Source organism: Metopolophium dirhodum, chromosome 4, assembly GCF_019925205.1.
Source record: "Metopolophium dirhodum isolate CAU chromosome 4, ASM1992520v1, whole genome shotgun sequence".
Lineage (NCBI taxonomy): Eukaryota > Metazoa > Arthropoda > Insecta > Hemiptera > Aphididae > Metopolophium > Metopolophium dirhodum.
This window is the reverse complement of record NC_083563.1, coordinates 12863661-13007839: the sequence shown is the minus strand read 5'-3', so window position 1 is coordinate 13007839 and position 144179 is coordinate 12863661. Positions and strand designations below refer to the sequence as shown.

Genomic DNA, 144179 nt, shown 5'->3' with positions numbered 1-144179 from the left:
CACGGAAAACGCACAGACAACATCGCCGCCGCCACATTCCATAAGCCACCGCCGCCGTTCGTGTGTGTGTGTGTGTGTGTTATATTAAAAACCTGGTCCAAAAATAAAATATCAATTTATCCGCCACCGCCGTTCTTATTTTCAGTTAATTAGTCGCCCTGGCACTGCGCATTAGTTAAAACATACGTTTTGCGTGTGTGCGTGCGAGCGGTCGTGTGTGTATAAGGCCGACACCAGTAACGGCAGTAATAATAATGATTATAATAATAATAATAATAATAATAATAATGGTAATAATGAACGTGCGCGCACACGAGAGAGTCTGGATCGCTATAATTAGAAACACCGTGTGGCCCTTCTGATTTTTAATGGAAAAACTCAATCGTCGCTGTACTGACGCGCCACACCACCAGTGGTCAATAATAATATTATGATATTCGTTATACTATACCTTATATTATGTAAAGTTTTTTGGTATCCAAACTATTTACACTATCGAGTATCGACCAAAATAACGAATTGAAAAATGTCCCCAAGATCTCAACTGCTATTACAAGCAAATAACATAATATAATATTTATAATTTACAAAACTATGTAATGATAAATTCCGGAAAGAAAATATTTGAAAAAAATTATTATTTTTTTTATAATTGGTTAGGTATAAAAACAATTTATTTTTTAATTTTCTTATACGTTCTCCAAAATTCTATTTAAAGATTTATAAAATGATAATTAAAATAAACAACCGCAAATAAACAAAGACAATATGTGCGTAAACTTGAACGTGTTCTTTTATAAATATAAAAAATAAACGTATTTTCCTCATTGAACGTGAATGTGGACGAATTCAATTTTTATGTGAACTCTCAAACACTGCAGAGTAACACACTACTTAAGATATGTGCATAGTTTTTTTCTTCATTATACAATTATAACCTAATGTAAAATAAAATATTTGTCGTTACTCGTTTGTGTTGTAACAATACTATATTTTGATATAACAACTAACAAGGATATAAAAAAAAAAAATGAAATGTTATAAAATGCAATTTTCATAGAAATGAGTTCTCTCCTTAGACGATTTTAACTTTTCTAACTGTTCGACTGTTCGAGGCAAAAACGTGAATAATGAATAATTGAGGCTATCATATTATAACGTTCAACGTATAATATGAATATTTTAGTATAAACGCGAACGAACACATCGACCTCATCAACTACAAATAGGTACATGATGTCATGATGTGCAAGTGAATGATTACCGATGGCAACCAGTTGCACAGAGAAAATACGCCTCGTATACAGAAGTATAGTTAACTCGTCACTAATAAACGGGAGGTCGTCTTTTTCGATACTCTTCATTTCCGTTTTCTGAAATTAAACGTAATATTATAATATGTTAGTGTTAGTACATCTATGTAAGAATAACCATGAATATACAGCTATATAAGGTATAAATACCTATTATATTGTTTAGTAATTGTGCTTGGCAAGTATTGTTTGTGCACATTTTAAAAAATATGTTTTCTTATTTCCGTTAGGTACTTCAAAATAACATTTTTACTGGCATATTTTCCCTATATATATATATACCAATAAATATATTATAAACAAACTTAAAAAAATATTTTAAGTATTAATATCATATAATTATATTATGCATTAGAAGAAAAAATTAGGTCCACACAGAAACAGATAAAATATATTTTTAAGCATTTTTAAATCGGGTAAATATTTTCAACTATAGGAGAATTCTAAGATATAAGACCGAGTCTGTAGTGGCCTGCGTGTACTGTGCAAGGTATATATTTGATGTGATAAATCGTACATGAAAAGTAGATAATATTAATACTGTACACCGTACGTAGTATATACATTTAAAACTAAATACAGAATAATGCGACAGCGTATAATAATATAACCCATACCTGTAGTACAGGTTATATAGTATTTAATAATAAATATTCATTTTTTCGCAAGTCTGGTATTGTTTCGCTCGAAACAAAAAATATATATATATAAATGTACTTTATTATACATTACTGCATTTGGTATAATATAATATAATCTGAACACATAAATCACAGACTGCAGACAATAATAATGTTCGTTCAAATGGTTTGATGAAATCAAATTTCACCCGTATATGGAGATTATATAATATATATGTACATATTATACAAGTGTGTTTTTGTATGATGCCCTCCGATCCGTACTATAACCTCTGTCGACGGTAAATAATACGGGTTGCACCGGTGTATTATGAGTTATGACGAAATACTGCACGCAGACCCTTCTAGGATTGACGCTCAAGAAGCAGGACAATGGTTACAATAATATACTTTATCCTGGGTTGTTGAGAAGACATATTATTGTAAGTATTTTCATTAAGCAAAACATCCGATGCCTGACGGGAAATTATGTTATTTTTATTATTATTATTATTCATTTCCAAAAAACAGATATAAACTGGTAGACGACCTGACGACGCGACGTCTTGATGTTTTTCCGAAGCACCATGTGCATCCAGCCCTAAATCCTGTATTGTGGTCAATGTTATTATTTGCTGTAATGATTCTTGCTGTAACGTACGTGTCACTGTGTCAGTGACTCCGCAGTTAATTATTATTTGAGCATTTCAGACAACACGCATATTATTATGTTTTGTCTGCAATTTTTAATATTCCCGTAAAAGTATTAACTTTTAATTCGTACATAATCAAATAATACGATTCAATTGAATCAAATTCGATTGATGTATCAACACCATACAATAATAGTCGTACTGTACTCATTCAACCCAAAACTATATATAAGTAACCTATGTTTAACTTGTTTCACTATAAGTCATAGCCAAATTCATAATATTGATCCAATTGAAACCCATGTATTGATAAATTATTATTTAATTTATAGGTTTGGTAAATAACATATCTTATGATATTATCCTAAGAAAAATATTAGTCCAATATAATCCTAGATACATCGTGTACCTCCAATTCAGGTACAAACAGATTTTAAGCAAATAATTATATGTAAATTACCCAAAAATAAGAAATAATTACAGCACATATATAATACTCATTATTATGTGTATTTGTATCAACATTAATAAGTTTAATAATTATTAGTCATTTATAATATTAATTTTATTCAATATATGCAATAATATGCATTTCATCCAAAATATGCAAAAACTTGTAAAATAAAAATACCACCATTTATCTCATCATGAGGTAATTCGTGGACATTACTGACAAAATCAATAATCAGAAGTCGCAAAAAAAACATGCTTTTGCATATAAATCCTAGCCCTGGTCATAATCATAAGAAAATAATAATAAATAAAGTATCTATATAGGACAAATGTTGAATTTCGCTTTATTTGCATATCTGGTTTATACATTTTTCAATATAAAGAACCAAATTATATAGATACTTATACTATTAGGTAGGTATAATGTAATTTAGAAAACTATAAAAATCTTCTATTGTAAAAACATGTTTGCAGCATTGTAAAAACATTAAGTAGGTATAATGTTAAAATAAATAAAAATAATAAATATAAAAAAAAAGATTTTCAATCTTCTTGAAAAAAATACGATTTTACTTTCATGAACTCTCAGAATTTCCCCTCTGTAGTTGATTGATGATGTCATTGAGCTTCAGGTTATGTGAGGAAACCATTAAAAAACAATGAAAATTTTCGCGTACAGCGCGTGCCGATTTTATGTACGTTCAGATCGATTCCCATTTTTCGTACGGTTTTTATCTAAGTTTACTATGGCAAACCGTTCGGAGGAAATGAGAAACTTCCGGTGTCATCGATAATAGCGTCTTCGATTCTTTTACGCTTAGAGGGCTATCCGCGTTTCTTTACGCGTACAGAGGGCTATCCGTGTTTCCGGCTGGTCGCGATGACTCCGATAAGAAACTTCTTATCGTGTGGTGGATGGCGAGGGGCGATGAGAAACAGGGGACCACTAACACAGAGTTAAATTTCCGTTTACAAGAGGGACGCGAAAACTTGGCTTATGCTGTTGTCAATTTCCATCATGTGGCGCACTATGACAAACGTAATAGGTATCCATATTATGTACACTATATTATGTCGTGTACGGGCGCTCTTATCGAATTATATTACCTATACCTTGTACTATACCATATTATACCTGTACTTGTATATGAGATATATATATATTGCAATATCGTACTGGGTGAACAAACCATTTAAGCCGAGCTATGGTGTCTGGTACCTATAATAGGTATTATGATAGCGATCGCGTGGGATTAATTTGGTTTGTAACCGACCAGCGAAAAACAACCGCAAGTGAAAATAGAAAACACCTAATGCGAATTAATTGGCGTCCATAATATTATATCGGACCTTTTCGCATAAACATATAATATAGGTACTATAGACAAAAGATGGTCATGCAGGTGGTTAAACATCGTCTAGGTATATACGATATACCAATACCGTCGTAATATTAAAACCAGCCAATCGGTCAATAAACCAATGTAGTATTGTGGCATATATATTGTATACAGGTATATTTTGCATTATAATATGTTTATTCTATTATCACCTCAAACAAATTGATTGCCGTGGCTTTTCCCAGATCATTAAAGTGTGTAGGCATTATTATTATTATTTTTTGAAACGACGTGTTCAATAGTGTTTCTGGCGGCGGCTACTGTTATTGGGAATATCGAAAAGAATATATTATTATCATATATAACATAATATAATATTATGTATAAATAATAATCTGATGATCCGAAACGAATCGATTTTTCTTCATAGGTACACTAACAACTCTAACAAGTTGTTGACTCTTAAAATGAGCATTATTTGTGTAGGTACGATTTACACGATTAAATTAGGTACAGTTAAAGATCAATATTTTTTTTCTTACATATTATTATACTTCACATTTCATTAGAAAATTTAAATTGACGTTTCCAAAAAACATGTAAATTATACCCATCGACGGTAAATCAACTAGAACATAAATGACTAAGGAAATAATCTATATTTGTGAAGAACGCGATGGTGTTGAACTGCTCGGATAGTCAGATTATACTACTTAAGTTCTAACTCTAATAATATTAAGGACTAAATAGCTAAATAACTATGTAGCATTGTAGAGATATATTGGATATATAATTTAATATTATACATAATATCCTATTCTGTTTATGAATAAATTGTTTTTTTTTGTCTAATTTAGAAATTTTTATCAAATTTTTAAGATTTAAGATATAACGTAATAATTATACTCTAGACCAAAATACATACTAATTATAACATTATTTTACATTTAAGAAATTAAGAATAAAGAAAGATAAGATATAGAAAGACTGTTTTAATAAGGTAAACTTTATATAATGAACGTATACTGTGCTATTGATTAAACGAGTGAAATATTTGTATTACCTATCCATTAGAACTAGGTAATCAAAAGACAAATAAAAGTAATTACTTGATTAATATACTTTATAATATACCAAACCTAAATCTAATATACTAGAAAAATACTAGAAGACAGGGATAACCAATAAAATAATATATATAAAAGTAGGAAAAAAATTATTGCTCTTATACTGGAGTGCATGAACAATCACTAAAGATTTATTGAATCAATAGTGAGCTAATGGTCCCCTAAACATGATTTAGTGGCCCATGATTGTTCCATTACATTTTATTGAACTATTCAATTAATTAATCTTTCATGCAAACCGATATTAATGTTTTAATTGGAACAACACTTCATTATACACTAACATAAATGAAATATTTAACTGAATCAAATAAACTATTATTTTTTCGGTGCTTATTTATACATTTTTTTTTTAAATGCATTTTATACATATTAAAAAAAACTTTTATATAAACTATTATAATACACTACATATTATTATAACAGGAATTGTTAAAAAAACCAAAAAAAATCTCAACTTACTTGGATAGTTGCAGTGATAGTTAGTTTGCATGTGGTCAGTCTGATTTCGTTGATTTACCTGTATACTTATATTTAACCATATATATATATATTTTTTAAATCAATTTAGTGACCAAGTAGAAGTAACAATTCGTATTTGATATACTTTTATTTGTTCTCTTGCCGCCAAACCGATACGGTGTTTATAGTTTTTTACGATGATTGAATAAAATTGGAAAAATAATCAAAATACATTATAATAAATTATGTGTAGAGTTATACACGCATTAAATATTGATGTGCATGTATTTTTTATATTTCTTTTAAAATATTTTTAATACTTTAAAAGTCTAGAAGATTTGCATCGTTGATTTAGGCAAATTCGACGCAGTAAAAATTCTTTGACTCTTGAAAAATATCTTATTTTTTCAATTGTAATTATTATTATCACATTGCCGACAAGGTTAAATTTATTAAGTCCAAATAACAGACAAAGAAACACGTTCACAGTGTACACGACACTATTAAGATAAGAAAATCTTAATTAAATGTATTACTCAATATTATGATGCACGTGTACCTATTTGAAATTATCAAAATAATTGGACTTTTAGTTTTAAAATTAGTTTTTAATCACTCATGTTCTGTTAAATTCTTTTAAATTCTTACTAATTAGGTAATGTCTGTATTATAAGATTAAACAAATATCGGTTAATTTAAGTTTGAACATTGGAAAACACATAATATTATGTAATAAGTAACAACATAACAACTTTTATAGTTCCTAACTTTTCAACTTTTGTCCGTTTGATACGAACAATATTTTGAATTCAAAAATGTAATCATATTTTATATTGTTGAGATGATAAAGCAAAATAATAAATATTACGTAAAATATTGTTTTATTATTAATTATTATTATGATTGCATTATATTAAAACACTGTTATAACACTTACAATTGTATATAATAAATTAACCTTTTTATAAAACCAATGTGTATTAAGTATTAACGTATAATTAGTACAAAATGATGTACTATAATATTATAATAGTTATCATTGGCCATAGACGTATAGACTTGTCAATGTCAACCACACTGTTTAGAAATCGTGTAACGTACAAGTGACTTCGCCACATCTGTTTTTCATAAAATATACATTTTTCTTTGTTTAATTTCGTACCTACTTTAAAAAACAAAAAATATCATCCGATTACAATGGGAATAATGGATTAGGTTGGATTACCAAATGTGGCTAATGAAAGTATAAAACATATTATTATTGTTAATATGCTGTTAGATCCGATCCTACTGGTTATACATTTACATTTCAGAAATGTCCAATTTCCATATCAGTATTGCAAAACCTAGAATAATAGTCCCTATTATACGGAGTGGTGTTTGACTGTGCTTCAATATTGGTTACGCAATAGAAAAATAATATTTACTCAACGCGATAATAATAATATTCTCTCAAAATATATATAATTCGTTAATCCACTGCGGCCGCGGTAAGCCGAATTACGCGTTTCGTCTGGACAGGTTAATTTGCATCAATCGCGGTGTGTATAATATTATGCATTATGCACATGGCCAATTTACTTTGGAGGGAAAAAATATGTACAGTATTGAACGCGCGTGTGGGAAAAGAAAAACTCGAATAATACACTAAATAATTTTTCCATTGCCGGTATAGTTTTTAAATCGTTTCATAGACGGGAAACGCGTATGCGTTTACATATTATTATTGTTATTATTATTATTATTATTATTATTAGTGGTAGTGGTGGTATTAGTAGTACTTAGTTGTAGTAATAGTACACATTATTATTATTATTATTGTTGTTGTTGTTGTATACTTATTATTATACTACTCCGTCAGTAAATTGGGCGAAAGATTTGCACGCGAATCGGTACGTGAAAACCGTAAACGAAACATCATCGGTAATCACGTGACTTCTCGTGTAGACGCGTGTACAGGTAAATGGGTATGCGTCTATTGGCAAGAATCGTACATTATATTACACTTGACGAGAAAACATTATGGGCGAACAAAAAATCAAATTGTTTTCCCATATAATACGTACCTACCTATATAATACGACGTACTATTATTATTACATATTGTACTATATGTATATATGTATACGTGTCATACCGGGCGAGTTTTATCAATTATTTTTTCGAAATCGCCCGAAGCGTTTTATAAATAGCATAGTCGTTCTGCCTGTATACGTCGTATTATAATAATATAATGTAACACATAATAATATATGCGTACAAAGTGTACACACCGTAATTGACGGACGATATGCGTACGCAAAATTTTTCTCGTTTTACCGTGTCGGCGCGGCGGCGGCCAACGAAAGGAAAAAAAATTCGTCGACTATAAGTTGCTGCAGGTGTGATATTATATATTATATTATATGATGGTATTATGCAGATGACTGAGAGGGATACGACCGATAATGATGATGGTGGTGGTGATGATGATAATGATGGGTGTCGATTTCGTATAATATGTGACGGACAATACTGTTTTCGACCGATTCGCAACGCACAGCCGACTTCGCCACAGCCACTGCTGCTGCTGCTGCTGTTATTATTATTATTATCATCATCATCATAATACGTATGTGAGTGTGTATGTACTGTGTAGTGTTGGGTTAAACGAACTGCTACAACAACAATAATGCTAATAATAATAATAATAATAACCGTCTCTCGTGGGTGACCGCGAAATCCGACGCGAAATATAAAAGAATCGCGCAGTCATTATCATCATACAATAATACACCTACCATAAAATATTATATATAGGTACACGTATGTGCACACGCTTTATTATTAATGTATATAATATAATATGTTATATCGTATGTGTATCGATTCTTCCGAAGAATTATTATATACATAGGTTTTCTAAAATGTACCTACTCTGGTTCCCAACGCGTTTCTTAGAGACATTTTTCCTGCGATACCTATACATAATATATTATTCGTTTTCCGACGTTATTTTCCGCTTGTGGAGCATGTACGCGGTAACCGGTAATCGGTTCGGGCCTCCTTCGGAATCACCGCCGTTTCTTTTAATACTTATTTTTTTCCAAGACTTTTTTAATCGAGTAACTCTTTACCTAATTTCCTATTGTTTTGTGAGTATCACAATAAATAATACACCAAACGTGGCAAATAAACGCTCAGACACAGACGTATATTGTGTTTACAGTTTTTTATAGTTTGTATACACTTATCACTTGTATTTGTTATTTGTATACAATAGGTACAACGGAAACGGATTCTTAAGCAACCCAGTAATCAGCAACCATCACATATGATCTCGTCCGTTGGCATTTTTACAAATTATGTAAAGCATTTGGTATTTTATGTTTACCTTTTATTTAAGAAACTATCAATTAGCCCCGTACACGTTTATGCCAGACGTGTAATTTTTTAATTCTGTATGGCTGTCGAACAAATTGCGCTTTGGATTTTAACGTATATATTATTGCATTTTTGTTTACGAATCGTTTTTAACTCGTAACACATTACTGTATCAGTCATTCAGTCACATATTCGTTTATAAATTGTTATTCGTTTTTATCCGTGAGGAATATATAGATACCTACATACTTCATGGATGTTAGTGTTATTTTGTAGTAATCACAAAATAACGATTTAACAACGGTGACTAATTAAAATATTATACACTGATTATAACCTGACAAAACACTTGCTGATAACTTGATAACGATTCGATTTCTCGATAGAAATGGAATCACGTGGAGAAAACATAAGCGCGTTTATATAAATACATAGTAAGCTACCTACTCGTAGATGTCGTTAACCGTTGACCGTTGCTTGTTATTATACAACCTACAGGTATAATAAGTATACGTGTATTATACGTCCGAGGAGAATAATGAAACTCGAATTAATCGTCTGACAAGTCCTACAGGCTCATTGAAAAAACAAACCCTCATTGTGCGGTCTGGCGTGTAGGGACACATTGGTATTTGCGCAAGGGATGAATAAAATTTGATTTTTTTTTTTATCGAAACTGTTGCTCGTCGTCCGGCAAAACAACAGCACTAGGGGGAGGGGGGACAAAGGTCAAACCGGTTGGCTCCCGAACCCTCACGAACAATACGCGGCACTCTCCCCCCCCCCATAAACCATCATACACAAAACATTGATATTACGATCTTGTCTCTTGATTTTAATCTGGACTGTACCCTTCTCGGTCACGGCGCATTTTTATCTCCATCGGCGGAGGAGGTGGCGTTTTTTTTTTGTTTCGCTTTTTAATCCAACTGTTCGATTCGCAGACATGATTTTACGTTTAGGCAATTATATTTTTGTCGTTTTTATGACCAATGCTTAAATACCCAACACCATTACATGCTGCAGTAGGTACGCGTTGCAAATAGTCACAATTAGAATGATGAATATCCATTTAGATGAAAATAAAAAAAAATAGATTTCTTCACAACGGACAAATAGAAATAAATTATCAAACCCCTGTTTTGCTCATTGTTTGGGTTTTTTTTTGTTTTGATATGACTGTACGAGAGATGAATAAATCGACCCTAAACATAAGTGAAACATGTGTGTTTGTTCAGCTACAAAAATGTTTTAAAATGTTTAATAATTTTAATAATGTTTTGTGTAAAACATGTATGATTTGATGATGCAGCATAGGCCGTAAAAACAAATTACACCAATCAATAAAACTAATTAGACTACCGATATAAATGTTTTATCAAAAGTCACATCTCGTGAAAAATCATCATGCCCGCGTGACCAACCATAACGGCATACCAATTTATTACATAATATAGGTTCGCTCACTCGCGTCCGTCCGGTATAGGTATATACAATAGGTATTAGGTAATATAATTGTACTATGCCATGATACGTATAATTATGTATATAATGAATAATAATATGTACTGTCAACGGGACCATTTCAGTCTGCGTGGCGGACAGATCTCAACGACGGTACTTACGGGTTCCGACATTTTGAAATTAAAAATTCTTCCGTCGGTTTATGACACACGCGCGTCGTTTCGATTAAAATATATTTTGATATTGCAGTGATCACACTAAAGGGTTACTACGCGGCACGCTCGTATACCTAGGTATATTATCGTTAAATCCGCATTCTTGTGGTATACGTGCGTTAAGTGACTAATTAGTTTCTGCAGTGGTAGGTATTATACAATAATAATAATAATATACTATACAGCGATAGTTGGACCGTTGAGGCGTACACACACACACACACACACACACACACACACACACACACACACAGCTCATACGGGCAAACAAGACAATATATACTTACTCGTGTGCACAATGGTCAATGAGTATGTATGACGAGGATAGTGACGAGAGGGGAAAAATGGAGAGAGAAAATAACACGTCGGTCGGTATATAGTGGTCAGCGGATGGCTGCGGCGGCGGCGATGCAGGGGGTGCCGGAAAAAATAGCGCTCGTCGAATCGAATTTCCCCTGAGGAAAAGTCATCGGCCGCCGCCACTAAAACCATAGGATTCGAGGAGGTTTTCCAATTAAAACCTCCTCGTCCTCCTCTCCACCGCACAAGTGTGCCGTATGTGAATGTGGTGTATGTGTGGGTATGTGTGGCGTGTGCGCGGACGATGTGTGTGTGCGAGTGTGTAGACGCTCTAATTAAAAACCCTTCGGTTCGTCCGGGCTAATTGCTTTATTTTTCTTTCGACGCTTCCCTTCACAGCTCACCCACCCTGTCCACGAGCGGTCTCTTTTTCTTCTCTTTTGTTTGTCTTTCTTACCGCCGCCACTGCCGCCGACGTCAATTTGCGCTCGACCCGCCGCCAGCGGATCGCGTTAATTTGGAAGACGTCCAAACCGAAACCGTAACCTAAATACATTGTTCTAGCAATAATTATTATTTTTCTATATACCCTCGCGCACGTCAGTCACACTAATATACGACATTAGCCAAAAATAACGACTTTTGCAAAACCGCCTCCCCGCCGTATAGCATTAGTCGATGCTTTATCGTAATAACTACGTTGTATGGTTTATAATAAATTGTATGATTGTTTGATAGGACACTTTCTTGAAACAATCTTACAACGCAAACAACTATAGTCGGTAAGTATAGGAAAAAATAAATATTTAAAAACATTAACTTATTATACCTACCTACCATTTTAAATTTTGTATGTTTTCATACATATGATCTGAGAATTATCTATAGTAAAATATAATTTTCATAATATTTTATTTATTTTGTTTATAGGTAGGTCTTTAAATCGAAGACCAACTGAATTATCGATATGTTTTCTTCTAGATAAATCTAGAAATAGAAAAACTAAACAATAAAAAAATAATGCTCCAAAATTTAATTTTACCGGTTTTATTTTTACCGGATTTGTTATTAGTTTATTACGTTATTTAGGCGATTCTAATTTCATACAAACGAAACTTAAACCTCATCAAATATAGTATAGGTACAAACATTATCAACAATTAATGTCCAATTGCAATCTTGTACTTACCTTGTTTTAGTTAAAATACCTGCAAAATACCGGTTTTTAATTATTGTATTTTCTTAGAATTTTTCTATTATGTTGTAAGTCATATCAATAATAGTTCAAAACTAGTTTTAAATTTGCATCCATGTTGCATGTACTCGTAGTCCCATATTTTTAATTCAAGTTATGGATTGTAATAAACAATATGATATTCATGAAAACCTGAATTTTTTTTTTACTTATTCGGTATAAACATTTTGGATAATTTTTTGAATAATTTTCAATACGTATTGGATATAAAATATTTCAAGCAGATATAGATCTTATTGTTATTAATAATATATGCCTTGTTATTCAAAATGTTAAACGTAGGTATCCCTCTCAGAAACTTGTCTCGTTCTCATTGACCAGCTGTGACTTCACTGCTCGCAATGTGTTTCACTGAATTAGACTATATCTAAATAATACAAATACAAAATAACAAATGTAAATTCAATTAATTAATTCAAATTATACAAGACATGTATAATACATGGCAGAGTGTATCATTATTTACATTACAATATTTACTGAAGAGGAAACCAAACAATTTCTGACGAATAACAACAATAGTTATAGTGATGACTGATGAAATAGATCTTATCAATATGTGTTTTGTTATTCAAGTACCAAGTTTGAAAATATAAATGTATTTTTTCATATATATACAATACAAAAGAGTATCAGTGGCATGCACAATATCATTGTTTCAAACAGGCGTATAGTAAGTACAATATATTATATTTCCTTCTTTACAAGTTGATGGTTGATAAACTATTATAGTTTAAATTTAAATGATTATTTACACATTAAAGGCACTTACGAGTGATTTATTTTTAGTCGTACTGTTGTATTAATAACTTATTTCACAATACGTATTTCAACGATAATTGTGTTAAATGAATGAATAGATTTGGAGTCGGAGGTGATAAATTGTTTCCTCCTTAAACGATTATTACCACTGAATAGGGTGTAAACATTACTATGTGAATATTTATTGTTATGAACCAAGTAATAACATAAGATTGGCTTGGTCTAAAAATAAAAACCTAAGTTAAAAACTTAATCTTTATCAATATGTATTAATAAGTAGGTTAATAATAATATATAGGCGAATTAATATTACTCTTTTCTATAAAACAATATGTTCATATTATATTCTAATAAAAAGTTATACAATAATGTTCGACAGTTATGTAATTTAAAAACCTATTAAATATTACATTTAAACGTTTTGTTGAAATTGCGGTCAAATTAAAAATATCTAATTTTTTTAAGTATAGTACATGTTACAAGATCGAATAGTGGAAATAAAGTTAGTAGGTGAACGACCCGTACGCATTGTACATAAGTAGTTATTAAACAAATCGTAACGAAAATTTGTAATAATTAATACATCGACCAAACCACATAACAATGAGTCACTACATGGTCTTTTATTTTATTTTTCACAACGGTTTCTGTATATATTTTTTGACGTATAATATCGGTTATTAAGTGGTTCAGTATAGTTTTAAACTGGAAAAAAATAGAACGAGTAATTAAACAAAGAAGTTCCCACAGTAGTAATTAATGATTTTAAACACCGGTAATTTTTATATAATTATACCCTTGCCGCAGAAAAACCAGACTATTTTTCTGAGTTATAATTATTGATATCGACTTTACTGTTATATAAACCAAATTATGTTTAACGAATTATGACCGTTCACAAAGAATCTTTTGAATTTGTCTGAACCGTAGAAATTGCGGAATATATGACATTAAACTTTTATTATACTTAAACAAAAATGAAGTGTTATTTGAAGTTTTTTCTATTGGTAAATTCTTTTTTTTAGTAACTACATTTTATTCTATAACATAATATTTTTTAATTTCTGCATCAAATGAAGTATTTACTTATGTATTTTAAGTTTTAACCTTGGAAATAAATCGTTTTTATAAATTAAATTCGAAGCTACACATATGGAATAAAAAAAAGAATGAGATGTCATTGATAATGTATGGATTTACAGAAAATATACATTATTATTAGCTCGAAGATTTACCGCCTGTCACAAAAATGTAAATCAATATTATAATTTATCTTAATATTTTTATTTTGTTCTAACTTCTAACTTCGAAGCTTACATTTTTAATGTTTATAATTTTATTTTCTATAAGAACTATACAATCTATGCCCAAGAGCATAATAAGAATATGTGCTACAAGCAATTAATAATTAATAGATGAAAAAGGGTGAGGGAAGTCGGAAGAAACCATCTAGTGATCGCACACTTAATTTGCTAAGCATAGGTATGCATGATGAAATTTAGTACTAACTTTCAGTTCAAATTTATAAAGTTCATCGCTGTATCTTCACATTTATATAGTAAATAATAATATTATACTTCACCTCGTTATTACCTCGTCGACTGTTGATGCCAAAAATATGAAAAATATATATTACACCTATTAATAGCTTATTTAATTATTCACAATAATTTGCGAGAAAAAATAAATACATTTAAGACTAATTTTTACAACATTTCGAATTGATTATAATTCTGTACATAGATACTGAAAATTTGAAAAAAGAAACGGAGCTAATTGCTTACAATACAACCGGAAAAACTTGGGTATACACAAAAGAAAAGTCCATTTGCGAGTGAGGGGGGGGGGGGGTGATGCTCCGTCACCTCATCAAGCACTTACACATGCCACCCACCTACACACACCCGCGCGCACACGCTCACAGTGACTAGTGAAAATAATATCACTTCTTAACGATAGTGGGATTTTGGAATTGGATCCATGATGCGTTTAAGCAAAACCTATTTTGTGTTGTCAGTTTAAATACTAGAGTGAACTGACCTATTATTAAACTTAAAGGTAAGAACATTATTTGTGCTTAAGTGGCAGCTTTTTTCCGATATTTTAATTATCAAGTAAGATACGAATATGTGGAATATCACAACTTAAAAATGCCCATATCTCGATCAAAAATTAAAATGCCGAAAAAAGACGCACGCACGGATAATTGTTCTTATACCTCCAGTTTGACGATATAGATCAATTTTCAATATAATATTTAAGCTAATTACACAAAATTGGTTCTGCAGCTGATACCAGTGGCGGATCCAGGGCTTAATTTTTTTTTTGGAGGGGGCAAATGCCCCCTTGTCCTCCCCCCCCCTGGATCGGCCACTGGCTGATACCGAATTTGATATGTTTTACGTTTGTAAGACGGAGACAAGTGAGACAACACATATGCATATGGGTAGCGTTCGCCTATAACGCGTTATGTAAGACTTCGGCGGGTGGACGAAAGCTGGTTTTGCGCACACACACACACACACGCACAAACACACGCACACACACACACACACACACAAACACGCGTGGCGCGTGAGACGTTCGCGAGCGGTCCCGAAGACCGACGAGCGGCGCGGCGCGCAAAGCTCGAGGCTGTTAATATAATGAAAGTTTTTTCTCGTTTCTTTTGTCTATCTCTCATTAAGACCACCGTCCGGTCGCCGCCCCTCCGGCCTACCGGTCATTGATCATTGCTGGCGTGTGTGTGCGTATATATGCGTATGTACGCGCGTATATATATATAATGTACCTACTGCGGTCGCGGTGGTCATCGGTGGGTGGTGGGTGCGCGGAGGGTGCACCACCGGTGCGGTGGACAGTATATATACGGCGGCGGGGCGCATTACCTCCTATAGTTCTCGCTAATGAGAAAGTTGGCCGGGCCCCGGCTCGTTCATTACCCTTCCGCCACCCATCCGTCGGGATGTGCCCGCGGGGGTGGGTGGACGCAAGCACGCTGCTGCAGTATGTGTGTAAAAGCTGCTGTTTGGCGGTCACACGTGAAGACTGCAGCAGCAGCAGCAACGGCCTCCTCCTCCGCCGCCACCGCCGCCGCCGCCGCAGGAACGGTTTAATAGGGTCCTTTAATCCTTCGGGCCATTTGGCCGAGCGCGCGCGACGGCCGCCACCGCCTTATCGTCGTCCGCCTCCCGTACCTCCACCGGGCTCGGCTGTCCGTCGTAATTATACCAATATATCTTTTTATATTAACTCGGTACATCCGGACGTTCAAATATATAATACGTCTCCGCGCCGGTCTCCGAAGGCATTCGCCGCGTCCGCGGGCGCGGCGTGACATCGATCGGCAGGCGATTTTTTTCCCTCCCCCACCCCGCATGTATAAATAGCTGGTATAGGTATATAGGCACCTATATAACGCGCCGCCGATCTCGGGTATTTTATTTTTATTCCCTTTTGCCGTATGTATACACCCTCGTGCAGCAATCGACACCTATCTACATTATGTGTGTATGGCGAGTCGTCAGCTGCAGACTTATTGTTGTAATTATTACAATTTTGTTATTATTATCACGCATATATAAGCATATAATGTAATATATTATATCGTTAATAAATATTACTATATAATATATGCCCATCTCGAGCTCCGACTTACGACCCCTACTACAATATATTATATACGATCGGAAGATGGAAAATATTTCGTGATAAATCAACCACACACCATAATAATATTATTAATACCTTATTCTCTATATATGTGTGTGTGTGTGTGTGTGTGTGTGTGTGTGTGTATACGACTATACGAGTTTAGACATAGGTACCGAGTTCAAAATGAAATCGCAGTTCGTTTTGTATAGTTTTCATATTATAGTTTCTATCGGATTCGACGAAATAAATAACGTGCCATATATTTACTATAGCTGTACTGCATTTAGAGAATGGGGGATGTTGCCCCGGGCAGCTGATTTTGAAGGGCTGGCTAATTTTATTATTTTACTTTTTATTCTTTTAATTCTCTCGTAGCCTAACCTAACCATTCGCTTACTATTCCTACAATGAATATGTTATTTTTATACTTTGGAAAATCTAAAAAAAAATAATATATAAAATAGTAGTCATCACTATACTATTTAGCAAAGTGATCTAACCACCACCATAAATAATGATTATATATGTATAATTAAAGAATTTTCTTAGTCACAATAAATCCAGGAAGAATTTAAACATTTTTCAGCCTAAATTAATTTTATTATAAAAATTGTTTTTAAAAACTAATATATTATTTATAATTGGGTGGATTTGTTTTGATGCCCCTGAGCGGCGAATTCCTAAATAGGGCCCTATTACTATATCACACATATTCAGTACACGTCAAATTCAAATTACAATAATAATTTAATAAAATATGGTAGTAATAACGTAGTTGGGCTTGTAATAATACTAAACGAGACAGTGAGGAGTAGGTCTTAGAGTTTGAGGGCATGAATACACAAAATGTATATAAAAAGACGTAAAAACCACTCGACTAGGGAATTTTATTTGATTTAATGTATATAATAAGATATTATTATTATTTCGTACAAATATTTGATTTGATGCTGTTTGTAACGTTCACTCTCTCGCAAATTGAACGCACCGACGTCACTTACGATAACGAAAGCTTCGTCGTTAAACGCGTTTATCACCACCGCCAATTCCCATATAAGAACTAAGTCATAAATATTTTAATTGCTCTATATATGGCCGATCATACGGAAATAACAAAATCGTCGTTAAATCTTCATACGTGTACACCATTGGCAATACTAGTCACCTGTGTTTCAAAGTAATTAATTCGGTTTATTATATGCTCAATAATTGGAGTGTTAGCGGATTGTTAATTAAATTATAAAATCCATCTGTATAATGTAATTGTTATCAATTCATCAACTTAGCGTGATTGAAATAATATGTCAATACCATACGTCTTATATATGAGAGGTACCTCAGTACATGATAATTACCTATGTAAATATTTTTGGTGTTTGATTGGAGTTTAAAGTAAATAATAATAAGAGAAAAATACAATAACAACAATAAGTAATATACCTTCGTATAGAAAAGTGTAAACCTTTTATACGATTGATTATTAAGAAAACATTCGATTGTGTGTGTCATTTTGGATGAAAATAACTAAATACAATGCTATTATTTAATCTAACTTTAATCCGTTAAATAAATATGTGCCTGTACTAAGGATGTTTTTATAAAAATAGAAATCGTAAATAATGCACTCGTTTCTAACAGATCACTCATTCCAATTTTGTCATAAGAAAAGATTGATGGAAATGCGTAAATTGAAAACTCAATTATTTTGAGAGGTATTCTCTAACAATTCGTTTTTTTTTCTGATTCGTTAAAGGTTTAAGGTACATAATAATATGTCGTACATGGAACATCCACTATGGTCCACTGTGCATTACAAGATTGACACAACGAATAGAGGTTTCTTTTCGCTTAATTTGATCTTTAAATTACGTTTTATCATCAGAACCATTTAAGTTATATCTGCTTGTCATGAACAAATCTATAAAAATGCATTAATCAAAATCAATGAGAATAATAAAAAATTAATTCCAAGTCTGCTGCAGCGCGATCGTAAAATAATAATATATGAAAACTACGCGTTATTTTTCGTCTTGTATGAACCATTTGGCTTTGTACAAATCATTTTATTATTATTGCAACGGTATATCGTCTCGTTATGCGATTCTTGTTTATATAATTTCCCAAGTGTTCGGGTAATCCGGCAATGAACCTCAATGTTCATTATTATTTACTTTGTTACATAATAATATTCCTTTATCGTTGTTATTTAATTTTATTCGTTCTAGTATTTGGACCAATTGTTAATACGAATCTAGTTATTACCATAAATTAGCGTCGTTACCAGGTACCGAAAAAAAAGATGAAATAAGTGTATATCTGCCGTTTTTACGTGTGTCTGAATAATTTAATGAATTACTTAAGCAAAACCAACACGTAATTCAAATATATTATAGTGTTATGTTTCATCGTTCAACATTTACATTATTTACCGTCATAATTTTAATAGGAATGAAGAGAGGTCTAATGCCCTGGACAAAAGGAGGTTTTATTGTATTTTTTATTTACACACTAAGATCCTTCCTGTCCTCATTTACACTATATTTTAGTTTTTTTATTTTATAGTTTTTGTTTTATCTCTTTGAGTTTCTGTAAGAAAGCTCGAAGGATTTATTTCAATACATTAGAATAGTATAGTATTTATTTTTATTGTTTATATTATATAGAATTGAAAGAAATGTAACACGCATGACTTGCTACCGATATTTAAAAATTAAAAAACCTATTTAGTTGACTATATTTTATATTTAGTTGGATAATAGTTTAAATAATCTCATATTTACTTTTGTATTGAAACTCTAAAGAGAAAAAATAATGTAATTAGCTTATAAATAATTTACACAATATTTGTTTAATGTATAAGAATGTATACGTCGTAGGCATATATTATAGTCAAAAAATTTAATTTCCATGCAATTTTATTATACGCCTATATAATATAGACTATAAATGCCTACTTCAAGTAAGTCAGGCAAATAATAAAAATGAAACATTTTGTATTATTTTAAAAATTTAACTATATATATTATTAAAAAAAAAAAAAAAAGTTCCATTGGTTGTTACCTAAAAAATTAACGAAGGTACGTTATTGTAGAGAACCTTATCTGAATTGAGTACCGCGGGACAAATTATAATCTTATCGATTATAACGACAAAACTATGATGTTACCGAAAAAGATACAAAACACGAGGTTGAATCGCACAATAATAATAATTAGTTTAGTACGTTTTTACGTGTGTACGTGATCGCATGTAATATTGTGGCAAATTGAATTTTTTTTTTTTATATTTTAAATTTTGATTGTTTTTCTTTGAATTTTTTAATATAATATAACGGCACACAGTTTGTTGTTCATGTTTTATGAAAATTGAGATACAGTTATGACGATCAAGATAAAAACACCTAATCACACCTATAGTTAGTAATTAGTAATTACCTATATTTATTTATAATTTAAGTTTTAAAACAATAGTATCGAAGGACACAAAATTAAAAATATTTCATTTATCTTCTTATTTTGCATATTAATAAATAATACATATAGTTTTCTTTCTGTAGAATAACAGTAGATAATTGATAAGAAAATTATATAGTTTAATTGTTGTTATTTGCCAGACTTGAAATAGACATTTCACTATATAATGCCTAGGTAGATAGTAAAATTACATACAAATTAAATTCTTTGATTATTTGCGTAGCCATTTAATGAAATGCCTGATTTGACTATACATGCCTACGACATGTACGTACTTGAATACCATCCAAAAAAGTCTCGATAGTTTAATTTTGGAAATTTTTTTCAAAGGTCTTGTAAATTATTTTGAATATAGTACTTCCAGGCCCGTCGCTAGGGCACAATCAAGTCATGTGTTGCTTTACAGTGGCAGGCACACAATTTTAAAGAAATTGATTGTGGCAAAATTAAATAAATATCGGTAAAGAATAACGGCATTAAAGTGTTCGCTTAAGCGTGGGAAATATTTTACGACGGGCCTGAGTAGGTTACTGCGAAATATTTTGATGCATAATATTAGATAACTGCAGGTAGGCCGGTATAGACCCTGGCTAACCGTAGATCGAAGCTTCTTTACAAATTCGGACCGCCACCGCTCCACCGAGCAAACCAAAGACGTAATATACGACATGATGTCTACTGTTTCTCATCATATCCTTCTCCCTTTTCTAGACACACTTACACACCACTGTATTATACTGCAACGCCACTTTCCCTTCCATGGATATTATCTGCCGTCATAATATATAAACAAGCTGCAGCGCAGTGTGTGCAGTGTGTTTACAGTTTACTGTGTGTCTGCACAGGCGTATGTATCCTAGGTACCTATCTATTATACGGCCACGTTACTCCGCGAATGTTCCCTTTTCCCTTATTTTTATCCGCGTCTTTGTATATTTTACTGCACCATGCGCTCAAAGCTCACTGCAGACACACACCCCCGTCCACCTGTATCTATCGATGGACTAGGTATACAATTGTACAGAGTTTGAAGACCTATTGACTCAATGGTTCATTACAAATAATAATATAACTAAATCGTAATATTATAATAATATATATCTGTGTATCTGTACAGTGACGTGTCACGTGCTCGCTGCGGCGCGATATCGTATTATTGTATATTATATTATATAGGTACCCGCAGGACGCCTATAATATAGGTATAAGTACATCGAACGCCGAGATTTCGTGTGTGTGCGTCGTATATTATATTCTTATACAGCCGGTATAGTAATTAGCCACGCACCGCCATGTACACTTGGCGCACACGCGATCGTACACATAATAATTTATATATTTTTATTTTTTCTGCGTGCAAATGTGTGTGTGTGTGTGTGTGTACGGACAGATATGTAATTATAGTGTTTGCAAAGCGAAAAAGATGTCGTTCGGGATGCGAAATCGGCCTTGCGCGGATGTGTGACACACATATATATATATATATTATATTATACACGTGTGCGTATATGTTTTGTGTCTTATAACGTGGCCCCAAATATTGCACAAGTATTCGTGTGTATGTGTGTGTGTGTGAGCTCGCCCGTTTGTTTTCATTATATTCCCTAGCAGCCGTTATATTAGTTTTCGCGGCTAGGGAAGGTGCGGTAAAGGGTGTTTTTTTTCATTAGAAACTTTTAATTAAAAATCTCGCGCGTCCGGACACACTGCACATATATACTATATTCATACATACACACGCACACACGCGTATGTCGTGTGTGGCGTACAAGTATATATAGGTCCAGATTTCATTGGTGGCCACAGCAAAACCGCAACGGGTGCGATCCCCGACCGACTTCTGCCGATTAGTCGTATGTTTTAAATCAAGGACATTATACAATATACACAATATATATATATACACAATAAATTCTATAATGTACCTACACACTGTAATAGCTGCAAAGTCCCCGCAGCAGAGTGTACACGAGTTTCATTAGAGAGACATAAAATTACTATAATATATTATAATATATTATGACGTAGGTACATAGATTTGCGTAATGTTTTTATAACCTTCCTAATTTGGTTCAATGACCTGTGAACATTATATTTTATTTTATATGGTACCTATATTGGTTTATATATACGTTCACATAAAGTATGTCTAAAAAGGTATTAAGAACTGTATAATATAATATAATATGAGTTACCTATACATTATTTATATCAAAACATATACTTACTTATAACATATTTTGGTTAATATTAAATATTAAGTATAAATATCTTGTACTATGTCACCATGAAAAATCTATTACATAAGTGCAGTTTGTTTAAAACCTTTGGATAAACAGTGTTTCGAAAATAAAAGAATATAATAAGTATATTATACATAGAGTTCAAATCAAATATTGAAGTTTGTTAAAAATTTATCGCATGTTTGACAGCAGATTTGTAAACTTTTATCATAGCTTAAAGACTAAAGTATATTGGTAGTCAAATATTTTTAACAAAATTACTTCAACCTTCGTTTTACTTTTGCATTTTATGTATAACTATTGGCTATTACATTATTCAAAATGTTCAAGAATAATCAAAAATATTCAATTTGAAAGTAAAATCACAAATTCTAACAGAATAAATATTAATGATATATTTCTTATTTTAAATACTTAAGCATATACCAATAAATGTATAATGTTCTGAAATTGAAAAATACTATTGTATGCTGTAGAGTGTATTTTACGGGTAACAATGCTATAGTTTTTTTTTATCATTTTCAATTTGAAAATGTTGTAATACTGTTATTATCCATTTTGAGTCTATTTGATGATATAAGTGGTGGAAAAAATGCAGTGCTTTCGTATAAACTTCATAACATTTTGTATGTTGAAAATATTATTATATTCTATTTAAAATACAATCATAACTCGTGTGATTTTGATATTTATATTTCTATAATCCTATATAATGGGTCTAATATTATACATACATCTATTTTGGCTACTGTATAATAATATAGTAATATTGTTGCATATCCACTATTAAATCGCACCTGGTTATTTATATTTTACATAAAATATATTTTACACGTACACTGAATGCCGCAATAATTGAGAAATATATCGATATTAATTCCAACCTAAATACGCAATAGATTCGGTCAAAATTCTGCAGTTTGTCAGATTCCTTAAGCTATAAAATTAAAGTATAACATTATAATATATGATTTATGACATACATCCCACGTTTAGAGTGTAGACGACTTGACGTGTTGAATTTAGATTTATCAGTAGAATGTTAGATGATTCAACAAGAGCGAACCGTACTTCAAACAGTAGCGATACTCGTTCAAGCTCTCTATGCAGTAAAAACGTAAAGTAAATTATGTTATTATACAGCATAAAATGTTTGCCTCGTGTAAAGCCTATATAAGGCCATAAGTGTAACCAGATTCAATAGTATATATCCACAGAATTTATCTGTCTTAAAATCAGTTTTTTTTTTTTTTTGATGATGACACAAACTTATTTATTAGGTATTTATAGGAAATACCCAATGTAATTTGAAGAAAAATGTTCGGTATTATCTCTTTTAAGTTAGAGATGGTTAAGAGATATTATATTGAACTCGTTTTTAAGTTTAAAAAAATCATCTTCTGTGCGGTTCTCAACAATAATGTTTGATGCATAAAATATTATAGATACCGGTATGTTTTGTCTAAAACCATTTCCAATATATTGATACAACTTAATTATTGCTAGTAAATATAATTCCAAATGATGATGTATAGGATCAGTAGGAAAGTCCAGTAATACTTATTCTTATGATGTGGAAATACAAAAATATTATAGTCATAGTGCGCACTTTAAATGTTGATATTCTATTTATAATAGTAGTAATGACGTTGTATTAATTAATTGATAAAATGTGTAACATGTGTGAAGTATATTCCATATACGCTATATATAACAGTTATAATGACGCGTGTTATTATAAATAGTAATAAAACAGTAGATATTTCAAATTTATATTTTGATACTCTAATATTATAATATGGATTCGACAATATATTATTATATTATGTGATTATAATATGTTATTGTGCACTAAAACGTTTTCTGTAGCACGAGCGTATTAGAGACAAAATGAAAACATTATAATAAATTTACAAGCGTATAGTGATTATCTGGCCATGGGCCAATAAAATGTTACATCGATTCTTTGCAGGATAGTGTTCATCCAGCATGTGTTTTCGATTAAATTAATGACAAAATTGTTAGGAGAGTTGGTTGTAAATATTATTTTTGTTTTCAAAATTATCGTTTACAAACACATATAATTGGTGATATATCAATACGATAATAATTATACAACTATATATATTATAACCTTAGATTTCTATACAGTATACCTATTATAGTATATAGGTATGCGTTATATTAGCTGAGATTTGTTTAATATGGGTATGTATAAATAATATACATAGGTATTTGTATATTTTTATTTTTTTGTTACTACTCTGGACATATTATTGGGTAGTGTTACTATCCATTTGTAGCAACGTGGATTAATATTATAAATGTATATCTATAAGTTTACCACGTAAGCTATACCTACATAATATATTATACACAATAATAAATAATAATATAATATGCATATCATATATACATATAGGTATTTCCAAGTGTAAATGTGTACATTAACCCAGGTACACCCACCGATGTTTTGAAAATACACAGATTAAATTAATATATCCTTGTAGGCGTAATTACCACGCCCAGAAATATGCAAAAACATTTGAAACAAAATTGGCATTGTTTAACCATTACACGGTACCTGATTCCAGCGCGCGTACGTTTTTTGTATTCACGTGACAATTGACAATGCAGCAAGTTCTATAATATAAATGTTTGTTTTGAGGCTCCGATGAGGACATCACGTGGGTCACCCTATATAGTTGTATTGGTATACTAACATATTATTATTCTCGTGTACAATTTATTATTTCGCCAACAATTTATTAGAAAAAAAAAGAAAAGGTACGTATAAACAAATATAATATTATTATTATCAAATGCTTTCGGTTAAGATCATCATTGATCGATTAGCGGTGTATAGGAACACGTTTCCGAATGTCCGGTTTAGTGTGCATGTGCATAATATTTTTTTTATATTATACAATAGAGACACCTGTCTGATGTGCCTATACAGTATGGTATACCTATTATATATTATATGTGTAAATAAATCTGTCTGACCCGCTCAATTCCGGACTCCTGCAATGACACGTTATAATCCTCAGAAAAAAAAAACTTTTAAAACACAAACAATACTATATAACTTATAACTTTATATCTATATAACTATATCAACTTTTTAATTGTAAATTAAATTGTATAATCGATTTCAATTTCAAATCGTCCTAATTATATAGAATACTGTATGGCTGGAAATGCGAATATTGCATAGGTACTGAGTTACATATTTTTAAATTCTGTGTTACTTTTTCATTCAAACATTATTCTTATAAAACTACATATAATGTAAATATAATAATATCCATCCATAGTTTACCTAATTAAATGTGGCGAAAATTTACAACATTAAACAACGACCTATATCACAAATCGTAATAATATAATATATAAGTATACGAAATGTAATGAAAAAAATTAGTTTATACATTGTACAATTATATTATATAGGTACACTGAATATCGGTATTACTTTTTACTATTTATTCACGCGCCGAAATGCGTTACTACACCTATATATACCTACCAATTTAGTTTTTTTAAATTTAATATCTGTATTAGTATTTTCTATTATTTGAAATTACAGTTCACTAAATTAAAACGCATATACAACAAAAAGTCTCCTCTGCTGCGGTGAAATCAGCTTGTACATACCTATTGTATATAGCATATATAACGTGGTACACGGCAAGTAATAATAATTGGCTTTTGGGGCGTGCATGTTGTAAATTTGCATAGATTATTTATTTGAAGAACTGTACGCACTGCAGTTATATACAACTCGATATTGTAATTTAACTTTTCGGAAACGCGAAACTGTTAATTTTTGTATTTTAATAAAATTGTTGTCATCGTTGCAAATAAATCAAAATATTATACAATTGTTTTCAAACAAAACCAGAAGTCTGACGAATCGCATCAGGGGACTTTTGATTTTTATGCATTTAAATCACGTTCAATTCGCGTTGACTAAATTCGGTTTGAACACGTTTGTGTGTGTGTGTGTGTGTGTGTATGAACTCGACTGCGATGTTTAATCTCGGCCTGGGATGTACTCTGTGTTCAAAACTTATGGTACGCCTGTTGAATATGTAATGTGCAGTCCTGAAAAGAAAATGATAATGTCATCTATTTTTTTTTCTTTCGAATGCACATAATTAATGATTGCTCTGTTATAATATTATTATGTCGTATATTGTCTTATCCTACTCTGTTTTGCGATTTTAACTATTGGTAATTCCCGCAATTAACTAATTCAGAAATAACATTTAATCACTATAATCACTAATCACTAATCAGTAATCAGATACGTAGTTTCTCGATTTCGTACCACTTCAATTAATTGAAATAACATATAATATTTATAATAATAGGTATAAGCCACTTATATAGATTTTTCTAATTTTTCTCGTTTGGTTGGCTAAACTTCAAAAAAATTATACTGACGAATTATTTGTTTACACTAGCTATATTATATAGGTGATTTTAATATAAACAATTTAAGACGAGTAATGTAAATTATTTTTTAGCTTGATTCAATCGTGAATAAATATTGTCGAAGCAGTTATAAGACTGTTAATTTAATAAATTGGTAGGTATAAAGCGTTTATAAAGCGAGAGCTGCAGTCGTGTAGATTACGTTTGCTGCAGTTTGCAGAAGAATGAAATAAAACTAAACCAGCTAGACAAAATTAAAATCAATACGGTTTGGTAATTCAGAACACGGCCTAATAGCTACACTTTTTCCGATTAATGTATTAAAATAAAACCATTGTTTTTTTTTTAATCCCGACAATTGTTTAGTTCAAATTTAACACAAACCTATATAGGTTGTATACTTGTATGTATACCTTGATATTATCGAATGTGTCCAATTGGATTTCTCCGCTTTGAGAATTAAATCGAAATAAAAAGGAATTGTGTTTTTAAACGCATTGTCGAACGTTGCACACGTGGAGACCTTTTCTCTCTCTATTATTACTATAAAGTTAATTGACTGTTACAGTTGAACACAATTTATTTATGTTTTGGAAGACTCAGTCGGTCGGTAAATGTTACGTTTTACGAGCGAGTTTTTGTATACCAAGTCGTTATTTTTTTTTAATCGTCTCTTGTATACGCGGTATAGGGGGTATAATAATATAATTTCCATTTTCGGGACGTTTTGTCAAAGTGCACAATATTCTACTTACGTAACCTGCGTATATACATACGGGGTGCACCGATCTGATGAGGGTATACCTACTCATGCTATAAAGTCGGGGCGGTTAAGAAACGGAGAAACTTGGAGACGGAAATCCAACGACTTTTAAATTATTTTAATTTCACGCGTTCGGCCGCATCAGGTACAGCGACGCTCGCGCTAAGGCAAGACGGCAAGGCGGCAAGGCAGCAAGGCGGCGGCGGCGAGGCGAACCGTCCGGCGAAAACGGGCCGGCGAATGGTGGCGACCGCGAGCACGCGGACCTCCCGCCAATTATTGTTTTATTCTAATGAAACGGCGAAGAAGTCGCCTGGGCGGACGGGGGGGGCCGTACCGTTTGTGCGCGGCCATTGGTCGCCCCGTCGTCGTCCCCGTCGCGGTCGCGGTCGCGGTCGTCGTCATCGCCGTCGACTTCGCCGCCGCGGCCGTAGACGTAGCCGGTGCCGGCTTGTGCGGCGGCGGTGGACGCGACGGGCACCGGGACAACGGTTCCATGCGGCGGGTGTGGTGGGGCAGCGGCGGCGGCGGAGACGGCGGCCCAGGTGTGCGTTGGCCTCTCTCGCCCGCTCCGACGCATTGTTTCGCGTCCCCCCCCCCACCCCACCCCCCCAAACAACACGACGCCGGCCAGCGCCACGGGATCGGCGTGTAATTAATATATGCGCGCGGCCGTTACACCGGGCCCCCATCTCGCCGTCGCCCCCCCACCCCCCAAACACGATATACACACGAGCGCGCGCTCAACTCGCTCCGGCGGCGGCGATGCGACGACCGTCCGACCGTCGTCGTCGTCGTCGTCGTCGCTGCCACCGCCCGCCGCCGGCCCATCGAATGGTGGCGCGGCGCGCGCGGTGCGCCGGACGGGGCCCGCCGAGTCGCCGGCAGCCGAAACGACTACCAGTTGTACGATGACCGCCGGCGCCCGTGTCCACAGGACGTGCCGAGTACCGCTCCCGTCGCCGAACACGTGCCGCCGCCGCCGCCGCCGTTGCTATCAGTGCGATCGTTGTTGTTAACACACACGCGCGCCGCCGCCGACACATTTCGTACAAACGACGTTTTTAATTCGTTTCATATATTATATTGTATCGTGTATTGATATATTAAATTTTATGCATATTATTAATGATAATAATAAAATATAAAATACACGGTCGCTGTTATCGTCATCTGTACAAAATTTAATATAATTTTTTGCAGTTATTTTTGTTCATTATCATCATTATCATTTTGTGTCAAAAAATACAATTAACACGTAGAGATACGCCGGACACACATATACATACACACACACTCACACACAAATATTTACATACATACATACACATACACACACGACTTTGCGATCGACGGACATTGACATTGTGTTTGACGAACATAATATTAATATTATATATTATCTTGTAATAACAATAATAATTATTAACAATATTTTGTCGTCGTCGTCGCCTCCGCGCGCGCGTGCAGTGCGTTTGGGACACAGTGCGCCGTGTGTACACAGGTACTATATTTAGACGGGGAATTATTATTGTTGGACGGACATTGTGTATTTTGAATAACTTCGATCCCGCGGACCGTTCGTGGAGATAAATAAATAAATCGCAATCGTTTTACTCAGTTTATCATCACCGACCGAGTGCGACCAGACTTCGAACCGCGGCTTCGTCCAGCCGACCTGACAGTCTTGGCGAGAAACAAGACCGCTCCGACGTCCACGCAATACCACCTCAGGTAAATTTCCTTGTCTTATATTATTATTATTATTACCACGATGGTAGGTACCTACGACAGTTAGTTTTTTTATCTGCCATATTGTTGCATTCGACGGACGGCGACGTATATAATATAGCCGGACGAAAAACGATCAGCGGAGTCGTGTCGGATCGGCAAATAATAATAATAATAATAATGATGATGATGATAATAATAATAATAAATAATAGTAATAATAATAACGTGCTAGGGGACTGTGTTGGTTGGAAAAATAAAATCGATTCTTCTTCTTCTTCGAGGGTTGTTACGATAATTAGGTTTTGAGACCACCGCCGCACGGCCGATGAGGGGTTCGGAGTTTTCCATACGCGCGCGGCCCCGCGGGGACGATCGGTCGACGAACGTTGCATAATGCCGAATTGACAGTATAGATATTATTATTATATTTTATTTTCTCGTTCCACTATATCAAATATGAATGCGATTCCCAAAATATCTCGCTCTATAGTCATTATATTCTGTTATTCTATAATGTGCGTACGGTTTTAATTGACTTGATAACGCGATCGATGTATGACCAATTAGGCACAAACAGGAAATGTGTTCCGTTCGAATTTATTTTTAAATGCAGAATTAAGCTTGTGTCGAAAGTTTTGATAAACCTTATGATTTACGTTCATTTTCAACTATCTATATTGTACCAAAGTTCACATGCTGTTTACAAAACGAACACCGCTGCAGACTTGCAGTATTTATTTAACTTAGAACTAAATAGGTTTTTTCGTAATTAAAACTTATTTAGTTTAATGTTTTGTATATTTTCTAAAGACTTGGTACCCACATTTTAATTTTAAAATAAATTATTCCTGAAATAAATAATTATTTTCGTAATTATTCTTGTATTTTACGAAATTCTAAAAATTTCAATTGTTTTTTTGATTTAAAGAATACTAATTTTAGTTTGAACTAGAAATGGTACGTGTTTTAATATTTTACAATTAAAAATACTGAAATTGTTATTACTCAATAATTTTTTTTAAAATGCTTGTGATAAAATGTGATTTATAAAATGCTAAAATAGGATTATAATGGGTTCAATAAGGTTCCAGATTCTAGGTATTGAATTATTACTTCTGGGGTACAGCGTGTATACTGTACCTATGTCTGCAGTATGGGTAGTATTAAAAATAACCATATAATTACTAAAATAACTAGAAAAAAGTTTGTAGTATACCTACTTATAAGTTATAATAAACTAACTCGTACTTGGGTGAATAACCCAATAATAATATATTTTATTACATAGTATTTATTGGGAATTAACCTACAACCTTTGGAGGCCAATCTCGTTAAATATCCGTGCAGGATTAGTGCTTTCTTTTTTCCCTCGTTTTTAACAATAAATGTCGATGATGTTTAATAATAACGTAATTTTAAATAATTATAGATATTATATTGTTTGTCGTTCCACGTTTCGTCTTATATAGTATAGTTTTGTCCACACTTCACTCTCGCTACACGACCCACACACTGACCACGGTATTGCTCGTATATAGTGCGTGTGTGCCGAGTGGGTATCGGGGAGTTGGGGCGAAACGTCGTAAATCTCGTAAAGTTGACTCGGACGACGACCTCCCTTCTCGCCATGTGAGACGAAACCCATCCTGTCCCGCCGTAGATGGCCTCATCTCTCTTTATATATACATGCACACACATAATATAATATATATACACCTATTCCGATTCAGCTCGGGTTTGTTTTTCTTCGTTTGGGCAAAACTCGAGAAACTATCGTGCGGGTGCACCCTCGTATCAGCGTCTGAACGGCCGTCTCTTGATACGACTATCAATCATAATTCGTATATAGTAAATAAATATAATTATATATATGATGCCCGGCCGAATAATATCGGTTGATGCGTGCGTGCAAAACATACTTATAAAATATAAGAATTATTGAAGACACGTCTGATATATAGGTAATATTATTATATTATTGTATTTTAATATTTTACCTACCTACCTACCTACCTATACCTACCTATGGATAGTGATAATAATATTACAATCACTCGGAGAACCGGTCTCCGCGGTTGGTCGGAGAGTATAATTACATTATAATATACGTGTATCTATGCATGCAGCGGTGGCGTTAATGAGCGGGTGAAAAGCTCCGGCGGCCGACCAATTAAAACGCCGCCGCTGACGATTATGTATGCGCGCGTCCCGGCGGAGGCGTGGCTGATAAAACGGAATAGATAACGAGACACCAACCCTGTGCATATATTAATTAAAAAAATGCTCCCCGTGCGTCCCCCTCCCACTGTTGGCCGCCCAAAGCTCCGGCGCGCTGCTTTCGCCGCCGCTGCCCGTTTCGCGTGCGTTCGCCGGGTAGGAGTTGACGGTGCGGTAGCGCCGCGCCCGGGCGGGGGCTTTTTTGAATATGCGCGCGCGGCACCACGGTGACGACGACGACGACGACGGCGGCCGAGGCGGCGGCGGGGCACGTCGTTCCCCGGCATTAGCATATATACCACCCCTCCGCGCGACGAACGCCGTTCTGCTGTACCGCCGCCACTACCCTCCGCGCCGACGACCCCGCGGGCCAACGGTTTGTCGGGTTCTAGTGCGCGTGCACGGCCGCCTCCTCCTCATCCTCCTCTCCGCGACTCCGCCGCCACTTACTACTCCTCCTCCTACTACTTATACTATATACGACTCGGCGACGACGACGATGACGACGACGAATGCCCGCTATACAGATATACATGTACGGGGGTTGCGGGGCCACCTTCACCCCTATATCACCTCATCGCCATCCCCACCACGTGAAGACGCTTAATTATATACGAAGCGGGCGCGGGGGCGAACAACCACCGCCGCCGCTACCCCTAAGGATGACGGAGCGCGCGATGCGGTCGGGCGTGCGGAAAGCGTGCGTGGCGGCGGCGGCGGCAGCCCCTTTTCCCGCATGCAAAACAGAAGCGTCCCGGCGCTGCCGCAGGCTCACGCGCGCTCTCCAGCAAAAAAATAATCGCGCGGCCCCGACAGTTCCAAATAACCATTCGCTCTGTGATAATATACGGTCTGTGTAGTTCCTCAAATTATTATTATTATTATTATTATTATTATTATTATTATTATTAAACATAATTCTTATTATAATTTTTTTTTCCGCTGTCTCTAATTTTTTTTTTTCATTCGTGTCTATTGTTTCGTTGCGTTTTCTTGTCTTGAATTTTTTTTTTCGCAAACAATCTTTGTATATTTATGATAAATTAAAATTGTTTTTAATGACCACGCTCGGTGCCACGGCCACGACGGCCGCCGTCTGTGATGGACAGTGTTTGACTTTTCGTCCGCGAAACGCCTCCGGTAAAAACGACGGAACGAGATAAATAAAAAAATAATTTAATATATTTGAACATTTTCCGCGAGTGCACTACGGCCAGCGTGGCTATAATATATTCCCGTCGGGCCGACGTCGTTCGCGGTTCCGTCGCAGCCGGACACTACTGACTATTATCGTGAGTACTATAAAACGCACACATATTTTGCACGCTCGTTGCACATTTTATTTTTATTTTTTTATTTTGGATTTTCTCCTCTTCGTATTCTTGCCACAATAGTTTTTTTCGGCGTGCGGCTAAAGGTTTTACGTCTCGTACTTTTAAAAAAAAAAATAATATTTTTTCTCGACTGTCGACTGGTATTCATTTTTGCGGGCTTGACATAAATTATTAATTATAATAATATAGTCACCACGGAAATTCATATTTTTGAATTAATTTATTTTTATTTCCTCTAAATATTATACAATATTTAAATATTACCTAAACTTAGATTTTTATAAGACCGGGTTCGTTAAAATATTTTGTTTCGTTTTTAATATTATAATGGTTATAGGTAAGGTATGATTAAAAAAATTATTTATCCATTATCGTTTGTCCATAGACATTTATTAATATATCAATTATCCAACGATGGGTCGTCCGCCCGGTTTTTTGCTTAATCCTATATTTGTAAGACCAGTAAACCAGTGTCGTTACCGTAAATGTCTGTTATATTGTGCAATGACTATACAGTTTCAATTAACGAGCCATATTATTTTATATAATTAAAGCCGTTCCTGCATAATTATTATTGCTCGATCTCGTGGTAAATTGACTTTTAAGTTCTCCTTGAAAATATATGTGTTTATAGTTTTTGTTACATACGCTGCAGTTGGTTGTTCTCAACATCCGATGTTGTTACAAAACCAGATTTTTTCAAATACAAGTTTATTATAATTGTATTATTTATCATTACGCTTGGCGTCTCCTATTTTTTCGAAAACTATCGCGTGGCACCAGTAGGTATAGTACAATAATTATCTACAAACTTAATAATTATTAGACAACGGGAAAATATGAAATCCTAGTCATAGTGTGCGTGGTTCGGTGTTGGCACCCTTGTGTTCTCTCGTCTAAGCACGTTTCCACCCTCGTATATTTAGACACCACCGCTGTTGCCTCCACCTCCGCCCTATGATTCTCCGGGGTTTTTCTTAGTTAGTTCGCGCTAATCCTATTAACCGATATCGATTTTTTTCCCCGCACATTACATAATGACGCGCACGAGTATATATATATATATATATGTGTGTGTGTGTGTGTTGTGCCGGCGTGAATTTGGCAACGGGGCAGTTGGTTTTTAAAAAGGGGAAAAATATATATAATATATTATCTAAAACTCATTGGTTTTGTTGTAGCTCCACTAATGTGCGTATATTATTATATTACATAATATTTCGTTGTGTATATACGCGTCAAGGCATAGAGTGCAGTCTCATAGCGTGCGAGTGTGCAGTGTGTATAGTGTAGATCAGTAGCCGCGCGGATAAAATCCTTCAGCCGTATAGCTAGGTAAGACTTTAAGATGAATCCATTACTAACGCGCAAGGCATAAAATATATCTGGCAAACTTATTTAATATAAACGGTTAGAAGAGCGTAGGAAATGAAAAAAAAAATAAATAAATAAAAGGAAAAGCTGTTGTAAAACTATTGATTATTCACCGCTCCCCAGCCCGTCTCCCCTCGTTTCCCTATAGCGCGCGCGTATATATATACGCGAGTGTGTGTGTATATTTGTGCGTGTATGTGTGTGTGTGTGCATGTGGCTGATGAACCGCGTGTTTGGTAGACGCATTCTTTTTTTCCTTTTCTTGTTTCTTTTCCACCCCCGCAACACACTCACACACACGTTGAAAACCGTAACCTCCTCCACCGCCACCATCACCGCCGCCGCCACCACTGCAGCCCGCTCGCATTGTCGCCCGATGTTATTATCCGTTTTCGCCTCGGCTACTCATGAAACTTTAAGTCCGGTGTTATTACAAATGATACACACACGCGCTGATTAGCTTTTTCTCTCTATCCGATTTATTATATATCACGTTATGTGTGTGTGTGTACGCTGTATACATGGGATTTTCGCCCCAAAAGGGTGTACCACACATATACGCACATCATTAATCATATATATATATAAGACGCGCGGTGGTTATAGGCTGCATGCCCGCGGTCCGCACAGGAAAAGATAATGTTTCTTTTGGATAAATTAATATTTATATATATATCTATATATAGGTATCTGGTATATATATATATACTTGTATATCGCCGTTAGGGTGGTATGAGGCGGTGGTGAAACGCACGCTGTTTTCTTCGAGGCTATTCAATTGGTGGGTGCTTAATACTAACCACGGTCATCGTAAGGATTTCGGGGGTAAAAATCAAAAGCGCTCCGCTGTTGTAAAAACCACGATTTCGTATAAAAACTTAATCCACACCCCATCTGCGTTTTTCGTCCTCAATTCTTGGATCGTAAAATCGTTTATGTCTCTCGGCGCGTACGTAACGGATTTACATCGCCGGGACTTTTATAAATCACGACTTTTGGAGACCCGGTCGCGGAGAAAGCGAGAGAGGGATAGAAAAAAAAATTCTCATAGCGTTTAGGATTTTTACTGTTGGCGACCGGCTGACGGCGTTCTAGAAACTACCGTCCTCGTCTTACAGTCATCCTATATGCACTATAATATAATATTATGTGGGCATTTGTGCGTCTCAAAACGTTATTCTTCTCCTTATTATTATTATCATCATTACATTTTTCCAGGCCGAAATAAACGTTGGCGCGCGCGATGGTTAACGACCGCAATGACCTTTTTGGAAGTATCGAAATCATGTCACGATGCGTATAATATATAATAATAATATAATCTAGTGTGTACATAGGATATACGTAATGATATATTATTATGACGTACGCACTACGCCGTATAGTTTGCTCGATGACAAATTCGGAATTTTCAAATCCCCGCACCGGTGACACTATACAACAATATAGACACACAGTTACATAATCATAATTTTTTTCGATATATTATTATATAGTATAGTATTTATACCATCGCGACGATTAGTTCATTTTTTTTTTTAGAAATCTGTTTTACGGATATTATACGATAGTGACACGCGTTTAAACATGTGTACAGTGTATAGAGGTGTGTATATTTTTTTGTTTCCTGGTCAATTCTTCAACCGTGAAATTAAAGACTATAAATGGCTTTCGGTGCGTTCCCGGGATGGTCTGTGCGTTTGTCCCTCCCTCGGTTGCTAGTTTTTCGTACTTTTTACACGAAAATGACCGGAAAACACGCGTGCTGTCTGTGACGGTTTTACACACATTAGTGTAGGCATACCTATACTGTTTCTGCGTTCTGCAGCCTACGTACCAAAAACGCGGTAGGTGGTATGTGTATATTGATGGATCGGTGGGCTCGCGATTTTCGGTTTGAATTTATTTTTACACAATTCGAAGTCAACTCCAGGTTATACAGCAAATCAATTATTATTGTTAGGTTATTTGATTATTTCATGAATCGCCAGCAACGATAAATTACGTATTTCTCACGTAATTCGGTTTATTACGTTGTTTCGTATGATATTTACATAAAAACTAATGTAAATTTTCCAGTTATTTATATATTGAGTACACATAAAACCTACATTGATTGCGCATTAGTAATAATCGCATTGAAAAAACTTCCATATGTCTAGGTATAATAATATATGCGCGAATTCCCGCAGCGCTGGCAGTTGTAGTAGTTGTAGTAGTATAGTAGCAAAAACGTACCTATAAATCAATAGGTAGGTTAGAGGTACCTTCTATAAAAATATATTATAATATACTATTATAGAGTGTACCGACTACTGAGTTTTCGATTCTCTCCATAGGTGGTTTGTTTTAAATCCGAAATGATTACTTGATCGATGCTAATAAAAATAACTTTTTCTGAGGTCGAAAGTAGAAAGTTAATAACACGTTTCGTCCGTTTCAACCCCGTTGCCGCCGAGCGTGGCGTACATATTATACAGCCCGGCTACAGGGTAGGTGCGGTATACATTTATACGCGTATATGTATATAAACTCAGTCAGTCATGCAACCGTTCGACTGTCAAAAACGACGGGGCAATTACGGTGGATAAGTCGCACTTTAGAACGTTTTAAGGGAAGGCGTTTCGCTATTACCATACAGCTATTTTCGGATTTTACCGCTGCCGGAACACTACTATACTACAATAAGTGTCGTCTCGCGAATGATGTGATGGAAAAAAAAACGTGTCCAAACGTGTCGTCGTCGTCGTCGACAGACGAAACGGAAACGGATCCTGTATTTACGACGAAGCGACGCCGCGCGTTGCTTTCGGTGTCTCGGGGTGTGGCGCATATCATTATCGCATAAACATATAATACGCCGCGACGAGCAACGGGTTAACGCGTGTAATCGAATCCGATAAAAACGATTGTAATTTATGCGTTCTCGGGGAATGACGACGACGACGACCTCTGGTAAAACGGAGCGAGCGAGGACCCGCGATTCGCGCGTTTGGCTCGTGTCCAGCGCCGTGCCATATGGACGGACGTCGTCGTATGTTTGTAATAATATGTAAAATGCAAAAATCGAAAGAGAAAAAAAATCGATTTGCAATTTGTTTCAAGTTTTATTTATTTTTACCGCCGCCGTCGTCGCGGGGGTGTCAAGGTCGGCGGCGGCGTCGTCGTCGTCGTCGGGAAGATGATGCGGTCGGTGAACCGTGAAATCAGCTGTTTGGTCACCCCTTCGCCCTTACCCCTCTCGCGCCCGTTGTCCGGTGTAGTCAGTGAAGGCGGCGCTCGTGGAGAAGTGTGTTGTTGCGTTCCCACGTAGTACACGATATACTCTGATATTTACCGTAAATACACAATATACACACACACATAAACACCGAGTGCATCCCATGCACTGACCTACATAATGCTATAATTTTTCCACGACCATGGCGTTAGCATGCATATGGTACAAAAATTAAATTTTCCAATAAATTGCACAATACCAAAATTTACTATACAAGCTTCGTAAATGTCTAAAATTTATATTAGGTGCGTACATACGTTTTCGAGGTAAAGAAACTTGTTTTCGTTCTTTGTTGTGCCACAGTCGAATATCATAAAATTCATTAGCGATGAGTGTAAAAAAAACCCATGAATATAATATGGTCATCATTACTTATTAGTTTCATTGTTCACCCCCGGAAAAACAAATGTCCTCAAGTGCCGCCGCTGCCGCGTTCGTTTGGTCGTATGTGCCGGCGCCGTGAGCCGACGGGACCTTTGCGGCGGCCAGCCGAATGCCGCCCCGTTCAAATGCCGTTCACGCAAAAACACGACACTCGTGCGAGTCATGCTGCGGTCCCGAAAGGGAGACGACGACCCGTCTTCCGAACGCACCTCCGGTCCCATCGGCGTCTAATTATTTCGACGACGTGTTCTGGCCCGCCCGTTAATTATAATTATTACCGCGGCGTACAACAATTCTTCGTCTTAAAAATAGCAATCCAAACAACATGCCTTCTGTTATAATTATTTTTTATGTTTTCTTCGAATCTAATTTTAAAACACTTAGATCGCTTTCCGTCGCCCAGAGAGCTTATATAGTTTTAGTGTGTATCGTCGTCCTCCGCAAATCGTACATACTCGCATCGAAAAATACTGATTATGTTTGTTTTGTTCTCCAGTCCTACAGCATTAACAGCAGTTTTAATTTGTATACTAATCGTATTTCGAATTCAGTTTTAAAAATTATAAAAAAAAATTTTAAACGATATTCAAACGATTTATTATTAATTATAATATGCACTCAAGTAATATCGATTCGGTGAAATGTGTTTTCCGAAATCCAGAAATAATGGCGTATAATAACTAGTGTTTTGTGAGTTACGTTAATAGTGCGCGTTAGCAGTTACGAATTATTTTTTCGTTCGGTCAATATTCGAAACGTTTTCACATTAATCGAATTACGGTCAATACGCCTAACTAAAGCGTCCCCAAGTTATTTCAAGTTAAATATTATATGCGTAAACTGCCTACTTCCGGGGGCGCTTTGCTGCTATCGGCCGTTCAACTAATTGCCTTTGAAACCTACGCTTAGTATATTTTCACAAACACGTGCCGAGCCATATGCCCATTTTGCGTCGCGTTGCACAATTGTGACGTCCGAACTTACGTAAGTTGTGTACAATATACGCACATAATACGTCGTAGACATATTTTTAGGTTTTTCTCCAAAACATATTAACGCACGATACTATATATAATAATATCTATACCTAGGTACCTATATTAATGCATAATGATATATAGTCACTTCGACTATACCTGCAGCTAGTAAAAATTTGCATAATATTATAAAAATATTCATATCGTACCTATACACGGGAGAGAGACTGTGTGATCGGAGAAACGGCTAAGGGGGCCGGGGTAGTGGGGGTTGCATATCTACTCCCTCGACGTGCCCTCACAATATAAAATTCCCTACGGCCGCGGCGTGCGCGCATTAGATTTGCATACACTTATAAAGCCTTTGGCACGTTCTGTTTTTTTTTTTCCATAAATATTTTGCAGTCCATGATAATGATATGATCGTGTGCCCCGCATCACCTCGGTGCGTATGGGGTAGCGTACTGATGTTGCTTAGGTATGTGCTCGAGCCGTGTGTATACACCTTATTAACATCGCGCGGTACATCGTATTTGAATGGGCCACACAGTGGCGGCCCCCCCGCACGCGTTTATGCAAAACACTATTTTTTCGAACGAATTTGAATTTCAAATGTCGCGAGCACAATTCCTCTTATGTGTGTGTGTTTGTGTACATACACGCACGCGCGCGAGAACCTAAGCGGATAGGGATCCGCTGTACAGGCAGCAGCAGCAGCGGCATTGGCGACGGCGGTGACACACGATTCGAAAATCCGCGTGCTTGCGCGACGGTAATAATTACTGTTGCGGTGAGAGGAGGGCCCGTCGCAGATTATCGTTTAGACGAGAATAATTTTTATCTATATATAATGCTATTAAATTTTAATACATATGTATATATTAGTACGTATAAACGCGCAAACTGGTTTCGAAGTTCTTTGTGAGCAACACATAAATCATCATCATCATCATCGTCATCGTCGTCGTCGCGTACAGACAATTGTGGCGGTGGGTGTACGCGGCGGAGGTGGTCCATTAATGGTCAGCGAAGACGAAACGATAATATTTTTTGTCATTTCAATAAATCGGGTAGTCCCCACTCTGTACTAGATCGGAAAAAAAAATAATAATAACCGGTTATACCGATTTCCTTCGCCTCCTCCTACGCGGCTGCGGCTTATTCGCGGGAGTTTTGATTTTAATTAAATATCCTCGGCTACTATATTACATTATAGGTATTATATTTAAAAAAAATACTCATAATATTATAATGTCGCGTGGCATATAGCTGTGCTACAGATTTCTTATTACCGCCGCATACGCATACAGTACAACGCGTACCTACCTATATTTTATAGCACCGCGGAGTCGGACAGTATTATAATCGTATTACGTAACGGAAATAGAAACTGAGAATAATATAATAATAATAGTAATAATTTTATCGACAATAACGCGGATAACGATATATTATATTATAATGGGACGAAAAAACGGTTATGCTAGCGATTTTGCGAATTCGATAGTTGAGGCGTCCTCTCCTCCCCACCGCTCGCCGTGGATGGCACGACCTATATCGAGTGAGAAAATTATTATGCAAATTATGCACAGGGGAAATATTGTCGCATATTGTTTATTGTTAATGGGACCTGCGGGTCGTTTTCGGCGTCACCGTGTGTGTGAATGTGTGTGCGTGTGAGTGTATAATATCATTCCGGTGGTTGTGGCCGCGACGGCAATGTCTCGACGACAATTTTAAGAGGAGGGTGCGCACGGGTCCCCTTCAGAGTGCCGCAGCAGGTCTGAAGTGATGCGCGACGATTTCGCAAATTCTACGACTTCCGAGACCGCCACTGCACCCCGCCCCGTATTCCGTGTCGGCCGTGTGCGTGTCATGTACACGGCTGCGAAAAATTTATGGTTGACAATTAACCGTTTATTAAAAAATAAAGAAAAGAAAATCTCCTCTCGCGTACAATATAATATATAAATCGCATATTATAGGTGCGTTATATTATATGAGAATATAATGGGTAAAAGATATTGACGCGCGCGCGCTCGCGCACACAGGCACACAGACACACGCACACACACGCACACTCGCTTCCCCTCGAGTCGTAAATAATACACACGTAACCCGTCCAGTCGATGCAGTTATATTGCCGTGTAAAAAGGGTTACATCGTGTTAAACGATTCACAATTGGAACGGTTATTATTCGCCCCAGATACGATGTCTATACATAATATGCCTCTCCGCATAGGTCTGTGCGACGACGTGCCTTATAGAATTGTATTATTGTATAACACGTCGCCCATCTACCTGCAGTGCACATATTATTATTATTATTATATACCTATATAGTTTTACGGTGTCTATAATAATAATAATAATAACCGACGACGACGACGACGACGGTGCATGGCGGCGGCGGCGTTCGAGATCGTCTCGCGAGTCGGTCGCGGTCGTCGCGTCGGGGTCGGACGGCGAAAATGAGCTCACGTCGATATAGTTTTACGGATTTCGGTTATACCTACCTATGGCCGATGTCACATAATAATAATAATAATAATAATAATAATACGTTGTCTCGTCGTCCCCCACTTCGGATCACTATGTGTATGCGTGTAATTCGCATAGCCAGCGGTTTGCAATTATTGTATTATTATTTTGTCATTTCAATTTCTCCGTTTGCCATCAGCTGATTTTTTACACTAATTAAAACTACATTACTTTCATTACACTCTTTAAATATTATGTACACTCGTTAGCGTACACGTTGTGATCTACACGTTTTTCCTCATCTCCGCTACCTGTATACCTATGTCCTATATATTATCAGTTATCACTTACACACCGTAATTTAATATTATTAAAAAGGTCATTATTTCCATAACCGTAGACGACGGCCGCTCTCTCCTTTCCCATTTTTCGTACGATTTTGGTGATTATACTGTATTTTTCCTTAACGAAAACAATTGGCAAAGTACTCGGTTTTCAATACAGACAAAAAACGTGTTCCGTCCCAACTGTATTATAATTATTTCGTTTTGCGGGTCGACTTTATAATGACCGATGATGAGTTTAATGTGATATGATAATGATCAACATATATTGCTGTTTCTTCTCCACGTAGTATGTTTGTTAATTACATCTTATTTTTTCGAAATATTTTAATTCGTCCCGACTGCAACGACGTTCGATTACAATAATTATTGCTTGCAGCTGCATAATTATTATCTCTAACCGATTTTGGTGCACAAGTGGTTGTATATAATAGGATCCGATTTATGAAAAAATACATTATATAAACCATGTGTACGATTTCGAATTTTGTTAGTTTAATTTGCGGTCGATACGTGAACACACACACAATAATGTATAAATATTACAACTGTATATACAGATATCGGTCTGTGCAGGTCGACCGGGCGGCGTTCTCACGATATAACGAATGTTTGAATTGTAGGTACGTGCAGGGCGGCCATTGTGAATGGAAAAAAATGCATTTGGATATTATTATTATTATTATTATTATTATATTATATTATATTATTATTATTATTATTATTATGTATCATTATATTATTGTGTGCTCCTCGCATGGGTCGTCCGGTGTGTTGTTGTTGTGTGTCCGAAAACCGCGGGACGTACCGCGATGTATATGCGTTGAACATTCCGACCGATGGTGGTGTCCTCTCATACGCAGCATAAATCCCTAATGAATCGACCCTGACGGTCAGGTGAACCCCTACGAGATCCCATGATCGTGTATATACGTGTGCGCACTGCTGCAGTATACAGAGCGATGACGATGTCGCGTTCGTCCGGTGTCGTATAATTTTTCCGATGTAAACCCATAAAACCGCGTTTATTACAAACTGAAAAAAACAACCTAATGAATATCCGAGGCGTGTGTGCATAGCGTTTACGCTTGTGCCCTACACACGCACTCACACACACAAAAGCACGTGTAGACTGTCAATATATATATTATTATATTATATTATGTTATGTATCTGAATTTACATATTATATACAACGTTCGGTGAGAGAAGTTTACGAGTGTATTTCTGTTTTCGACAGTGTAATTGTGTATATTAAACATTGTAATGGTGTAAAAATGTTAATGAATAACGTTTTATCGGTTTTATTGTAATTAACGTTGCGTATGGTGCAGGTATATCTATTTCGTTTTTGAATTTCCAATACCGTTCTAGTTTAGAGATTAATATTTATCCGATCTCTTCGTTATTTTTATCGTATGCGAGATGGCATTTGGAATAGTTGGCAAACGTCGACGCACACAACAAACATACCTATATGTGTTACATACATACACATTACACATTATGTATAATACGATTCAATATTATTATGCGCGCGCACGCATATTATATTTTAATATTTAAAGAAATTTTAACGACTCGGACGATTGAATAAAAATTAAAAATTAACTTCCCGCGCGTCCTTTGTGTTGTATAATATAAGACACGCGGAATAGAGTAACCCGTCCGGACGAACTCGCAGCCATATAATATAGTGTGTGCGGCGGCGGCGGACCAATTATTGTCATTATAATAATATTATATACGCACAAGTATTTTTCGCCTGTAAAAGTCCGCAGGCACCGCGAGTTTATGTTATATTATCCATCGGCACCGCCACTCGAAACGCTCTGTATAATATGATACAGCTACATATAATATCGTGTCGCATTATCTCTAGACGACGCGTTTCGGTGCGGTCGCCGCGCCGCCGCCGGTTTTACCTGTACGGAAACAAACGATGTACAATACAAAATAATAAAATACGTATAATAAATATATATTTTTTTTTCTCCGGTACTCTTCCAATATCGCGTTGTATTATATTATGTGTGTGTGTGTGTGTGTGTGTGCATTGTATCTAACGCACTGCACAAGACACACGCCCTCTATATACTCCACGTGAATTATCGGTGTCCCTGGATTCGTGTCAAACCGAAACGTATTCATCTAAATAATGGATTACCATTACCTATTATTAAGGACGGTTTATTTTTTCCCGTCCGATCACGTTCCCGCGGCCCTTGTGTATACATACGATTACTATACTTACCAGATATTATTATTATTATTATTATTATTATAATAATTTAACATTTTCGTCTATGCGGCGGTGGCGGCGGGCAGCATGTGTCGTCTCGTCGTCACGTGTATTCGTATTTAGTGTAGTTTTTGCGTTGCCTAGGTAAAAAGTAAACAGAAAAAAAAAAGAGAGGAAAAAAATGTTTAATTAACCGGTATTGGAATTGTGCTGGGTGGGTGCGGATAGACGCGCGCGAGGGAGGGGGCGGCGTCCTTTACTTTAATTGCCTGTAATCACACACCTCCCATTATTATACACTACGAATTACTGCAGAGACAACAGTGTAATAACGTGCCCTATTGCTATCACGGCAGCCATAATATTTCGCGCGTTGCCCCGGCACACATATTGTATACACACACCAACACACAGGAAACCGCATTCTGCCTTTTCTCCAATGGCACGCAGTAATGGTTATTATAATGATAAATAAAAAAAAAAATAATAATAATTATCGTAACGGCGTAATGATGATGGTAATAATAAAAAATAGTTATTCTAATTATTCCAAAATAATAATAATAAAAACGCCAACAAAACTACGCGTATCCGAAAGTAATTAACTATCTCAATTATTATTTTTTTCAGCCGCAGAACACGTAAAGTAGTTATTAACCATCATTATGTCGTTCAAAAACATATTTTTTTTTTTATATTAATTTTGTCACTACAAATATCTATACACACACATATATAATATATATATATTATAAACCTGCACGTGCAGTATATAATATAGTGGCGGTTTGGTAGGACACGATACATTATATTTTTTTTCATTTATCGACACAGATCTTCGCAAGGTAACAATTATCATTGTTTGACTGGATAACGATAAAAAAACGCACACTGGAACTGCCTAAAACTTCATTTCACCTGTATGCCTATTGCTTGTATGTGCGCGCGCGGGTGTTTGTGTGTGACTATCGACGATCGCTGATGTGCCTATAGAATAAATGACGTAATGTTAATTATTTAAATATTGTAGATGTGGCAAACTTTACACGTAAACAATCAAATGTTGTCGCTATTTGAGCTCTACTGTAGGTACATCCATGAGGTTTTTTTTTTAAACAAATTGTTATATGTGTAAATACACGCGTGTGCGTTTCAAAAGATATTTAAACACATTTTTCATTTGATCTTTCGTAGAACACGTCGTTTCTTTTCGTCCGCTGCAGTTATAACTACAGACACTCGAAATTAAATCGGTACAAAAAACTATTTTTTTAATTTTATTATAATAATAAAAATAGATTTTTTTTTTATAAATCTCGTTTACGCGGTTTTTTCTCGGTGCGACGACAACACCGTCTTGTTAAGTTTTACGGCAAACGGGCGGTCAGTCACTCAGTCGGTGTCGGCGGCATTCAGATTTTGGTGTTTCGAAAATAATTCGTTGTGGCACAGTATAATATTATAGCGAGAAACAAACGGCAATTATAATAATATAATGTTATAATGTACGCTCTGCTCCTATATAGTAGACGTAAGAAGCAGTTGAGAGCATCAGCAGCAGATTAAACACATACCACGAACGTTTGCCAACCGAACAAGAGCGCCCGCGCGCGGGTGTGTGTGTGTGTGGTGTGTGAGAGAGAGAGATAGATGTATCTGTATGTCGGGTCGGAGGGTGGGGGGTGTTAGAGAGAGTGCGGAGATGAGAGTATACGAGAGGGTGAGAGGAGACGTCTTGCTCGACAAAGAGATTATGCGAATAAATCATCGTTTCGGTCGTTTTCCGAGACCAGTTTTATTTCTGGTGTGTCCGGCAATAACAATTAAACACACACAAAATATATATACATATGTATTATAATCTCTTAGCGCACACATAAATATATGCACATTTAAATAAATTAATATCTCATATGTGGTGTATACACGAACAACAATCGTAATAATAAGAGTAAATTATATTTTATTAACTCATTTGGCGTTCCTTCAAACTTCTCCAAATCCATATAAATAATAAAAAAAAAATATATATATATAAAAAACACTCTTTGGGTTGGGCCCCGACACTGAATTCCACTGCACAGTCGCTGTGTGCGATATTTAAATAAATAAATAAATATATATATTTATACTTATGAAACGTCGTCGAGCCCACGCTATTTCGGGTTTTTATTTTATTTTATTTTTATTTTAATTCAAATTAATGACCGTTTCTTTGACACACTTGTCCCCTGCATGCGTGCACAATGCACATGTATATATTATATTGTCCCCGTTGTCTCCTATACGGTTTTTAATTAATTCGCATATTTCATTAGAAAACCGACCGCCGTTGCGAGTTCATTAAACAACACAACGTTCGCGCTAAGAAGAAAACGTCCCCGGCTAATTAACGCGCGCGCCCGGTCGTCGGGGCCAAAAAATCTTTTTAAATATAGCACCGACGCGTTTATTTATTTATTATTATTATTATTTTTTTTTTTTACTCTAACGAGTCTGTTCGAATTCACGTTTAAAAAGTCGAATCCTGCAGAGCAGCGAGTTTCTCGTTATTTGTTGTTAACGCGTTCTATGGTCACCGACAATAATATTACCGGTACTATTACTATATATTCTGTATATACTACAGCTGCTACCGCGATAATCGTAAAAGAACAAATCGTGCGGACGAGGCTGGTTTTTTTTTTTTTTTTAGTTCACTCGGTACAAACGCACACATCGTAAACGGTGTTGTAGTCGGTGCGTACATTGATATCGATGGAAACGTCGTTAAAAACGTTAAACGGTTGTCGTACGCAATCGGGTCGATGTATAAATTATAAACGCATTATTATTATCACTATTATTGTTACAGGTATCCTATAATGCGACGATGCTCTCCGGTTTACTTTATACTTTTGCGTCGTGCAGCGTATGACTCAGAATCCGTTCTCCTCACTCCCCACCACCCTCGCCCGCTGTCTTTCACCGCGAAAACGGCCGTGTTCGGTTTGTGTGTAAGTCGAGAATTTGTACGTTATGACACCATGTCTTGCAGTTGTAGTTTATCGTTAAGCTATAGGCGGGAGGCGATTGCATTTCGGACAGTTGGCGGCCCACCGCAAACGGAGTGACCGAAATTAAGTATTCCATTAATGCGTTTATTTTATAACCGGACCATAAAGTACAGCGGAAGACGACCGCGGTAGGGAGGTGGAATCTAAATAGAAAGAAAATAATATATATACATAATAATAAGAATAATAAAAATTAGAATGTATACCTATAAGGTGCTTGTAATAGGTATACGCAAGAAACCGTTTTTTTTTTTGTCTCTTTCTCTGCACAGTTATCTCTCTCTCGCTCCCTCATCGCACTCGACCAGTCTGGTCTCTGCTGCATGTGTATGCGCCTCGGCTTTCACGGATACCTATTTTATATCAAAACGAGATTTCTCCGTGTGCGACCTCCTCCCCCTCCCGCGGTATATATATACGTGTGCAAAAATACATTGATTTCAAATTAGCGACGACTACACGTTATATTACTATACATAAACACACACTAACGCTGTGAGTGTACTTCCTTGGATGTGTGTGTGTAGAAAGAAAGGAAACAACTGTTAATTATCGCTTCGACATTATATTTATTTTTATATATTTTTTATATATATACACATACAACCCCGAACGACGACAACGCCCACGTCCTCGGCGGTCGCCGACTCCGCACATTATGAGATTATCTTTTAGTGGGTGTGTACGGTGTGCGTACATTTACGTGCAATAATACTAATGTGAAGGTTGTCGGACAGACGAAGAGACGTATAGACAGAGGGAGAGAGGGAGAGAGAGTGAGAGAGACGAGTTGAAAAATAGGCAAAAATAATAAATTAATGGCGCCCGTTAGGGTGACGTTATGTGTGAGTTCATTCGGCGACGTGTCAACTGTCTTTTAAAGGCTCGTATTGTTCTCAATTAACCGGACACAGGTAGGTACATAAGCGACAACAATGCGACGGCCGTCGCTTTTATATATAATATACATGTAAGGTTATGTGTGACGCGCCGCCAGGTCCACACTTCTCTTTGACCATGCGTATTATTTTTCTCTTTACCCGTCCGATAAATCTTAAATAATGGATTTCGGCCCACGGATTATATACATTTTGTTTTCCCTTGTATATTATTCTCGGGCATATAGCCCATTTCGACATTTCGTAGACGCCATTACCTTATTTCAATCCCATTGAATGGCACCGTGAAGTCTTAACCCCGCAGCGTGCGTAAAATGCATGAAATACTTGTTTCAATAACTATTTAACTTACTAAATCTATTATATAGGTCTGACACGACGACTGTTGTAGGTTTAATACAATATAATACGGTCGCCACTGCAGCAGGTAACAATAAAATACGAATCGATTTTAGGTACCCAAAAATCGTTGGCTTTTCTTGATCGAATTATTTTCTGCCTTGTACGTTGTATCCATCCACCCGCTTACCAATGGTATAATAAAATCGTCTGCAGGATTACGTCACGGAACAACAATGTGCAGGGTACAGATATTTAAAATCATTTTGGAATACGTTCAAATCCGTTTGTCGGACGCGTACCAATTATTATATATGTATAAATATTACAGCATAATATTATTACATTCGTCGTACCTATATAGTCGCACGATATTTAATATAATAATCGCATAGTATAATGACTCGTCGTTACTCGTTATTATTCAACGCTATCCGTGCTGTACTCCAGTGGCGGCCCGCTCTTACCCATTATTCATAAGACACGCGACTGTTGAAAAAGTTCCAAAGTGAACGTGGAGGAGGAGAAGGTGGAAGAGTTCGCGATGTACGCGCATAAACGATTGCTGCACGTAAACGGTTGTATAAGGTTGTCATCAACTGCACGTTATTGCTTTGAAACCGTTTGAATTTCGAATTTTTATTTTCCTTTATCGAAAAAAAAGAATAAATCAAAAGGTTTACTCGGATATATAGGTTTATTTCATCCGTCTATCGGTCCGACGCCGCTGCCCTTGTGTATACCCACTTTATACAAACCATATATACCTACATACATTCGAGCCTTTTCGGTGATCAATTTTTCAAGATTTTTACACGTTTTAGCGTCCAATGGGAAATATATATGCATATATTTTTGTTTTGCTCCACATTTCGGCCGTTTTATTTATTTATACGGTGAAACGTTGCAGAAATAAAAACGTATCGCCAAAAGCCGTGTTTGTAGGGCCTCGTCTGTCGATTGCGCCAAGTTTTTTCGGAGAACATATCATGCTCTATCCCCACCGCCGCTCTTGCAGGGCTTTTTTTTCGTCTTATTTTGTATGCGTATTGTATGCATGGGATTTTTTCCTATAAAACTGTTCTCCTCATGTAAGAAATAATAAAAAAAAAAATTATACATATAAATATATAATATAATGTATAGGTATATATACGCGAACAAGAAGGTATGCCTTTTCCCGACGTCTACTTATTCTTATGGAAATCTCCCTTTTTTTTCTTTGCCCCCGCTCCGCCCGCCACGCGCACAGGTTCTCAACCGCCGCCCTATCCTTCTTTTTTCTCCCTTTTTTTTGTCTTTTTCATACATGTTAAGTTTCTCCGCTCCCGTTTTTCATTATTACGTGTTCTTTCAGTTTCCCGCATTCAGACTAATGTATATGTATGGGTGCCCATTTCCATTAAAACTTTTCCCCGTCGCGCCGCTGCTAACCATCCATCCCCCTTCGCCATATCATCCCTCCACCACGCCGCTCCACATACTAGTCGTCTGCCACCGCCGCCTCCCCGTGAACCCGTCACATCCGTGGCTACTATTTTCAAGACGTACGTATTTTATTAATGCCCGCCCGCTCCTCACCGTCGCCCCATTAGACGACCGTTGAATTATTAAACCGTTTTCGTTCTTCCTTTATATACTTCCGTCCGGCCTTTGCGGCCCGCACATAAAAAGCGGCGCTTTAGATCGTTTGCGTATATTATTTTATTATATAAAATGGTAATAGATAATAAATATACGTATATAATATGTATAGCTGCGTTTTGTTGTCCGCTGTCGCAGTAACTAGGCCAAACCCGCGGATAAGTTCGTTATTATTATCGGTATTAATATTTTAATATGTATTATAATATACCTATGATATATATTATTATAGTGGTACTCACGTATAGCGATGTAATAATAAAATAATAATAATTTACGAACGCTAAGTGGTTTGTGCAATCGAGTGCGGCAGGTTGAACGCGTGTGCGCGTAAATAGAAAACGTCACGACGACGAATGCGCCGGAGTGTTTTTGCATTAACGTACATTTATTATTATTATTATTTTTAATTATTATCACTTGACAGGTATTTTGAGGATATTTTTTAGACGCGTTTTCCGAATACCACCGCCGCCTCGCGTCTTTGAGCCCGCGCCGGTTTTTACGAGTCGCAGACAAAATATCTCTGGTACACACACACGCGCGCGCACGCATTTCTTCGTTCGCCACTTTGTTTTTTTATTACCAACACCGAAACCCGTTTGCCCGCATTTTTTTTTTCGTTTTAATGTCATCCGTGTTAATTGCCCCGCCAGCCACACGTATAGTGTCTGTCTGTGTGTATAAAGGTGCAAAAATATCGGCACGGTCATATCGATTGAGCTGGGAGAGAGGGTGATAGAGAGAGAGAGAGAGAGAGAGAGAGAGAGAGGGAGATAGAGAGAGAGATAGGGAGAGGGAGAGAGAGAGATAGAGAGAGAGAGAGAGAGAGAGAAAGGGAGTAGAAGAGAACCGAAAATCGTGTATATAAATGGTATCGGAATGATTTTTAATTAACAGTAGGACGGCGTGTGTCTTTCTGTTATTTCTTTCTTTCGTATTTATTTTTTATCATTCTCTCCGGCTGCTTGGACAAAGGGGCTTAATTAATTATATGATTGATCGGGCCATTAGGTACCGGCGTGGGCGACTCATCAATACCTATCTGATTTCGCGTCGCACGCAATTTATAACCTCAATGACAACGCGGGTCTTGTGTTTCTTCTCCGGTTCAATTAACCCCGTCGGGGCCCCGCGAAGGTGATTAAAACCGACACTTTGGGTTGTCATTTCGATAGTGTCGTCGCATCCGCCGCCGCCGGTGTTTGTGGGAATATGAAAATTAGATGCTTCTTCTTGCTGTTTATTATAGTCGATTATAATTGTATGGTTATTGGTTATATTATATATACCTATATTATACTGTTCTTTCGTCCATTATATATTTCATTAGGCATATCTGTCCGGCAAAATTCGCAGGCAAAATATTATTTCAACGCGCGATTTGTTCCACCGTGTTATTGTGTCTGGTAATGAAAACCAAAGGAGGATAGTTGGTGGCCAACTGCTGACGGATGTCAAGTGCCCACTTACGTTTTGACGCGTCCGGCAGCCGGCCAAAGAATTATTGCCCATTTCTTTGCCCACATTATTATGATTTTGCTAACTAATCGTTTCCCATGTGCGGTTCACTTCCACGGCGTGCAACTCATTTTTTAATTATTAATTTTTAATAAAAAAAATTCGTCATATTATATCACGATAGTAGGTACGTACAAAACCATGTTCGTTTTTACAATTAAAAAAAAATAAATATATTTAGTTAACTCGCAAATAAATCTTCATTTATTCTCTAAATATGTTTATACTCTCCTTATAAAAAACAGTTTAATTCTTTTTTTTATTTTTTATTTTTTGCCTAGAGGCAAAATCTATTTCAATTCATTTTCAAGTTTATATATGGTTTTTTAAGTTTACAAATAAAATACTGTGTTACAAATCGTTTGGCTGTATCTACAAGTGTGCTTCTTTTATAAAATATTTTAAATGCGAAATATATAGTTACGGACGTTGAGGTAAAACAGGTTTTCAGTGCCCAGCGCATTATTTCCATATATATTAACGAAATGGAAAAGACGTCTTTGTTTGAATATAATTTCACTGTCGGAATTAAGTTTAAGTATTTAAATCAAAATTTATTCCAAACAACGTAAACGTAATAACTTGTTTCCAATCGATTTAAGCTATTTGTTATGGACCAGCAGCTAGCAGTGGAATTTTTCGCAATATTGAATAATAATAATAACAACACAAAGTCCCCATAAACTCATTTCAATTTTCTTTCGGACCATATTGCTCGGGTCCTTCAATTAAACCGAAGAAGGACGAAGGAATGAGGTAGAGATGGGTAGAGATGATTTTCCCCTAAAGACGTCCTTTCTCGATAATATTTAATATATTTAGGAATGCGACCCTACGAAAATATTGGGCTTAATGAAAAAATATATTACCCGATTTCTCGTTCCCGGCATTTGCTCTGATGAAACGGCCACGAAGGGTTCTGAAGGATTTGTTTATTTACAAATCGAAGGTCAAAAAAATGTCCGGGTTAAACGCTCATTTTTTAATAATCTTTTTTTCATGCCTATAAATATAATATTATGTTTATTTCGGAGAAAAAAATACTCCCCTCGTCATTTGAAATTAATTCCTTTTTACACGATCGTTGAACATGAAATGCCACTAATTAATCGCTGAATAAAATCGCTACGGTCATTAAAAAAAAAAATCTCCCCCATTGCAAAATACTTTTCTTGTTTAAGACGTTAACAGTGTTTTTTTTTGATATTATTATTATTATTCGGTGTAAAAATACTAAACTAATTTTTTTATTACATTAAACTTTTCATCGTTGTTGTTTACATCGGTTTTTAATTGCTGTAATAAACACGAATTTCCAACGGTACGACAGTTTCCCCCCTCTGGGTATCAAGTAGTATTAAATTTCGCGCGCGGTTTTACAAGCACAATTAACGCAGCAACAGTTTACCGTCAAGAATGAATTAATTAAATTTCCATATTTTCCGTCTATATAATTTCATGACTTAAAAGCGGCGTTATTTAACAGGACATAAAGAGGGGCTTTAGTCGCTTCCCCTCGACGGACGTTATTGCTCGTAATTGCGCATGTGACATTGTACAATAATAATATAGCAATAACGTGTATCGGATTTCCAGTGTTTTGGCGGGTTTTAAAAAACGAAATATACGTCATTCGTTCGTTATAATTTTTAAAAGTTTGTCGATTTAAAGAAATTGTTCTCAAAATTGATCGAGATTCGTGCATACCTATATGATTTTTATACGTGCCTAGTAACTATACCTAAACGCATTATATGTATTATTATAGGTATTGTATTAATACCACGCGTCTTGGCGTCTGCAAGAGGGTTTTTCCTAGCTTACGACGTGTGCGCGTATATATGTGTGAACGTATAAATTGGCTAGACGGTTTATTTTTTTCTCCCTAAACACGCAGTGCAAATAGGAAACATTGTACGATAGGATTTTCCGCTATTTACTACGACACACCGCCACAACACCATTCTACGACTACGACTACTATTACTGCCCCTGTTGCTATATATATCTACATTCTAGACCACTAATACAGCAATACTACAACTGCACGACCGTATTTATATGTGCACATGTGTGTGTGTGTGTGTGTGTATGTGTGTTCGTACCGAAGTCGTTACTTATATACGACCTATAAGCGCGCGTTGGTGCGAAAATTCCGGAAAAACCATCGACCGGCGCGGCAGTTTTCTCTCGCACTGCACACGCACACTCGTACATTGCAAGTTTCTCGGGTATATGGTCGTTTTTAATTTCTGCGGGCGTCCGGGCAAAAACAACGGGCGGTCAATTAAACCCACCGCGCGTCTGTGCTTCCTCTTCTCATGCACGCAGTGCTCACGTCGTCGCTTATATATAGAAGAGCGTGTGATCGGTGGGTGGGCGGGCTGCGGGGCGAGCGTGTTAGCGGCGGCATCGACGACGGGCGGATGGGCGGGCGGGCGGTTAAATCGCCGGGGCACCAGGCGCCGGCCGGACAAACGACGCGGTCTTTAATGAGCTTTTGCGCGTTCATTCTGGCAACGCCGCCGCCACCGCCCGGCCGTCCGCCTTTGCGTGAGTGTGTGTTATTCGTATATACACGCATGTATATATATGACGAACGGTGGACTTGGGACGACCGCGGCGGTGGGGAGGTAAGTTTTTCCCCACTCGGTTTAGGCTTTTAATTAATGGAAAAACCCGTGGTATGTGTGTGTGTGTGTGTGCTGGTGCGCGCGGAGAGGGGGAGAGGCGAATGGCGACTCTGAGATATGCCCGGGACCCGAAACGTAAGCATCCAATTTATCTAATTGTTGAAGACCTCGGCAGAGAGCCGGACGGGGTACGACGAGGATCGACTTGGTGGGATAAGGGGTAAGGGGGAAGACAGAGAAAAAGAAAATAGGAAAAAAAAAGAATAACCCCCGCGCAGTATAAACCATCGTATAAACTGCTGCAGCTCGGTCTCGGGACGCGTGTGTGTTGTATTTGCGCTAGCTCGCGTGTGCGTGTCGGTGGGGATGATGGCAGGAGAGAGACGAGAGGGGAGGGGGCGGTGTTAGGTTAGGAAATGAAAAATAATGGCTGGACTCGGGTCAATATTAATAACGGCCGGCCGTCGCTTAATTAATGTATATATATATTATTTTATCGACGGAAAAGAAAATTATATATGACTGCCGCGTTTAGTCATTCCGAGGGCTGTGATGGCAGTGCATCATAATAATATGTGAACGAAACAAAAACAATAATCACACTAACGGCTTTTTAACGACGACGACGACGACGTTTGGATATCGTCACGACGACTGCGACTTGCAAGTTTACATTAGTAGACGCACGTCTGTGTGCGCGGGCGCGCCATCGCGTGTGTTAACGTTTCAGCGTTTGGCGTTGGAGCCCTTGACCTAGTCACAGGTGACGTCATCAGGGGCGCGAATCCCCGCGGACTTCCATTCATCTGTCGCCGCCGGCCGACGGTCATCCCATTGAAAAAACGCCGTCGCGGTACGAATACACACTAACACACGCACTTTACCGCGCTTACACACACAACCCGGAAAGCCGGAAAAGGGTGTGATGTGTGTTTTGTTGGTTTTTACGCACTTTGTAAAAGTCCATCGCACTCGGTTTCCGCACACCGCAAATGCGGGGTGGTGGTGGCGTTGCAGGTCGCTGTGGTGTACATGTGTATATTATATAGTTATTTCGTCAACCGAGAACTACTGACAACAACATACGTACATACATGCCTATAAAATAATATATACGAGGGCGCCCGCAGTGAGAAGGTAAAGGGGATACTGTTCCGCCGGAGAATTTTTGACTGCATGTACCAATATATGTAAATATCACTATACATAACTTATACTAGATTATAATTGATAAGTAATTTTCAATTCTTGCCAAGGATGGGATTTCGTCCTGCGGGCGCGCTTCAATATATTATTATATTGTGACGTGCTTACACACAGAAACACACGATTCGCCTCTGGTGCGGTTGCCAGATTCCAGCTCTGTGCACGCGTATACGTCTGCACAGATTCATAATAATAAAATTTGCATGCATGACGATGCACACGATTTTCGTGTTTTGTCGATATTAATTAATATTAAACAGTCATAGAAATCCGCGGTGCGATAATGTCTGCGACAAACCGCAAAACTTTTAGACAGTCGTTTCGAAAGTACTGTGATATTATAATGATCTTACGGAACGTGTCTAAACAACGGTTTTAGGGCGTTCGAACATTTTCCGTAGGTCGACAATGTGGACCGTATCGTATGTGTGATTTATAATATAAAACCGGCAGTGCATGTGCATATTTATATATATATATATTATAGATAAATCATTGAATCGTTATTCCGCCTAGTGTTATATTTGAAAACCTCGGTGGCGGTACCGTGTATTGTTGTAGGCGACGATTTGAAATGAACGTGTGTGGGTTGACAATGTGATTTTCAGAGAAATGTCAAAATTCGGTTTTTACCTGTGTGTGTGGTCAAAACGATCGATAATAATATGATGACGGTATACCTACACGTGTGAGAGCTGCTGCAGCGTATAATAATTCTTTGACGAACGAAATCCTTTTTAATACCACTGACGTGACGTTGACTTATCGACGGTTTCGGTTGTACGTATTTATTTCTTTCTCACTATTCAACAACGCTTATACATTATTTTTATTATTATTATTCTGTATTACTTAAAAATCATATTGTACCGTGAAAAGATATTATTTTCATTTGACCAAACCGTTCGGATCCCGAAGACGTTAAAATCGACAATGACTCTTTTGTTGTTGCAGTATATAACTGAGAGAAGCGTTCGGGTGGGATTCGTGCAAGGTGTTCTATATATATAGTGTACAAATAGTCATTTCCGCCCTATCCTATTATTTATCGCCGCGCAGTAATGCCGAGATAATTCTTCGAATCTGTCCCGGTTTTGTTCATTGTGTATGATCCTTCACTACCTATAAATCGATTTTTGGATTCTGAGGTGCATCGTATTAAAGGTAGCTTACATAAATAAAATGTGATGTGTGCGCGAGGCGACACCATAACGTTATTGTTGAACAATTATTTAGTCGAATATTTGTGTTTTTGAAAATGTTGATAGATTTTTGGAAAATTATTAATATGGTATTAAATCGTGTCAGTCAGTGCAATAAGATTTGTACGTGCTAAATCAAACGGCTAAAGATGCCTAAAATATCATAACATTGTGTTTCGGTGTTTACAGGCTGGTTTGTCGACGAGAGAGTGAGAGAGAGGTGATCATGTGTAACTGGCAGTGCTATCTTTGGGTCGCGCCGTCAACTAGTGTCGTCCGCCGCCCGACCGCGCGCTCAACGGGCTACACTCGTAGCGCGTCTTTTTACACCGCGCAAATAAAATATGCTTATATTCATTACGGAATGATTTTCTAATTTTTTTTAATAAAGGTCGTTCAGATATTATGTGTTCCGTCGTCACTGATGATTTCTCATACAGTATTCAGACGGGATAATGATAAAAATATATTAATTTAGTAGTAATAATATACGAAGTACTCGAAGTAGATATTCGAAACTGTATGGGTAAATACTAAAATATTAATTTACGTGTGGCCGTCATCAAAGGCGCAAAAGAAATCCGCCGACGACGCCTCGAGCACGATTAGCGAATCCGATATTATTATTGTATATATATTATTTTTATCCGCCTTTAGGGGTCGCGTTATTCTCGTCGTTTCTTCCCTTCCGATTTTTTTTTCCTCGTAATATTTTTTCGTATTTCGTTTTACGCATTTCTGCGATCATAATTACTTTCGGTTTTCGGTCGCGCACACCCTTCCAAGGCGCGCACTCACCCGTCCCCCGCCCCGCCACTTCACCGGCGGCCCGATCGGCCACCGTCGTCTCCGTCGTCACCCTTCGGAGGCCGCCGCCGCCGCCGCCCTCTCCCCTCCGACCATCAGACGCAGCCGCCCCGCGCGACGGCGGCGACGGTTTGACGTGCCGCATGCAAAACGTCCCCACCACCGAGCGCGCGAATGGGTGGGGACCGGTCGGGACTCCGCCCTCCGTGCCCATTGCAGGGGAACCGAACCGAGCGCACCGGCACGTCGCGCACCAGTCTCCCGGCACAGAGCGCGCCCTCACGTACTGCTAGTGTCGAGTGATTTTTTTTTTTCCATTTCAAACACTAGAACGCATTATTATTTTTTAAAAATTATTTTCCGTTTCGGCCGATCGTTGTACATAATAAATGTTTAGATAGTATAATATTATCATTGTGGTTTTTTTTAAATATTTTTGTCCGTGTGCTAAACAGTGTTTTCGTATTATAATATCGTATTATGCCGTAAAGCCGACGGTATAAATATTATTGAAATATATTCGTTAATCCGTCTCGCCGTCGTCGTGTGCGTTCGTCCGTCCGTGATATTTCAGTTCGTTCGTTCGTTCGTTGCCGCCGCGAAATTCGCAGTTTTCGAGTAAATTATAAATTTCGGCTCATAACAAGTGTGTTTGTGTGTGTGTTCGCATGATTTTTTCTACCCAGAGGATAGCAGAATTATCATTTTGGATGTCCAAACGACATGTTTAGAGGTATTTTCATCGAAGCGATTTTTTACTAAATAATTGTATTTCGATCTCAATTTATTATTCTGGGTAATACCGTAGCTTTATCGTGGGTAGGCTTTGTCGCGTAATTTCTGCTGCGTACCTATATGTAGGTAGTTGTTTACCAAACTTCGGCCATTTTCGTGTAGATTATATATTTTAAAACCGCGTTACTATTATTATTTTTACTATTAATGTTTCGTATTTTTTTCGTGTACCTACCTATAGCTTATATAATATATAATACCTATTAATTATGTACATTTGATACAAACAGCGAACTAACGCTTTTCATTCGTATATTAATTAGAAGTCCAATAGGTAATTAGGAGCGTCGATTTTCGGTCGGTTAAAAGTCCGCCGTGTTGAGTGTATATATAACTTCATATTATTATTTACTTACGAGATTTCCAAAACAAAGGCTTGTGTCACCACGTGCTCGCGACATATCTAAGCACTCACGCGCAATATTAATTTACGCACGTTATCTGCAATTTACCGCACGGAGGTGTATAGGTCGCGAGATAAATCAGAAATTTCGTGTGCGCCGGAAGTTTATGTTTTATTTGTTTTTATTATTAATTAAGTCATCGGTAAATATTACGGCGTAGGTATTATTAATTAATGTAGGTAGCATTAAATTATTTTGTTTTCAATGTCGTATACTTAAGTACTTTATGTTAGATCAATTGTTTACTTGTTTTTTATTATTGTATTATTCTACCTGCTGTTGCGACAGCAGTAGTATAATACCATATATACCTACATATATATATATATATATATATTAGTGAGTTTTTTTCGTCTCCCGCTACTTTGCATATTATAATATAGTCTCCCCGCGGACGAGACGCTCGTGCCGAACCAGTTTCACGAGAAATTCAAATGAGACGAAAATTCGAAGTCTATATCCCCGCGCTTTGTGGTGCAAGATACCTTATAATGCTTATATTGACGCTGGGGCCCGCGCGCACGTGGATAACTGCACCGGGGGGAACGCCGCGCTTATGTAAATTTCTCGGGCACGTGACATAATAGGTAATATTATATGTAGGAGGTAGGTACATAACAAAATATTATAATAAACGAAATTTTATCCGACTTATGACAATGACATGTTTGGTTATTTTTTTTCGATTTATATACAAATCGTACATAAATTGCATATTATAATATATTATATTATTATTAATTATACTTTCGAAACGGGATTAATGTGCATGTTTTGGCCATTTCGAAGCTATACGCGGGCGCTACGTACTGTAACCACGTCATGCAATAAAAATAATTGCGCAACACACGCCTCGCGTTTTAATCTTTATTAATTCCTTATAAATAAAAGCGCACACAAACGTTTCTCGGTAATGACTAATGAGTAATAAAGTATAATTACTGTGTTAAAAAAAAAAAAATAATAATAAATATAATATAAAAAAATAATAATAATAAAATATACTCGTTTGTGTGTGTAGGTATATACGAACGTTTACATATATATATATTAAGACGCGTGTTAATTAATGAAGGAAAAATATGGGTTCCAAACGGCTTTGAAATTATTTATGTCGAATATTATATTTTATTTGCCTGTCGTGTTGTTTATCGCTCCGGGAACGAAACCGCGGTAATTACTATATAGGTATACGCGGCGGCCGGCAGACCAACTAAAACTATAGTAATATATAATATAATAATATGATTAATTGGACTCACGAATGTTTTTTAATTAATTAAACGCAATTAAAAACTTACAATAGGAAAAATCGTTTCTGGACAATCGAACCAGTCGGCGCGCGGCCAGGGCTCTTGCAGCGCGCATTCCGGTTTTTTCGGTGCAAATCGATTTTAGTCGAAGCAATAATAGGTACAATATATTATTATAGTACCGGTCGAAAAAAAAATATATATATATGAATATAAAGTCCCGAGGGTAATTATAAATAATAATAACAACTCTCGACCGTGTGCGGACGGCTGTTATATATTATACAATATTATAGTACTTTTGGTTTTTACGACATTCGTTTCCCGTTTTGACGCGCGCATACTCACATACTTACCTACAGCCTACCTCCATAATATATCGTATATTGTAATCATATTACCTATATTGTATAATATATACGAGTATTTTATCGGCTAATACCGCACACGTTCAAACTTGTGTACCCGAACACGCGTCCTGTATATAAAAAAGCATAACTATTTTATTGCTGCTATATCGTCGTGCGGTGTCCTACGCGCGATTTTTGACGTTTTACGGCGGACACCCTCCCCTTCCCCTCCCCCCCACGAACTTGGCGCGTGAGCCGTCTAACCGTTTGTTGGTTTGTTTGTTTTATTTTAGTTTTTTTTTTTTTTTTAATTTCATTTACAACATTATCGAAAAAATAAACGGTCGTATAAATAAAAAATAACGTTCCACTCGCGTCGCCGTCGTCGGTTTCTTTGCTTTGGGTATTTTTTTTTCTCCGAGTCTGCGTCCACCGCGCGGTCCCAAGGACCATGAATAATTAACGAATCCGTGCGAGAGAACCGAGTATAATTAATAGACATGCGTGGGGAAGAATTAAAAAAAAGTAATAACGTATATGTACACATATATTATGTTATATTATATTATATTAATAATATATACCTGTATAATATATCGGCTATCGTCGTCGTAGTCGTATAGTCGTCGGCGGATGGTCGTCTCCTCTCTCCGAATAACGAGAATTACTGGTTTTTTTTTATATTTTCGGTGACCACCACGTTTCCCCCCGCAGCGGGTTGCCGGGTCAGAGACAATGTTATCGCCTCGAAATCTCGTCGTGTTTTATTATCTGGTTTCTGTGTATACGTATATTCATATTATATTTGTAAATTATATATTATAGTACCTATTCCGCGCTATCCGCGATTAGGATACCCGATGATTTTATATTCCAGTAGCGTTTTTAAATTTTTTTTCCTCCGAAAGTCATACTATTTTCATCTTGTATCTCGTGCCGTCATTATCGCCGCTGCAGCAGCCACTACGCCGACAGCTCTTCCATGTATGTACTCCTAATATACACAAAATGGGTGTACCTATATTTTGACGCCTTCGTGTCGTTTTGTATAAACTCTATAAACGACACAATATGTCTACTATACTATTGTGTATATTTATTATTTTCTCACCTTATAGAATATTTGGGGACGTCTGTTTTTACTGTATCATCAGTCATTACTAGGGTTGAGATGTGTATCTCCTTAAAAGCTCTTTAATAATAAATTATAAATAAATAATACCTAAATAGATACCTACCTATATGCCGTAAAAATATCAAAGTATGCACTTTCAACAATCAAATAAGTATGACGTGACATTATAATAATTATAATATTAAGATTCTTTAAAAATTTGATTATCATTATTCTTTCAAAATATACTAATTATTTATTAACAGATTATTATTTATTAATAGAATCACTTACACGTATAATACTCGCGGTTTCGCGGGTTAGGCGAGACACCAACATATTAATACAGCAATACTTGTATTATGTCTGTAAAAGCATCATGTATGACACGTTTGTGTAGCGTGAACAAACACATGTACGCGATAAGTGTTAAAACCAATTTAATTGTTAAATGTTCTTTTAAATTCGAAATTTAAGAAAAATTGCCTACAGTATATATATAATTTTCAATTAATTATCTTTAATATTAAAAAAAATCAAAAACATTATTAATATAGCTAGAAAAAAAGACTAAACATGTGCTAAATTAAATGTACTTATACCTAATATAGAAGTATTGCTGATTGTACTTTTCATGCAAACTGATTAATAATTTGGTTTGGTATGTGCATGACTAAAAGTAAGAAATTATTATGTAAAAGTCAAGATCATTCTAACCTCCTTATTGGTCATTACTATATTAGTGTATATATTATTGTTAAACTATATATAATAATAGGTAGGTACATATATATTGATGACGGATACATGCAAAAATATAATAATTATTGCGCGTACTAATTATAATTACGCGTATACAACGTGCGCGAATGCGACGCATTATTATTATAGAATTCTCGATTAGGTACATAATACTATTATTATACATCATATACCTACCTAGGTATATAGGTAGGCGTCTGTTTCGCGTGAAGGCCGAGTTTCTCACATATATCGACAGTAACAATTTTCAGAACGGATGCATATTATAATATTATATCGTTCGAGCTCGAATATACCCGTGTATATATACGTCGTTGATCGGTTTATTAGTTTTTTTTTGTCCACTTCCCGCAAGTCCGCGCGATTTTTTCGTTCTTCCCCCGTTTTCTGCGAGATTCGAATTCGGCCTCTACGCCGAGCGTTTCGTTTTCAACCGAGACGTCTGGTCCCGAGAACAATGACGATTGTGCGTGTGCGTGTGCGTGTGTCGTGTGTATTGTGTGTACATACATATTATACACACACATATAAATGTATAATGTGTGTATGTTGTGCGCGCGTTTGACGGACCTCATTTGGAATTCAAGATGGCCGGTGTCGCCGGGCCGGTGCGAGGGCGGGTGGTGGTTATTATTATGTGCCGGTGTTTTATTCTATTTAATTTTTTTTTTTTTTTTTACGTTAGCTCTGGTAGTAGTCTTGTTCTGGTCGGATGATGAATAGGAAAACGGCAATTATATTATCGTCGTGTCGCCGACGGGAGAAAACGCGAAAACCGCCGTCGCTTGGCTGTGTATAATATAGTACTTATATACTATATACACATATAGGTACGCCCGATATTTGTAATTGGTATATATGGGTAATAAATTTACGTGTTTTCACGTGACCGCGCCGGCCGCCGACGAAATCTCCGACGGATTTTTTCGTTCCTCAAAAAATGCAGCTCCGGGGGATGTTTACTAATTAATATCGGGAAAAAACAAAAACGAATAATATTTGTTATAGGTAGGTATGCCGGGTACCCGGAGGCCGCGTGCATACGTAATTAACGCGCGAGAGAGCTAGCTCGCGCGCGCGCTCTTGGATAGCGTGATTTATCATTCGAACAGGTGTGTTTCTTCTTATTATTATAATGTGTATTAAGAAAAAAATTCATCGTGTCCGTATGCTGCAATGCAGCGTGTGCGGGAGGACATGCTGCTTATGGGTAACACAAAATAAAAAAAAAAAAACGTAAAAACGATCTTATATTTAACTATTCCTATAGAAATACCTGACATAAAATACATTAGATAAAGCGCACATATTACAAACATTTACAAAAATTAAAATTAAAAAAAAAAAAATAACTGTTCATAAATACTTATAGATAAAACCTATAGCGCGCGTGTGCAGGCCCGGGCAATCGCCTAGGTAGTAAATTGGGTTAGAAAACAACTATATTTGTCTTTAATTTTATGTAATGTATTATTGCCAATTAAATAAGAACAAATCGACAGAAATCATAATATTATACAATATGAATAGTTATATTAATAATAATAATAATAAACTTGCCATGTTCGTTCATAAAATTTATCACTTTTTAATGTTAAAATAATAACTGATTACGAACAAATATATGATCCTTGCACTAGTTTGTTTGTTCCTATTAATTACATCAATTACCACGTTATTAAACTAAAAATGTCTTTTTTCAAACGGGGATTGCGAAAATATAATTATTCTGTTCCACTGTGATCTTGTACCACAATAAAATTAAAAAAAAAATTAACTTGATGCGTTATTATTAGGTACCTATATTAGATAAATGCGTTCTACGTCATTTATTATAGCGTGTTTAAAAAAAATACATTAATTAAAATGGATATAAACAAAGTAATTAAAAACGTAAATGTTATTATATTATAATAATTAATGATGTAAAATCGCCGATATAAACTTTAATGTGTGTGTCCGTTATATTATGTAACGCGTTTTGATGATGTTTTTTTATACGTTTCGCCGTACGCACATAGGTGGGATACATCATTCACGTATCTATCTGTAAACGCGTGTAAGTGCGTCCTCTATTTGGGCTCGTTACCACACATTACTTATAGATACCGCGGTCGGGGGTGAGAATAATAAAATAAAAACCATTAACTGCAGAATATTATATACCTACGTATAAATGATACAAGAATACCCGTATATATAATAGCGCGGACCGCAAAAATCGTCTGTCCGGGAAATGATTCGTTTATCACGTCGTATTTGGCCGGGCAAGGCGTTCGGTGCAAATTACAACTTCGGTTTCCACTGGAAACGCTACCCCCGCGACGGTCATCTGTGCAAATGAACACGCGCAGGCTCTCGCCGTCTAGCAAGCTTTTCCTCCTCCCGCCGAATGGCGGCGCCAATGGAAAATCGGAGGAAGGGCTCGTGAATACACGATATTTTTTGTATCCACAAGCACTGTTTTCCCGCTCGTACAGTATTGTATTCCTACATTTCCTCCATTACCGTAGTTGGCGAGTTTTCAGTCCCCCGCGGCCACGTGTTCTGTCTCGTTCGATCAATTAAAAGCGGACGGATCACGGACGGTGTATAAATAACCACAGTGTGTATAAAATATAAATGCATATTATTATTATTATTACTATCAATACCATCATTATACTATAACGTTACATGTATATATATACGCGCAATATCTACTTACATATATGTGATTCATACCGTCTATATTACCGTCGCCGCCTACGATCTGTGTTTTGTGTGATGAGTTTTCAAAAAAAAAAAATTGTATGTTATGTCCCGAAGCCGCGTTTGCCGCCGAAGATCTCTTCGCTCGGACTTCTTGGCGTCTTTAATCGCTGTAGGTACGCCTATAAATAAATATATATATATATTTTGGTATCCCAATGTGTAATTATTACCTTGTACCGATGGTCGGCCGCCGCCGCCAGTAATTATCCTCTAATTTGTCCCTGGTAGGCGGTGTTTTGGCGCCAACAATTAACCCCCGAAAAGACCTCTGCGTCACTCGCACCCGAAGGTGGTTGCTTCTCCAAAGAGTATTATATAATCTATATAGGATATAGGTATACCACGAGTGAATATAAACGGCCGCGTCAAAACGTCGGAAATGTCGACCTGGATGTTCGGGCGCGCGAAGTCAGTCCTCGGCGGAGGAAATCGGCCGTTTCCTGTGCGTCGTAGTCGTCGCTGTTTCCTCTGTCCCACATCCGCGCGCGTTTTTCCGCAGAATGGTCGTTACTCGCAACGTTTAAAAATATTTTTTTCTCTAAAATAATTACGGATAAACAAAATATAATGGAAAATGAATTAAACGGTTTTCTGTAAAAACGAAATAAAAATAAAATAAAGAAGACGTTGCGTGCACGCGTACCTACCTATATTCCATAATACCTATTATATGATTATATTCCTCGTTCGGGAATTATGTTAATGTTGTTGCAAAACACAAAAGAGCATTGTTTTTATCCGAATTCGTGAACGGAATGAATTATACATTTCGCGGACCGGTTGTGTGCGGCGAACGCGAAACTGGTATACACTGTACATATATAAACGTGGGGCGAAATAAAAATAGCAGAGAAATATTAACTAACGATTCGCCAAGATGTATAAAAATATATATTCGGACGGGCTTGATTAGCTGTGGCGGTTTCCGAACAATGGAAGCGTTAGTGTCACATACCGCGACAACAGCTGTACATCACCTTTTTCTTCACGGACGACGGACGAACGCGAATTAAGACGGACACGTATAGAGTTTTTTTACATTTTTTTTTTTCGTTTCGTTGGAATTGTGTACCTGCTATAGACAGAGACTATGTAGTACGCTTAAGTATATTATATAAAATAATAGGAATAATGATAATGGATGAGAGCAGAAAAAAATGTAATAAAGTACCTGTTTTCTTGCTACCGGTTTTCGTATAATGTAGTGCGAAACGTACGTATATCGAGGGGGCGTGGTCGAAATCGATGACTTAAAATTCGAGTTAAAAAAATACTAAATAAAATACATGTAGGTAATTTCGTTGGTATATTATATGAATCCAACTTAACTAGTAGTACTACCTAGATGCTATATGTAATAATAATACGATGATGATGTTTGACCCCGCGCGTCCTAATTGATTTATATTTATATTATTCGGTTGCTAACGAATAGAGTTGCTCAACAAATAAAACGTTACTTACGGTTTGTGTTTTTTTTTTTTTTATAGATTGTGGTGTACGCGGGGTATGTCAAGGCAGTGGTGCGAATACATTGGTGATGATTGATAACCAGAAATGCCGTCACCGATACCAGTACAATCGTCCTCGCCAACAGGTGGAGGCCTAGTGGACCGTGCCGCCGGATGGACAACAGACACACCGTCCGAGACAATCAACGCAGCGATTAGCAGCAACGCCGCCGCCGCCGCAGCAGTTGTCGTGGCAGACATGAGCCCAGAAGAAGAGCAGTCGAGCTCGCCGGTGACAGGCGTGATCGCCGGCCGGGAAGATGAGGAGCGCCGCCTGACGTCGCCACCGTCCGGCAGCAAGTTTGACTCGGTGGCCAGCAAACCGGACGCCGAGTCCGAGTCGTGGGCGAACAGCAGCGACGTGGAAAAGTTTGATGGCAAGATCGTGTACAACCCGGACGGGTCGGCGTACATAATCGAGGACAATAGTGAGCTGAGCGAAGATGACGGAGTCGACCTGCCGTCCGAGCTCCTCGGATCTGGCAGTATCGTGGACGGCCGGGGTGTGAACCTATCGCAAGCCGAGGTGTTCCCGCAGATCGCTAACGCGTTCTACGTGTCCCGGGCCAACTACGGGGACCTGTACGAGCAGCAGCAACAGCAGCAGCAAACCAACAGTGCGCCCGCCGCCGCGGCACTCAACAGGGTGTTCCAAGACAAGAAGATAGTTCCTGAAGTGCCGGTGATGCACAGCTACAGGGTGTATACGGTCCGTGACAAGGCAGGTGCGCCGGACAGCCGGACGCCGCCGTTGTCCAATGACTGTTCGACGGTGCCCGTCAAGCCGATACTCATGTGCTTCATATGCAAACTGTCGTTCGGGTACGCAAAGTCTTTCGTAGCGCACGCCACTGGTGAACACGGCGTCACGCTCCAGGAGGACGAGTACAACATACTTGGGCACAAGAACGCATCAGCCATCGTGCAGTGCGTAGGCAAGGAAAAGGAGCCTCTGGTGTCGTTCCTCGAGCCCCTGGCCCTGTCCGCCAACAAAGCTCATACTCGGACCGCATCCCCGTCCCAGTCGTCGTCGTCGTCGTCTCCGAGCGCCGCTCACAAAGTTCCTAATGCGTTTATTAATGACGGTAATCGTTCCTCCTCCTCCGACGGCGGTGGCGGCAGCGGTGGCGACCAGAAGGGCTGCCCGGAAAGCCTGGTGGTGCACAGGCGCAACGCTACGCCGCCCACCTCTTCTCCGAGCGTCAATACAGTTCCTGAGACGTCCGTCTCCCTACCTCAATCTGGTAGTCCTAGAAGTAATGTTAACTCGTTTAGTATAAGTAAAAACAATAATTGTAGTAATAAAGCCGCGGCCTCTGCAGCTAGCGGCAGGTCCAGTATGTACGATTGTATCATGGACCTGACCAGGAAGAGTCCAATATCCGCGTTGGCCGTGTCGTCAGGCACGTCGGCCCGGAGCAACAGCGCTTCACCGGGTGCCAGCCCGTCACCAGGCACCACACTCAGCCCACAACTCATATCTGGTGGTGCCCCGTTATCTTATCCTCAACCGCCGCCCAACTTTATGACCGGCACTACAATTGGCGTGTGTCCGGACCACATGAACGGTAGGCCCAGTGGAGTGGACTGTGCAAGGTGTGAGCTCATTTTAAGTTCCTCGAGACTGGGTGGTGTGGGTGGGTCGCTGGTAGGCATGCACTCCAGAAATTCGTGTAAAACGCTTAAATGCCCGAAATGCAACTGGCACTACAAATACCAAGAAACGCTAGAGATACACATGAAAGAGAAACACCCCGAATCCGAAACGTCGTGCGTGTACTGCATCGCCGGGCAACCGCATCCGCGGTTGGCCAGGGGCGAAACGTACACGTGTGGTTACAAACCATACCGCTGCGAGGTGTGCAACTATTCGACAACTACCAAGGGCAACCTGAGCATACACATGCAGTCCGACAAGCATCTTAACAACATGCAAGAGTTACAAAACGGCGGTGTAGCCGGCACCGAGATGCAAAGGCACCAGGCCTCGTCGCCGTCCCAGCATCCGAAACAGTCTTCGGCGATGAGCCCAGGATCGACCAGCAGTCAACATCCAGCTATGAACAGCCCAATGATCAACCAGAAGCCCAAGCCCACGTTCAGGTGCGAGGTGTGCAACTATGAGACGAACGTAGCCCGGAACCTTCGCATACACATGACCAGCGAGAAGCATACACACAACATCATGGTATTGCAGCAGAGCGTCAAGCACATGCAGACGCTCAATGCTCTACAGACGCATCACCAACAGCAGATGAACTTCGAGTCGCTAATGCATTTCCACCCGGGGCTCACGCTCCCTGGAGATAAGCCGCCGCCGCACTCTGAGGCAGCGCTCGCCGACATGGCGTACAACCAGGCGTTAATCATACAAATGATGACTGGTGGACAAATGCCGCCACACTTCACTGGCGACGTGTCACCGCACGTTGACACCGACATCGGACTGAACCCAGAGACCATGGAACCGCCGCCCGAGCCGGTGGACAAAAATCCGAACTTTATGTTCCAATGCAGCACGTGCAGCACGTTTGTCTCGGACTCGTTGGAAACGTTATCACATCACTTGTCCACCGACCGGACCAAAGTACGTGAACAAGAAATACTCACCGTGGTGGCCGGAAACTATATATGCAACCTGTGCACGTACAAGACAAACCTGAAAGCCAACTTTCAGCTGCACTGCAAGACCGACAAACATTTGCAGAGGTTGCAACACGTCAACCACGTAAAGGAGGGTGGGCCGCAGAACGAGTGGAAGCTCAAGTACATGTCGTCGCCCGGTGGAGTTCAGGTTAGGTGCAACGCCTGCGATTACTACACGAACAGCACGCACAAACTACAGCTCCACTGTTCCGGCCAGAGACACGAGGCCGCCTCGCTGCTGTTCCGGTACTTGCGGGACAACGACGCTGGCGACGCTTCCGTCTATCACTGTTTGTTGTGCGAGTTCTCCAGCAAGGACAAATTGCCGTTACTGCAACACGTCAGGACCGTGAAACACATGCAAATGGAACAGCTGCACCAGATGCAAAGGCGGTCCGATGGCAAAGACATACAGACCGATATAAACATGGTGTTCCAAGTAACCAGTGCTCCGCAAACTTCCATGTCCGTCGATAGCGACCAAGAACAAGGTAAGTCGTTACACGCGCAATGATATAATAATTAATCGTAGATTATACAATACAAAATTATTCCGATAGTCAATGGTAATAAAAACGAGTAAGCATAGTTAAATTTATTTATTATGAAAAATACGTAGAAATAAAAAATTGCGTCGAATAATTAAATCGTATAAAAAGTATTTAGTATTCGCGAGAGTATAAAAATAATTAATTTCCATATTTTTTTTACTAACACAGTAGTAATATTGATATTTTGCTGATTGTGTTATAAATAATTATTCATATCAATTAATACGTTTTTATACAAAATAATCTGTCCATTTATTATACCTAGGAGGCAAAGTACAGTACGCGTTTCGTTTATATTACAGTACATTAGTATAAAAATTATAATAATAATTTTAAAATAATGAAATTATACAATATTAAAAAGTAATTAAATTTAGAATAGAAACCACTTATCACAATTACCGTGTAATTTCGTTATTACAAAACTATTCATTTTAACGTAATAAATTATTTTATCGTTAAGTAATATTTCGCTTGGTATTTCTTCACAGCACGTCGACGAATATTTAATGACTGAAACATACGTTATGTATAATTGAGATAGTTAATTTAAGTTAGGTAATTTATAGAAAAAATAATAAAATATAACAACGGTATTAATAAAATAACGATGAAAAAAAAACATTGCTCAAATAAAGTGTATTAATATTGATTTGTTATAAGTAAATAATTTATACTCAGTCATTATGCTTTATGTGTAAATATTTTTAAATTGAGTCGTGCTAGTTCTATCCACAGTAAACAATATCTCATATTAAATCCCCATTGACAACCCGACTTAAGTGAATGTAAATCATTACCGTATTGTACGTTTAATTATCAGACAGCACAAAGACCTCTGAACGTGAAGACGCGTATCATTGTTTGCCATTTACGGAGTAAAGAATTGATCTCATTGGTTGAGAACTTCACGATGATTATTAAATGTCTTCACTTCTTTTATAGGTTAATTTCTATCAAAGAAATAAAAAAAACACGAAATGAAGTTTTGATAATAATTGCATTAATTAGTTAACATTAAGTTCCACCTCACAATGACATGACATAAACCGTTGCGTCTTTATTTTTCTATTCTTTAATGTTATTTTTCCTGAACACTTGATTACATTTTAAATTATCTTTAATTGTATAAAAGTGACGGGTTGTACGGTAACAAAAATCTTATTCTTGTTGCTCACTCATTCAAAGTGTGGTACGCCCATTGTTGCTTTCATACTCCGTTGACTTCGGTTCCCACAACGCCGCCTTAATACAGTTAATACTTAATATAGTAGGATATAGATTTTATATAAATAGTTTTTTTTCGTTTAATTTTTAGATCGCGAAAATAAAGGAGACAATGAAAGTCAAAATATGTCTATGGATGCGATGAAAGCAGAAAGTTCCGAACAGTTCGAATTGGACTCCAATCGCAACTCGCCAAAAATTACCGAAGGTCAAGAACATTTAACTCCGACGACCGACCAAAAGAAAAACGAATTGTACTGTCCACTTTGTCAAGACGTTTTCGAAGATTTAATCAATTTCGAAAAACATTTAATGAACATTCACAGTGTAAACTCCGAAGGTCTCCAACGGCTGCTAAGTTTGGTCAACCAATCGCACTGGTTGAACTCAACAAAATCTTCACAGCAAAGTCCGCCTCACACTTCAACTAGTCCACCGTCGCCCGACTTGGACAAATCAATTGAAAAATCTGACGAAATTCAAGAACAAGATACTGACGAAAACAAATGTCCAACTTGTCAAAAAGTGTGCAAAAATATTGACGACTTGTGTCAACACCAAAACGATACCGGACACGTCGAAGTCAAACAGACGCCAAATGGACCAGGATACCTGTGCTGGAAAAAAGGTTGCAATCTGTATTTTACCACTGTGCAGAATTTACACATTCACTTCCGCGAAGTGCACGCTGGACAACAAAATATTCTTGTATCCGAGAAACACGTTTACAAATATAGATGCAACCAGTGCAGTTTGGCGTTCAAAACGCTTGACAAATTGCAAGCTCATTCCCAGTATCATGCCATAAGAGACCTGACGAAGTGCATATTGTGCAGGCGCAGTTTCAGGACCGTTGCCACGTTTCAAAAGCACTTACAGACCGCCCATCCAGATCTGGCGCAAGCTGATTTGGAAGCGTTAAAGCAAAACTCCATGCTCCAATTTGAACAGTCGGCTGACGAAAAAATGGAAATCGACGAATCCGTCGACGACGAAGAAGAAAAAGACGATGAACCCGAGTGTGACAACAGTGACGATTCGATTGCGTTTAAACAACAGCAATTGATTGAAGACTACATGAATGGACAGACACTAGCTGAAGACGGATACAATGACTCGGAAAGAAAGTACAAGTGCCACCGGTGCAAAGTGGCGTTCACCAACCAGAAGTACCTGACGCATCATAACAAAACGCTTTTACACCGAAAAGGTGAGAAGCAGACCTATCCGATGGAAAAATATCTCGATCCGAACCGGCCCTTCAAGTGTGAGGTTTGCAAAGAGTCGTTCACGCAGAAGAACATACTTTTGGTGCACTACAACTCTGTTCTTCATTTACACAAGTTAAAGCGGTCCATGCAAGAACAACAGCAACAGCTAAACAACAATAACACGCCTATCGTATCAAACAATTCGTCTTTCGCCGCCATGAATGCGGCGTCTAAGACGTCGGGCTCGACGTCGGAAGATGACGACAAAAAACCGTACAAGTGCAACATTTGCAAAGTCGCGTACACTCAAGGGTCTACATTGGACATTCACATGAGATCAGTGTTGCACCAGACTAGAGCTTCAAAGCTGCACGATCTGGCGTTGGCCGGACAGGTGGACTTGACCAAACCGATAATCGAGCAACCCGAACAGGGCAGTCGACCACCATCACAAAACCGACAGGATGCTGAAAGCCAAGCGTCCAGCAAAGACGATCAACAACAATTACAACTACCACAGCAACCACAACAGCAACAACAACAACATAACCACCACCAAAAGGGCAACCAGCTGAGCTGCCAACGATGCAATGCGTTGTTTTCGAACCAAGACCAACTCAATACCCACCAACAGCTGTACTGCATGTTCGGCACGCCGATGAGTATGTTGCCGATGAATCCGACACTGGCCTTTGCGGCCAATAATCTGAGCGCTTCCGTTCAGGGGCCAAAGTCGCCATCGCAACAGTTAACGCTGACCGAAGAACAGCTGTTAAAAGTTCCACTGGCACTGCAAGGTAAGAAGCACTCGCACATGTACAAGCTGCTGGAGAGCTATGGGTTTGACTTGGTGATGCAGTTCAACGAGAATCACCAAAAGCGTAAGGAAAATGAAAAGTTGCTGCAAGAGCTCACCGCCCATCTGGAAATGGAACAGCAGGCGAACGCCGTCAAGGAGGAAATTAATGAGATTAATGAAGAAGATACCGGTGACTTGCCTGAAGTTGCAAAGTCAACATGCGTGCACTGCAACAAAGAGTTTTCCAGCGTATGGGTGCTGAAAGCTCATTGTGAAGAGGTCCACAAGGACTTAGTGCCGTTTGATTTTCTCGAGAAATACGCCAAACAGATTAAATGTGAGATAGAGAAGAAGGGCAACGAACCGCCGACCGCAAACACCACTACGTCATTGCCGTCATCGACATCCGTGTCTACAACCACAACGCCAACGGCCAGGATCGGCTCGCCGTCTGAGGACGTGTCCGTTAAGATGGAAAATGAACAGGACATCGAAGCACAAGCAGAAAACGTCGATTACATGTCCAACGCAGCTACATCGTCAACCGGCGAACCGTCCAACGTGAACATGTCCGGTGTGCCACCGAACATCCCGCTGTCGGTCGCTCAACATTTAAATGAAATGCAAGCGGCATTCAACGCCATGGCAGCATCGCAACTTACACAACAACTTCAACAGTTCAACCCTATGATGGTGGCCAGTATGGCCGGCCTTGGTATGGGGCTGCCTTTGGGCCTTAACATGCAAGCACTCGCCGCTATGAATCTACAACCACCGTTGGTCCCCATGATGATGCCGCCACCGAATTTCGAGTCAATAATGGGTTCGCAACAAAATACAATGTTCCAACAACAACCCTCCTCCATGGACCCAACTGGAATCTTGGCAAAACAGCAACAATTACTTCAACAACAGCAACAAGTGGTGAGTACCGATTTTGATTATTGCATAGTTTATAATAGGGCAATGAATAAAGTGAAGTATAATTTGTATATCATATAAAATAGTGATAAAAAAAAATAAAAAAAATAAATAATATTGAAAAATATATAATATATACATAACCATAATATAGGTAGTAATAATATCTTAAATTTTATCATAGAATAAATTACAATACTGTAATAAAAAAAATTAATTACATAGGTTTAATATTACAATAATAAGACGCTTAAGATACATTTCTTTTGTTACAATAAAATTATTAATCAAATGTATTTACTTATATAATATACAATATTATATTGTCACTTTACATTTATATATAAATATATTACATTTCAGTAGATGTTATATTATTACTATTCTGTATATTATTGCATTTATTACTGTTACCTATAATGTATGTATAATGTATATTGTTTATAAACTTCATAAAAAATTAATTTTGTGTAACGTTTGTATGAGTAAATTAAATCGTTTAATAATAATAATTATAATTAACAACTAATTATTATTTTTTAATTTTTTATATAATTCATAATAATTATTATAAAACAATATAGGTATCTAATTAATTTATTAAATTTAAATTAAATTAATTATATTAAAAAAAAATTATATGTTAGGAGGCACCTATATGTACTAATAATTATTTTTTTTTAACTTTTTATATAATTCATAATAATTATTATAAAACAATATAGGTATCTAATTAATTTATTAAATTTAAATTAAATTAATTATATTAAAAAAAAATTATATGTTAGGAGGCACCTATCTTTACAACTAATTATTTTTTTTAACTTTTTTATAATTCATAATAGTTATTATAAAACAATATAGGTATCTACTTAATTTATTAAATTTAAATTAAATTAATTATATTAAAAAAAAATTATATGTTAGGAGGCACCTATCTTTACAACTAATTATTTTTTTTAACTTTTTTATAATTCATAATAGTTATTATAAAACAATATAGGTATCTAATTAATTTATTAAATTTAAATTAAATTAATTTTATTAAAAAAAAATATAACTTATCTTTTATGTTAATAAATTAATACTTTATCATTTAAATGAGTTATTTTTCCAACAAATATAATTTAATCAATCATATACAATTCCTAATATACAGTTCCCTCGTAGCTTATAAAATATAAGTTTCATATGATACGTTTTGTGTGATGCTTATTCGCTATCAAATATTTATAATAAAATACTGTAGTTATTATATTTAATTTTGTATGTGTGTGTTAAATAAATGATATAGCTAAATTAAAATAAATTCATTACACTTCAATATACAACGGTTTGAAAATTATTTCGGAAAAAAACATATAGATATAGGTACCTATTTAATAATAGAAAACAATATGAAACTATTATTTTATTTTTCACAATAGGTTTATTATTATAATTTTTTTTTAATCTATAGTTACAACGCTTATTATTTTTACTATGTTTTTGATTTTAATTTTCATGCTTGAACCATGTTGCGTTATTAATTTCTCATAGAGAATTTTATGTTTAAGCAATGCTTAGTTATTTTATTATTAGTGTTTTATTGTCATGGTTTAATTTTTTACAGCAACAAAATTCGCAACAAAAACGAGCGAGGACACGCATCACTGATGATCAATTGAAAATCCTACGTGCTCACTTTGACATAAACAATTCTCCATCTGAAGATCAGATACAAGAAATGGCCAGCCAAAGTGGTCTCCCACCCAAAGTCATCAAACACTGGTTTAGAAATACACTATTCAAAGAAAGACAGAGAAACAAAGATTCTCCGTACAATTTCAATAATCCACCATCGACTACGTTGAATTTGGAAGAATACGAGAAAACCGGCGAAGCGAAAGTGATGCCTCTTACTCAACCAATACCAATAATTGAAAACACCGACGTTGTCGTCATTAAAGAAGCGCCCAAGACACCGACATTCGCGAAAAAGAAGCCTCTACAAACCAGCACCCCCAATAATAATACTGTCGTGCGAGCACAGAGTCAAACACCTACATTTCCGCAACAACAGACATTTGCTCAAAACTTTTCGAGACCATTCACCACACAATCGTTGGAGTCTCCGGTGAAGATGGAATCACAAGTCAAACAAGAACTGAAAGATGCCGAAACTAGTCAACCTGAAACGAAATTTCCGTGGGGCAATCCCGAGTCTCCGTCCAAACGTAGAGATTCGGTTGAAGAAAAACAAAATCTGTACATTCACCATGACAGAGGGTCGCCGTTAGATTTAAACGCCGCTGAAAATCTAACTTTGTCCTCAATTCTAACTTCTCAACATCAAGAAATTAATATGTCAAATGCAATTTCCACCAGCAATATGCTACCACCGAAAATATCTGCATCGAGTTTTACTTCGCCACCACAAATGTCGGTCACCACACAATCGGGACCCAGGAGCATTAGCCCGGGTAGATCGCCAAATTCGTCTGATGGGTTTCCGCACTCAATCATGATGAACCAGAGTAGTGGTGGTTCCGGTGGTTCCACCTCGTCTGGTAAACGTGCAAATAGAACTCGTTTTACGGACTGTCAGATCAAGGTGCTTCAAGAATTCTTTGAAAACAACGCCTACCCAAAAGACGATGACCTCGAGTATCTGTCAAAATTGCTGAACCTGAGCCCAAGAGTGATCGTCGTGTGGTTCCAAAACGCCCGACAAAAAGCCAGAAAAGTTTACGAAAACCAGCCAGCTGTAGAACCTGCACCAGGTATTGTTGAAGAGGGATCAAATCGATTTCAAAGAACCCCTGGTTTGAACTATCAGTGTAATAAATGCCTGTTAGTGTTCCAGAGATATTATGAACTCATTAGACATCAGAAGACGCACTGTTTCAAAGAAGAGGACGCTAAAAGGTCGGCTCAAGCTCAAGCAGCAGCCGCCCACATTGCGGCTGCATTGAGTTCTGAAGATTCAAACTCAAGTACTGTAGAAAATCATCAAGGACAAAGCGCAAACTCTAATCCAATGACTCCAACTCCGACACCGACTCCGAGTTTGACATATCCGACGTCACCGATTCAAACGTCATCTTCACATGACAAAGAAAACGTTTACAACTGTGAACACTGTACTTCGGTGTTCACTAAACTTGACCAGTGGAAAGAACACCAACAAGTCCATTTAATGAATCCAAATTTGTTCCCTACCTATCATCCAGAAAGTGCTTTCGGAATTTTACAACAGCAAGCACAATTACACCAACAACAACAGCAGCAGCAGCAGCTCCAACAACAACAATCTCAATCACAACAGATGAGTGGTACGTCCGAATTGAATGCTAACCCCACGTCCTTGATTTTATCCATGATGCAACAAAATAATAAAAGATCGTTCGACGAATTTGACGATCATAGTGATAAAGAAACTGAGTTCACAAAAGACAAACGCCTAAGAACCACTATTTTACCAGAACAGTTGGATTACTTGTATCAAAAATATCAGATCGAGAGCAATCCCTCAAGAAAGATGTTGGAAAGCATTGCGCAAGAAGTGGGTCTAAAGAAACGTGTAGTCCAAGTGTGGTTCCAAAATACCAGAGCCAGAGAGCGAAAAGGTCAGTTCAGAGCTCATTCGCAGGCGATCAATAAGAGATGTCCGTTCTGTTCAGCCATTTTCAAAATCAAATCAGCGTTGGAATCGCATTTGCAGACCAAACACCCGGAACAGTGTTCCAGAGGATACATAAACGTAGACAACATTCCAGATGAAGATGTCAGTATGGACTCATTCGCGTCGTCCCAGATGAGCGAGATCGGGCAAAAGAACCAGACGTACGCATCAAACCCGTACTATCAAAACGCGGAGGACGTGGAAAACCTAGGTAAAATGTACCAGGAGTCGTTGAAGAGATACATGGAGGAGATGCAACAGTCGAGTATGCAGAACGGTGTTTTGTCTGAGGGTGGCGAGAAAACTAAACCGGAGGGAGACAGTCCGCTAGATCTGAGCAAGCCCGTGGATTTGCGTATGGATCAAGAACAGGACGATGACGAAGACAGCATGTCTGAATGCACGGACATTATGGATGACGAAAGCCCAGCTTCACCTGCGTCAAGCACTCAGAGCGGTCAGCAGAGGGTAAACGCTCCGGGTGGTAGCAGTAGCAGTCAAAACAAACGGTACCGGACGCAGATGAGCAATGTGCAGGTGAAGGTGATGAAAGCACTATTTGATGACTACAAGACCCCGACAATGGGTGAGTGCGAGATGCTGGGCCGTGAGATCGGCTTGGCAAAGCGCGTGGTTCAGGTGTGGTTCCAGAACGCACGGGCCAAGGAGAAGAAGTATAAACTGCAAACCAAGCAGAACCAAGATCTGACAGGACCACCGGACGAGTGCAAGTATTGTCGATTCAAATACACTCACAAGTATTCCGTCCAAGACCACATATTCACCAGCCGGCACATTGCCCTGGTCAAGCAGCACGTGGAGAGCCGTATGTCAGTGTCCGACATGTCGGGCAACTGCAGTGATAGTGACTTCACGGTGCCGCCCAATCCGGGCGACCCACACAACAACAACCTTCCCAACCAGCAAGTCAATCAGATGCAGATGCTCCAGCTGGCTGGGCTCATTGGCCAGTCTCCCGTTGCGCAGGCCGTGGCCATGGCTACCATAGCGAAGCTGGACGGCAAGGACCAGTCACAAATGACCGCCGAGGAGTTGGCCTTATTGCCGCACCTGTACAACCTGGGCATGACTTACCAGCAAGGATTCATGCACCCGGGCACAGCCATGATGACGTCGCCAGGTCAGTAGTCATAAATCAGTGTTGTATATTAGTATTAGTATTAGTATTATTATTGGTAGTATGAGACGTATACAGTGTTCTATTCGCACGCGAATTATGCCCAACTAATACAAATCTTCGCGGTCCATAACCGCAATCACAAGTGGTAACACAATGCTATCATAATGTATAAGAGAAGTACTGTCATATGTATTCGGGTAACGACCATCACGGTCTGAGAAATCGTGACGTGATGGACAGCTATTATGCCTACAGGGGTGTGACGCGCGAACAAAAACAAAATCAATTTCATTCGGTGTGCAAATTGTGTGCTGTGTTCAGTGTGTGATGCGTAAGTCACACACCGTGCCGGCGAGATACCTTATTATTATTATTATTATTATTATTCGGGACTGAGTGAGAGAGAGAGAGAGAGAGAGCAGGAAAATCGAAAAAAGGCGCGAGCGCATAAACGAAAAAATATGCAACATAAACACACATATGTGTGTACAAATTCTTTCGTGATCCGATTGATATATATATATATATATTTTATTTTTAATGAAAAGGGTTCCGTATCGAACGTTTACCATCTCCGGTGGCGCGCACAATGTGCTGCGCTGGGATTCGTTTGGGGTACGTTAATATTCTGGAAACAATGTCGAACCACCGCCGCTCCCTGGCAACGGTGATGTGTACGAGCGGAGATTATTACAGAAATTCGTTACGTCGAACGTGAAACCGGAGAAAGGAACATCTCCCCGAACAAAAAAAAATGAATCGAAATAATAGAACGTTACTATACACTGTATTTATATAATATGTTTGTGTGTGAGTGTGTTTTTAAAGGATTCCCTCATATTTTGGGTTCGTACGGCGTGAGTGTGTGTACGTGTGTGTGCGAGGTACGTTTTTCATTGTTATCGGCCCCGTTAAAAATATAAAATTCGAGAGCTCTGATTAACGGCGGCCAACCGATCTGATACACATTTATATATAAAACATAATAATATTATATTGTATTTGTCCTTTATGCATTCTGGCATTCGGCAGTAGCTTCTTGAAAACTGTTTTCGAGTGCGTTCGTTATTTTGCGTGTTTTTGTCACCCCGAAACCGCCCGTATATAGTCCGTGTCCGCCGTCGTATAGGCGTGAAAAATCAGCGACCACCTGCGAAAGCTTTACGGACGTTTTTCGTTCGGCGTTATTAGCTTTCGACCGCCATACCGTCATAGGGGTGAAATATTAATTCGGCTCGTGTCCCCCGACCCGCACAACGGCGGTTTTACCCGATTTACTGCCATCGTTGCTTTTCGGAGACGCGCTACAACTATCCGTGACAAATTGTCTACAAACGAGAAATCGACGCGGACCACCGTGTGTTACATAATATTATATATTTTTTTTAAAATCATGAAATAATGTATACAGAGCGTTGCGGCGGACAAATGCAATGCACCGTTATTTCCGCTGCCCCGCGCGTCTCACATAACGACTCTCCGTGGCCGTGGCTCCTGTGTGTGTGTGTGAAAAGATCGAAAAAATGATATATTATATTATATTTACGACCGGTGTATACAAAAGCGCGGTCGTTGGTAAACGCGCACACACAATAATGACCACGGTCCACGACACATCACCTCTACTTGCGACGATTATCGTTCGGCGGTGTTCATATTGTATAGGTACTTTAGCGTTGTGGGAATCGCGCGCGCACTCATAATAATATATCACCGCGTACATATTATTGTTATAATAATATGTCCACGACACTGACCCGTCATATTAATATATATATTATTATATTATACATATTATTATATATTGTTTTTTACCATCGTTATTATCATTATTAATATTATTTTGCATGCATTATTATTATTATTATTATTTTGCCGTTTGTTTTATGATTTATATTTATTTATTTTTTCTTTTGTTTTGCGCTTTTTTTGTAGGATAGAAATGAGTGATAAATGAGCTATAAAATCGTAAGCATTATGTTGTTCTCCAAAAATCACAAACACACAGGAGACCTGACGACGACGTTTTATCACCGTTTTATATTTTGATCGGATTCCGAGTGTACACCTATTGTAGATATATAAGTTAATATTATAATAACCGTGCGAGGTTAGTCCTAGGTATAAATCATACCTATAAATTATTTGTATACAAATTGTTAACGAATTAATACTATGTTTTATCTTTTTGTGATTCAGAATAAAATTATTGTCTAATTTATTATTCAATTAAAAATTATGAAATTGTTTATTCAATTTTAGTATCATAAAGAAAAAAAACAATAACAATAAAATTGACGAATCTGCCGTCAGACATTATACACATAACATTGTATACTTTGCTTAGTGTCTGACCGTATTAGTTATTATTTATTACCTAGACAATTGTGATATTTTAGGTTATTTATAATTATTTAGCATTTTGACTATGCTTGTTATTTATTATTTTCTTTTTATCTTTTTTTGTAACGTAATTTCAAAGGCTTCGCCTGTATACGCAATACATAAAAGACTCCAATATATGTTGCCCATTATTGCCACCCTCGATGACGCGGAGAGGGTACACTAAGCTCTAAGTAATAAAAAATGAAAAAAATGGAGGGCCAAAAAAGTATTTTTTCCTGTTAGTCATCGTCGTGTACTATATGCTAGGGTATTTTCCCTTTTGTCTCGCTATATTTAAATTTATAATCGAATCTCATCCAGAGATATACCATCCCACCAATACCTTCTTCACTGCAAAACGGCGAAGCCCTAATTATAAGACTGTTTGTATAAGCATAATAATATGTATAACGCAAAAGACATTTTCCATGAAATTTCCTTTTTTTTTGGTTTCATCGTATTGATTCGATTCCATGTCACTTATTTTTTATTTACACCCATTGTAGAAATTTTTTTTAATTAGTTACATTTTTGTGCCTTTCCTTAAAGTTTTTCATAAGAAAAATATTGTTTTTCTTGTTGGTGTACATAAACGCGTTAATGTTAATATTATAAAAATCAATAATTATATATATACATATATATGTATATAAATATTTATGTATACCTGTATATATTATATACATATGTTTGTATACGCATATATCATGTTAGTTTTTAGACATAATATAAATATATATTCTTAAGTTTATGTTTTGACTGTTAATATTAATTTTAAAAAACAGTTGCTTCGGCGGCTGACTCACCTACTTGTGTACACCTATTATATATACGTATACAATGTAAGTGTAATGTAAACTTAATATATATTAATACATATTGAATATAATTTTATTACGAATATACATTTACATTATTTATTATTATATGCGTGTGTGTATATATATTATGAACTTACATATATATATATAGAGTCTACCCTGGCGAATCACGTCATATGTGTTTATGATATATACTGTAATCTTAGATAGGCGTGCATTTTATATATTATAGTTTTTAAAATAATTATGTATTAATTTTATACTTAAAAAACAAACAAAAAAATAAACATAAATAATGGGAGAAAAAAATAATGTCGCTATACTTCAAGTTATTTTTTACGTTTTGTATAGTTTTATACGTTTTATTATTTCGCGATTTTTATTTATTATGCCTTTTTCGTTTTGTATGTGTACATTATATTATGATTATTATTATTATGACTATATATGATGATGATGATGATGATTATTATATTTTTTTTTGCAAACAAGACAAATGAATAAAAAGGAACAAACGAAATATACTCAATATTAAAAAAATACACATGTGTTTCGTTTTATTTTGCATGATGCCTGCAGGAGTTTTTTGCTTCTTTTATTTTACGTAGTAGGTAATATGTATAATTTTTTTTGTTTTTCTACGTGACCACCAATGACCGTCTCAGTGTCGCTTACTCGTACTGCAGGTATAATAAGTACAAAGCGACACAATAATGCGCACGACTGAAATACATTTTATAATGTACAATGCATGTGCCGGCGGCGGACGACGAACCACCCCGTGCGCAGTGACACACCCGAGGAAAGGGGTCGGGCGCCGGCGATGGCTAAGAGTCTAGGGATTGGCTCGTGCTGGGCCCGCGATATTTGCATGACGACACCCGCAAAGGTCCGGCACGGGTCCGCTGGCTGGCTGGCTGGCTAGAATACAGAAGGGAAGTCCGTAGGGGTCGCTGCCACCACCCGTTTTTTATAATATAATATTATACACTCTGCAATACTATGTCGCGGATACGTGGTGTGTATATTATTGTAATGAGCGCGCGTGTGGTAAAAAAAAATAATAACAATAATAAATACAAATTATAATAATAATTCACCATTGTGGTGCGGGGCGCGCGCGCAATAAACACGAAATTTGCATATCGCAGGGTACCCCCCCGGTACAATAATCGCCATAGTAATGTGTAATGTCTTCCTGCTGCGGGCGTGCACCCATAACACCGACGCCGTAACGGAAAAACACTCGTTTCGCGGCCGAGGGGGTCGGCCGAACCGGGAAAACCCTCTGTTCGCGACGATTATTCAAATGCATACATGTATACCTATTATAATATCGCCGGCTAATAATATTGTAATTTATTTTATTATTATCAGTCGCTATAATATTATATGGGGCGCTCGTGTTGCGCATTACAATAATATGTTTGACGTGTGGTACGCGAAATTAAATGATGTAGGTACACTCGAAACCGAGCAGAGCGCACGCGCGCAACCAGTTCGACGAGAAGGTAAATGGCTGTCGCTTTATTTTCGGGAAAATCGCAGAGAGAAATGAACGGCGGCGGCGGCGGCTTAGCTGAAGATGAAATAGGAACGCGTGTACGATGACGAAATAATATAATATGAACCGACGACGACGGTGCGGCAATAATAATAATAATAAAAATGGTTGCACCGACGACGAGGACAATAATAATAATAACCGGGATAACTGAACCGTGGTACTATGGTGTACCTATATATATATACACACCACAGTAGGTAGTTAACTGTGTACACGTATTATACTGGCCCGCCATAATATTACCTATTACGTGTAATATCTCTTTCCTCCCGCGCACATAGGTATAATATGTTTGTATATAGGTAATATTTCGTATGCGAGCACGGGGAACTAATCGTTTGTGCGTTACGTCGTCGTGTATCACACCTCGGCGGCGTACGAAAAGAGGAGGAAAAAAAATATAACATTAAACGCGAGAAAAATTAAAAGAAATAAAAATAATATATATAACAATATGAACGAGTGGAGGCCGACGATAAGGAGAAAAAAAAATTACGATTATTATTATTTTATTATTATTATTATATAACGCTCCCGCGATCTATAATAACGTGGTCCGTGGCCGGTGAAAGCGGCGATCGTGTCGTTTTTATATGAATATTCGTTTTTATTTTTTCCGTCATTTTCCCCGAAATATAATATCGAATAGGCCGTATAATAACGACAACAACAATAATCGTATTCAAGGATTTCGTCGTCGGGCGGGATAAAAAAAAACAAAACAATTACGAGACGAGGACTTCTTCTCTGCGTATTAGCCACGGACGATCAAATAAAATATAATCGTTTGACCGTATAGGTAACATGCAGGGCGATCGTAATAATATTGAATAATACCAACAACTACATAGGTTCTCGCGATATGATTTCTTTCTCCGTCGCTTCGTAGTCGTGGACCGGAGTCCACACGCGCGACCGGCCGGTCTCGTAGGTTGATGAAATAATACTATTAAACGCGATTGAAATTTTCCGACTCTAAACCGTGGAAAAAGAAAATGGCGAGTTTTACGCACCAAGGAGAAATCGCATCAAAACGACGTCTGGTTTAGGTAATATCCGTGATAACAGAATAACAATGACTATATAGATAGGTACCTATGACGAGTATGATGGTTTGAATCGTTTTTCTAACAGTGTCTCGTTTTTGGAAATCTTGTCATCGGTTTGGGCAACTGACCGCTGATAGATGTATACAATATTATTATAACAACGAATCAAAATAATTTTGAAATTATTACAATCGACCGACGGCGGCCGTGGCGGCGATTAATCGGTCAGAAAACCAATCTAGCCAGTGGTATAACATAATAATAACGAACCAAAATAAATGAAAATAATAATTACAGATATCAATATTATAATGTGTATAATGGGTTTTCCGCGCGACGAAAACCGCAACGGCCGGCGTACAATATTTTACGTGTGTTGCGGTCGCAGCGGGAAAACAATCATGATCGGATACCATGTAATACGTGAGAACGACACACACACACAGCTCAGGACTGACCGTGGTTATTATTATTATAAAATACCGCGGCCGTCTCGTCGTATTCGTGTGTGCGGGAAATTATAATCTCCCGATAAACCCTAATTATTATTACGAGTAGTTCGGTTTCGTTTAAACGAGATCTCTCGCCGCCGTCCCCTTCGCATCATGGCACGCCTGCATGGAGAGGTATACACGTTGTATTCGGCTGTGCGAGGATTGCCGCCGCCCGGGTAATGGACCGAAATTACACATGTACTTAATGTTTACCGGAGTGATTAGAAATCCGCCGCATTGGGTTTTCGTCCGCGTCTAATAACAACGTCCGAGCTGGCGCGGGCGAGATAAAAAGCGGACGACGACGACGACGACGAGTTTGTGTGTGTACGGAAATTATATGGAAAAAAAAAAAATTAAAAAAGGAAAGAAAAAAAAGGTAGTAGACGGAATTTAATTCTCCACCGCCACCGCCGCCGCCGTCAGATGACTTCATATTTACTAGTGTCTACGATTAAAAGTAATAATGATAATAATAATAATAATTTCTCTCTAATGAGCGTCTGCCGGCCGGTCACCATCACGTCAATTATATACGGATATAATATCTCGTAGGTATATACAGGTACCAATGTTATATATGTACCTATACCTATATGCTGGTATAGGGTAGGTGGTGCATCATGCACAAAGCCCGCGAGAGTCTTGATTATAATTTCGGTTTTTTTACCATTCCCCCGTTTGCGCCGGAAAGATGAAAAATAAGGATTTTACAAATAATAACCGTCGTCGTGTATAATAATGACCGTTCTTGGGGCTCATTCGGGACGAACATTTTTCAAGAATTAATTACCAACCGTCGTCCTCCTGCTGGTTGTACAATTATATCTATGTATAGTTGCTTCGTTTCGTCGTCATATTATTACTATAGTGTTATAGGTTATATTATAATATTTAAGTTACACTATGTAAGGTACGAGTCATAACAAGTAAGACGTCACGACAAACCGTATAGGAGTGTGTTGGGTCGTAGGTATACAACATCGCGTGTTGGTGGTTTTTATATTTTATTATTTCACGCGTCTTGATCGATAAGTCTAATTCGAACGGAACACGATCGATCGAGATTCTGCTAGCGGGTTGTTATGGAAAACGATTAATCGATTTAAAAATTTATCGAATTTCAGGAACACGTGCATTACGCGTTTCCGCGTCCAAAAATGTAGCGACACAAAACGGCGCTACGTATTGCATTCCTCACAATGACCGACTGTTAAACAATAACTTTAAATGTGCTGTGCATACAGAAAAGTACAACAGTACAACGCCGAGTACTTTTCGTGGAAATCCAGAGAAATTTCGAAAATTTGTGTATACATTAGGTATATATGTTGTTTGTATTATGATCGTGTGGTATACTCAGGTTCCGGTCGGTATAGGCTGTAAGACAAAAATATATTGTATCCGTCTCTGATGCAGTGCGTTATATGTATAACAAAACCCACCCCCTGCAGAGGCTGGCGGTGTGGCGTGCGAAGAACGACTAGAATGTGCTCTTTTTTTTGTTTCCTATAATACACGTTCATAATATTGTGTCTCGATATCCGGTCGGTGTGTTTTAGTCGCGTCTCGTTCTCAAGGCCGGTACATTATATGATACGACGTATGGTGGGTGGAATGAATAATAAAAATAATAAATTTAAAACAGTAATCGGACCCGTACGCACTAATATACTCGTCGTAGTATAATAGGTACAATAACACCGTGTATATTTGGTGTAGGCAATATATAATTGCATTTCAATTTTAAAGTAATTTCGAGTCGACCGACCGCGAAAATTCAAACGACCGAGGCGGTACACGATAATATGATCTACTGCAGCACGTCTCGTCGTCTACTACCTATATATGCATTATATTATACATAAAGGTACACAATACACATACACACGCGAGCATTCACGACGTTCCGCGACGGTCAAGGTCTGAGCGCTAGCTCGTGTGCGAAATATCGATCATCGCTGGCTCGTTTTATTTTCGTTTAAATGGACTCGCCAAAGTCACGTGGTCGTAAAAATCGAAAAAATATATTATGATCGTAGCATAATATTATAGTATATAATCGTCCCGTTTTTTGGATCGCCTTCCTGCATCGTCGTCTGGACACGTGTTGGTTTCTATAGGTTGTGTCGAATATTCATCCCTGGAAAAACGGATTATCTATAATTATAATCGCCCCCCCTCCCCACCCACTAACACAAATAAACCGTAATACACGCTGAGGGTCGGGCGGCAGGGAGCTTACGATTTAAGCGTTGAATATATTCCCAATTCGAAAATAATATATTATATGTATATATATATAGCGTCGTGTATATACGTGACGTTTTTAATTCTGCCCGTCGTAAACATTATGTATGTATAATATATTCACGAACTGTGACGAATTCGTCTCTAGCGATTCGTCTGGTCGACCGGGCGGGGGCGTCAGTCCGTTTTCGGGTGGGGTGTTTGGTTGTGGATGACGTGTCACAGTGAACGCCGGGGTGGGGATAAAACGGTTGACAGACGTGATTAAAAAAAAAATCGTTTAATTACGGGATAAAAAACTAATCATTTGTTTAGATATTAATGGACACGTGTATCATACTTGCTCGATCCGTCCCCGTAGGTGTGTTATAATACATATATACACGCTTTGAGGGTTTCAGATCGTTAGCCGATCGCGATTTCCACCAGCAGGCTGCAGAGTATGGGGCAAGACCGAGTGGCGTCAAAACCCCGTTTATTCGGATATTGTATTTTGATATATGCCTAACTTGACACGCGCACGCCACTGAAAGTCGGCCGACCCGCGGGTCATACTTTGTATACGATTTATATCTTATATAGATTACAGATATACGCATTGTACGATTGTGGTGCTCGCTGGTTTTTGCACCGGAAATTTTGTCCGTTCAATCCATCATCGTCGTGTACATATCATGTAGTGTACTTACGCAGTACGGGCATATCCAGAGAGATCGGTGCGTAACGAGCGGTGGCCGCGGCGGGCGGAAATGTGTATAGCGGATTTTAATAACAGTCCGTCGTCGGCGTGACATAATTATACCACTGCAGTGGATTGACTTTTTCTCGGTACCTCTGACTAGTTTATGATGTTATATCGTATTTCGCTTTTAAATACCCATCGCCACAGGTCCGATAGCGTCGGAAAACCTCCTTCGTGTTCTTCGTATACCTATAGCCTATATCTATATAGTAATATCAAAGTATACCTAGGTATAGTGCATACGTAGTGTGGGTGATGCATATTCTGATATAATATAATATCGCGTTATTTCTATACCCGTGTGCGCGCCGGAGAGAGGGCGGCGCCCCGCCCCAGAACGTTCTGCGCGCCGAAAAGTCGACGCGATTTCACCCGACACGATATATAAACGGGACAAGTATAGCTGTACAAAAAAAAAGAAAAATACGAATTATCGCGTATTCGAAATAATCGCGTGTCGGACGATTAAAATAAAATAATCGTAAAAACGTCGGTCGCCCGACATCGTTCCCATCGCACACACACACACACACACAAATCCATCCGATGCTTTTTTTTACCTGTAACGATATCACGTGCATCCCGCGCCAAGTCGAGTAAATCACGCGCTCGTCGTATACGCAGTATCTACTACGCAGGTATATATATATATATATAGCGTACAAACAATGGGCAATTTGTTTATCAGTGTGCGTGTGTGTGTGTATGTATGTCTGTCCGTCTGTCTGTTCGGAATCGGGGGGAAAAAAAATAAAATGAAATAAAACCGGGTAATTACATCGCGTAATTCGTCATAATTGCGACGAGTTTTTCGTGCAGAACACACGATCGGCGCGGTCTGTGCGTGCGACCCGGGCCCACGCGATTATAATTATTATATTATTATAATATATTTATATACAATATGCGCCGCGAGTCGATGGGTATAATAACGCACATTATTAATATCCTTTATTAAATATATAGGTATAATATTATGTGTAGGCGGTATGTATAATATATCGATCGATCGCGATCACAGATTTTTAGCGCGCGCTTTCCACGCGATCGTCGCCGCTGCTGCGGGTCTCCACGGGTCCGTTAAACATTGGAGTATAATATAATATTATACCCATTATCGTAATAATATATAAAATATCGTGACGTGCATCGCGTTCGACGGTGTACACGCATCACAGTATATTTTCGTCTTTCGCGCACGTATATATAATATACCTAGCTCGTGTCATATAGGCACATATATAATTTACGTCGCGTCATTAATATCCTATACGGTCGATAGGTATGACCAGGTATACCTACTATACCTAGGTACGGGTACACGATGTCGCGAGTACGGAGACGCATCCCTCGCGGAGGCTGCGTGTGCGCGCCCGCCAGTATATTACGCTATATATACACGAGGACGGACAAAATGGCCGCGTGCCGCCCATTCATGCGCACCGTATGCTCACACATACACACCCGTTCGCCCGTCCGTCGGAGAAAAATAAAATATAATATCCTTTCGAGGCCAAAGTTCGGCGGCGTGTCCTCCTCCTCCTCCCACTACGCGTATATATAATATTATATTATATACTCTGCCTCGGAGTACATTATACTATATATATATAATAATAATATTATGTATAATCGTGTGCGCATATTGATTTTGTAAACGTATATGATAATAATATAATATTAGGTATATTATGAGCGCGCGTTTCGTTCATTTGTTAACGTCGTCGTCGGTCGAATGGGTCGCGCTTACGTGATGTATACACTATATATTTACACACACACATACACACGGGGTCGTATTATAAACGAGTACATTAGCGGGCTCGCATGTGTAATTCGATGATGAAAATTTCGATTATCCGCTCAACATGGCCGCCGCGCGTTAATATTTGCGCCCTGCTGCTGCAGCGGTGCCAGTGCGCGAAACAACAGCTCTTCCCGTCATGCTCCTGCTGCACCATTATAATATTCCACAGTATACAATAAAATATATTATATATGTATATGGTATATTACAATGTAAATAAATGTAAAAATAGTATATATATGACACTGTGTTGTGTAGATACGCTGCAGATGAATAACCCACGCGCGCACGTGTATGACGTACGCCGTCAAGTACAGTAAAGGGGAACAGGGGAAAAAGTCTGAGACATCGAAAAGTTCGAGCTGTAGGTATACCGGAGTGTTTTCCTGTAAATGGTATTTTAGCGCGACCGTATAAAACCGTATATATAGTTTCGAGAGGTTTTCAATTTAGTTCGATGGATATCGGCGTTTCCCTACATTCGTCTACTTACGAAGTATTTGCGCCAAACGATGAACGATGCGCGTTGAGATCTAAAAGCGCCCGCGGGCTACACGCGCATACGAATATGACGCTTAATGCGCGTGCGTGTGCAGATACGGCGGCGTGTGATTTGGCGACCGGAAAATCGGATGAGGCTGCGCACACGGAGCGCTCGGTGTACAATATATAATAACGAATAAAAAAAAAAAAACAAACAAACACAAACGTATAATATTATATTATATTAATAAACGACGCTACATAGACGAGATGAGGTCGCGCCGTCCAATTAGAGTTCGATTGTATACGTGAATCTCCGTCGTCTATCTTCTCGGCATCGATAATAGTGTTTAATGAACGATATCGGTTATGCGCGTATTCTATCGTGTGCTCATATATATATATATATATATGGGAAAGAGTTGTTGATGAACATCCAGCTATCGCCCGTGTTCTCTGCCCCCCCTCCCCCCCGCATTTGTAACAACCACCGCTCGAGTCGCTGCAGGTCCCGCAGCTGCGTCGACACACGTCTATTAGATTAATTCCGAGCGGGGAAAAATAAATAAATAAGTAATAGTCAAACCGCCAAGCGGTGATGTAGCTCGAATGTATATTATATAAAAAAAAAACCTTTATAGGTGTATATTATACTATACGCGTGTGTAATAATAAAATATGATATCGTATCGAATTTATACTAATTTACAACAATAATAATAATAATAATGACGGTGCGGTGATGACTTTTCGAGTTTTAACCGTCGTCGTCGTCGACCCGCTCACGTACCTATATATTATAATATGTGTAATGCCTATCTCTACACTGGTGCTGCACCGAGTCGCGTATATTATAGTATATCATATTTATTATTTCTATACGTGCAGCGATCGTACACAACATAATTCGACGACGACTATTGTATATCATGTGATTGTTATTATTCCGCGTCCTCCGCGACGTTAGAAATCCGTGTGGCCAATGGTTAATTACGGTTAAGTGTCTCGGACGCGTACAATATATTATAGCTGTATGTGAGTGTGTATATATATATATAGGTACCTACCGCGCACTATACTGTGTATAAAATCATATATGATTTAATGCGTATATTATTATACTGTACTCCACCGCCGCCGTCACAATGGTTCGAAAATATATTTATAATATTAACGAACATCGTGAGGGGTGTGTGTACGGGGGGGGGGGGGTATCAGAAGACAAATGGCGTGTATATAAAAACTTCACTTTAAAGGTCATCCGAGGGGGCGGCCTTGGTTTAATTACAAAAGGTGTCACCGCGCTACGGCGGCGGCTTGGCCGTCGCATTGTGCGCGCCCGATTTCTATACGATTATTATAATAATAATAAATCGTGATAAATTAGTGCGTCTCGGATACGACGACGTTAATTTGGTTTTCTATATTTTTCCTTTTTTTTTTGTCTTTGGGAATATGCATGCGAAGGGAAAACGCGCTAGTTAATCGTAGACGAGGTCGGTCGCGTTCTTATTATATTATACATGCAATATTAATTGTTAAACGCGAAGCTTTGTCGCCGAAAAATATGAATAATTCGATAACAGAAAAACGTTTTATTTGTACCTATATCACGTTCGACTTCCCTTGCGACTTCCCTTGCCCTTTCTCGAATAAGACATCAGAATATGCATCTGCCGTCAATCATTTCATTATTATTATTTTTTTTAATTTTCAAATTACCTGTTAATAATGCACTACCAGAGAATGTCTACAATATTATTCGATTGTAGTGTGAATATGTTCTACTTAATAACCGAAATATTCTATATTTCTATTTCAATTTTTCTAATATATTCGGTTTGATCCACCGCCACCTTAAATATAGCGTATATTAAAAACGGTGATCAAACATTATTAGTACCTACTATTTATTAAGTAGTATAATAATATTATTATAGTTAACAATCTTAATAGTAATAATGATTTAAATCTTTAAATTCTTATTACCGCTTTCTATGTTGCTTTAAAAAAAATTTGGACCGTCATCGGTGAATTGATGAGTTTTGTAACGGCGATAATTTTACTTGTCAAATGCACCGTTCGAAATATAATTTTGTTATAAAATCGTAATTAAATAACCAACTTTCGTAATTATTATAACATTATAATATTATGTATACGTGTACAATTATATAATATGCCATTTAACGACTATAATTGATATAAACGGCCAATTTCAATATAATATTTTAAAAATAAACCGAAATCACTGGATCGGCGCCACCCGCGCTCGTTTCCCGTTGTCCTAATAACTGTACTTCGTATATTATAATATATAGGTAAATAGGTACGCATAACCCGACGCTCAAATAAAATTAGGTTAAGTAGGGTCAGATCGAATCGCGTCTGTGCGGTAAATAGTGTATACATTGTAACATACGCAGTCGATATTATGCGCACGCCCTATACCTACAAATATATTATATATAGACTAATATATGACCTTATGTATGGATACGTGTCAGCATCGACCCAGTCAAGTCAGAGACGAAGCAAAACAAAAAACAATACGCTAGACGGTGTATAATATTAATATTAAAACTATATTATATTTGAAAGCCGGTGCACGGAGATGGAAGTGGTTAGTGGGGCACACGACGTATCTATGCGTATAGTATATGTATACCGCCTGTATATAATATGTAATATGCACTTCAGGTATACGGTATATACGTATACATTATGATAAATGGTCTCGTGTCCTTCCGCTTCGCTCGTCGTAGTCGCTCGTATATAAGCGATGGTATCAAGTTATCTACAACACACATCTCCAAAATAATCGTCAAATTGAATGTGAAGGTGAAAATGTGAAACAAATAAAACGGTAAAGCGAAAAAATTCAAACCTATACGTATAAAGGTAGTTATCGTCGAATATAATTTTATGCCTACACTTGCCTGTACTTTTTGTATTATTGGTAAACTCCCTAAATTATTTGTGTTTGTATACATAGATGATAGGTAGGCACATTTATATTTTTACACCAGTGCTTTAATTACCACGCAGTGTCCGGCGCGTCGTAAGTGAGAAAGTGTGATAAATTGATAACGATATTATTTAAAGTTCATATTACCATATAGTATAAAGTTTATATACAGGATGATTCACCAATCATGTTCACCCCCATTTTTTCATTTAATAATTAATTTATTCAAATTCTGATTTTTGGAATTTTTAAATATACCCAAGACCATATTTCCAATTTTTTTAATTTTTTTGTACTACTTAAGGAGTGTCCTGCGGCTATACAAATATCTGTTTTTCAAATGAGAACCTACTTTTTTACTGTAAATTATTTCGTGGATAATTTTATTGAAAGTATTGATGTACCTAATTCAAAATTCGAATGAGTAGTTTATTAGTTATTAAAATGTTTGTATTAAGAATAATAGTCCTTGGAAATGGTTAAGTAGTACAAAAAATCACAAGAATTTGAAAATATGGTCAGCATATTTAAAAATTGAAAAATTCATATTTTGAATAACTAAAGAAATAAAGGAGTGAGCACTGAGCATGCTTGGCGATTCACCATGTATATATACTTACATACATGCTTATGTATAACCTTATAAGTACCTACCTGTGTATACCTACTATTATACTGTAGTACTAATACGACCGACCGTTTGTCAAGTGTATATTATAATAAACAGATATAATTTTAATAATAAGCCATAACGATTATAATAATATTGCGTATATATAGGTTTTTCGTTGGAAACAAAAATGCACTTTCTCTGCGAATTTTTCCCGGCCAAACCGAGTGTTGCACGCGATGAATTGATATACCTTCTGACGTGCCATGCACCACTCGCGATCCGTTATACTATATAATATTACTTATTATAATACCAATATAAGTATAATATTCTCGTGCACAATATACTGTTGTGCGCCGCCCGACGATAAAACCGTCTCGTGCGTTTTAATCGCAATGGACCAGAAAAACCGACGCCAACAACGCGTCGACGACGACGACGATCTACATAATATTATTATTATCGTTATAATATAATATTGTGTTTTGTTATAATATTATTATTACCATCGATACAGTATAATGCGACGGTTGCGAGAACGAAACCGCGGCCGGTCGTCGGCGTGACCACCGGCAACCATAAACTATATACCGCATGCGTTCACTCTCACACACGATATTATTTTTATAACATGGTCTAAAATAGGTACCTCCTATATAATAATATGTACCGCGTGATCGTATTTTTATGCTATCTATATAATATTATAACCGTCTTCCGCGGGATACAAGTCGGGATACAGCAAGTCTCCTCGTGCTGCAGACTGCGGGTCGGCCAGTGGATTACTAGGTGGATTTATGGGGGGGGGAGGGATATTACTGCACCCCCTATAAGCACGGGTTATATATAAATTATTTTGTAATCAAGCTTAAAAAATATCATTGGAAGTTTTTACTAGATCATTTTTTTAACAATATTTTTATTTAAATATATATAATAAATTTGGGACATCCCCCCTAAAAAAATCCTGGATACGCCACTGGGGTCGGCCATATACGTATAGTATTCAAGATAGGTCTGCGGCACAACACAACAAGCACGTCTTCATATTATGTGCTCGTCATCGTTTACAGCCAATCGTCATTGTATAATAATGTATACCTGCACATCGTTTCGCGTGTTTTTCATTATTTTTTTTTAATTCTCCGTCGCACAACAAATCGCATTACTAACAACAATAATATTATCATTACACCTATATAGGTACCTATAACATTATACATATATTATACACGTTGCACTCTCTCTGCCCGATCGGACATAGAGCACGGCATCGGTTCATTGGCCACCCCTTCGGCCCCCGCTAATACGTATATTATATATCTATATATATTATTATCATCGTTTCGCCTCCTCCTCCGTCGCTATTGTTCATTATCGTTCCGTCTCCGTCTCGTGAGACCATAATATTATTATCATCATCGCACTTCTGTCGTCGTCGTCTTTCTTATATATTATAATATGTCTGTATATATATATATAGGTACATGCCTGCGACGACTCGCGCGCCATTGGTATACCGCGATTATATTTTTGTGTTTTTTCTCTGTTCATTATTTCGCCCCCGCGTTTCTCGGCGACCACTGCAGACAACATTATATTGCATCTGAGTGTGAAAACGAAAGAACAATTCGGTCGTCGATACAAGGAGTGAGTGTAGGTATATAGCTGTGCTAGACAATGATTATTCATGAAGGCAATAATGCCGTCGTCGGCCATTGGCGTTTAGATTTTTTCAACAATTTTCTTTTCGTTTTCCGTCCAATATCGTAGTCGCACGGTTTTCCACGACTTGTTTTTCATCATTCACCTCTCTGCTCGAAACGCTCTCATAACACACACACACATATTTTATAATGCGTATACAGATCGCACTACAACGCGATTTGGTGGTCTTTTAAAATTTTTTTACTTCTTCCGGTGAACGCGAGTTAACGTTTCTCACACCCAACACGGTTTTTCTCACGTCGGCGAGGGCGTTATACGAGTTATACTGCAATGCCCGTCGTATATAATAATAACTAACTTTATATAATATCGGTACATATTTTAATATAAAATGAAAATATGAAATAAAGAAAAAATGGAATCTGATCTTAGGAAATACAATAGTTTAAAAAAAAAAACAAAAAAAATAATTATATTTACTAATATAATATTGCCTAGCTAAGAATCACACTGTAATTATACATGTACAAAATAAAAGAGGTAGTGCTTGAAATGGTGGCGAAATGTTGGTAATTCCGAAACATTTTGAATGGTAACGTCAGGATTATTAAAAAAAATCTGTTAATTAAAATAGGCAAATAAAATTCAATTTATTTCACATAAGATGATATTAGTATGAAAATTATTATAATTAGTGATCGTTTATAGACTATAATATAATATTATATCATACTATACTAAAATAATATTCGTTCATTTAATTCGATGCGGTAAGTTATTATACCAATACAGACCTATAAGGAGAGGCCTCACTCGAGCTTATACTATTAAGTCTTCAGAAACCCAAATTGTTAGTATATTTTTTCTTCTACTTCTACTACTACGGATTTAAGCACATTAATACCTACTATTTGCCCGCGAGTTGAAATGCACTAGTAAATGACACAACTGAACAACGGTAACACCTTGGGGTGTTTATATGTTCTTGCGATGGTCGTTATAGAAATTCGTAGTCGTGTGTATGGACTTAAATGTTTTTCGCGGACAGGAAGCGCGTTTCTCTGCAGTATACGTAAAGGTACCTACTACCTACACCACGTGTGTGTGTGTGCGTGTATATGTATGTAGGTATACAATAAACATTCCTGGTCAGATTTTTTTAGGTGTGGAGGTATGAGGGCACTATATATATGCAGCGTACATACAAACACAACTATAGATACTCGCGGGTACATATTATTATTATTATTATTTTTATAACATATAAAGTCGTTCATGAAAACCCGAAGCCGCCGCGCCGTCGTCCGGTTTTGCGCGTGTTGAATTAAAAAAAAAACTCGACCCGACTTTGTGTTCGCGCCCCGTCGTCGTATATGTGTCGGTGCGGCGGTCGTGCTCGCCGAGAGTCGTGTGGACCGCTCGTCGCTGGACTTTGGCCAACTTCGGTCGATCGCATCGAACAAATAGGTTTTTACTCGTTGTTATTATAATATACTTCGCGTATTATATGCATGTACGCGCACACAGTGTTGTCGTATTGCATATATATGTATATATCTTGTACCGGGTTAGTGGTATCTATACCGCGGCGACCTGGTCGGTAGAGGAGGCAAAGAGGGAGAGGAAATGCGTATATATACCTTTAAACGTATAATATATAAACGTGTCTCACCGCCGCCTCACGTGTCGGACGTCTTTATTTGTGTAATTAATAAAACTTTTTTTTTTTATACTCTCCCTTCGTATGGTTTTTTTATTTTTTATACAATATTCTTTTTGGTCGCCGCCGCCGCCGTGTCGTGTCGTGTCGTGTATATCTCGTCCGCGTGTGGGTATATAATATAATATCGTACATACACACATACATACATACATACGTACATAATATGTATATATACACATATGAATATACACAGGAATTTGCCTATACACGTATTATTATACATAATACAGATTATATAAACCGACGAGACACGGTGCTAAATTAACGTCGAGGGCGCCCGCCCGGTAAAATAATATCATCGGACGTCCTCCTATGTTGCTACAAGTTTAACCCACCTCGTATCATCGTTTCGATTTTCCTGCCGATACTATTTTGTACCTGCATGTGTGGGCGCATGTATCAAAGTTGTGTCTTGGTTCAATTTTAAATGGTTCGTCCACACATTTTGAGTATATAATAATATGTGTATACGATATCAGGATTACCAAATTCCGATATAATATAATATATGACGAAAACACCGAACCGATGATGAATAAATAATAAATACTATTAGCGTAGGTGCGTGTATCTATTGCACCGTAAAAATGTCCAACCCTAAACTTTCCGGTTAGTTTGAAAAAAAAAAGTTTGGACATAATAAAATAACGTAATAAACAATTTATCATATTGTGTTATATGTTCTCCCTCTCCAGCGATTATATTGTATTATTATATATTATTATTTTTTTATTGACGGATATACATTATATTATATACCTATAGTTAGTCGTTGTATCGTCGCGTTTTCTTCGTACCTAAACCGCACCTCCAAGGAAGTGGTGGCGTAAGGATTTCCGCGTATAACAATAACAATGTAATAATTAACGAAAACAATATATTATGTATAACAGCTATAATATCATAGACGTTATACCGTGTCCGGATATTTCGACGAAATAAAGCGATAAAATAACCGATGGTCTCGTTGTAGCGGTGGGGGCGATGAGTGGGGAGGTATAATTTACGCAGTATGGTCGAAGGAGGAGGCGGCGAAACAGACTCTCGGTGAAACAGTATTTAAAAAATATATACAAATATATATATTTCAGATATTTTAATCGATCGGACACAGATCATTACCCCGCCGGTTTTGTAGTCGTTGCGTCATGTCCGCGTTTTGATCAAACGCCCGTCGCGTAAATACATTGCTTCAGCTGCAGTCTAACGTGCCCGTGGTATCTATCTATATAGGTAGATCATATATCATAATATTATGTGTACCACAAGACGTAACATAAAAACCGAATTTTGACAAAAAAAAAAATAAAAACCACTTCGATATCATTATAGTTCTGCCGGCGAAACCGACGAAATCCGATTTCATGCGATGATAGCTAAATATTCGCGTGGCTGAAAAAAAAAACGTCGCAGTGTATAGGTGCTTTACAGTGACTATCGTTTTCGTCTACGTGGGCATTGAGCTCCTGCTGTCGAAGCGTCACGATTTAAGTACGGACGCGATACATGCCAGTATTTATGTCGTATTTGGTTATTTTATTTAACGATTATTTGACCCGCGGTAGCAAAGCAAAACCGCCGAGATGACGAGATATTGAATTAACGACTTTTCTAGATTCGCACAATAGGTATATAGGTGTGTTTAATTATATCTGCAAGCCGACAAAGTGCCGCTTTTCCCGAAAATCGCGTGAGAAATAAAAAAAAAGGTTTGTTGTCGAATGGTTAAAAGCGGATAACTGCGTGGCGCAAATGTTTGCCAACTCGAAGCGGCAGAGGCGGCGGCTTATAACAATAATAATTGTACCTACCTACCTATATATTATTATTATATTGGTAGGTGTGCGGCGGATACAGAAACGACACATAACAATCGTCGTAATACTGTAACGACGAAATGTTCTCCTCTCCACCGCTGTTCGTGCGACCCCTCCAACATATATCCACAGGGAGGTATATGGTATACTATATAGATGTATAGGTAACCTTATATATGTATACCTTTATAATGTACATACGTATTCCCTGTACGTGTCCCCGAATAATATGTATAAAAATATTATTATTATTATCATTATTATCATTATTATTAATAATATTATAAAACCTCGACGACCTTGGAACGCTCGCACGGGGGTGGATAATATGTACGGCACCGGGGCAACGATGGCGATGCCATTAACTCTCGCGTGCACTCACACAAACACACACGCGCGCCGCCCGTTTACGACGACCACTCGCGCTTTTTTTTCTTTTAAAAACACAATGACGGGCGGCGAGAGGATTTCCAGGTGCACCTCGTGGGTACACGTATTTCGGCGGCGATATTATACGTGTGTGTGTGTGTGTGTGTGTGTGTGTGTGCGTGTGAGTGTGTGTGTATATAATATCTAAGTATACGCCTGGTGCTCCTCCGCGCGATGCGTTCCGACGATGATGTTTGTTCTTCGCCGTGTCCCATTCTTCGTATTCATTCATCCGGGCCCAAGGTATTTTTCACCATATATCCACCCCGCGCCGCCCTCTCGACGATCGCCGCCGACTACCTGCCCCCGTACGACACACACCAACCCGCCGCACGAACACAAAATACGTATACGATGGTACCCGCCGCGCGCATCAGTATTTTTGTATCCTTTGTGACGGCCAAATGTGTGTGTAGGCACGTATATTCGGCGGTTATTGTAAACGCTGTAGGAATCTTTTTCTCTGCCGAAATATTATTAATATCGTGGCGCAGATATTCACTTATTCATATACTCGTCAGCCGTCAACATGGGAGGCCTGGGGCATGGCGTTAAAATATAATAATATAATAAATAATTTTACAATTTTACATTATGTGTAGCTTACTACATTATATTATTTCACGTTGTTTCCCTCCTCCCCCCCCCCCCCCCCCCGTATGTACCGATCCGAACGTCACGGAATGACCACTAGAGTAGCGCATTATAATATTCCATATACCATATTGTACCTACCTACCAATTACCCATATAGTCCGGAAATCTTCGAACGCGGTACACCTATATAAGGACAGTCGTTATTTATACCTACACCACATTGTACTCTCTATATTTTAATATAATATAATATATTAAATAAGAAACTGTAGCATGTTGTGTGATCGAAAGCGGACGATTGTATGCATATAAATTAGCCAAGACGATTTTCTCGGCGTTGGCCAACGTCCGCGGCGGCAACGAGCTAGCTTGCGTGTTCCGTATTATCATCGGTTTCTGCAGTATACGTTTCATTTATATATATATATATATTATACCTATAGATACGCGTAGCGTAGTTATGTAATGATGTATAATGCGAGCGCGTTAATTTCTCCGTGAAATTGTACGATACGTTTGTGCGTGTACAGAAAACGCTATATATAGTATTATATATTGTTTAGATTTTCCGATGATATTATAATATATCCATCTATATACGCGCCGATATATAAGCTGCACAATAATATACATATAATATAAAATATACATTATAAACCTACGCGCGTATATCATATGGAAATCAGAACCCAATTTCTCCTGTCGAAACACACAAAAATATTGGACGCGTTAAACCGGCGAGGACAGAACGGATCCCGTTTCGGTATAGAACAAAAGCTCACACTCCCCCGCACACACATCCACATATTATTATTTATATATAGAGAACTATCGGCGTACACGTGTATTATACGCGAACGCATATAGGTATATAGTGTTATGGTACTGCTGCAGATATGGCGCCGGAGGAGTAATTGCGTTTGCTTTTTAACGCTCCACCGAAGAAGGGGTTACACGGGACCGTACATTATAGGCTAGCGTTTACTTTATACGAAATTTCGTTATCTGGACTCGACTAATAAGACAGGGGCCTGGGCGATAACGTGGGCGGATAAGACGCGAGTGTGCAGTGTCGGGAAAAATGTTCGGTTAGTTTAACTTTGTTACACGCGCGTATACGTCCAATGATCTGTGATGCCGTCGACACGTATTCGCATTCGTCTATATACATGTACGTTTAATTCCGTACCATTCTCACCTCGTCATCCGGGCACATTCGTATATATGAGAGCGCGAGAGGGGCGATGATAATTCAATTATATTATACCATATATATGTGATATATTGTGCGGCGTGCAGTGTGTGTACTTATATAGTACAAGACGCGATACTTTTAAAATTTCAAAACGGAAAAGTTCCATCGGATTTGCACGTATGAAATAATATAATATAATATTTATTACATATAATATTATTTAACCTGCAAAAAGAGCCACGAAAAGAAGCAGCGCGCGCGAGTTGGAGTGAAAGAGTTTTTCGAACTCGTCGCCGCGCTCGTTTATTAAATATTTAATATAATATTAATATAATAAAGTGTACCGCTCCAGCAAAATGGCGTCCAAAAGACAATAATGCGCGGGGACGAACGCGCACTGGCTGCAAAAATGCAAAAGGGGCATTTGAATTATAGCAATCGTCGCCGGCGTGCGTGGAATAAAAAAAAAAAATGTATATAATAATAATAAAATAAAAATGGCCGTTTTCCTGCAGCAGTGTCCAAGGGTGTGATAAATGTGTCCGTGCGATTTTTTTTCTTCTTATAATGGTCATCGAAAGAGAGAAACAGTGAGTGAAAGAGAGAGACGCTGTCCACGTTGATGGTGTGCTCAGTAATGAAAAAAAATGAAATAAAAATACTGCTCCGGCGAGGGTAGTTTCATCTTTTTTCTTTCTGTATACTCGAATTCATTGAAAACATAACACACGTACGGCTACCCGATACGTTCCTATAACAGGCGTTCAATACAATACAAGTTTTTGAAATATTTGTTACAATACGTGGTAATACGTTTTATTTTAAAGACGAAACTGCTGCATTATCCATCCAGAATTATCGTCGCAGCAAACCGTGTTCGTCGAATAGCACCGGTACCTTTATATAATAAAAATATTATTTACTTAGCGTTTTCGAATTACTTTATATACTAGTAATTCGTATTTTTAATCATATTTTCATTTATAATATTTGTCGTGTGATTATTTTTTGTGGGATGAGCGGACGAGGAAAACGAACGAAGTTTAATTATCAGGTAATAGGTTTTATTTTTAATTCGCTTAAGCTGAATTCGATTTGGTTCGTGGCTGTATCGACTGGGGGGAGGGGCGGCATATCTAATTACGCCTTGTCGTACAAACGAAAGATTCGAACGCTATTATGATGAACTTGGTACCATAAATATTTATATTATATACGGGACTACGAGATTACGGGATTACGGGGCTACGGTACCGCAATAAATAGTCTTTAGAGTCATACAACAACTCTATTGGTAGATCTAAATAAATGCTCCATTCAAAAATCTTTTCGATCGCGTAAACAAAAGTGTGCCCGATTAAATAAAATTGGAAACCTCGGAGGGACTTTTAGAAACCCGAAGTCCGTGGTCGAATATATACGTATATATATAGGTGTGCATACGGGTGGATTTAGCGTTGTACAAATGAGGGACACCGATGACAGTTTGTACTACGATGAAACATACGAGTAATATATTATGCAGTAAAATGTATTATCTATACAATGTCATGATATAAATGCGGCGGACCTAACGAAAATCGCAATTTATGGAAATGACACGCGGACGATTATAATATAGTGATGCTCGCGCGGTGTATGCACTATGCAATGTATATTTGTACATGCGAGCGGGCGTAAAGTTTATTTTTTAACAACAAATTGATCTCTGCGGGGAAAGAGATAAATAGAGGGAGATAGAGTAAGAGTCACCGTGTGTATATATATAGAGAAAAGAAAACGGGTGAGAAACGAGCGCGCGTTAACCCGACGGGGGTAACAACTTTTATCTGCGAAAAAAGAAACCCATTTCCGACACTCGCCCCGACTAATCGGCTGACGACACCCGGGAGACGGGAGTTTTTTTTTTTATTTTACTTTTTATAATGAGGGAAACGACTCCTCGGGCCGTCTCCGCCCTACCTACTCGCCTCCACCCCCGTCCGCGCAGAAAAACTTACATTTCGTGTATATACACACGCACACGCTCACTCTCCGCGCGTAAGGGATCAAACCCTAACTTTATAACATTTCTTTCCTTTTTTTAAAAAAAATCTATGCGCGTCCCTCCGAAGGGGACCGTTTCTTCCGGTTTGTCACTTCAATGCAGCGCGCGCGTTATATATATATATATATATGTATAATGTATATAGTCGTGTAGCCCTTTATTTTACTTTTTAAATAATAACGAGACCGTATACATACACACACACCACTGCAGTGTATCTATATACTGTCGGTCTGACGTGATGGAGCCGAGGGGGGGTGGAAAAGAAATCAAATTCCCTCTTCGGAAGCGCTAGCTGCTGCGACTACGCCAATTTAAAATCAAACACCCTCCGCCGTTCAACATTTTTCGCTATTGGATTTTTTCCTTACTCCCTTTTCGCAGTCGCCCTCTTCCATACACTCTGTCAACGGTGTGTGTGTGTGTTTTTTATATTTTTTTATAATCCCGACAGCTCCCCGTCGTACGCTCACTCACACCTACCCACACATTCGTATACCTACACACGCACGCACACACACACACACACACATACATACTTATATATATATACGTGCGTTGCCGGATCGCGCTTGTCTTGCGCAAAGTCTTGAGAAGATATCGATCTGCAGACGCGTGGCGAACGCGGCAGATATTAATTTCAAGAAAAACGAAAATTAATGTACAGAAAACCGTCTAGATATTATGTATATTCTCGCGCGCGCTTATACATTATAATATCGAAAGTCGGCATTATTATAAACAAGAGTTATAACGGGTATACGCGCGCAAACGATGGTATATACGACATGTATAATATATAATATACAGAGTCATAAAAACCGATACTTGGCGGCGGCGGAGCTCCCGATACAATCATAAATTACGGTTAATTTATACAAAGAAATATTTTTATTTATTCGTATTTTTATTCTCCCCGCCGCTATTAAAACGAGTAAAAAAATAATAATAATAATACTTATTTTTCTTCTTCTTAAAAAATATTTACGGCCGACTTAAAACCCATTGTCCGGCGCGCGAGCCCGAGATCGGAGGCGACAACCCGACACGTAGACATGCGCATTATACATACACACATTCATTTAGATATTTTATGGTGTTTTTCTCTCTTTCTATATATTATTATTATTATTATAACTTATAAGCGCAGTCGCGCAGACTCGTGTATACCGGCGACCCGCTCTTTTTCGCCCGTACATTGTGATCGTATATAATATATATATATTATACATATTAAATTTTTTTTCCAGTCTCCGGTCTTTTTTTTATATTTTTTTTTCGGTTTCGAAATTATTGTTTATTATTGTACGCGTATATATTAATACGGGCATGTGGTGTGTGTGTGTGTGTGTGCGCGCACCGAATGGAGGCTCCCGGAGCGAGAGGTTTTTAGTATTTTTAATTATAAGCCGAACGACGCGTAAAAAAGTCGGTTCATTAAAAATACATTTTTATTTCGTTTCTCCCCGTGGTATACGTATACATAATATAGGTTTCTCGACGCGCACATGCGTGTAATATAATATTATATTATTATATATACGGCCGGTTTTTACAACCGAAACGTGATTTTATGTACCAGAGCCGCGATGACGTTCGGGCGCGCGAACGGCATATTCCGGTAATAACAATAATAATAATAATAATAATAATAATAATATGATATAAAGCGCGTGGTGTTTAGGGCCAAATATTATATTGGGCTTTTTACTTGTATTATGTATAATATTATCGTTATTCTTTCACGTGCACACTTCTTGCGCATGCGTCGGTTCTTTGCCGGCGAAAACGAGACGCATATCGCGAGCGGAAAAATGCGAGCGGGTGATAAAAAAAACACAACTAACAAACACGAATAAAAAATCGGGCGCGAGTCGTTTATGTAACTCGGACGGGTCATTTTCGCGCCATTAGTATTAAATATATATTATTGTCGCGCCGGACGCGCTAAAACAATGGGATTCGGAGAGACTAATATATAAGGTTTACGATAAGCGTAGCACACGAAGCGCTGCAGCAATAGACGCAACCGACGGAAATTATGTTTTTTGTAATATACGTTTGAATGCGCTCGGCGACAACGCGTATACAATATAATATTATATTAAACGCGGACACGATATTATTATTATTATATAAATGGAAAGTGCGTTTGAAAGACATTAAACTCCTACGCGAAAAATGGCGTCGTCGTTGTCGTCGTCTTCGTCGTTGTCGTCGTCGTCGTCGGCTTAGTCGGTCCCGACTCGGGTATATTTTATATCTATATAATATTATATATGTATATGTGTGTGTGTGTGTGTGTGTGTGTGTGTGTGTGTGTGTGTGTGTGTGTGTGTGTGTGTGTATAGGTACCTACTCGCGTATATTATATACATAGCGATCGCGGTCCGTGCAGCGGTCGCTGCAGGTTAATGGATAACCGTAGTCGCGATTTACAACGTTCTCGATTTTCAGGACTCTGTCGCGATTTCCGATAAAAAAAAAAAAAATCGAAAACACGCCCACGACAGCTGTATGCGTTTTATATAATATATTTATAACATATACATGCAACGACGACGATAATATACGATGTATAACAACAATAACGCGTTCCGTGCAGAGCTCGGGATAAAGGTACACAGGTATATACAGGGTGCAACGGAATCTCCAACACTTAATGAATATTAACGTACGGACGTGTCGGAGAAAAATAATGAATTTACATAATATCGTAAATAATAATTATATTATTCGCTTGGAAAATCGTTTTTCGGCATAATGAGACCCGATGGATATATTATTATCATGCGTGCGTGTAATAATGACATATATTAAATGTTAACCGTATAACATTATAATATGCGAGTGTTGTTAAAATCTACGTGTGCGGTGGTTCGGGACGATCGACTTGGCGCTCAGCTGCGCAGATATTGTTAGGTTATTCGTTCACTCGGGCTGATTACCTACGACGTGTCACGCAGTAAATCTCTGTCTGATAAAATACGCATCCCGATAGCAGAGTGTGGCAGTAATGTGTGCTTCTCTAAACGGAAATCCGCCAGTGTCTGTTTCGACCCGTTTCGGAATGATAAACATGCATCACCTATATATTATGCGTATAAAATATGTAGGTACGATTTTGCAGGGATTTCGAGTATTTCGTATTATTTTTATTCCTCCACCTATAATATGTGTGCGAGCGCGCGTGTGTGTGTGTGTGTATGTGTGTGTGTGTATAAACACGTCGACAAATCTCGTCGTTTTTCGGTTAGATAAATTAGTTTCGGATCCGCAGTAGCTCTCCGGCGTATATATATATATATAACGTGCAGCGTGAGCGCAGCTGCGTCTCGATCCTCTCTTTATGTACCTACACACACATTATATACATTAAACACCATCGAAAATCTCCGTACGGCCCCCACCGATTGTTTTTCCCGCTCGGCACAACATATACACACACAAATATGCAGCTGGCCGTTTTTGCAGATCACGGGACATTAGCCAAATATCGGGCAAAACAATCGGGTTTTCAGGTAAAAACCGCCCCAGCTGGTGTGTACCGCACCGCACATATTGTAGGGTGGCGGCCGGTGACAATGAGAATATTTCCCATCAAACACACACACACAAACGACCGTCCGTTCTCCACAAAAACGAATTTCGTGTATAAAATATTATATTATACACGTTACGGGCTAATGTACGAAATTTCGCATAATCGGAGGATTCCGCGTAAGGATCTCTCCTCATCGTCGACGTATTATTATTATTATTATTATTATTATTATTGCTTATTGTAATCCTACAACGGCCACGTGAAGTATTTACAAGAGTCTGTACTCACACTCTCACACACACACACATACACACAAAAATACATATATACATATATAAAATAATGTATCGACGATATTACAATGCGACGTATATGCCGCGAGTATAGGGACAATGGCCCGCTCGCCGCGCCTATCGTGTTTATTTTCACGAATATAATAATTTTGCCGATATACGATTTATGCGTTTTTAAAAGCATATATATATAAACTCACACTCACACATGCACATATACGTATTATACGTATATAAATAAATGAAAATGTGTATATAATAATATAATATATACGAGAGTCCGGTATAAATATATATATTCTATTCTGTATGCGAACTGGTCTTGGAGGGGTAACTCTGGATAGTTTAGAGGAAGAAGAAGAAGTTAATCTGATTCGCGAACGCGCATTGTTATGGTAATAATTTACGACCAGAAGTCTCAGACAATATAAATATGCTCGTATTCTTCGACGAGCGTATATAATAATAATATAATATGGAATAGAACATAATATTATTTTATATACTATACGATTATTATTAAAACAATAAATATTGTTTCGGTTTCTCCGTGATATGCAGCATGTGCGGGGGAGGGGGGTTCCACATGTATTCTGCAGATGTGGAATTCGCTACTACGGAAAACGAGCGAGTCGTTACACGCATAGTGTTACAGTTTTCCGGCGGCGATAGGAAACGTTTCTGTGGAAAAGAGCGTTAGACACGTATATTATGTTGTATAGAGAGAAATACGTGAGGGCGCAGAGTCGCGTCTTTTGTGAAACCCAGTCCGGTTAATAATATAACGTCATCGAGGCGCAAAACACAAGCTGCGCAGCACAACCCCTTTTTTTATAGTCATTATCGCCAGCGTATCTTAAAGGTCATTATTTGATATAATAATAGCGGATGAATCTTTTGAAGCCGAAGGCGGTGGTTGCGGCACCTGCGGCAGCAACATGGCTGGTGGTCTGATTATATATATACGTATATAACATTATAGTATGTGTACCTTCCTACTGTATATACATTTTCCTTTCAGCCAAGACTTTTGTCGAAAAAGGCTCTCCCCCTACGGCACGCCGACCGGGTTATCAATTCGTCGTTTGTCCACACGTATATATCTACATAGAAATAGAATAATATGTGATATATGATTAAAATCACGGGCCATTTGACGTGAAATGAGTACAAAAATAAAAAAGGCGCGCGCGACAATGCCGACTAGCTATGCATGTGCCAGAAGGGTTACCGCTTTTTGTTTGTTATTTATTTGTTTTCGCGCGTGATGTATGTTTTACATTTTTAACGAAAACCCGGCGACAATAAAAAGTTAAAATTTATGGCCTGGCCGTGCAAATTCGGAGCGCGTGTGCGTTTTGTTTTTTTTTTATTTTTTTGTCCTCCGCGGTAACCCGGAAAAAAAACATTAAAGGGGATAAAGACAAAAATAATACATATAACGAAAATAATTTTTTACGATCATACATATCCTCTCACACGCACGCACGGACACACGCACACACGCACACACACGCAGGCTATACCGTAATGTATATGAAAACGGTCGCACACAATGGCCACGCGTTGAAATGCAGTGAAAATATAATTCGCGAGGACACGTCTCGTGTACATATAATATGTCTATAATATATTAGTTTTGTGTATTTTAATACATTTTGCATTATTTTTACGCCCCATGTAAGTCGAGCGCGCACCATTTCCATAAAAACGCATCTATATAGAATGTGAGTTAGGGTTGTCACAAAAGGCCCCGGTGTAAACGATACACAATCCTTTTGTTCTGCAGCGGTTCCCGGGGGCCTGTTCCTGATTTTTATTAAAAATTATTATTATTTGTCGTTTCGAAAAAAAAGGTCGTTAATTTTCCCGGAGATTTGAACTTTTTCCGTCCGAGGGGGCTCTGTTGGGGGGGAGGTGGGTGAAACGGTTTGACAATTATAAATAATATACGTACGCGCTCTGCAGTCGGTTTCACCCGTTTAATAATGGGCGTTTTTGACGAACCATTGTTCCCGCAATCGTTTCGAAAATCCATTTATCGTCGTTATAACTTCGACGTTCGGAATCGCAAAGGGTTATACACATACACACACACAGACAGTGTCACATTACCGTCGCAGCCCACACCTAGATTTCATTATTATATAATTCGAAGTGCCTATGCGGCGACGTCCAACAGCAGTATGCGTTAATAATAATATAAAAGTGCAACGTATAATATTATTATCGTCATACTACATTATACATAATATAATTCACGTAGATATAGTCAAAAACGAAACTTACATAGTTCCCTTACTGCTATATTATGGACACAGCGCCGACGCCGACGTGTATGCATATAGGCATACGACTTATCCGAGACTATATTATTATATATAGGCGGCCACCCCGTGTGTACAATACGCGATCTTCGAAACGCGATTCCCGGCGCGGAAAGGCATTCGCGGTAGATGATATTTTAATATTATTTTTTACACTGCGAGGATTGTTATATTATTTTTGTTGTTATCTCGTCTATAATGCAATAATTGTGGTGCGTCATACTCGTGATCGTGTATACACACACACACATATATAAAAATACATGGGTAGGTACTACACGCGGTACACTGCACGTTAATTACGGACGGGCCGAAGCTCAGCTCAGTATATACGATATATACTATAACACAATATTATTATTATATATACGTATGTATATAATATACGGCGACGGATAAAAATCTTAATGACCCCGTTCTCGTCATCGCATATAAAGTGTGATGATGTCCGACCCATAATAATTTATGAGAAGGGAGGTGCCCCCCCGTCTACTCCGCCGCTGCAGCGACGAGCACGTAGCTATCGTTCGTCATAAGTATACACATATATATAATACACCTATAAATATATAATATAATATCGCCACCCGCACCACAACACAGGTGCGAGTGGATTAACACCTATAGGTTCGGATATAATATATTTATATATATATAGACAGGTACGAACAATAACGACTATACGGTGTGCGCAATTGCACACGTACCTCCTCCACGCCAGCGCGTGTGTGTGTATAAGGTTATATATTAATATATAGGAAAATATCGTTGAAACAATGGTCGTGTTTTTTTTTTCGGACAACATTACAATATTATTATTATCATTATTATTACAGACGCCGTCGACGCGGTGCTGTTGTTACGATTATTATTATTACTATTATTATTATTACACTTGTAACCGGCTCGTGCGGCTCGCGTTGCATTCCTAATGAACCTACACGCCCGGCAAACTCGTTGCGCTTTTTTTCATACAAAATAGGCTCGTAAAATGAAGTTTACTCGGCCGAAAAAAAAAAAAAATACAACAAAAATCGGCCATATCGATACTACAATTCACAATAATGTATATTAACACAATAATATGATGTATAATATACGCACAAATACGTAGCGAGCGTCTTCGACGGTGTACGTCGATCGGACGTTGCCAAATGGTACCATAAAACAATATCGTCATAATACCACTAAAATAAAAGTCGCGGCGTCGTCACGTCGTGGATTATAATATTTTATTATATATAGCAATAGACAATAGTGCCGTTGTACGTCTGGCGATCGTACGATATGTATATATATACATGTAAATATTACACACATACGAGTCCTCGCCGTAGGCGGTTTTTTTTTATTTTTAAGTGCCGTTAATTAGGAAGTAGGTACGTAAAAAGTTCATCAAGCTTACACACTGCTGCTGCTATACTGCTGCTGTACGTATTATGAGGTATTAATTATCGTCTCGCCCGTTCGTATATAATAATATAACGACACCGACGGCTACGACGACGACGACGACGACGATGATGATGATGATACAAATAATAATAATAATAGTGTGTAACGTTTTGTCGTTGCCGCCGCCGCTGCCCGGTCCGCGACTTGGCGCTGCGGCTCCGATTGTCCCATTAACGCGTATCCTGTTTCGTGATTCCGCGTCGCGAAAGCCCGGCTTGTATATTAAAACAACAACGACCACGACGATGATAATGATTGTAATAATAATGACAATAATAACACTAATCGTAATACTCGCCGTGTGCATAATATATATATAACAGCGTACACGCGGCGGCTGGTCTCGAGTGCAGTTGCCGACGCTCCGCGGCTCATCACAATATCCGCTGCGAGCCCGTGACTAAAAAAGTGTGAAACGACTAATTACCCGTAATTAATGTCTTATGGTGTGTGTCGGTCGAACGGCCGTGTGCGCACGCGGTGGAGTGAGCGAGACAGACAGGGTGGGAGTGAGTAAAAATAAAAGAGGGAATAAAAAAACAGTGTTTGGTTAATGACCGACTTCCGGTGTGTTTTTCGGTTTACTCTATTCATTATTACCTACCTACTATACTACTATTACTACTACTACTACGACGACGACGGTATGCGTTTTATTTTCATTCTCTATTTCTTTTTGTTTCGACGTGGTTTTTATATAAATTTTCATTCCAATGCCAGTTAACGAATTATTATTATACCGCGCGTACCCCCGCGGTGTCGACCGGTCACGGTCCACGTTCAGATGCCGCGGTTTATACCGTACCTGTGTACAATATTATACATAATATACACTGGTACGTCCCTATGGATATCACAGTCCGCGATGTACCTGCGTATAATACCTATAATGTATAGCGACTACATTATTCCGATAGCTCGTCGAAACTGTTATACCGGATAGGTTGTAAACTTGTAACCAACGTGACCTATAGGTACACACCGGGTTGGGCGATTTGTCGTCGGGGCGCGCTTCGAACGTCGTCTGTACACGATGACGGCGGTACACTGTTTTTGCATTCTGATAGCCATTACTCGATTCCGGAAGTAGGTGATATAATTGTGTGCAGAATATTATAAAAAATTGTATATATGGAAATATCGAACGGAAGTCGTTAAATGCGATTATAATTACTTTACGTACAATATTATTTTCGTTATTATAAAATTGCATCGGAACGGGCGAGAGAGCTGTGCACGCGGTCGTAGCGAATCGATTTTTATCGGCGCGTTAAAAAAATAAAATTCGTCGATATAATATAATATAATATAATTATATTATTACAATATTGTACGCACCGCAATGGCCAAGAGGATTTCAGCCAATCGGAAATCCGATACTATCTGCAACATTGATATCCGCCGAGATTAAAATATTGTTATTGCCGTCGCCGTTCAATAATATTGTTGAACAATTACAATACATTATTGTTATGTTATAATATAAATTATAGTATACGCGGACTATCCACAACGTACACCGCACGGCCGTCTAACGTCGAAGGTTTCGGGTTTTATGCGTTTTTCCCGTCGTAAAATCGCCTGGAGAGTACGTCTGCAGTGAAGATTTTATTGCTCGCTGCTTTTGTGCGGCGACCGCGCTCGTCGTCCAATATCGTCATCTTGCAAAGTGGTTAATGAGTTTTACATTTTTGTTCCTTATATAATATTATGGTTTTTGGTTTGCTTGTAATTCAGACGTCGGCGGCGAGTTTACAATATGACGTAAATTCGGTGCAGCGAATGCTATATGGTTGTGGCTTGTGGTAGGTACCTTTCAAAGCACTCGCATAAAAAACTTAATAATAACAATATTTATATCGTGTAATATTATACACGTGAAATAGGTGTATATATTATGTTTTTTTTTTTTTGTCTATCGAGGAAAACTCTCTCCGCTTGGGGTGTTATGATCCGTATACATAAGCGCAACGAGAAGGGCGGTTTTTTCCCTCTCGATAAAAGGGACAAGTTTGATTATTTTTTCCTCATTTTTTTCTCATTCTTTTTCGCGCGTAGAGACTTAAAAAATGACGACGATACGCGCCCGAAGGTTAAAAAAATGTATAAAACGAATTATTATTTTTTTGGCCAAAAGCCGATCCCTATAGTGATGTAAACACCATCTCCGCCACCGCCGCCCCACACGCACACGAACCAATCGATAAGACGGGGCCCGTATCCACGAGTCTCCGAGACGGCTCAGCGGGCCACCACCCTGACGTGGAGCGGCCGAGATATTAAAATATTATTTTCGAAAGCACCCGCCTCGGAAAAGCGTATAAATAACATACAATATTTCGATGGGGACGAATTCGCAGGATTTATAGATGTCTAGCCCTCCGTTGATTTATGCGCAAGTCCCGAGTATCCTTTCGCTAATAATAAAATGTACATATATTTACAACCATCGCCCATCGGCCGCTTTGCACTGTGGAATGTATTCAGATCACTAACATCGTCTATTCGTCTCGTTGGACGACGTACCTAATCATAATATTATTTTAATATTGTCGTTTAACCGTAATATTAATTTTATTAGAACCCTCGTCGCGTCGGTCAGATAATATGGAAAAAGTCTAGTAGCACGTTTCGACATGGTGGTGTGTAATCGGTTACAGTGTGTCGTGTGTGTGAGTGTGAGTGTATGTCTGTGTGCGTGGTGGAACTGAAACCTCTGTACAGCATTTCATAATAATTGGATTACCGTGCGTGATTAGTCGACCGCACACTTCCGACTGCGGCGGTGATCACATATAGATATAGTTGCATATTATTTTTATTATTATTATTATTATTATTGTTGTACGTTATGCGTATACGGGCTTAGACGGAAAGAGAAGGAGATAGAGTGACTGAGAGTGAGAGAGAGCGATGGAGGGAGATAGAGCGTGAGTGAGTGAGACCGGGTTGAGAGAACAGTGATTTATTAAGTGGGAAACCTTTGAGCTGTATTATATTATATACCTATTACGTATGGTCTTCTGTTCATTGCGGCGCTATTGTAATCCGCCAGGCGACGACCATATCGTGTTATTGTCACGTCATTATGTCTTATTAACGACAATCGAAAAATAAAAAAAATCTATGTGTATACGGTCCGGATGCGCTATTCGGAATTTGTTTAATGATCGGAAAAAGTTAAAATTTTATAATCTCGTATATTGCTCCGCGTTTTGAGGGTCTCACGATTACAAAATCACTAGAGAACTAATCGTCAAGCTTTCAAAAATGCAATCAAATTGGAATTTTTACGAGAGCAGCGTAATTTTTTTGCTAACTGCAGTATAGAACAGGGTGATAAACCCTTAACCCCACCGCCATATATCTCTTGGTTTTCAAGTGTTTGGTCATAAAGTGTAATAACTACCTATCAATGGTATACCCATTATTGTACCACGTGTAACCGAATCGTATGCCCGCATCGATTATATAGCATTTTACAATTTTAAATATCGTGTATATAATGTATAGTTACTATAGATATATACGTGGCCCGGTGTGGTTTAGTGCACTATATTATATTATAGTACAATATTATTGCCACCATAATAATATAATTATTAATATTATTGTACATTACGGCGTACCGCGTAAACGTATCGAAAATATTATTACTACCGTTTCCTGTTTCGTTTTTATTTTCCACCGAAAATTATATCGCCACGTCCTTCCCGGCCAACATGATATCATACGATGACGTATTGTTTATACCATACATCTCTTATAGTCTATACGCACCGCAATCGTACGAGTTGTGTACCTACGGCTGCGGTACACAATATTTTGAAATGTAATATCGTCTCGTACGACCGTCGACCATTATGTGTAGATATAATATAATACCTACGTATAAGTCGTGTGTTTGTGCGACGCGTACGTTTTTTAATATTCTTACACGTATATAATAATATGTATATTAGACGTGCGTACCCATACTCACATGCACACACGCGCGTGCGCGCGATCGCGAGCGTATACGTATATTATACGAATAATGTGTTCTTTATTATTACTATTTCTCTATATATAGGTACCTACGTACGATTTTTTTTTAGAGAAAATTTTTTGTTCTCCACTCTCGAGTTTGGCTCGCCAAGACCGGTTCTGCTCTGCGGTACGGAATACAAATTAAACACACTCGCACACACACACACACACGGCGGAACAAGAGGCGATTTTGTAAAACAACCGTCGCGACCTCGTGATTTATAGGGAATCGGTACGGTGCGGCGGCGGCGGCGGTGGCCGAGACTCCAATCTAAATGGATTTAGATTTTATATTATACACTTACGTCACATATTATATCCGCAAGGCTGTATAATATATTCCTGCAACTATATCGTCACCGTCGTAGATAGAAATTTTTTGTCCGTTTTCGATGCCTTTCTCATTTTACCGGATGTTTTGTTTCTTTTTTTTCCCCGACCCGACCGCTGTGACCTTTTCACAAAGTCATTTATAACCGTATATAGTTTACGCATACATTATACTGTAACATAGGTAGTATATAGATACGCGTACGAACTATACTAAACCGTTATCGCGTAGCCCACTCTATATGGCTTCCTAAGGCGTAAATTGGCTTTGCCCGAATAATTAAAACCGATGATGTAACTCATCGGAACCCTCGTAATTAATTAATCCGATTACATTGTTATTTCATGTCTAATCCGGTATATGCGTATAACAAAATATTATATTATCGCATGTACCTATATATAGGTAGTGATAACAACAACACATATGATTATATCAGTTAAGCAGGGCGACACGGACGAAACCGTACAGTCGTCGCTCGCGATCGCGGCGAAATAGAGATCTATGGATTCTAGAAAAGTTATAAAATCAAACCGTTTTCGAACTTCAATAAAAAAAAAAATCTCGTCGAGCAACAATGTTAGAATTCTGTGCATATTTTAATCAATATAGAGATTGCGTAAAACATTTAAAATCTAACAATCGACAAATCGTGATTTTATCTTTTGCCTGTGCCGGTTTTGAACTCGTCAGGGGAGCTATTATAATGGCATCCTATAGTTTGGGCCGTCCAATGATTTTACGAAAGCGCCGAATTTGACGATGATAATAAGGGACGTTTTACAAATAAATAGGTAGTGCGCTTTCGTTAGTGTTGTTCAACTTATTCGAGTAGTTCTCGGCGGTGGGTGTGTGCCGCATATAATATATATATGTATATATAAAGCGGCGTATATTTAATAATAAGAGAGCGGCTGCAACGGCGCGCGAGAACAAGGAGAATATTATAAAAAAAGTATATATATAAATCAGATCATTTCGTTTTCGTTCCGCACACCGTCACGAGGGGGATTTTTTTTTTTTTAATAACCGTTGCCTTTTACGCCCACCTTGCTTTGCCTTTTTTTTTTTAATTAAGGAGCCCCTTATTTTTTTCACTCCTCAGCGGCAGTATAGCGGTGTGTGTGTGAGTGGTGCGCAAACAAGACGCGAACTTAACAAACTGTAAAGAAGTAAAAATAAAATAAACCGCAAAGGGTCTTTTCTTAATTTTTTTTTTTTGCGCACGTAAATATAATATGTACACAACAATCCGGTGGAGGCGGCGGTGGCATTAGCATGAAAGTCGCGCGCGCGAATCGAATCCTAAATGAATCATCGGGCTCGGTATAATAATAAGAAGCAACCGACCGGGCTGTGATGGGGTGAGGAAATCTCCGGTCGAGGGTTGTTGCGTCGCAGCCGCAGAAGGGCGCGCAGACGAATTTTAATTATGTCGTTCGGGCGAAAGTATAATATTCAAACCAGAGCAATATACCTACTCTGTATATTATATACACCGCGCTTAATAATAATAATAATAAACCACGTGTATTATTATTAAAAATAAAAAAAATGCGCATACCCGTTTCGAGTTGTTGACAAACGAGCTGATGTAACCGGAATAATGCATTTTGTACATCCTTATCGTGGCGTTGCTATCGTTCCTTCTATTCCCTCTCTGCAGGAGTCTTTCGTCTTTTAACGCCGCGCTAATAATTATTGCTCGACGCGTCCAGTCACGTCTCGCTAACGAGAAACCCTACACGGCAATGGATACTACAGGATTTTTATTTTTGTTTTTATAACGATGATGAGAACCAGCTATGCATAATTTTATGATATGAAGCTACATATTATATATCAAAAATAATACAAATAGGTGTAGATACTCATACTATGAAGTAATGAGAAAAGTCAGTTTTTCAAATTTAAAGATATCGATAGTTTTGTATTTTTGATGACCGGTGTGAAGTGGTAACGTCGTAAATTCTGCAGTAGTTCGAAGGCATAAAAAATTGTAAAAATATTATTTTAACCTAACCATATTATTATGGTTTGAACCATATAAAAATACAAACGATTGAAAAACGGGAAAAATCGATTGAGAAAATTAGCGCGTAGGCCATTTAAATGGATGGTAGGTGTATGGCACCGCGTTTCATAGGTCAATACTATAATAATATAATAATAATGTGCCCACCTCCCCTCGGCAGTCGGCGTGGCTCCGGGTCGTCGTCTGCGCATATATTACGCCGTTTTTTATACATCAATAATAATAATAATAATAATAATATTATTATTATTATCCCAATTAGTATTCTGTGAGCGTTGTTATGAGCGCGTAGGAAGTTTTTTTCTTCATTTTTTTTTTTCTAATACCTCGTTTTATTATTATTGTCCATGTGTATATATTATATACAGAAGTACGCGTTCGCCCGAGTATATCTATGTGTATACTCACCGTATAGTTTTGTGATCGGAGGGTATGCGACGCGTCTGCTGTTGTTGTTGCTGCTGCTGCTGCTGCCGTTGTCTCTCATTTTTTTACCTTTCTTTTATTAAAAATAATTATTCGGGCAGGTGTTCGGGTCGACGACGAACGGATTACGCTCGCGCTCGCGCGCATGTGTGTGTGTGTGTGTGTGTGTGTGTGTGTGTGTGTGGCGATGATGTGCCAGTCATTTTTAGTGTATTTTTTTTTGTCTCTACGAAACGCGCGCTTTAAATTTAAATTATAAAAAAACGCACTCGACGAGTTTTATTCATAAAACACAACGGGGTGTGGGCGCGAGACGCTCACGAGCAAACAGCCGGCCTTACGCGCTTCCCCGCTCACCCGCGTGACCGTTACACATATATATATATCACGTGATAATTCGTATATATTATGACGTTATACTATACGATCATATTTTTACGATATATACGGTTACGATTTGTTTAACCAAACATCCACCTCGTTTATCGTGTCAACACCTCGCCGTAAAGTGGCAGAAATTAACGCGTTAATTAAACGCTATTTCCGCCGCCTGTCCCTAAATTATCGCATAATATACTGTATAAATTATACACCTCATTTACATAACGCATCATCTATATGCGTAGAAGTTGCGCAGGTGTCGGCTTGCAGGCGCGTCCGAAAAAAATCAATGTTGTCACTAATATGTTGTCGTTGCTCGGATCCGACCGTTTCGTTTAACAATATTGTTCATAATAGGCGTCTATAGTATGATGGCTAAACGTCCCACGCCGTCATCGCCGGACTATTATTGTAAATAATAACTCGCGCGCTGTGCGGAAACTGTAGCAAATACGAAACGCATCCAATTTTGGTCGCCGCAGGGTGTGCTTAATTGTTATTACTGCAACATAATAAAAACAAATAATAATATCATATTAATATTATGTAAATTGGTCGTTTTATACTTATATATCAGTCGTTACTATGATATGCACCCATCATTATACCCGTATATAGTAGGTATAACACGTACGTACACATTATGCACGTACGTATTTTACGCGCGCGTTTAATATTATACATGCACGCCGACGTGCAGCGGGCTACCCGACGATGATTTACCTTCGTTGGCGGGTCAATCATCGGCGAGGCGGTAGTTTTATATACGTCTTTCTCTCGGACGAGACGAAGGAGGAGCACTGCGAATATTTAGGTACCTGCACGGGTATACATGGTAGCGCATCCTGTAATTGTGTTTGTTTTTTCGGTGGTTTGAAAAATAAAAAAACCGACCGTACACACTACATACGTATATTATGCTATATACATACGTGTAAATATATATAGTCGGTGTAACGGCGTGCGGGGGAGATGATGGTATCGGGTGTTAATGGCGAATGCCGCCGTCGACGTTGCAGCGTAGGTATAATACACACACGTACGGCGCGCGTGAGTATACGATATAATACGCGCTAAAAAATAATGTTAAAAAAAAAAAAAATCTTACTCAAATGAACCGCCGCCGACCAGTTTGGGTAACCGCCGCCCGGATGTGTCGGGCTTAACATGATTCGCATCCAAAACGACTAATTATCGTCCGGTTTGAGAAATGCGAGTTTTTTTCCCTCCGTTCGTTTCGTCGTCGATTTTTAATATTCGCGCATTGTTCTCTTCGCCGCAGAGTCCTTTGTGAACGATTTTCGGCCGACAGAATGAAAAAAAAAACCGATGACTACGATTTCAACGGGTTCGGTATACAACGGAGACAAGGCGAAAAAAAATTCACACTCGTCCGAAAACCCGTCGTCGCGCGTTGTACAGCATCATCACCCCGCTTATACTGCAGCCATAAAAGTCTCGCTAGAATGTGTTTATTATTATTACACACGTACAATCATTATTATTATTACTTTGTTATAAAATAATAACAATAACGATCTTAACGTTCTCATGATGTATCAGGGCGTGCGCGGGATGGCGTAATGTAAATATAGAATGCGGTGTACACACGTTTTGGTTTGTCCGGCCAAGCTAAATTGTAACATATGTCATGAGTCTACGCAGTATAGTTTTGTGTGGAAGATTTTAGTGTTTTTGTTTTTTCACGTCTTTATTTTACACCCCCCTGGCAGTCCTTCGATTTTTTTTCTACGCCGAAAATGTCACGACGGTTTTGACTATTATTATTATTTACACATCGTTGTAGGTAGTCGAATATTGTGTGTGCGTAGCATGAACATTTTAATATTATAATATAATAGGTACACGTTTTGTTCTCTCGTCATCCGGACTGCGTACATAGGTACTGCATAATAATTATTGTTATTATATATCGACCCGTTCGCACGGTGTTTTTTAACGGCCGACCGTTTCCGATCTATTGATTTTGGTCCGAATCGATACACTGCTGCTGCAGATTCCCCGGTTAGCCCGTTCTCGTCTCTAAACGAGTATAATATTATATACATACACCTATAATAATAATGACGCATATAAAGGAACGCGCAACTATATACCTCCGACGTCATAATGCCACGACGGCTTGTACGTACTATTGACGTCTCGTTTCCGGGGTCGATCAATATTTGGGTTGTCGTAATGATTATTATTATATTACTATATATGTTACTGTTGATGCTGCTGCTGGTGCTGCCGCTATGCACACATTGCAGCACGGTGAAAAGGAAAAATTATATACCGTGTGAATCATTAGCGCACCGCGTAGGTATATATAAAAATATAATAATAGTAAGTGTATATAATGTACATAATAATATATGTAGTAAACGGGGTTTCCGAATCAAACAATCGGGCGCTAATGACTTCGCACGACGAAAGCCGGCGGGGCGCCCGGCCCCCGGGTGCCGACGACGGCGGCCGAAATCAAAGTTTACAAAAGGATCTCTCGCGAACTTGGTTGTTTGCGATCATCGTACGCGCCGCAGAGTCCACGTTGCGAGATATACCGCGGTAGATATTTAGGTATAGGTGTACCTCATACCGGAGAGTGCGAGCCGGAAACAAACAAAACAAAAAAATCGTGTATTATATTCAACCCGACCGGTCGTGTATAATGATGAATCGTATAATATGTTATTGTGTCTAATATTGTCGCGATTACGATACTACAAATATTATTTCGTCGTTTATCATGAGCGGGTACGGGACCGGCGTGTTTCTTTAGAGTCTAGACTATACTGTGAAAAAGAAATAACAGAACGCCGTTTGGTGTATGCACATAGGTATATATGTGTATACATCTGTTCGCGTCGCGATACGCCGTCGAAAGTACGCGATCAAAGGCTGCTCGTTCGTAGCTTCGATTGAAGAAAAAAACGCCCCGGACGGCGACGTTTGCCCAGACGGCAATTAAAACTTGACCCAGTTTCTTCCCCTCTTTTCGGGCGCTAATTACTGGCTGTGATGGGTCTTAAACGGCCCGGACGATCCCTCGGGCGGCGGCGGCACGAGCAAGCAACAGGCGGCAAGCGACGCGGGTTAATTAAATATTCCGGTGAGGTTTTTTAGTGGCGAAACGGGGGAAAAGACGCAATAACTTGTATATTATTTATTATAAAAACGGACGAGAAATTAAATATAATAATAATGATATGTATAAAGAGTACGCGTATACAAAAGATCCTATTTAGCTCGTGCCAGGTTTATTATACACAAATTTTTTGAGTTAATGAAGGCTTACGACGTTAGGCAGCAACCACAACAACAACAGCGACGACTCCCTTTCTTACATTCTTTTTGGTATTTTTTTTTCACTACAGTCTTCTTTTCATTCTTTTCGATAATTGCTTAATATCCTCCTCCCAAGACTTGTGCGTGCAATTAAAACCCTCATTCTATAGTATATATATATTATATATATGTGTATACTCGGCCGTCTCCGTAGGATAATCGTCGCTAATTGTTTGACGTCGACGTAACACAAAAGAGGGGAACTTACTATACGCGCAACACGGGCTGCTGCGCTTAAACGGCTCTCGGGCCGGGTGGATGGTAATGAAAAAAAAACACAATTTCCGGAATCGTTCACTTATTAGTTCGCGTATATAGAACAACAGAACCCTTTAATTTCTTACATTACCAAAAGAGATGTTATACGCTCACACACATACATTTATACGACATTACGACATACCTAGGTATATATAGACTATGGAAGAAAGAATACACAGAGCCGCGATCCTAGATGCAGAATCACAACCTTTTTCCGAATCAAAATAAAAAAGTATTAATAAGCAATAATATTATTATAACATATGTTATCAACTGTTTGTTAACAGCGATTTCGGAAAATATATTTAAACAAGTTTTGAGTTTAGTGGATGTGGATGCTAAACGTCCTCCCCAGAGTGGTGCGGGTAGGTATTCAAATTATAGACCTGCAGACCGAACCACAGCCGTGTCCAATGTATAACTATATATCGCATCTCGTGCCGAACGAGCGTTGGAAATGGGGCGAAAAAAAATACCAATGATGTATATTCGTATACGAAATGGGATGGAATTGAAGCGCGCGATTGCGGCGGAACGATTGTGTTTTGATCGGTTGTCGGTGGTTGTCGTGCGTAAAAGTATACGACGAGGAGCGTATTAAAAAAAAAAATAATAAATTAAAAAATTAAAAAAAAAACCTAGAAATAGAAAACGCTAAACGATAATAAAAACTGTTACGAGGATGGTGAAAACAATATACATGACGACGATATAATCGCGCGCGCGGTGCTCGTCTGCCTGGCAAACTCGGGTACGGAGCCCCCGTGCCCATTAATTTCATTTTCGGATCGCATGACAATTCCTACTTGAATATTATTATACGTACGATTCTAAAGAGCCTTGCACGAAATGCGGGGTGGAGGCGCACAGACGACGAGACCCCCGTCACCGTCGTTTCTATAGTCGAATTAAATTTGAAAATAATATTATATAACATCGCCTATGACTCGCAGCACCTATAATATAATAAAAAAAAATGTATTTTGTGAGACGTCTGAGCAACCGGATTTGCGCCCGATCAGACACGACGATTGAGCACTATACGATATTGTATATTGGGTATATACTATAATAATAGGTAGTTATACTGGATAATCACATAATCTTATTATACGATAGTACATTCCACACGGTGTATAGGCATTGCAGCATTCATCGTTTGTAGGTATATGCATAGATGCATTAAAACTTAAAACCATTTACCATAATCTTTATGTGGCATGAAATACGATTGGAAAATAAACGATTCATCAGCGGACCCAATATATCAATAATATTCGGTTTTTAAATACCAAAAACGAGTGAATTATAATATGTTTCAGACCGCATAATAAGTATAGTAAGTTCGCACTAAAATCTGATATGGGGACTGCAGCAGGCTATAATAATAATGTACCCTTTAAAATTCCCTATAAATTATAATATTATATATAGGTTGGTTAAATAACATATATGCTTATATTATAATATAGTATGTCCTCTATCCGACGCGATTCCTATACAATATTACAATACGATATGGGTACTGCAGTTGTTAGTATCGTAGGTACATCGTGTGTATGCGTGCGTGCGCTAGCGTTTTGGATCGTAAACGATTACAATAATTTGTGTCTTAATCCCGATTTAGTATAATGCACACGTACGCGACCGTATATACATATAATAATATAATATAATATTATGTATGCGTGTATGAATAATGCACATATGCGCCTTGTGTATATCATGTACACTGCAGTACCTATGTACGCGCGTGCGCAATATTCGGTTAACGCGCGGATCGTTACCCACACGTACCCATATATATATATATATATATATCGTGTACAATAATATTATTATGCAATATTTATATGCATACATTATTATAATGTGTGTGCAGCGGTGAGCCACCTGTATATATTATTATTATTATGTACCGCGATTCGTATTGTAATATTATTATGTTTATATATTATGTGTGTGCATTTTTTTTCCCGTGTGTATATCGCGGGCTCGCGCTCGCGCACCCGCCGCGGGGCAAACTGCAGCGACGTCATTATATTATTATTATTATGTGCGACGATATAATTTGAATAACAATTTTTTTTTCTCTCACATTTTCTCCAGCGCGCGCCCGAAATAATACAGATGTCACAATAATTACGGTATATCGGCTAACCCCTTCCGCCGCGTCATCCGATGCATATAATACTCGTGTTATAATAAATACACATTATAATATATATTCTATAATACGTTATATAGGACGGGACAGTATTTATTTTTTTCGGACCCATTGTGCAGCGCGCCGGATGAAAGAAACACAAAATTCCACGCCGCGTAATAAAATAATTAGGGTCGGGTGTGTAAATACATTAGGCGTGGAACAAAAAAATATGGTTTATTATATTATAGACACACGGTGCACACATAATATTTTATATGTTACATATTATATTATACTATTATATTGTTTCGATGAAGCGGCGGCCGGGGGAGGTTTTGTGCCGGGCAGATAACCGCCGCGGTATAAACGATGCGCGCGCGTTCATTACACAAACGGACGAAAAGGGTTGAAATTTGACAAGTGCGGAGAGTTGTAAAAATTTAAGGTCGTCGCACAAGCGCGCGAGTTCCATAATACACGATATTCAGGCACAATATGTATCGTTGTAAATCGTCCGGCGCCGGTGACGGTCCAAGGACTCGGAACGATGTGATTTCGGTGACGATTTACGACTAACCTAACCGGCGGAAAGCGTATATATATAGAGTCGTCCGACAAAAACTAAACAATATATTATGTACGCATGTTATACTGTGCATAGGCATAGTAACGACGACGTGTGTAAGACGCGCGAGAAAACAAAACGCAGCACGTGCCCGGGGCAGTGTAAACGAGACGCGTTTCGGGAGTGGAAGGATAACGCGTATACAACATTATATTGTATAGTTATAGGAAAAAATAACAGAGAGGACGAACGACCCTTTGGGCGATTTCTCGTCCTCCCTCCGCCGCGGTTGCAGTGTACACGCGTGTACGACAACATCACCGCCGCCGCCGCCGCGTCCGTGTCCGAATACCTGTTCGGCCGTCCTGCTCGCGAGATAACGCGCGCGCCGCCCCCGATGTTTGCACACTGCACCGGGGGAGCGTGCGACCGCAAACAACTGTGTACCACGGCGGGGGCGGGTGCACGGGAAGCTCACGGATAAAAGTTCGTTTCCTGTTTGTTTTGGAACCCCTAAAAAAAAAATGGAGAAAAAAAAAAACGTTTCACGCGCACAGTATATAATCCCGGTGGAAAATCCTAGTTTTCTCGCCCAGCACACACACGAGTCGGGAGGAAAAAGACGGGACGGATTATTTCGCGCTCGCGTACGCGTCAAGTATAATTATCATATTATAGGCGATCATATTATAATATACGTCTGCAGTTTCGGAAAGACACACGTATAATGATGTGATATTTTGACAAAGTGGAAAGGGTTAGGTGAGGTGACGGTGGCAACACTAAAAATCGGATTTTTAAACATCATTATCAGATCTTTCCGGCTACCTACTAGAGGGGACAAGACATTCGGATTAAGCGGCGCGATTCTCTGTGGCCACAAAGTGTCACGTTTTAGTTCGATTCATTTGTTATTTCTTGGGATGAGTTATAGGACTACTCCTCGGTGTCAGCCCGAAAACGATATTGACCGTTGCACGGGTGTGTTATAAATATTAACGTCGAACATATCTTTTGTGCCCTTTCACGTGTGGTGAACGAAAACTGTATACATATTATTACTATCGGACCACAGGTAGAACACCATAGTTATCGCTTGTGTACACTGCAGAGTACTGACACATACACACATACACCACTCGTGCCAACGCATATGACATCCATTGTGAGGGACGAAAAACTGTGAGCGACCCAAATATACTGTTCGGCAGGGTTTTAATAATAAAATATATCACTTGGTTTTACTATTATCATATTATGTGTAGTATAATAAATAATAATATATTACACCTTTTTCAAATGAACCTAAATTTACACACACACACACACATACACACACACACTGCTCCGCACAACAATAATATAATAATAATAATAATAATAATAAAAGAGACGTTTTGAAATGCGATGTTATGTCGAAAAATCTTCGTAAGTTACAGTGTGCGGCGGGTGGCGTTAGGATATTTATATTATGTGCCTAACTCGCTGTGCACGAACACACAATGGAAGTCTTGACGAAAAAATGTCACACACGTACAATATAATATAATAATGTAGGTACAGATAATATAATGTACGACCGCACCTACCAGCTCCGACTCGTACGTGTATTATATTTTTTGTCCTTTATGTACAAAAATGTCGAACGATTAATGTCATTTATCTCGTTCGGACGATAATGAAAAAGAAAAATAATATATTATATTATTATTATTATTATACCGCAGTAAAACCGTGTGCGGTACGTGACCCGGGCGCGTATGGGAGCGTTGTGTGCGGCGCTCGGTGATATTATTATAAAAATATATATTATTATTATGTGTGTGCGACGTCGGCGGCGGTGGTTTAATAACGATTATAATAACGTCTTACCAATTTTAAATGCAAATCGGAATCATAGGAATCACGCGGTGCACCACTACTAATGCTACTACTACTACTACTACTACACTATATCATACTCCACAATATTATACCTCCCGTTCGGCGGCGGCTACTTTTTTATAATAATAATATTTGTATCTACGCGTATATAATCGAACGATAGGTCCCGCGGTGGTGGAGGTGGCATTGGTCGGGTATATGGTCGGTGGTCAGTGCTGGTATATATAATATAGTGGCGGTCGACAAGGAGATTTACTCGCGCCGGAGCCGTCGCTCATTAGTAACTGTTACTAATTTACATATTAAAGTGATGTTAAAATTAACAACCACACCTCCAGGGGATTTCCGTATACACACACACACACACACACACACAAGCTCGCTTTCAGATTTCTTATTATAATTATATGCGAGCACATCGCATGCACACCGCGTTTAATTCTTCTTCTTCTCAATCTCGTCCACCACACACACACACACACACCACATAATAAACATACGTATATAGTATTATTATAATACTGCGGCGGTCCGAACGTGGGCCCATCGTCTGACCATATTTCATTATTAGTTTCCATTATTTATTTGTATTTTTTATTTTTTTTTATTATAATTTTTATACTCTTTCACGTGGTTATTATTATTACGCTCATTTGCATTTGACACATTTTATATACGTTCATTTCATCCGCCGACGCCGCCACCGCCGCCGTCGTACCTATAGGTATACACACATTTAATATAATAATATAATACAATATAATATGCGACTCGGCGGCGTTCGTTAAGGAACTCGCGATCGCCGAGCTCGCTAGCACACATTGCTTTCTTGGAAATTAAAAAACTGGAAGCCATTAATAATAATAATAATAAAAAAGGCCATCCGACGGCGGTGTCGCGACGTTTGTATATGCACACACACGTATTACATTATTTTATACGAGAAAAAAAATCGTACGCATATACAACCTATAACATAATATTATGTGTGTGTGTGTGTCGATCCGTCGCATTAGCATAATACGTATATATAATATAATATCTTTGTCGTTGTAATAATATAATCCGCCGGCAAGGACTTATTCGTTTTCGGAATGAGTTTCTGCCTCCCCTTCCCCCCTTCATCGCCACCATCCCGGACGTATATTATTAGTTTATTACTCCGATTACACATCGGCGCAGTTAATATAATATATTATATACGTATATACATACAATACACACTCACTCATTCACATACATACATACATACACAGTACACACATATATAAGATATATATTGAATATGGGACGTTATAATATACTATACGTGCTCGTATATTATATATTATTATTATTATTATTATTATTATTATTATTATTATTATTATTACGAGAAGACCATGTCCCCGCCGCTAATTATTATTGCAAATCCGACCGCGGCGAATGATATGACAATCCGATCATGTGCCGCCGCAACAATGAATATTCCGCAGAGCGTCTGTGTGCTGGTCGGTGCGATATGTTTGCTGAAAAAACCTCGCGCGTATTGTGTCTGCGGTGTGTGTGCGTGTGTCGTGTCTGGTCGTCCTTCGCCGACGAAGATAAAAAAAAAAATAAAAAACCAAAAAATAAAAAAATAAAAACCGTAAAGACAATCGAAAACGACGACCGGTCAACAGTATATCATACAGTGCGTATACGTGTATGTTAGACATGATGGGGGTGGGAGAGAAACATCGGCACCGTGATTATAATACGTCGTGTGTCACGTGACCCAGACGAAAATTTCAATGAAAAAAAAAAGAAGAAATTCAACGGGTGGCATCAGATTTTTAATGCAAAACTGTGGTTTGGTGGGTTCAAAAGTGCCAATCTCACTTTTTTTTATATAACTTTCGATTACTAGGACCCTTATAATAGTGCCCAGTTGTCAAATCAAAATATTGTTGTGGACACTTTATTTTACAATATATTATCAAAACTATTACACGCGGTTTTTCTATTATCTATAAGCAGCTTATTTGTATAATATGCACGCATAAAAGTGGACCAACATTTATATGATAGCTCTTTTAAGTCAATTTTGCAAAAAAGTCACAATGGCCCTTTAAGACAAAAGACTCGCCACAAAAATACATTTTATTTTGATATTTCGCTATCGATATGATATATTTAGATATAGATATGTATGAAAATGTCCCATGCTCGGGACACTACACGTGACTGGTCTTACAACCACGCGAAAAGTACAAACCAGGTGTACCTTAGGTACCACGTCCCATGTGCTATCACAATAATTTTCGTAATAGGTATACGTATTTTATAGTTTGTATGGTACAATATAAACTCGGTTTGTTAAATTTTAAACAACATATTTTATTATGAATGTGTCCTGCGCTTCGGCGTCTCCTATATTATAACATAAATAGGAGCACACCACCACTGCATATTATTGAAAACGCGCGTTTTCGAAAGAAAAAAAATCAACAGTCGAGTTATGTTTGCGCGTCAGACTCCTGGACTCGCATAATTTAATGATACGTTCCGGACGTTCGGACGCGTTAATGGAAAAACGAGTATATTAGTGCGTAATACGATTACTAATACACGTGTGTACGAGAGAAAATTCGAAAAAAAACACACACACACTCACTCACTCTATCGCCTAATATTCATAGCTCGCGCGACAATCATCTATAAGGTACAAATATAGATCTAAATAATAATTATAATATCGTGTGACGCGGTTCGTATACCATTATACATTGTCGTCTCTCGTCGCCGTCGTTCTCGGACCGTCTGACTGCAGTCGGGTCGCCCGAATAATAATTTTACGCCTCGCGTGTCGCAGTTATCGTCAGTGTTTTTTTCTCTTCGGTTAGGTTAACCGATCGCGCCATTAAAACACGCGCGCACAAAAACTGTATACACTTTAGGAGAATATTACCCTTGAAACAATAATAATATTATATTATTGCGTGCGACGCGTATCGGCCATACGAGAGATTCGTTTGAATCATCGAATGGGATTGAGACGGAAATAAAACGTTCCACAGCCGCGGACGGCAGCCATATAATATGTATAGTGCTGCTGCTGCTGCTGTAGTATATTCCGCGTTATTATGTACGTACACGATATACATTACAATATGAGATATCATCGCGGGCAATGAGACCCACCACTATTACTTTACTTTCTTGTTGCCGAAAAATTCAAATATACGGTCATTTTCTACGGTATACCTTTAATGATATTAATATGTAACTAGTGTACGCTCAATAAACTGTTTACCATACGTGTGTACCTATATGTGTGTGTGTGTGTGTGTGTGTTTTGTATGTTGTTACATTTAGGGAGGTGATCGGGCTGTCGCGGGTCGGTGCGCGCTTTGAGTCTGCAGGTCGTCGCGAGCGGTGTGTCTCTTTATATTTTGGAAATTATAGCACACTAACATGACAATATTAGACAAACCATACTATGTAATAATATATAGGTGACGATGTACCGATATTATTTCGCGTGTGTTGTTGTGCCCGCAATATTATTATTAACTATTGCGCATCGTACGAGTTCCTGTACGCGAGACACGCGCGTCGTATACACCGCGGGTCCTCGAGATAACCGTTATCATGCCGTGTCGATGACGCGCCGGATATCGTTTTATAACAATTTACCGCAGATGATAACGACGATCGCCGGTAAGGTGTCGTCTCGGAGACTGAGAGAGAGTGTAAGGGAGAGGGTGAGAGCAAGTGTGCGATTGAGGGTGTATATATACATACTATACTCTGCATGGGTACACATTATACTCTGTATAGGTACATAATATTATATGCGGTAATAGTACGATAATACGGTGTGCTTGGGTGTGTGTGTGTGTCTTAAGTAAGTACATATTATGTAGGGGAGAGACGGTTGTTATCGCGTACAGGTACGCCGCGTATACGCCACACTCGTCGCGTCCATTATCCGACCGTGTTGTATTTTAACACGGACCGCGTTTTATCGGCGGCAGACACGTTCGGTCCTTTATTATTTCTCTACTAAACTGGTTTTTTGTCGTTTTTTTTTTTTTTGTTTTTCCTTTTTTTTTTTCCATTTCGTCGTTCTCCGACGACAGATAACGTTTAAGTGTGTCTTTTAAAATCACCACAGACGGTGTTCGACAAATTATTATTGACCGAACGTCGGCGTGCCGTCTACACATATATATATACATTATAATATATTATAATATACACCTACCTACACAAATAATTATAAACTTATATTACATATTATTATTATTATTATTATTGGTACGATCGTTTCACGGTCGGTTCATATTATAATATAATATTATACGACTTGCGCGCCTAACGCCAATATGGTTGACCTATCCACACTGTCCGTATACTACCTATATATAAGTGGATAGAACCTACCTACTACCGACGACTGATTTCATCCAAACTCCGCTTATGTAAAAAAAAGACGTATATCGCACGCGAAATATTAGATAGAAGTTAAAATTTCGCCTTAATGCAAAAAATTGCAGGCTCGCGTATCCCGACAATAACTCGAACGTACGGGGCGAGCCACCGTGCATAGTTTTCTCACTTTTTGTCCTTTTTAGTATACGTAACAGTCAACACTGCACCGGAAAACGGAAAATCTCGTCAGCCGGTCCGTATATAGTTGCATCGTGTATGTTATATATTGAACACTCTAATCGGGTTTTCACAATATCGCGTGTCGTCCAATCATCCCATATGGCGTTGTTACATGTACATGTTCCGTGGTGTTTTTAATTACAATATATGTGTAGGTATCAAAACGTATTATATAGTCGTCGGCAGTGCCATGATTTGTTTTTATGGGCCCTTTTACTTCCGCTTCAGTGCCTCAAAACAAAAAAATAATTAAAAAAGTTGTATAGAAACATCGATTAAAGTGTCAGGGACCATGGAAATCTCATTAAAAACTGAGTATCAAAATGAATATTATCTATATACTTATACTCGTATACTTTATAAATAATTACGGACACATTTATATTATGTTAAAAATATTTTAATTACAAAAAATTTATAATAAATTACGAATTCTTAGTAAATTATGATAATCAGCCACACGTTACTACACTATACAATTTGACTTTAAGTACGAGACATAGTACCGTGTGGTACCCGTCTTGTGTCCAGAAAATCATATCCGTATCTCCCTAATCGTTTTTCCGAAACCGCATCAATATAATATAATGTTAATGTGCGGTTTTTCAACAGATTTATGAGAAAATTGCGATTTTATGGCATGAGTATTTCATGGATTACCGTTAAAAAACCGCATTTAGATACCTAATAATATTATAATAAATTTCTGCGTTGATAAATGTACCTATAGATTGCGATATTAGGCTTTTGGGTCATTCAGCCGAGTTCACAGCTAAGGAAAATTCAATTTGTCGATTGAACGTTAATTAAAACACAATTAAGTTAAGTTAGTAGTTACTTGTTTAATATTAACGGAAACTCAATGATACCGAGTCAAGTTAAAATGTTAAAACTAAATTAACTTTTTAACTTTTAAACTCGTTAATGTCTAGACTTGTATATTCATAGTGAAGGTCAATCGTAAATATGATAAGTTAATATTAACTCAAACGACTGCAGGAAATTCTAATATCGTGGATAATATCATTACAGCTGCAGGCGTTCCTAGCACCACAGCGGCCACGACAAATGGTATGCGTACGACGGCCGTAGCAGCAGCAGCAGCAGCAGCAGCAGCGGCAGCCGCCGCCGCCGCCAACAACAACAACAACAACAACAATACGTCTACGGGTACCATGACAGCGGCCGCTGGCCCGCAAGAACATCAGCAACAGCAGCAGCAGACCGGCCCGTCGGGAACTCCGGTGCGCATGCTCCAACTCGACCAGTCGGTGATCCAGGCCATCGCCGACCGGTGCCGGACAGTGCGCCCAGAACAGACGGCCGTGGTCGAAGTGGCGGCCACAGTGCCAGCCGCCGAACTGCCGGCCGAGGGTTACGCCATCGACGGCGGACGGACGGTCGGGCACGCTTGCGCCAAGTGCCAGCTGGCGTTCCCAGACAACGGGGGCTTGGCGGCTCACCAGCAGCGCGACTGCCGCACCACCGGGTCCGTGGCCCTGGCCCACCCAGCGTACGGGTGTCGGTCATGTGGCGTGGGCGCCAACGGAGAGACCAACACGTACGGCACCGTGCACGCTCTACGCGCTCACATCGAGACGGCCCACCGTGGTGGTCACTACGGCAACGCCACCTCGTCGGTCGGCCGCCACCAACACCTGCAGCACCATCACCACCACCATCATCAACAGCAACAGCAACACCAGCAACAGCAACTGCACATGCAGCAGCTTGTACCGTCGCCCAACCTCTCGGACGAGATGGAGGACGTGGTGAACCAGATCACGGCGCTGGCCGCGGCCAAGGCGGTCGGACGGAGTCCGTCGCCGCGCGACCCCAACAGCGACTCGAACGCCAATCTGTTTTGCGCGCCGGCCGCCGATAAAAAGTCGTCCGGCACCGCCGCCTCCGCCGCGGCCACCGCTGCCGCCAAGATGCACAAGTTCGCCGCTCCACCGGCCGCGTGTAACGTCGCGCCCGCCGTGCCGAGCAGCGGCCAATAACTCTGACCACCACCAACAACAACAACACCACCACCACCACCAGCTCGCCCGCCGCCGACAGGACGCGGCCGCTCTGACTTCTCCACTTTTGCCGCCGCTGACGATGACTACGACAAAATATGTTATGTAAGACGTATGTAATGTGTGTATGTATATTATTATTACTATTATTACTATTATTACTATTATTTATTTATTTGTTTATTTATATTATAATATTATTGTGTAAAACTTACCCAAAGTTCCTTTTCGACACACTCATGTTCCTGGGGAGAGGACTTTCTTCGATTTTTTTTTTTGGTATTCGATTTTTGGTTATTGCGATTTTCCTGCACTCGAATGATAATTATATTATTTAATATATTATTCGTACCATCACGCGCTGCGCGTATTATTTCACGTCGGATAAACGATTATTGATAAAATATGATAACGAAAAAAAAAGCAGTACCGCGCCTCTCCCCACTTTTGCGCGTCCCGTCTTAAAATGTTTTGTATAAAGCAAACAAATTTCTACGGTTTTTCGTTTCCTCACTATTTTTGTTTTCATCTCATAAAAGGTACGTAGTTCCTCGTATTAAGAAAAATCACTAACGATACGAAAAGAAATAATTATTTATGTGTGTATAAAAAACAAAAAAATACGATAACTGAAAGTTCCTTTACGCTACTTGTTTGTTTGTTTGTTTGTTTATTTATTTATTTATTATTATTATATTATTACTATTATTATACTATTATTAGTATTATAGGTTTTTTTCTTATTATTTTTTTATTGACGCCGTTAAAAATAAAGATACGCGCGGTTTTTTGGAAACTACTAATGAATAATTATATTAAATGAAAACGTACTAAACTCGATTATACGAGTTATTATGAAATGATGTAAACTTTAGCGCAATCATTTACGGTCGCTTAGTATTTCGTAGCATATGTTTAGAGTATATATAAATACGTATATATAGGTTTGTGTAAATATGAAAAGAGAGTACGGAAAATTAAACCGAAAAATCATCATTAGGTGTTAAGTATTGTAATGCATTTCTACAATTATTATTATTATTATTATTAAACGTTTTAGGTAGGTAATTTTATTTAACGAATATTTATTGTATTCAAAATTATTATTGATATTAAGTCAAGTAACAAACACCTCGCTATAATTGTGCTGTAATAATTTTAATTAATTTAATGAATTAGCAATCGATAAATATTATATAAATATATAAATATATTTAAATATATGCCCTATTTTAATTGGATAAACTCATTATAATTATATATAATATATCATTAATGTTTGAAGACAAAATAAAATAATATTATAGTATGTTAAGGCAGTGTTTCTAGATGTGTAAAAAGAGAAAAAAAAATTAACAACATACTTACAAACTTATTTTCTAATATTATGCTCCCTGATCTATGGTTTACTAAATTCACTTGTTTTGGCATTCTTGTGTTTCTTCGGAACGGAAAAAAATTATAACGTTACGATAATACCCCCGTCAATAACTTTGATTACTTCAACCGATTTATTTTCGGCAGACCGATATATATATATATAATAAACTAACTTTTTTTTTCGTATACGTAATAAAATGTATACACTATAATTTTTAAAAAATTTCGGGGGGCGTGGACCGAGTGTCCTTTGAATTGTTGGCACCAAAGGGCCCACGATCCCCGTTGCCCCCCGGTAACCCCCCATATCACCCCAATCATTCCCCGCATTTCCGCCGCCCACCCATTCGATCGCGCCCAATTCGTAGATAACACAGTGATGGGTGTAGAAAAACACTCACCGGAACGTCAAAAAAAAAAACACAATTATAGTGTTGAAGTCGGATGCGTTTCGGGCACTTCCTGTATTTACATCGACCGGAAGAGACGTTAAGTTAGAAGTGTTCCGGGATTATTCGCATATGCTGCGGGATGCAACATGGGTACCTACTTATCGAGGCCGTAATGCAAAAAACACAATCGTCCCATTGCTCCGAGACACGCGTCTCCACTTCTCACTCCACCCCCGAGAAAAAAAACCCACCCCTTCCTCTATTCGGTAATAAACCCCCTCCAACCCCCACCCCCGCCCCCCGTCCATCGATTCCCCCCGAACAGCAGCCGGTAGGCCGGTGAAGTCTTCGTCGCTGGGAGCGAGACTTGACGGCGCCGTCCACTGCCGCCGACGCTGCGGCCGCCGCGCACGTACTCTCCACGCACGGAGGAGCCAGTCGTTGGCGCGGCTGCAAACACGGCCAGCGACGGCGGACGAGACGACGCGCCCCGTCCCCGGAAAACGTTTTACGCGCGCGCGCGCCACACCACACACAAACACACACAAACACACACACAAACACACACAAATACACACAAATACACACAAACACACACGTCATCCGCCCGCACGTTGGGTACTAGCGCGAGCATTCGCCACCCCTCCCCCATCGTGCGCGCGAGTGCGCGCAAGACGAACGGAAAAAACGAGAAAAATCACGAAAAAGAATAAAAAAAAAATTTTTTTTTTTAAACGATATCTGTTGTCGCCCTCCGCGACAATACCGATATCCACTCCCAGCATTCAAGGTTCCTATATTTAGCTGACATATGTACTAAGGTTCCTGTTTTATTATATAAAAAAATATTATTATTAATATAATGAATAAATTAAATTAAATGATAATGATTATATATTATATATTATACATTATAATAATTATAATTATTATTATATAATTATAATATAAAAAAAAAGTTTTAAGAAAAGTATAAAATTAATACTAATGCTTTTTTTCTATAAATATATATATATATATATATTTAAAATAAAAATAAAACTATACAAAAAAAAAAACAAAAATAATAACGATTAACATTTGATTAATTACGACTATTTTAGTAGTATTATTTTATTATTATTATTATTATTATTATTATTATTAAACGTCTAAGGCAAACAATTATATGAATGTATCATTTTACTATTAGAGTTATACTAAACGTGTGCATTGTTGGTGTTTTTGTTTCTCTTTTTTGATTTGAACATTATTTTTTGTTTTTATTTATAGTTTGTCATAATTCCGTATACTACCCTCCCCCATACGCATATATATGTAACAGTCACGTCCTCCCCACCACCTCCCCGACATTATACACTCACAAAAATCGGGAATTTTTAACGTAGGTACATTATGTTATTATGATAAATATAATATAATTATAATATATTGTAAATTGTCATAAAGTACCTAAAATAATATTATCTCGCTCCCGGTCACGGTGGCGGTGACATTGTACCACGGACATATTATATTACCATGTTACGTTTTTGATTTCTGTCTAATTATTTTTTTTAGCCTGTTTTGTATATCGCAATATAAGGACAAACGCAATATCGATTTTTGGAATTGTTTTTTTTTTTCCATTTGTATTTTTTTTTCCTATTCCAAATAATATGTTAATTATATAATGATCGCCTACAATGACGTACGAATTGTGTACTATGTACGTAACCTATATAACATGTATTATTATTGTGATTATTGTTTTTCCACGACATTGTTATTGTGTAAGTACGTCAACCGCCGCCCTGTATTTTTTTTTTCTTTTCCCCCGACGAGTGCATGTTGTATATGCGACCGACGTGCCGGGTCTCGTCGAGTCCAGTCACAATATTATCGCCCGTCGGGTCGTATATACATCATCACTCGCTATACCCTCCGACGAACCCCCTCCATCCCCGCCACCCAACCATCCCCTAAGTGTACGCTCCTATATTATGTACTAATGTATTTATTTGCCGTTCGACGGAATAATAAAATAAAAACCCACTGCGGTATCACACAATGTTTTACACGATTCTTGTATTAAAATTGTAGTCTACAAATTTGGTCTAAATGAGTGTTTTTATTTTTTAGCGTCACCTTTAAGTTTCCTATATTCCTGTCATTGCAATCGTTCATGTGCTTGCAGTAACGGATTCGCGTAAAATGAAGTAAAAAACAGTCTCCAACTGCAACAGGCACAGGACGAATATAATATAGGTACTTTGAATTGGTAATATTACATAGAACCAATTATAATAATAATTATACTGCCAACGGGTTTTTCGCATGGGCCGCGAATGGCGTTAACGCCACTGTGCCATACGTGCACGAATCCGTCAGCCTGGCACCCCGAAAATAGAAACATTCATTATGGTTACAAATCGTTTCTGATTCAGTACTATTATTAGTACAAATGTTTTGAATAAGTTTGAGTTCAAAATGTTGATTTTAGTCATGCTGGAGTCGGACCCCTTATGTATCTACTAGCATAATAATTATAAATTAAATTAAAGTTCATATATATTATTGGAGTTATACATAGGTTACACGTATAAATGATTTAAAATTAATTTATATAACTGCACACTTATTGATAAAATTTACATTTCCATATTCATTGGAGGTGTCATATAAGGGTAAGTAACTCCCCCCTCCCCCAAATATAGTTTTTCTAATAATTATTATTGTTCTTCTTGCTTAAACAATAACTAATGACACGGTTTGAAGATGGGTTTTGGTTATATTTTTACATAGACGATGTGCTATCGATACGAGGGTTGTAGTAGGTAGTACAGTCTACCTATAAAGCGTACATAAAATATGAATTGAACCTAAGTGTGGAACCTGAAACACCAGCCAACATCTGCCGGGTATAATGAGAGATTCGCGTTACGATTGATCAGAAGTTTGGAGCAGTGGTCGAAAGTGTCCATTTACATTCAGACTCACAAATTGTACGAAATGTACGAAAAATAATCGGCATGAAAATAATCAAATTAAGGTAAGTCAGTAATTATATAATAGACTCAATATTTTTAAAACACTATTTAGTTAGTACAGAGGTTCTATTATATTTACTAAGAAAACTGCAGTGTATAACGCTGCAATATGTCTACATAAGCATAATATTATACTTGACGATAGTAATTTTCAAAAGTTAAGATTAGCGAAATTTTTCATACTATATATAATATACTACTTTTTTTTTTATTTGAAAATATATATTTACAATCTATACGAAAAAGTATTTATTATACCTTGTCGTAAGTAAGTAAGTAAGTGTGGTGACTTAAAATAACATTAATTTTAGAGTAGGAAGGTTCCCTGCAGCAGTGCCACCTGACAAGAAATAATAAACTACTTAGGTATATTTTATTTCTATAATATAATAAAATAGCTAAGCATTTCGATTAAAATTTAATTAGATTACATATTTATATATCTGGAGTAAATTAGTTCTCGTCTGTTTTCTATACTGCAACAATCTATACGGCTATATATTATAAATTTATATCAGACTGCAAAAATACGTTTTGCTCCGATGCCCTACAAATCCAAATAAACCTATTCAATCGAGCCATCGAGGTAAAGACAGATATCCTGCAGCTCTTTGTAGCCTCTTATAATACAGCTATATATTATAATAAATGTTTTCAACATAATTATTTTCAGTAGGTAGGTATATATTACATATATAATAATATAATGGGAGTACAAAATTTAATTGCCAAGTTTGTCTGGTGAGAAACATAATTCAAAACTTTTCTGTCGATAACTTAAGTATATTGGCTTATTCCTACTTTCATCTTCGAAAAACTTTCAACCTGCGAATATAAAGTAACTTTTCATTTTTTTTTTTTATCAACATAATAAAAAGTTAACGTTTAACCCCGACAGCGAGCAAAATTTTTTTTAACCGTCATCGCTTAACTTATAAAAGTAACTATTGCAGAAATATTATAATATATGCGTTCAAACACGTGCGGTGCGTTCAAAAAAAAATAACGAGTTTTGACGTTTAAAATCGTAGGTACATTTTAGTTGTTTCACTCGTCGGAAAAACACACAAATATTTATTTAAATTATACGAGACTAAAGTCATATGCTACCTATAATACATATACCTAGATATTCTTGTTTATGAACTCGGTTTTAAATATCTGCCGTTGTGGTTGAATTATTTATACCTACTAGATTTGCTATGGCGCACATAAAACAGTGGAATTTCGACTTTGTTTTGTAAGTAAGTACCTACAAATAATTGTTATAGATTTTTGGGATTTTAAATATCAACCGGGAACGCCAAAACGAATATTCGTAATTTTATTTATAGAACTATTAAAACATTAGTAAACCTATATGGCTATATGGCTAAATATTATTTTATATTATACTATGTGGTTATGGCAAAAGTCGAAATTGGGCGAGAAATGCCCGGTCAAAATGACTAAACGTGAACTGCTCCACGGTATACTTGGGCATAATGTCATATTTTGGCTTTTTCCCGTGAAACCTAGTACCTATATTAAATATTGTACCATATTATATACTATTTTATATCATAGGTAAGTATAGTGTATGGTCCATTTTTTATTCGATAATAATGTCTGTGATTGCCTCTATGATATTATTTTCATTTTATAATTGACATCATATAATAATACTATCATTGCTACAACAGTATAACTATAATACAATTACATTTAATTTTTTGGCTTTTTTTTTCAAATAAACTTGACATTAAACAATTTAATCAGTTTTGACAGTGGGACACAGAATCATAGTTTTTCTATTTATATGTACCAAATAATGAAGAATAAACTTGGTGCCTAAAGTGAAAAATATAATATATATATAGTTGCTATAGTTTTGATCAAATTATGTTTGTCACAGCTCACAACTAGGTTTGGACGGCCATAGTTAAAAATATGACTAATTGTTATTTGTTCGAATATCATAGGCAGTTTGCGTTTTGCAGTTTGTGTAAACAGTGAAATTGACTCCGACCCACACGACACACCACATCGGTATGAAATTCGGAAACGATATTGTAATAGTTAATCTAGAGTTCGGACTTGTCGTGCAAGTACCTATATTACAGTATATTGACGTTGAAGAACGCTTTAGAGCGGCGGCGGGGAGGAGGACGAATTCGCGCATCACGATCCGTTCGATCGCGGCCCGCGGAGTGTGACGTCACTGTCCGCAGACGAGTCGGCTATAATTGTAATTCGGTTTTACGCATACCTATATTTCGTTACCCATGTCCCGAGGACACCAAAACATATACGTATATAAACAATATAGTATACCTTATAGACACACGCTGCACGGTGTGACCGGTTGTTGTGTCGATGATATAACGAATGGCGTACACCCACAGCCCACATGACGTATAATACCATGGGCCGCAGTATACCAATATACCTGTATCTGCCTGTATAATATAATATCACGTTATATTTCAATATACGCGTGTATTGGTATTTCTTTACAGTTTTTTTTTATACTGTATAATATACCGAGCTGTTTTGTATCGACGTTGCGATAATATAATTAGGTATGTACGTTTCATTCGGTTAAACGGGCAAGACGGACGACGACTATAATACCGCACTGCAGCGATGTATATTATATATAATTATGTCTCGAGACTATGAATTATTATTATCACGTACATAGGAATTAAAAAAGAAAAAGAAAAAACTATACATTTTTTTTCGTCGTCGTTGCGGAGATCCGACCCAAATGCCAAGAGGTCCGGCACGTTTCGGCGTGCAAACGTATTGGAAAAAAAAAAACCTATATACCTCGCCGTTCAAATATACATACTATATTTATATATTAGGTATGTTTCATATACCTATATGTATACGCTCTTTTTTCATCTGTGACGGTTATAAATAATGATATACCTACCTATACATGGCTGAACCTATAAAATATTATATTATAAAATGTACTTTTGTCATCTTTCTATTTCGTCTGTCCACGTCGAAGCGAACACGACACGTGCGGAAACGAACCACCGGGAGTGGCACAAACTCCAAGTTTCTATATATTGTTATCATCGATACATTATTATATTATACACTTGATTCTTTGTCAGAGAACTCAAAGAAAATGGTTTATTTGAACAAAAACTGTTGGACACGAGTCCATTGAAGTGTATCCGGCAGGGTCAGAAGCTGGTGTAGGTAGACGATATGTGTCTAAAGGATAATATGATGCGAGCGTGTGCAGACAGAGACAATTTTTTTTTATAATTTCGACAACGGGGATCTTAACAATAGGTACAGGACTCAGGTATTAGTATATGAAATTAAGAACTGTCAAACGTGATATTAAATTTATTATATTATATTATTTTGAATTGAAAATTTACGACAATGCGTCTTTTTTCGGCCGCGCCTTTAAATACAGACACTTGCAGACACGTAGGTATGGTAAAACTGAAAGGGATGGCTATTATGTCGCATGTCCCTCATATATTGATATTATTTATTTATTTCTCTCACTTCCTTCATACCATTGTTCGTGGTAAGTACAGCGAACCATAGCATTGTGTATAATACGACAGGCATACGAAACTGAGCAGATATTTGCCAGGAATGACACGTTCTAGTCTGAGCGAGACTTCCCGCTGAGGTATACACGCCGAAGACGCCACCGTATGGGTGGCAATGAGTCTGTACTTACAATGTCACTAAGTCCGTTTACGAATTTATAACATCCGGCTCGCGCTTGACCGATTCTCAAAGCACAATAAAATAATATTAATATATATCACTTTGTTCGGGGAATCATAAAAGCCGAACAGAAAAAAAATAATGGTATATATTATACACATTATTTTATCAAACTCTTGTTTAGGTACGTGATAGATGTACTACATATTACACGAGCCATAACACACAATATACGTCAACACCACATATCGTTATTCGTTGATGCTCACACACATAAAATATATATATTATGTGTATCGACATAGGTTTAGGTAGAACACATAGAAAAACAACAAAGTTACCATTATATATCTATATATTTCCTACTAAAACGTCTGATATATTATAATACATTGCCCTTAATATTTTCATCGATAAATCATATCGAAATATAATATATTATGGAAAACTTAAAATATGCATGTATTGCAGGACACAATCAAATTTTTGCTCGACTTATCCCGGAATAAATTTGTGTTTTGGTTAGCCATAACCGACACCACTCGATTGAAACACGTTCGAGTCTTACGACTTTCTGCTCTGGTTTTATCACAATATAATAATATTATACGCATTGCCAATTATCGCACCGTGGTATATAGGTATGGCGTCCACCGAGGCGGCTATATAGAACAATAATAACAGTATATAGGCGCCTATATATTATAATTCGACCGTCGTGTGTCCGGGGCGTGTTTTTGTCTTTCGGCGGTCACGGAAATAACAACTGCAGCAAAGGTCCTATATGTTATGATATTATGTTTTCGCGGTTTTTTGGCAACGAGTGGTTGGTCGGCCGACCGACAGATGTTAGACGAAGACTAGAAGACTAGATAACACTCTCACGCACGCACGTACGCACGCACACACAGGCACACACAGGCACACACAGGCACACACACACACACACACACACACACACACACACACACACACACACATACATACACACATGATAAGTTTCACGACGGCGGAGAAAAAACCAACGTACGGTTAGCGAGCGGTATATACCTATGTTGTGTAACGCCTGTAATCTCGTGTGTTATGTCGGGTTGTTGTACATATATTATAATATATACATATACCTACGTATATTATAATAATATTATAGGCACTCCGTTAATTGTTATTATCATTTTTTTTTTCCTAATAATTATAATTACACGCGTGCATGTGTGTGTGTGTGTGTGTACAATCACAGAGCGCATATTATACATATACATAATGGTGCACACTATATAATAATTATTATATTATACATACGATGTGCGTATATTATACCGCGCTGCTGCCACCACCGCCGCCGCCGCCGCCGCCAAGACAATGACCCGAAAGAGATCTAGAAAAAATTAAGCCCCGGGATCGATCTTTGTGTGTGTGTGGATAATTAGTGTGTACCTGTAGTACTAGTGTGTGTGTGTGTGTGTGTGTAATATAAACGTGACAAGAAACGCGGAGGTGATCGGGCCGGGGCGGGTGGGGTTCGCTCTTTCTAACTACGCCGTGTCCACACTCCGACGCCGGCTATAATTATTACCGTCGTCTCCGTTGCTCGCGCGCACAACTCTTATTATATTATAGGTACGCGTATTATTATACATTTCGCCTTTTTCTCTCTTTTGATTTTTTTTTCTTTCTTTCTTTTTTTTTTTTTTTTTTTACTTATAATTACGTCTAATTATACGCCTCTCCCGCGTGCAGCGGTCACGATCCTCCCCGCGGTCCATCTACATCTACGTATAATACACAACACACGTATATATAATATTATTATATTATATATGTATACAGTGTAACACATCTAAAACACTCGTAGGTTAGGTTCGAGATGGACGCGACAGAGAGAGACGGATACGAATAGATACATGGCTAGAGAGAGAGACTTGTTGCTGCATATCGACGACCTTATTATAATAGTTATATTATATTGGCCGACGTGGTGACTATGCGGAGAAGGATGCGCCACGTAACTGCGATATTATATTATGACGCACGCACGACGATCAGGCGAAAAGATTTTAAGGTTGTCACAGGTATTGAGGAACGGAAGTCGACACATATAGGCTAGGAACAGAATCAAACAGCAGACCGAACGTCGAAGACAGCGAAAAACATGTTGAGGTTATACTTTTAGGACTCTGCAAGTACTAAGTAGTACAACTTCGGAACCGCGAAAGGAACGGAATGGAATCGAATTAATATCGGGAAATGCAATAGGTTACAAGTGGGTCAATGTATAATGGATTGTATTAAACGGGAATTTAATGATATAATATCATTGTATAAGAAAAACGATTCTGAGCGGAGATGGTTTGTCAGTCTGCAGGATATTTTATATCGTTATTCAATTTATTATAGTCTGTAAGTAGAATTAATATTATAATATTTTAATTTTTTATTCGTTTCTATGATGATAAACAAAGCGTTAGAAATTAAAATACCGTATATATAATACGGTATATAATTAGGTATTTATAAATACCTAATAAAAAGTATATCAGCTGGAACTCAGGATTTGAACTATCTATAATATCTTTCCTAACACTCCTTAGCTATACAGTTAAAATTATAATCCAAAGGGAAACCATCACTAAATTACTTATATCCAACAGGTTAGGTATAGATG

The 144179-nt window shown here is 37.9% G+C and overlaps 1 protein-coding gene across 6 annotated transcripts; it reads left to right on the top strand.

Annotated features, from left to right (window-relative positions):
* The first annotated feature begins 28802 nt into the window (after nucleotides 1–28802).
* Nucleotides 28803–136896, top strand: LOC132943132 (zinc finger homeobox protein 3). 6 transcript variants are annotated; one of them, XM_061011965.1, is made up of 6 exons: nucleotides 57525–58308; nucleotides 66498–69655; nucleotides 71034–73876; nucleotides 75486–76635; nucleotides 76711–78678; nucleotides 132032–136896. In XM_061011965.1, exons 2-6 carry the CDS (start codon nucleotides 66565–66567, stop codon nucleotides 133000–133002), a joined length of 10023 nt encoding a protein of 3340 aa, XP_060867948.1. In that variant the 5' UTR covers nucleotides 57525–58308; nucleotides 66498–66564; the 3' UTR covers nucleotides 133003–136896. The 6 variants fall into 6 exon arrangements, with proteins under 6 accessions (XP_060867946.1, XP_060867947.1, XP_060867948.1 ...); XM_061011963.1 differs by lacking the exon at nucleotides 57525–58308 and adding an exon at nucleotides 28803–29634 and having other exon boundaries at nucleotides 75486–78678; XM_061011964.1 differs by lacking the exon at nucleotides 57525–58308 and adding an exon at nucleotides 32642–33143 and having other exon boundaries at nucleotides 75486–78678.
* The last annotated feature ends 7283 nt before the right edge of the window (nucleotides 136897–144179 follow it).

Coding starts and splice junctions, on each gene's coding strand:
- LOC132943132 (XM_061011963.1), top strand. CDS start 66,565: ATGCCGTCACCGATACCAGTACAATCGTCCTCGCCAACAGGTGGAGGC. Junction 69,656..71,033: donor CGATAGCGACCAAGAACAAG/GTAAGTCGTTAC, acceptor TTTAATTTTTAG/ATCGCGAAAATAAAGGAGAC. Junction 78,679..132,031: donor AGCCATGATGACGTCGCCAG/GTCAGTAGTCAT, acceptor ATATCATTACAG/CTGCAGGCGTTCCTAGCACC.